Source organism: Vitis vinifera, chromosome 16 (genome assembly GCF_030704535.1).
Source record: "Vitis vinifera cultivar Pinot Noir 40024 chromosome 16, ASM3070453v1".
NCBI classification, from domain to species: Eukaryota; Viridiplantae; Streptophyta; class Magnoliopsida; order Vitales; family Vitaceae; genus Vitis; species Vitis vinifera.
In genome coordinates, this window is record NC_081820.1 from 1,739,335 (window position 1) to 1,883,513 (window position 144,179).

Genomic DNA, 144,179 nt, shown 5'->3' on the forward strand with positions numbered 1-144,179 from the left:
TCATATTCAAACAATTAAAATTCTGATCCTTCAGAATAACACAGACTCATGTTATTGTAGTACATGATTGACTTTATTCCAATGTCTTTGAGTTGGTGCATAACTATATCTCACAAGTCAGTTAATAAGAAATACAATATTTGGTCATGTATAATTTGCAAGATATTTTAACACACTAATAACACTGAGATATGGTATTTCTGGATCAAGTAGTTCTTCATTATCTTCTTTAGGACAAAAAATGTCTTTTTTCACTTTAAGTGAATAAACTATCATCAGAGAATTTAATGGATATTATTTATCCATATGAAAATACTTCAAAACTTTCTTTGTATATGTTGACTAACAAACTAATATTTCATTTGAAAAGTACTCAATCTGCAGGTTGAGACAAAAAATTTGCTTTACAGGATCTTTCATTTCAAATAGTAAACTATTCTTATAAGCTCTTTAAGAGTTTCAACAAAATTCAAATATTCCACATATACTAAAACAATTACAAATATTCAACATAGTGAATATACATTGGCAAATGAAGTAATGCACATATACTTCCCGTTTCAAATATTCATTGAATTGATTGTACCTCATGTTTTTAGACTGCTTAATCGATACAAGGATCTTTGTAGCTTAATTGAGCATGTGCTACAATGTTTTGAATTAGTTGCTTCAAGCATTTGAAATCCTTCAAGAATTTTCATATATATGTCATTATCTAAAGATCCATGTAAATATGTAGTAACAACATCCATGAAACGCAAATCCAATCCTTTTAAAACTATTAAACAAATTAGATATTTAAATATGGTTGTGTCCATCATTGGAGAATATGTTTCCTCGTCTGTGAGAAACCTTGAGCTATGAGTCACGCTTTATATCTCATGATTTCATTTTTCTTATTACACTTTCTTATAAATACTCATTTATATCCAACAAGCTTGATAACTTCAGACGTCTAGACTATAGAATCAAATACTTCTCATTTTTCTAATAATGTTAGGATACATTCTTTTCATTTTGACCAATCTTTTCTATGTTGTCATTCATTTATAGTTTTCGGTTTGAGATCCTTATCATTTCTTATGATGTTAATAGCCACTTGGAAATAAAATATATTGTCAATGACAAGAATATTTCAATCTCATTTTTCTCCATCTATAAGTAGATAATTGAGATCTTATCATTATCAGGTATTTGTACATTTTTCATAAGCTAATTGTAAAACATATGACTCTCCTAAGGCCACTTGTTTAAATTGTGCCTCTTTAGGGCCTGCTTAAGACTGATTAATCATTTTAATAACTCACTTTATATGCAACTTCTTCAAGAGTGTCACCTTTCATATATCTTTTCTTGTGTTTTCCTCTTCTAGGGAATGTATTTGCCTCTTCAAGGTCTACCACACTTCAAGTGTGTCTTAGACTTATTATTTAATTGTCCTTCAGGGATATCAACACATTATTTAATTGTCCCTTTAGGGACATCAACTTATTATTTAATTGTCCTTCAAGGACATCAACGCATTAGTTAATCGTCCTTCAGAGATATCAACTCATTATTTAATTGTCATTCAAAGATTTCAATTAGTACTGAAATGTTCTAGGTCAGTGAAAATGATTTTGTCACTTTCCTTGCATCAACGAAAGCATTTGGTAGTTGATTTGCAAATCCTTGCAAATGAATAATATTTTTGAACTTCTAGTTCACATTGATTAGTACAATAATCAAAATGAGTCAAAGTCAATGCATTCCAAATAATTTCATGTCGTTCTTCTGAAACTAGCTCTTCTTCCCTTAAAGGCAGGAAAATTGTCTCATTAAAATGATAATTTGCATAATATGTCATTCTACCTTTCAAGTGTATAAGTAGACTAGTCACTAGATAAAAACTTCTAGTTTTATAATGTACATCCATACGACTTTGTAATGAATTAATGTATCATTGTTTACCCCAGGGGACCAAGTTGGTCTTACAAGGCTTTTTTAGATCTAGCATTATATAAAGTGTCATTCATATGGAATCAAATACCATTAGTAACATAGTATAAACTCTTTTGGAGTCTTTAATCAAGTTTTTATCACCTAATAATATGAACATTGTTTGTCATCAATATTATGCAATTAATAATACAAGAGTTTCATCAAAATAACAAGTCATAAAATATGTCATAAAGACTTCGCCTTTATAGAGTTGAAGAAATATTATCATAGAGAAAGAGTTAAAATCAATAGAAAAATACTAGTCATCGATAATGACTTACTTTAATAAGTTGTGTAAAAGCAATGAAAGCATGTATAAAAAACAAAACAAATATGAAAAAAATAATTCAAAGTTATATATTTCTTAAATATCTTACACGCTTGATTTTATAAGTGTGGAACAATATAGACATGAAATAACTATAAAGTATTTCAATAATCTAAATCAACGTGCAAAAATTTATTCATAAATCAAAGTTTCAAGAGAACATATCATGATTTCAAACATCTTGTAATTTTTTTCATGTCTCAAAACTTTAATTTAAACACTACAAATTCATCTAAATATAAATGTAAAGATATAATAGAATATATTAAAAACAATAGTTGAATCTATAGTGATTGAAAAATTATTTTTGAATAATGAATTAATAAAAATATCATGTGACAACATGCAATAATATATATTATTTTATACAACTCAAAATTTTTCAATCATAAAAACATGTCTAAAAAAAATTGACATGCAAAATTAATTTATTAATCATATGACCAAGTCATACATTTCATATATATCAAAAAATAATAATAATAATAATAATCAAAATTTTCAACACATAATTTCATTATTAAATTCCAATAAATAAATCCAAATAAAAAAAAATATTATCCATAATTTTCAAGATATAAGTACATATGTTATTAAAAAATCTCAACTTTCTATATGAAATAATCATATTTTACATAAGATATTGGAAAATCCAACTATTATCTCAAAAGATTATTGTGTATTAAACAACTAGAATAAAAAAAAATCTAAAATATCATCTTTAACACAAGAATATTAAATATAAATATCATAATTTCATGCACTCCAAAAATTTCACATCTATATGTAAATATTTCTACTAATAACGATATAAATTCTAATAATAAAAGTTCATTAAAAAAATATCAAGCATTTACCTATTTTTATAGCTTGATATACAAAATATTAATCTTTTGATAATATATAAATATTATATATATGTTTATTATCATAACTTTATACTATAATATATTTTACTATAACTTTTGCTTATATGAATTTCATAAAGTTGTACAAAATTGTTAACTAACAATTTTGTTCTCTATACCTTCTAGTTATAAGAAAGTACATATTAACAACTTTGACATAACATTTGATTAGCACAAAGAATATTAATTTGCTCATTTTCATAACTTCGGGTTATGGATAATAATATTTATATAACTTTTGGTTATATTCATATAGTTTTTTACTATACGAGTTTTAAAAATTATTAATTTACTAATTTTTTTCTTCATAGTTCAGGTTATGAAAAATTAAAATTAAAATAATGTTATAATAACATTAAAAATTAACAATTATGTTATGATACAACTTCTAGTTATATAACAAAATTTTAAAAAAATTATGTATCTTCTAGCTACATAGTTGTTCATTAACAATTTTGTTTTGTATAACTTCTGGTTATACAAGAGATTTAGAAATTGTACGCACAACTTCCGGCTATAAAACAATTATTAATAAAAATTGTTTCAATAATTTCTGGTTATGAAAAATGCGTGAATACGAAATAAAAATTAAAAACCAATATTTTTCATAATTTTGGGTTATGATTGTTTTGTCAAAATAAGAAACTAAGCAAATTTGTACATAGTTTTGGGCTATGAACTATTTTTTATGTAAATTTGTGCATAGTTTCAGGCTATGAATTATTCGTATATAACTTCCAGTTACACAATACAATTAAAAGAAATTGAAGAATTAAAAGTTAATATCTTTCATAGCTTCAGGTTATGAACTTTTTTTTAATGTAAATTTGTACATAACTTCAAGTTATGAACTATTCATTTTATATCTTTTGACTATATAATATTACTTTATATATCTGAAAGCTATATTGTATAATTTAAAACAAATAATTACGAATTATATGCATAACTTCTGGCTATGTATTTGTAATTTTGGGTTTGTATATAACTTTAGACTATGAACTATTCATTATATAGGTTTTAGTCATATAATGTTGTTTCATATAACTTCTACTTATATAATATATTAAAAAGTAATTAGGGATCTTATACATAGCTTCCGGCTATATATTAGTAATTTTGTAATTTACCTCTTAACATTTGGTTATGAAGATTGTGCATATTTTTCATAACTTCTGGTTATAAAAAATTTTCTATATAACTTCTACTTATTAAATAATTAAAATATATAATTATATGAAATATGATTCATATAGCTTCTAGCTATGAGATAAAGTAAATAAAAATTATAATAATACAATGCATACTATTCATATTTCATTCGAAGAGAATAAGACTATATACTTATAAGAAATTTTGTAGATGAATTCTTCTATTTTTCTATCTTGAACATTCTTTTCTAAAATCACTTTTCCATAGTTAGTGTCAAAATTTTCCACAGTTAGTGTAAAAATTTTCCACGTAAAAATTCTTGTGTCATCTATATATTTGTTTGATCATTTGAGTATTTTGGTTATGTTGATTATCCTGATATCTCAAAGGTCTTAAATTGGATTAATAAATTTCATTTTTTAATTATATATTTTTAAATACACTCATTTACTCCTTTAGGTGTTACCGGAGTGGACATTGATTTTTTAGTAGTCATATAGGGTGTTTGAACCTACATATTACACACATCATAAGCATCATAAAACTACAATTTCAATCATATTTTATAACTCAACTCCCACGCAAACAAGAATACAACATACGATAAGAATTAACATTTAACTATTTCAATTTTAAGTAAATACAATTTGAGAAGACTTTTAAATATTCGGTAGCTCCAACACATCATTCCGTGATTAAAAAAAATTATTTTTAATTTAATATACAATCAAATAATTTATTTAGAAGAAAACACTTTCACTAGAAGCATGAACAAATAAGCTTGTAAACTAATTTGTTTCATAATATTTTTGAAAACATTTTTTAAAGACAACTTTAAAAAATAATTTTGATTGTTTTTTAAAATAAATTGTTTCAAAATTCAAACATAAAAAATAGTTTTATAGTATACTTTTGTAAAATTGTAGACCCCTTTAAACTAAAAAAAATCTAAAAAACTAATAGTTTTTCCTTGGGTTTTGGGACCACCCAGGAGAGAGGAATTTTCTTCATTTTTTGAAGTTAGGGGGAGGGGGACACCTCCCATGAAACCAACTGCATTGGACGTGTAGCAAAAGAGGATGGCTGGCCATGGTGGTGGTTGGAGATGGGGACTTGCTGAGTGGTGCATAGGGAAGCAAGTGGTGGCTTGGGGAGCAAGCCAAGAAGGAAAAGGGAACAAGAGTATTTGGGGTTGGCTGGAGAGGTAGAGACGGGGGGATGGAGTCCGGAAGAGAGGATTGGTCAGAGAGAAGCTAGGAAGGACATCTAGTGCATTTACAGGTATACTCATATTTAACCATACTTTTTGTTATTCTGAGTATCACTCCCCAGGATGTCTTTGTTGATTTACTTGACGTTTTTCCACTTATGTTGTTGGTGCCTTCTCCGTTGCATTAATTTGGCTTGAATAATGGATGAGGGTCTCTACCATATTCATTGTGGGACATCCAGATATATGTATGGTATTGTTTTTTGTTTGTTTTGTGTTTTGGAATCATTTATGTTTCTTCTCACCAGCATGAGCATTGAGAACCATGCAAACATGGCTACATCATACCCATCTTCCACCTCACCACCTCATCACTCACGTTTCCCATCCACTTCCCCCCCCATGCTCACCCTTATCTCACCCACATTCCTCTCCTTCTTCAATGGGCGGAAATTCACTCTGCACCTCCCGTGAGCTCCTCCGCCGCTGGCGCGCCAAGGGTTGCATCTTCACCCTCCTACTTCCCCTTAAACGACCCCCATGATCGCCACTCTGCCCATCAAACCGCCACTTCCGGAGATGGAGCCCGCCAATCATCATCATCGTCGTCGTCGCCTTCCTTTTCATCAAGATCTTCGTCTAGTAGCAGCGACGGCGGCGAGACCAGCAGCGCCAACAGTGGCAGCGGCAACGCAAGCGCAAGTTGAAGCGGCAACCCCCATCCTCTTCCTCCATTTCATCACAACCGTCATCGACATGCAAGCCCCGTTCCTCACTGCCAACCTGCTACCCATTAACCATCCATCTAACTTTTTAAAAATGAGGTGGCGTCATCCCTTGATCTCCATGGTAGATATTTTGGGTTATGGGTCTTGTTGGTGGGCTCCCAAAGCATTAAGTTGTGGGCCTAAGCTGCTTCATGTAGGCTTTAAGCCTCATCCTCTAAGTTTAAGCTAGATTAGTGTAGGCTCCAATGGGCCAAGTTTTTGGCCCTCTTAAGTCATTGTTTCTTTAATGATGCAAATATGATTTTTATGAAGGTTCTATCTTTAAATAACCTTTCAATTTTTTTTTTTTAAATTTAATTATACAAAATACCATTTTCGAAGCAATTTCCTAAAATTTGGTTTTAAATTTAGTTCATGAAACTTTGATGCCTGAAAATTCAATTTACCTAAACTTCGTTTTTTTTTAAAATTCGATTTTCCAACTTTCCATTCGTGAAATAATTTTTTAAGATTTTAATTTTAGGTCTAGTTCTCCAAGATCCAAATTTTTAAATTTAATTCTCCAACAAAATTCCCCAATTCTGAATTTAATCTTTTTTTTAAAATGTCACCTTCAAATAAATTTTCGCAACTCCATTTCCTTTCAAGTCAAATCTTCAAAAATTTCATTCTCAAATAAATCTTTAAAATGCCCTTTTTCTTAGACTTAATCCTCAATTTTCCGCTTTCTAATAATTTTTCAATATTCCGACTTCTTAATTTAATATTCAATTCCCACGATTCCAATTTTTTACACTTATTTATTTAATCATTATTATTTTCGTTATTATTAGCTTTATCCCATTTATTTATTTATTTTAAAATTTCCGATCATTAAAGTTCAATTCTTCAAAAATCTGACTTCCAAATTTAATTTTCAATCTAAAAAATTCCACTATTCACTTTCGTTCGCTTAAATATTATTTTGGTCATTATTATTATAATTCAATTTATTCATTTATTCATTTCATTTAAAAATTTCAATTGTTAAAGTTAAATTTTTCAAAAATCTGACTTTTAAATTTAATTTTCAATCTAAAAAATTTCACTATTCACTTTCGTTCGCTTAAATATTATTTTGGTCATTATTATTATAATTCAATTTATTCATTTATTCATTTCATTTAAAATTTTCAATTGTTAAAGTTAAATTCTTCAAAAATCTGATTTTCAAATTTAATTTTCATTCTAAAAAATTCCACTATTCACTTTCGTTCGCTTAAATATTATTTTGGCCATTATTATTATAATTCCATTTATTTATATATTCATTTCATTTAAAAATCCCAATCATTAAAGTTCAATTCTTCAAAAATCCGACTTCCAAATTTAATTTTCAATCTAAAAAATTCCACTATTCACTTTTGTTCGCTTAAATATTATTTTGGTCATTATTATTATAATTCCATTTATTTATTTATTCATTTCATTTAAAATTTTAATCGTTAAAGTTCAATTCTTCAAAAATCTGACTTCCAAATTTAATTTTCAATCTAAAAAGTTTCCACTATTCACTTTCTTTCACTTAAATATTATTTTGGTCATTATTATTATAATTCCATTTATTTATTTATTCATTTCATTTAAAAATTTCAATCGTTAAAGTTCAATTCTTCAAAAATCTGACTTCCAAATTTAATTTTCAATCTCAAAAATTCTACTTTTTACTTTCATTCGTTTAAATATTAATTTGGTCATTATTATTATAATTCCATTTATTTATTTATTCATTTCTTTTAAAAATTTCAATCATTAAAGTTCAACTCTTCAACAATCTGACTTCCAAATCTAATTTCCAATATTAAAATTCCACTATTCATATTCATTTGTTTAATGATTGTTTTCGTTATTATTATTATTCCATCCATCTACTTATTCACTTATTCATAAATTTAAAATCCTAAATAATTCTTCAAATTTCCAATTTCTAAATTCAATTTCCAATTTCCAATTTCCAAAATTCTCATCTTCGTAATTATTTATCCCATCATTATTATTTTCGTTATTCTATTCATTTATTTATTCACTTGTTCATTTATTTAAAATTTCATCCTTAAATAATTCTTTAAATTTCCAATCCCTAAGTTCAAATTCCAATTTCTGAAATCCTAACTTCCTCAATTATTTATTCAATCATTATTATTTTGTCATTATTATTATTTCATTCATTTATTTAAAATTCTGTCTTTAAATAATTCTTCAAAATTTCGATTCCCAAATTTAGTTTTTTGAAATTCCAATTTTCCAATTTCCGAACTTAATTTTCAGTTTCCAATATTCCAATTCTCGCATTTATTTCGTCACTTATTTATTATTATCATTTTATGCATTTATTTCTAAAAATTCTGCCTTCGAATGATTTACAAGATTTCCAATTTTTATAATTCAAGTTTCATAATTTATACTTCTCAAATAATTTTCAATTCTGATTTTTTTCAAAATTTAATTTCCAAAGTCCCAATTTTTGTAATTTAATTTTTAAAAAAATCCCGAACTCTCAAACAATTTTCAAAATTCCAATTTCTTTCAAATTTAATTTCTAAAATTCTCATTCTTACATTTAATTTCTAAAAATCCAATTTTCAAATAATCTCTAAGACTCCAATTTTCAAATAAATTTCAAAAATCCAGTTTTCCCTCCTGTTTTAATTTCTGTTTGGTGATGCATGAGATACATTTTGTGCTCTTTACTGTACACTGACTCCATTTTTATGATAGCGCATTGCTCGTTCGTGGCCCAGGTATGCATCCACTCCCATTTTGGTCATTCTCTAATCACGTTTTGATTCCCATATGTGCATGATCGATTAGAGTATCCATTGATTTTCCTATTGAATGTCACGCCAGCTTCATTTTATTAGTAGAGACCCGACTTTAGAGACTTAAAGGGATGTTACGGTATCTATCGTACCTTTCCGATAAGTAACTTGACCTCCGAGCCTGATCTGGTTTTTCACAAATCACCTTTTTCAAAATAAGAAGTCACGCTTAGAGTTTTCTTTCCTATTTTGTTTACTTTTTTAAAAATAAAACAAAAATAAGTGGCGACTCCAAGTCATTTTTTTTAATAATAAAATCATTTTCAAATAAAAATTAAGCTCGCTATCGAATGGAAAAAGCATAAGCCAAAATGCAGGGTCCACAAAAATATAAATATTGAAAAAAAATTGTTTCTATTATAAAAAAAAAAAAAAATTATGTGGGCATGTAGTCTTATCCAAGGAATGATTAATGTAAATTGTTTACAAAAATTTCCTTATTTGGAATTGGATTTTGCAAAGGGAATCTAGTAGAAGTCAATCTTTCCCCTTTGGGATTTTTCACGGCATAATTTGGAGGGAGAAGACACTTGGAGTGCTGAGTCATCATTCATTATTTTTCTGTTTTCGGAGGAATAATTTTTTTTAAGATTTTTTTTTGAAAATATATATATATATATATATATATATATATATATATATATATATATATTAAATAATAATTAAAAAGTAAGTATTTTTTAATAAATTAAATATTTAACAAAATTGAAGATTTTTTTTTCTTCAAATTTTAATAATTTTCTTAAAAATATTTTCAATAAAATACTTCAAATAAAAACATGAATACTATTAACATGTGGTTTCAAATTTATAATATTATTTTTAGATAAAAATAAAATAAAATTTTGAATTTTATCTAATATATTATAAAGAGTATAAATGAAAAATGAATATATTAAAAATTAAAAAGTTAAAAAATTTGAAATCAATATAAGGAAGGATTGAAGAAATTTTATGGAATTTAATTATATTTTTTTATTTGCTTTTAATCAATACAAGGAAATTGTTTGACGTGTACAAAAAAAAAATTATTGTTCTAAAAAATGGAAATAAATAAATAAGAGGAAGAGAAACATTTTCCAGGAAAATTCCTCCGAACATTTTCTTGGAAAATTCTTTTTTTTTTTTTTTTCTTTTTTGAAAAGAGACTTGGGGGAGGGGGCAGGGTAGCTAAGGAGGAAAAAAAAAGGGAATGAGTCAGCATGTGGTGCTGGCCCTGCCCACTCCAGTCTTCGTTCTATTCCTGAAACCCTCTTTTCACCTCTCTCTCTTCACATTTCTCTCTCAGATCTCCGATGACCACCAACACCAACTGAACCTCTCCCCGGGCACATGGCGGCGTCTTCGGCAATCTCCTCGGCAGCGTCGATCTCGAATCTGCCGCCGCCGTTCCTCAGCAAGACCTACGACATGGTAGACGATCGGGCCACCGACTCGGTGGTATCGTGGAGTAGCGGCAACAACAGCTTTGTTGTCTGGAATGTTCCGGAGTTCTCTAGAGACCTTTTGCCCAAGTACTTCAAGCACAATAATTTCTCCAGCTTTGTGAGGCAGTTGAATACTTATGTGAGTGTTTCGTTTTTGTTTTCGATTTTTGTTCTGCTGCTGTGCTGTTGGTTCTGAATGCGTGATCGCTTGTTTGGATTTGTGGAAATTGTGGTGTGGTGAGTTTGTAGTAAAGAAAGGGAGGATATTGTTTTGGTATAGTTAGTTTTTTTTTTTTTTTTTTTTTTTGAGGAAAAAAATTCTCGAGAAAAGAAAAGAAATTAGTTTTGGATCATCCGAGAGCTTCCGAATCAGCTTTCCCTAGTGGAAATTGAGAGTATTGTGGTGTGGTGAGTTTGGATTGAATAAATGGAGGATCCTAGTGGAGTTGTTTTGGGAAGTTTGCGAATTTTTCTGTCTGTTTATCAGGAAAAATTTTTCTTGAGAGAGATTTTAGTTCATTTGAGAAACTCCACAGCTACTTTCCCAAGTGGGAACTGGAGAGAATTGTGGTTTGGTGGATTTGGAGTAAATAAATGGAGGATCCGAGCGGAGTTGGCTTGGGGAGGTTGGAAAATCTTCTATTTGGTACTCAAGAGAAGTTTTTTAGATCAACTGGGAATCTTAAAGCCATTTGAAATCGAGAGAATTGTGGTTTGGTGAATTTTGAGGAAAGAAATGGAGGTTCTGAGTGTTGGTTGGGAGATTTTTTCGGTCTGCTTAGGAGAACTTTTTCCAGAGAAAAAATGAATTGATTATTTTGATCGGTTGAAGAACCTTCAAATCTACTTCACAAGTGGAAAATTGGGCGGATTATGGTTTGAACAATTTGGAGCAAATAAATGGATGATCTGAGTGGAGTTGTTCTGGGAGGATGAAAAATTTTCTGCTTTTACCAGGAAAACCTTTTTTTTTTTTTTTCTCAAGTACAACCACTTTCCCAAGTGGTAACTGAGGAGAATCATGTTCTGACAAGATTTGAGTAAATTTTTCTGTTTGTTTCTCAGGAGAATATTTCCTGAGGAAAAAAAAAGAGATCAACTATTCTCTATAGAATTACAGTTGAAGCTATTAGGACCTTCTGATAATTATTAGTCATATTTATTGTTCTTGGTACATCCATTGCATTAAACAAATCCTTTTGGTTGGGTTCGATATGTACTTGTGATTTTGTGATGCTTTTATGTGTAACTGAAGAGAGGGTTTGGATATTGGTTGTGCATAGTCAACTTGGCCTTTGGGGTTTAGGTGTCTTTACAATTTGGGACTTAACCAATTTTTAAATTAAGCGTGGTCCGCTGTTTTGGGATCATGTTTTTACTGAATGGGGATTAAGGGAAAATAGTATGTTTTTACAGTGGGTGTAAAATGCATGTGCTATTGGCAAGTCACCACATTTATATTTTCAAGTGAAAGAATAAGAGTCTTGGCACAAAAGAAAAAAAAAAGGAATATTTTCCTGCCAAGAGGGGGCCTGACTTGGTGGAACCTGACAGAACTTGCATGTGAAATTTCCTTCATTGTCATCTGTGGTAATTCCAGGAAGGACTTATAGTTTCACTCCTTTTGGTTCTTGGAAACAGTGAGGGACAAAAGACAAATGAATAAAAAATAAAAATAGAATCAATTTTGTTCTTTGGATTTTTTTGGTAGGTGGGTGGATGCCCATGATGCCCCTAATGGTGGTAGGATGGTGGAGATTGGTGATATCCAACGAATCTGAATTTGTTTTCAATGGAATGTGCTTGTTATATGCTTATATTTAAATATATGCTAGTGGTCTTCCCTTTATTTGGTTACTTCCAAGGAGTAGCACTGATCAACCCTGACCTGTGAGATGTTAGTCAGCTTGATATTTCGATGCCAATCCTGCTTTATGCATGCGCTATTTTGTTAATTGTCTTGAATATTATTTATTTGTGTTTGTGATCAAAACTTAGTTTCTAAGGGGTAGTTTTTTTCTTCACTTTAATCAAACAGGGATTTAGGAAGGTGGATCCAGACCGCTGGGAATTTGCAAATGAGGGTTTTCTAAGAGGTCAAAAACACCTTTTGAAGAGTATTAGTAGGCGAAAATCCACTCATGTACATACTCATAATCAACAACTACAACAACAACAACAACAACAACAACAAACTCAAGTGCAAAGCTCATCGGGAGCATGTGTTGAGGTAGGGAAGTTTGGGCTTGAAGAAGAGGTTGAGCGGCTTAAAAGAGATAAGAATGTTCTTATGCAAGAACTTGTTAGGTTGAGGCAGCAGCAGCAAACAACTGATCACCAGTTGCAAACTGTTGGGCAGCGTGTTCAAGATATGGAGCAACGGCAGCAACAAATGATGTCATTCCTTGCAAAAGCTGTACAAAGCCCTGGTTTCTTAGCTCAGCTGGTACAGCAGCAGAATGATAGCAAAAGGCGCATTACAGGTGTCAATAAGAAAAGGAGACTTCCAAAGCAGGAGGAAGAGATCCATTCTGCTAAGCATGCTACCACTGCTCCAGATGGGCGGGTTGTCAAGTACCAGCCTCTAATGAATGAGGCTGCAAAAGCAATGTTGCGACAGATCTTGAAGATGAATGCGACTCCAAGGCGAGAGCCTTCCATTAACCCTGATGCTTTCCTAATTGATGATGTTCCATCCTCCAATGCATTAGATAGTTTGAGCTCATCAAGTCGGGTTTCAGGAGTGACCCTTGCAGAAGTTCCACTAACATCTGGTCAGTCTTACTTGCCAGTGGAGTCAGCATATTCATCCAATCATCTATCAGCTGGCATCTCTGAGACCCAGTCTTCCCCCACTGTCATGACTGACTCAGTAAAAGCAGCTCAATTCCCAGAAGTCAATGTACCTAATTCTCAGGAAGATACTGTCTTGACTGACTTCACTCAAATGGAAGGAATCATTCCAGAAAGCACGGTTGAAATCCCTAATGTTGGCATGGTTGGCACTGAAACTGGGAGTCCAGGGTATATGGATCCAATGGCAGGCATTTTAGATGGGGTAGTTCCTGCAGAAACTGATGAGTTCTCGCTTGATTCCAATGTAGATAGCTTGCTGGATGGGATACCCAAGCTTCCCAGCATTAATGATGCTTTCTGGGAACAGTTTCTTGCAGCAAGCCCACTCACTGGTGACACAGATGAGATTCATTCAAGCATGCTGGAAGATAATGTGGTCAATGTACATGAGTTACAGCCAGGGGTGAACGGATGGAATAATACCCAGCATATGGATCATCTTACAGAACGAATGGGCCTTCTTGCATCAAAGGCCAAGGGGATGTGATCTTGTGTTACCATTTGTACATTTGTTTCTTGTCGAGAGGTAAATTTTTAAACCCACTATTTACTATATAGCAAGCTCGATCTTCATGCCCCTTCCTGCTTGTTAACTACACCATAATCCACAACTCCTATAGATCTTAATTCAGCATTTTCTCCCACTTTCTTCATTGTTCCCTCTTCACATTTGTGAAACAGTCCAAAATGGTCTACATAATACAAAATTTTGTTTTTCAGATATGAATACAACTTTGAAATATTCACAACCACCTTAAACTATCATATAGCTTTGAATTTATGGAATTCCTGAGTAGATGCATGCTTTTCCCCCCTTTGTACCATTCCCTTCTCTAGTTTAGTCTGAATGCTCAAATCCTGAGTTGGTCAACATGCTTGTAAGTAAATTAGTCTACACGGGCATGGTGTTGTTGAGTTTCCCATTTCGTATTTTTGTATGGTTATTTTCAGGTTGATGAACTGTGCCGCTGGGCAGACAAAGCTTTTGTTCAACAACGAATTAGCAGTTAAAATAGAAGCTTAAAGAAATTTCTCCCTCACTCTCCTCATCTTTATGTTGTAAATTTTGTTTTCTGCATGGTTTATCTGAGAATCCTTTACAAAAATTTATGATGCGGTTTATTTATGTCATCATCTATGATAACATAAGCTTCTTTGGCAAATTGTAGGATGGTAGTAATCAGAGCTTAGGATTTCTTTTTATGATAGTGCTCCTAAGGCAAGTATATTGTTTTTGTTCCCATGATTTGTTCCCTATTGCCTCCCTGTTAGGTTTCTTTGTTGGATTTAGGATATTGACAGGAGATAAACTGAACTATAGCTGGGGACTGGGTGTAAAAAGGTGTGGTTTGGTCGGTTTTTGAAGGAAAAATTTGTCCTATCGACAATGATGTTTTTGACACACCCCATGAAATTGCCTCCCTGTTAGGTTTCATGTTGCTTAGCCCTAGGTCTCTTCTTCATGGTTTTAATATAGTTCTTTTCCGGTAGGGTGCTGTTTTGACACACCCCATGAAATTGCCCATGCTTTTTTATGGTGTTTATCATAACTAGGGTGCTCGTATTATAACCATGAGTGTTGGAGTTCATATCATATTTGGAAGAGATTTTGAGTTGGTTTGGAAAGTGTTTCCGAAAATGGTTTTAGAGAACAGTTTTTGAAAATTGTTTTTTAATATTTTGTATAATAAAAGTTTGTTTGGTATCTAACATGTTTTTAACCTATTTTATATTTTCATATTTTTAAAAATAGCTTTTACATGTTGTGTTTTATTTTTAATCATTCTCTGAATTTGTATAATTATTTTTTAAAATAGTCCATAAAAGATAAGGGAAAACAATTAAAATATGTTCTTTAAAAACATTCATTTTTTTATTTTTAAAAATAGAAAATTGTTTTATATTTTTTACTTGTCAAACATGTTTTCTTGTATTTTTGTTTTGAAGAATAGAAGACTTTTTTCAAAATCCGATGGCAATAGGGTCTTAGGGTTTATTAAACGATAATTTTTTATAATTATTTCTAAAAGTAGCTCTTGTCGTTGTTATTGTTATTGTTTTTAGTCAAATTTAACTCATTTGACTCATGTTAAATTTATTTATAAATAAATAGGTTAATTGAATCATAAATATATTTAATTAAGATTTTAATTATATAAATTTATATAAGATGACTATTAAATATGAGTATTTAATTATTAAATAAGTTACACAACAAGTTAATTATTTAATAATTAGGTAATATTTGGGTTTATGTTTTGTTTTTTGAAATATTTTTATTTGAATCAGGTTTGGGTTGACCTATGTAATATAATATATTTATGTTTTGACACGATATAAACATGACCCACCAACATGAATCACCATCCCAAGTTTTTAGGGAAATTTTATCCAAGACTAACTTCGACAAAACTCTAATTTTCATAATTCTTTCTATCCTATTTAAATTTTTATCCTATGTTTCTCATGGTTTCTTAAACCATTCTATAAAAAGACATGTAAAAAAATGTTTTAAGGAGCATTTTTGACATTTAATTGATTTGTTTAGTTATTATTCCGAACAAAATTAATTGAAAATTAGTTATTTTGAATTATATAGTTATTATTCCATGACTTAATTGGGTCTTTAATATTATTTAGTTATGAAAGAAATTAATTAAAAATAGGTCTCATGAGATTGAATTCTTAATTATTATGAAGATAATATTCTTAATTTTTTTAATATCTAAATTTGATAAATGATTATTAATATTTGTATGAGTAGAATTAAATGAGCATTGAAATTTTATTCATTAATTTATTATAATGTCCATAATATGCCACTGTTTTATTAATACGTAATTATAAAATTACTTTTATTTTTTTTAAATGTACACTAATTTTTAATATTAGTATATCAATTAATATCTAAATTTAATATAATTAAATATATCATTGACGTTAAAATAATTATAATAATTTAGTAATGGCATTTTTGTCTAAATTTTTGCTAATGAGGGGACTTTTATTTTTTTATTTTTATACTATTTTGATTTTAGGAAAATAGTAAAAAAAAAAAAATGATTTTATTATAAAAAAAGTAGGAAAAAAAATTAAATATGATAAAAATTTATATAAATATGATGTAGAACACAAAATTTGTCGATAATTTTATTGTTCGTGTAAAGACGCATGGGAAAAATGTCGATCAACACATGGATTAAAAATGTGGGTCCACACATGGATTATCTTGGCGGGTGTGGTTCATTGTCCTAGCAAACACCAAAAATAAAATAAAATAAAATGAAATAAAAATAAAATAAATTAAAATCAATAATTTATTTTTATATATTATTTTAAGTTTATTTCACTTATTTCAACCTTTTTATATAAAAACTGAATAACTTAAAAATGTCTAAATTAAAACTAATTAAAAGAAAAAAAAAAAAAAAAAGCAATTTTCTCTTGAACATACACATTTGATTGACTTTATTTCAAAATTAAGTTTTTTAAGAACTTATTTTTTAAGTTTGTACGTAAGCGTATAATGCTGCTTTCATGTCATATTTCAATACAAAACTTATATTTGAGTACAAATTTATTTCCTCAAAAACAACTGAAATAAAAAAAAATCCAGACAGACCCGCAGCTCCCATGGCTCCCATGGACATGGGCAACAATATATGAGAAGATAGACTACACATTTTATGCTTTACAATTACAACCCATCAAAGAAGCCATCAATGGCACCAAATCTTGTTCTTGGAGTAGGGAAAATTTTAATTCAACAAGGATAAATAGGGAGATGAAAAGAATTTCAAATTTATTGATATGGCCATGATCATGATCATATACAAAGATATGGTGTAGAAGAGCCCCTTGTAGAATGGTACTAATGACTGTACATTAAGTGGCAGTGCCTCTTTGTTAAGGGAAATACCACCTTGGAAATTAATAGAGATCATGCCCTTCAAATTCACTGCTCTGCTCAGCTCTGCTCTGCTCATGCTACCACAACTATGACCACAATGATCAGAATTACCCCGAAAATCACCAGCAGCAAACAGCTCTGCAATGCAATATGAGTTAAATTTAGTTTTACTTGTATTGGCTAAACCTCGGTCGATTAAAATTTAGGGTTTAAGAGTCCATTTGGAAGTAATTCTGGTTCAAGCATTTTTAGTCTAATGTTTTTGTTCGAGAGAAAAATTTTTGTAACAAATTTGCATGAAACTTTAGTAGATGAGAAAGATTTTTTAAGAAATTAAGATAAGTATAATATAATAATATTGCACAATAAAAGAATATATCACAAAATAGGGTCTATATGATCATATTCGTGTATGTAAATATTTTGACTAATTCCTACAACTTACCATGAATAGAAATTTTTTGAATTTCTTTTTGTACTATATATAAAATTCTATAGAGTGCAGTCAAATATTAGTGAAATATCAATATCCCTCTTTTGATATCAGTACCCCTAAGCTATGGATATTTCGATGGAACCATCGAGAATATTGTGGATATTTTCATCCTTAGATATCAGGTATGGATGAGGGATTCGACAGGACAAAGAATGGAAAGTAGAAGTGACCTACCAAACCGAACATCATGTTTCGTCCCTAATCCCCAAGCTAACACATGAGTTGCTGGAATTTAAGCTAATGTGTGGTATGATGGTTAGTGATAATTTTTTATCCAAGTGTAACTCAGCAAGGTAAAATTCAGTTCATGTTTCTCGGCATCACCCTATTTCCTTTGCAAATTTTAAAAATAAAATTAATGAAACAAAGCAAATTTACCAGAGAGGAATTAGATTTTTGGAGTTTGGATGCTTTCTCCAGTTGGGTAGAAGCTTGTCCAGTTGCAGCATGGGATTTCTCGATGTTTGAACTAATGTCATCTGCAAGAAAGATATGTTCAGCACTCTATTTGATCAAGTCAACATTACAAGAAGTTTCAAGAGGAAATGTAACGGACAAGAACAATGTGTGACTTACCAATCATAGTTCCTTGTCCGTGGACCAGTACAGCCAGATCTTTGAAAATTTCATTCACCTCACCAATCTGTTGCTGAATTTCTTGGATTCCTTGCTCTCTTTCTTCAATTATGGCTTCATTGAAGGTGATCTCATTGTCCAATAACACAACTTCCTGTCTGCACTAAATCAATTAGAAACTACGGTTTCATAGTAAAAGCATTATAATATGGTAATAATGTGTTCAAACTCGATCTAGACTTAGAAAGATGAGTTCCCATTTCCAGCAGATTAAAATCAGAAAGTTATTAGGGGTTTGCCAGTCATATATAAAGATGAGAGACCTAAAGTTAATTTTTAATGGGTGAAGGATGAGTGGTGGGGGGGTCGGGTGGAGGGAACCCCAGTGGGTTCTGGCCCATGCACCCCAGGCCATGGTCAGACTAAAAAAATATTTCTGCAGGGCCAACCACCATGCCATGTTCTTACATAGACTGAGCTGGGCAGTTGAATTGGCCCAGACTTCCAAAAATGGCATTTTCATTCAATAAGGGAATGAGATGCAAACATCATGGAAAATGTCTAGTGAATGGTAGAGTACTCTAGTTTGTTTGAAGGGCAATAACCAGGCAGTTAAAAACACTTTTGTTGAAGAGGTTTACTTGATCCAAACTTTGACGCCAATACTACATTTTGATAAATTTTGGTGGCAGTTGAGGTGTTTGGCCTCGCAATCCATAACAATTAACCCCAAAAATTCCTGGACTCATCAAAGAGACATCCCGATAATCAATGTAAATTTATCAAAAAGAAACTTGGAGAAGCATTCATACCTTCTAGATTCCAAAAGAACAGCTTGTTGCTCGAGATTCTTCCCTGAACTTATCTCCAGCTCGCGTGCATCATAACTGTGTAATATTTAGTCAAAAAAAAAGAAAGAAAGAAAAGAAAAAAAAAACGTGAGATATGCAACCTGAAAATAAAGAAAGCTTTTACGAGACACCAATAAGTCATTTGACAGAAATCTTTGGAAGCTAGGGTTCACCAATCCATCTAAGTATAGGGTGGGACCAAATTGAGATTCTTGTGCAATATCGAGTTTGTGGATAACAGAAAAGTTGCCAACATCAACACAGTACTGGGGGATATTAGAATAAGCAACTTGATATACAAAGCTACATATAAATCATGCTTCTTCGAATCTGTTGCAGAAACAAATAGTTCAAGTTCAATGGTGCATTCTAAAATGCTAACCCTCTTTCAAATCTTCCATAAATAATCAATCAAGACTTAAAATGTACAGTACTATCAAAATCAACAGTTTTGGAACTTGGAAGATTTTGTGGCTGAATAAAACACTCGTAGATTCTTGAAAGCTTTTTTTGGTCCAATAAAACCCATTAGTTTACATTTAAGATTTTCTTCGATATTCTTGACCTTTTTTTTTTTTATTCCCGCAAAATTTGAGTGGGATTTGACCAGTATTAGTTGAAAGGTACAATGAATATATCAAACCAACATCAAGACTTTGAAGCCTTTATAAACAGAACAAACAAATCTAAACCCATAACAGTAATTAAGATGCCTGGTAAAGTTTACCTGGATGGCAGAACTTCCTTGGGAACAAAAGGAGTATATGCCGTCTCCCTCTCAACTGCAAGCCTTTGAGCCTTTTGAAATTCCTTAAGAACTGCCTGAAAATCTTTTGCAAGCTTAGCATCTGCAATCCTCTTGCTAGCCTGCAGTTTAAAAAAGGAATTTCAGGGTCCAAGAACTCAGCCACAAACAAAAACGCAAAAGCACGAACACATCCCCGAATCATCAAAAGAACAGCATATTTGTAAGACAAGAATAGAAATCCTCTGAAGAACAAGGATATCAAATTTCTATAACAAAACACAGCAATAAGGCATGCAATCCAACTTAGCATTGACAATCCTCTTGCTTGCCTGCAATTTATGAGAACTTAGTGACAAGCAAAGCCAAACAACAATCCCAAATACACATCCTACACAACCCATATATACGAAAAAGCAAGTCATTTCTAAATCACCAAAATGAATTCATACTGCAAGATAAGTAGAGCAGTTTTCTTGATAACAATGAGGTGAAGTGGTGTAAACATGAGCGAGAAGGCAAGGCAACAAGATTAGCATCGGCAACCTTCTTGCTGAACTGCAGTTCCATCAAAGAACTCAGCAACAATCAAAACAAGCAATAAAACCCACAACCCGCATGACAAAAACACTAAAAAGGAAAACAAAAAAGGCATTCCATAAGGGAAATATAAGGCCTATTTGGCAATGTTTTCAAATATAATTCTTCAAAAACAGTTTTTAATGGTAATTCAAATATCCAAAATATTCTCCATATTTTCAATTGTTTTAAAGAATACTCTATAAATAGGCATCCGAAAACACCTCAATTTTATTCTAAAAAGCAACCTATTTTAAAGACGAATTCTCAAAAAAACTATTTTCAGTCAAAAGTTTGTCAAATTTAAGTTTGACAAACCTGTTTTAAAGTTAGAAAATTTCAAAAACATCCAAACAGAACCATAGGAATTTTCTGAAGAACAATGATATGAAATTTCTAAAACAAAAACATCAAAGGCAAGGCTGCCACTAGAAACTCCAAACTCATCTGCACTTACGCTAACTTCAGTATGCTGATCATTTTCACTTGCTTGCTTAAGCTTTGCTGAAGTATCTTTCACCAACTGCCCAATATGTAGCCTTGTCTTGTGCCTACAAAATGAAGTCAATCCAAAGTCAGAACCACCACACCATAAACCATTAATTCTCATTGACCCACCAAATTCCTTCAACCAAATAACCAAAACCCAGAAAGGGTTGCAGAAAAATCATACAAAAACTGATTTCTTTTATTAGTCAAAACCTAGGAAACTTATTTCAACAATTGATCATTCCCCACCGGATGGCTTCAATTCCCTCACCCAACAAACCAAAACCCAGAAGGGGTTTTCACAAAAAGCATCCAAATCACGTTTTCCTTAGTCAAAACCCAAAAAACTAAAATCTTCCCCAAATTCCCCGGGAACCAAAAAAAAAAAAAACCCAAAAAAACTCACAGCTTTTCACGGAGCTCGAGCGTGTCCTTGGGAGTCCCAAGCGAATTGACAAGGCGATAGAAGGCCGAAACGGCAGTGTTGATTCTGAAAACGCCTGCCGCCACGGCCTGTGAAGAGTCATCCTCTTCCCGCCTCTTTGTTGCCAAGGCCAAAGGGCTTTGGCCTGGCCTGGTCCGACCCCATTCAAGATCTTCAAAGCTCATCTCAGACCAAACCAAATCCAAGAAACTGTGAAAACTTGTTGGGAATTTGTGGGCGTGTCTGAGATTGGGGAAGTTGCAAAGGGAAGAAAAGGGTTGGTAGAGGAAGCTTCAAACTTTGGAGTTTTTTGACCCAACAAGGAAATATAATTGAAAAGGGAATCAAAGAGAGAAGAAAAGCCAAAGGAAGCTTCTTCACTAGGCTTCTGGCCTCCTCTAAGGACTCGGTTTTTTATTTTCCTTCATATGGCCCTTAAATTGGGGTCAAATCCATGAGGAAAATTAGCTGGCTGATCCATTCTCAATGTCCCTTTTGGAAGTGGTGGTGGATGGCCGTCACATTGATGTCGTGCCAATTTATTAAGAAAATATTTATATATTTATTTTATTTTATTTATTTATTTATCTTCAAATATTATTTTATTATTTGAAATAATATGTAATTTTATATAAAATTTATTAAAGTACATATTACAGTTATTTTTAAAAGTATTTTTAACCTTTTTATTATTTAAAAATTTTTATTATTCAAATATTAAAAAAGCTAAAAACGTTTTTTATAATTATTATCAAACTCACTTCTAAAACATTGTTAATTTAAAATATATTTTTTACAAAAATACGATGTTTAACAAATTTTTAAAAATACTTTTAAAATTTTGAAAAATCACTAAATACGTTTGGCACTAATTATAATTTTAATACTTGAAGGATGAATCTTATGTAGTTTTTCCTGAAAAAAACACTTAGAGATTTTCTTAAAAATACTTTTGGGAAAAACACTTTTATTAAAAACACTTCGAATATAAATAATGTTAAATGTATTTTTAATTTCAACGAATTGATATAATTTAATTAGTTGGTCTAATTTATTTGACAATAATTTTAAGAAACACTTTTAATCTTTTTTTTTTTTTTAAATAAAGTGTTTGACAAAATTTTAAAATATTTTTAAAAATATGAAAAATGACTTGTAATATTAAAAAACCATTTATAGTGTCTTTTGAAAAAACACTTCATAAGTAATTTTTTTTTAAAACACTTTGAATAGAAAAACTGTCAAACACACTCTACCATTTATAACATACTTAATATCATAAATAAAATCAACCAAATATATAAATTTTGAGTTATTGAAGACATATAATTTTAATTAATAGTTTTATTAGACATATTTAGAGTCTGTTTGCTAGTGATTATATGAAAATTTTTTAATTTAAAATTTATTTTGAAAAAAAATAGATATTTAGTAAAACTTAGAAAATACTTTAAAAAAAAATATGTAAAATCACTTGTAATATTTTTTGGAAAAACATTTAATAGGTTATTCTCCTAAAAATACTTTAAAAAAAACACTTCAAATAGAAATACTGTCAAATACATACTTAAAGTCTATTTGATAATGATTTTAGAAAACGTTTCTAATATTTTTAATATTTAAAATTTTTTATCATTCAACTGTTACAAAAGCAAAACACATTCCCAGAAATCACAATCAAACACCATCTTAATAATATTATCATAATTTTGTGTAATATTGAAGGCATTTTATTTATATGTCAATTTAATATCAACAAATATGTTGTTAGATCCAAACATCAATATTGTTCATCAATATTGTTCTTGGGTTAAGTTATGGAACAATGTAGTGTAAGCATGTGACTTCTATGCCTTTTCATTAATTATGAGTTGTTTGAAGTTCGATTTTGATGACAAAATTTAATAATAATAATCCATCTTCAAATATCTTTTTATTGAAGTTTTGTAGATACGACATATGTGGGTACAATACATAAATTTTCTTTAAAAAGATATTGCAGTTTTCCAAAGATCTAGTTGTTTAAATCAATGATGTTGGTTTATACTCATTGAAAAAATGGACCAAATTATTGGGAAGTGGTGCTTTTAGGTATATCATGGTATATTTTTATTAGAAAAATGCTAAATTACAATTATTAAACTTTAAATATAATTAAATTTTTTCTCAAAAATAATAATTGAAAAAAAAATATAAGAAAAATGAATATTTTCCTTTTTTTTTTTCCTTGTTCCTATAAATGATGTATTTACATAAATTTATTACCAAATAAATATAATATAAATTGTTGGAATCGGGTTTCTAAATAGTATCATCTTAACCTGATAAAACAAAAAAGAGAGAATAAACAATTTTTGAGAGTTGAAACTATCCACATATATAAAGGTCGAAATATATAAAGATCGAAAGAATATGTTTTTAAAAGAAAACTTTTAAATAAAAAAAAAATCATTTTTTTTTATGTTTAGTGAAAAAAAAGGTTAAGGCAAATTTTTGTAGTTTCTTTCACAAGAATTTATTGGTGTGGATTTTGGACATATTTGAAAGTAATTCGAAGCAATGAAAAATGGAGAGACTACCAGTCTCATTTTAGCATGAGAGAGAGAGAGAGAGAGAGAGAGAGAGAGAGAGATGAAATCATATAACAGACAAAGCACCAAATTTTCAGAGGGGTAGGAAGAGAGAAGGCTTATGTCAACCCGGCTAACCAACAATTTGGACTTGGAACTGACCTAGGGTTTGTTTGGTTTGGTAGCCACCTTACATCACTAACCCTAACTAACAAATTGGTTGATTTCTACAATTCAATGGATCTTGGAATGGAAGATGACCCAAATATTTCAAAAAAAAAAGTGCTTTTATACAACACCAAATTATTTATAAAAAAAAATGAAAAATAAAATAAAATCACCATCTCTTTTGTTATTATTTTGATAACTTACTAATATAGCCTACAAATAATTGTAAAAGAAATATAAGACATTGTTTGGATCCACTTTTGAAAAGTAAAAAAACTCTTTTTTAGGCATATTAAGTGCTTCCATACCTATTTGTGTAATTTTGTTTAAAGAATTTGTCTTTTAAAAAAATTTAATATGGAAAAAAAAAATTCTTCTTATATAAATTCTATTTTTTTTTGTTGTTTTTTAATTATATAAATCCCGTAAATTGAATTAATTTGTGCCTAGTGAATTATGTTGTTTAACGATTTTGTATTTTTTTTCTTCCATATTTTAGATCTCCAAATCCACATGAATAATAATTATTATTTATACATGATAATAAAAAATAATTTAATTAAGAATTTATGGGATTTAATATCTTATCACATGAAAATAAAGAAAAAAATATATAGCCAAGAACATGGGATTCCAAAACATTTTTTAATAAGTTTTCATGTGGTTTAATATTTAATAAATAAATAGATAAATAAATAAATCATAAGTGAGATCAATGGATGTGTCAATATACACCAAATTTTTTTTATTATTATTATATGGTATGATAAAAATGTTTTTGATTTTGTAGAAAATTATGTTACATATTTTATTAAATAGATGACAAGACTATTAATGATACTATCCACGTGTCAAGGAAGAGTTTATACATGGAATTAAAATAATCCTTACTTATAACCTAAGATATCTTTAAATAACATGTTTATCATAGATGCTCAAGTTTACGATCAAGTCTATGTTGGAATTAGTGATTAAGGGTCTCCAACGGGCGGGTCGGGCCGGGCCATGCTAAAATGCTAGGCCCGCGGCCGGGCCGCTGGCTTTTTTAAATAAGCCAAAATGGCTTTTAAATAAAGGAAAGGAGGGGGGGATTTGAACCCCTCCCCTCAAGCTTAAATTTCAAGGCTCTAACCAACTGAGCTACATTCCTTTTGTGCTTATTAAATGAGTTAGTTATATATATATAAAAATAAAGTATATTTTTTTTAATACTTTTTATTTTTGTAGTTTTTTTTTAAAGGGGCGGGCCTACGAGCCGGGTCGGGCCGGCCCGCCGACCCTAAAATTAGGCCTGTGGCCCGGCCCGCCCATAAACGGGCTTGGGCCTGGCCGAAAGCGGGCCGCGGGCCACGGGCTTTTTGGAGACCCTTATTAGTGATCATGACTGAACGTAATGTATTTACATTTCCCGTACTATATATCTCATGTGTGTGGGAAAATTAAATGTATATGGTATATAAAAGAATATAAGTTACAATGACTAAAGTCATGTGCTTACATTAAAGTTTTCATATACCATAAATGTTATATGAAATTAAAAAACGAGGATTCATGTATGTAGATGGAAGTATTCATTTGTGATTCTTGATGGAAGGTCACTTGAAATGATATAAAAGGGCTCGTGGTCCATCTCTCCACTCATCCTAAGTTTGTGAGGTTTCCTACCATTTTTGTATAAACATCAAGTGTGAGAGAGTAAGGAGAGAGAATATACAAAATGTTGATACTGATTCAAGCGATACAAGGTGTGAAACCAAGGTTTGGTTAATCTTGATTTTTATGATAACAAAACAATATTTAGAACTAATGACTATATTTCAAGTGTGATTAAGCAAGACGATTTCCAAAGTGGATCACAAAGACAAATCAAGTCAAGGAGAAATCATGAAGAAGAATACCACCTCAAAGAGAAGTGTTTTTCAAGACCCAAGCTTCATAAGATCTCTTTATAAGGTTGTTGGTGTACTAGGATTTTCATGCATTACATTATTTACTTATGCACCAAAATCATCCAAGAGTTATTTTGTTTTAAATATTTTAAGAATTGGATGATTTTATGTTTTCAACTAAAGCCTTATGTTAAATGTCTTTCCAACTTGTTTTAAAATGTTTTAAGTTGAAAAAGTTGGTTGTTAAGCCAAAAAACGGCTCAATTGGTTGAAGCGGGTGAGGAACCGATCGACCGCAAACTCAACCGGTCGAGGTCTGGGACGACCCCAACTCAACCGGTCGAGGTCTGAGTTGACCCACAGCTCAACCGGTCGAGGCCCGGGTAGACCCCTAGCTCAACCGATCGAGGGTGCAAAAAAAACTTTTTCTTTCTTTTAAAACGGTTGTTCAATCGGTCAAGGTTGAACCTCAACTTGTTGAGGTTCGGTCAAGGTTTGGTTGAGGCCCAATGGTCACCTGCCAAGCATTTAATGCTAACGGCTAGTCAACCGGTCGATTCCTAGCTCAACCGGTCGAACCCCCAAACAACTAGTTTAGCTTTTCTCTTCTATAAAAAGGCTCCAATCTTCATTGTTTAAAAAGCTTAACCTTCCTAAACCTTTCTTGATTATATTTGAGCGTTGAAAGAGTGTTTTTAAGTGCACCATTGTTCTAAAACTTGCATATCCTTAGTGCACATTTCAATCATAGTTTTCTTGTATCATTTGAGCTTAAAGTTCTTGTATTAGGATTTTTGTGAGATCATTTTATTTGTAAACCTTTGAGAGGAAGTTTCTCAAGAGTATGGTATCTCTTGAGAAGTGTAAAGGGTGCTTAGATCTAAAAGTCCAAGAGGGTGAATTGGAACCATAATCCAATTGTATTGCTTGAAGGCTTGATTTGGAAGCCTTGAATTAGTAGAACCTCAAGCTTGAGATTGAAGCTAGAGGAGAGTGGATGTAGGCCGGGTTGCGCCGAACCACTATAAACTCTTGTGTTTGCATTCTCTCTTCCCTACTCTTTTAATTTATATGCAATTGTATTTATATTGCTTATTATATACTTGCATATAATTGTATTTTCATTCAGATAGTTTAAATTTGCGAAAAGAAACTATCACCCTATTCACCCTCCCCCCTCTAGGGTAATTACCATAGGTTGGATTAGCCTAATATTCCTAACAATTCTTGTAGCACTTCAGGCGCTACCAACTCTCCTAAAAGCAATTGCTTGTAGGAAAGACGCATACCCTAACCTTATAGTGTATTCATCCAAGCGCCCACGACGAACACAAGAGGAGTTGATGGACGCGACCAACACTCCGATCTGCCAACACAAGGTATTGCCAAAATTACTTTAACATTATAAACAATCTATATAAGGTGATCTTTATCACAATATCACAATGTGAGTTTTATATATTGATTTTGGTTCATTAAACTAAAAAGAAAAAAGACTTAATATGAAAGTCATGAAAACATTACTTTTCGAATAAGTTATATTTTGACTTATATAATAGAAAACTATTTAATGCTTTATAAGACTTCTATGATATTGACATTTCCTTTTCAAAAAAGTCAAATAAATAAATAAAAAAAGTTTATGTGTAAAGGGGTATTAGGTAAAACTTAATACTTATTACTTAATGACTTTAAGTTAAATTATAGTTAAATTATTGACTAAAAACTTATTAATTAATTTTTATTTTAACTATTAAGGTGAAATATATTCTAAATCATCAAATTAACATATTTATCCTCATAAATTTGATATCACAATTAATTTGTTCCCCTATTTGATGTAAGATATCATAATTTGATAATAAAAATATTTGTTCCTTTAATTTTACATTACTTGGGAGTGAATTAGTTTTATTTCTAGTTCAATTAATTGATATCCATTTTCAACATTGATCATTGATTTTTTTTAGATGGAAAGAGGAATTAAATCTCCCCCCTCAAGTAAATTTTTTCTCAAAAAAAAAAAAAAAAAGACTAAATTTGTTAATTCAGGAGAAATAATATTAATTTAATATATTACTTAGATTGAGTTCAAAAGATTGAGAAACAAGATCACAAAGAAAAAACCCTAGAAGACAATCAATGAAATCTTATTATATATGGTCTCAAGCTCTAAGAAAAAACCCTAGAAGACAATCATACCTCAATGTATCTAAAAATGGTATCGTAATGTATCAAATTTTGATCGTTCAGTATATATGATGAAATTTGAGCCTTTAAAGGGGGTTTTATGCTTAGACTAATATATTTTAAAAAAAAATCCTAATATAAAAAATAATTTTAAAATTAAGATACTTTTCAATTTCAAATAGAATTCCTCTTTTAAAAAGATGAGTTCAGTGTTAAAATAAAAAAATGATGAAAATATCATATTTTTGTATTTATCTTTTATATAATTACATTTTTTCAAAACAAAAATATTTTTTTATTTTAAGATTTTTCATTAAATAAGAATATAAACAAATGAATTTAAAGTAGAAGATACAAATAAATAAGAATATAAGTATAAATAATGAGATCCAAAAATGTATACGACACGTTGCCTTTTTGATAAATATAGAAAAAGAAGATTTTTATTCTCTAGTCGTACCTATTGAATTATTCTAATACCACCTGTTAACATTTGTTACATCATGTGGATATTAAATTTCATTTGAGGCATGTTTTTATAAGGAAAAAAAGGGGAGAATTTCACCTCATCCAATCAGAAAGAGACACGTGGCTTCGTGTGCAAACCGGAGGGTAATGAGATGGAGAGAATCGAGTGCTGATTTCTTCTATACATCATTAAATCTTGACATTTTCCATTGAGAAATTCTTCACGAACCGAAATTTTCTGAGTTCCCAATTGATCTTCGAAGCTCTACTCATGGCGGTTAGTCTCCAAATCTCTTCTTAATTTTCCTCTGTTTTCTATAATTTGTTTGGTTGCTAGGAAAATCTGGAGGAAATGAAGGGAAATCGGAGTTCTTTTTGAAAATTTTGTTTTCTACTGTTCTCTTCTGGTTTCCTGGCAGCCAGACTGAGGTTATTGGAATTGGATTCGTGTTTTTGTTGAATCTTTAATTGATTTGATTTGATTTGATTTGAAGTGTGTTGCATGTGCTCAGATTAATGGCTTCGGATCTTGAGTAGTTTTTGCTTTGTGTTGTTTGTTGAATCTGTTTGGTTGCTGAGAAAATATGGGGGAATGATAGGTAAATGAAGTTGAATGAGATTATTTTGAAGATTTTGTTCTCTATTGTTTTCTGAGCAGCCAAAGGGAGGGTTGTTGAAAGTGGATTCGTGTTTTTGTTGAATACCTATTGAATGTGATTTGGAAGTTGTATGTGCTCAGATTGATTGCTTCTGGTGATGAGTATTATTTTTGTTCAGGAAATCGAGGTTGAATGAGATTTTTCTTGATTTTTATTTTTTGTTTCTGTTATTTTCCTCTGGTATCCAAGTAGCCAAATTGATGGTTGATTATGTCTTGTGTTGAATCTTTATTGGATATGATTATAGACGGTCAAATGTGCTCCAATTAGTTACTTCAGATCGTGAGTGGTTTTTGTGTTGCCTTGATAGTTGACAATTTTGTGTGCGATTGTTCATATATCTGCTTCATAGCAGCAGATGACTGCTTCCATTCTTCTTCGGTTTGTTTGTGAATTTGGATTTTGCAATCACAAAAATAAACAGAATAAAATGGTTGAGTCAATGAATGAAATTGAATAATGTATAACTGGATTAATGAGCTTGAAATGGTTTAGATGGACCCCTTACTTAAAAGATATTAGATTCAGTAGAAAGGTCTGGGATTGTGAATTTGCATGAAAGATCTCAAATCATGGACTTGTGTGAAATCCCTTCTTTGATTCATCTGCCACAAGATTAGTGATTTCATGGACTTGGGCTTCGGTCTTTCATATAGAGCTTGAAAATGATTTTCTTAGGAATGTTTTCATTTTCAAAAATGAAAACAATGATCTTGTTCATTTTGGAGTACTTTTAATTTCTAAAGTGTATACATATTTGAAAACATGAAAAGAAAAAAGAAAAAAAAAGCTTTAACATTTCCTAAAATTGACTGGATTTTAAAATATCTCCAAAAACGGTTTCAAAATTTACTACCAAATGCATATCCTATGTTGTATTCATTCTTCCAGTTCTTGGAAATAGAGAGTAGTTCTTATTTCCATGAAGAAAATAATCCCTAAAACATATGTTGGTTTTGCATATTTATATTAGATCTTCTGCATCTAGATAAGTTCTGCCATGGTGCCTCAAAAAAAGAACTAGTTGATTGATTGACGTTTTACTTTGATGATGTGGCATGTCTAGTGGTCATCTATATCATATAAGATAGAATAAAAGGGCTAAAAAAGTTGAAGAATCCTCTATTCACATTCAATGACAATTGGCAACTTTGAAACACTTGTTTAAAGCGTGTGAGTTTCTTTGTTTCTTAGTGTGATTAATTAGGAAAATTATGAAACAGATCAGGTTTTTTAATTAATGTCAAATGAATGTGTGATTGTGTGAGGTCTGTAATTCAAAATAAAGGGATTGTAAAAGAGGATAAAAACATGTCTACAAATAAAAAAGTCCCATCCACATGGAAAACTCGTTGCCTGTGCATGTGGGAAACTCTCTTTTCTTACCGTAGTGGGCCTAATGGCTTTATCATGAAGAGTCAATGTATAGAACAAAACTGACATAAAAAACCACTCAACTCCTATGTCTTTAAACCAGCCACAGACTATGTACACATCCATCTCTACTGTGATGTAAAATAATTACCTTCTACTTGTGATTATATATGTGTGTATGTATGAAACTCCTATGTGGTATTATGCACTTTCTAATTATACAAGCATGCTTTCCATCTTGTGCATTGTTCTTGTTGATTACAGATAAGCACGGTGAAAGTCAGCAATGTCTCCTTAGGTGCATCTGAACAAGATATAAAGGAGTTCTTCTCCTTTTCTGGTGAAATTGAATATGTGGAAATGCAAAGGTTTGTTGTTTTAAGTAACTTTGATGTTATTTGATTTATTTCACTCTTTATACTCTGTTTGGTTGGATGGAAGTTGGTGAGGAAGAGGAATGAAACTTTGAAACTTATGGCAGCTTTTTTCTGCTCTAAGTAGCTTATGATTTTAATTTTCTTTTCCTCCATCTTCTTTGAAACCAGTCAAAGTAGTGCTGGATTATGGATCAAGCTTCTCATGTAGTTTATTCCTTCTTTCTTCCCAGTGAGAATGAACGGTCTCAAGTTGCATATGTTACCTTCAAGGATACCCAAGGGGCAGAGACTGCAGTTCTTCTTTCGGTGCATTCACTTCTCAAGATCTTTTAACTTATTCCATTGTTTTACTTTCTGTTATTGAACTTGCTAACTTTTCACTTTGACTTTTCTATAACTAAGTGCCTGTTTGGATAAACTTCCTTTTTTCATTTTTAAAATTAGATTAAATTAATAAATTTTATATAAGATTCAAGATCTCTTAAAAGGTTTTATATTGAATAAGTAAAGATTTTAAAAACTGTTTTAAAAAATTGAGGTATGAAAATAATTTTAAGACCTCAAATTTAAAAATTTTTGAAGGTTATTTTTATGGACATAGGTAAAATCTATATTTTTTTTTGTACAAAATGCTCTATTTTTATATAGAAGTTTTTTGTTGTAAAAATAAAAAACAGAAAGTGTATCCAAACTGACTAAACTTTTACATATTCCCATATGTCCAATTTGATAGCCATTGTTGTACTAGTACAATAGGCATTATACCAAACTTTATTTTCACTTTGGTGGTCACCACCTGGAACTACTAACTGTGAGGTTTCTAATGGAGGTTCACAGTTGTACTAGACAAGCATTCTTGCTTTGTTTTGATCCTGAGGAACCCAATTTCACAACTGGTTTAATGGTTGATACTTCATTTACTTTTGTTTAGGTGTCAATTCTAAATGCCTTTAAATAGCCCTAGTTACCTTTATTCTGTGAGTTTTACCCATGACTGGTCCCTTTTCTTTTTCGTCAATCGGTCATTTTCAATATCAAAGAAGTTGTATCTCTAAAGACTGGATGATGATCTCTTCACCAATGCCCTTGTCTGAAGAGTTCTGGTCTGGGCTTGTTGAATGACTTTCTTTCTGATCATTTAGTAGACACAAAAATTTGTATTACAGGGTACTGGAAAAGTATGAATTTCCATTTACCATCCAAGTAGCATCAAATTCCTTATTTTGAAATATTATGCTGTACTTTCAATTCCTTTTTCATGGTAGGTGGGTTGTCTCTTTTTTGATGGTTTTTTGATGGTCAGTCTCTGATTACTGTAATCCCAGCTGATCTGATGTCCTCTGCATCTATTTTTATCCTCATTAAATCTCACTGTACCCTGCTTTAGTTCAAGAGGTCAAGTTTTCTAAATCCCATGATTCCCATCCCTGGTTCTTCTTATCCTGATGTTATTTCTCCATTTCAATTTTTCTAAATCCCATGATTCCCATCCCTGGTTGTTCTTATCCTGATGTTGTTTCTCCATTTCAATCCTTTCTCCCCTATAATGAAGCCATTCTGTATTTCTGTGCTTTCTAGGGAGCAACAATTGTTGATATGTCTGTTATAATAGCGCCGGCACCTGATTACAAGCTTCCAGCTGCTGCTTCTGTACAGCCTAGGGTGAGAATCTTATCTATGACGCTCATTCTTTGCAATCTCAGAGGCCAAATTGATATCAGTTTTATGATCAAACTGCTTAATCTCCTCAGGCAACAGAGAACACAAATGTGGGGGCTGGTGAATCCCCCCTCCAAAAGGCTGAGGACGTTGTCAGTGGTATGCTAGCCAAGGGCTTCATTCTGGGGAAAGACGCACTCAACAAGGCAAAGTCCTTCGATGAGAGGCACCAATTCACCTCCACTGCCTCGGCAAAAGTCGTATCTCTGGATCAAAAAATCGGCCTCACCGACAAAATCAGCATGGGCACAACCCTGGTGAAAGACAAAGTTGGGGAAATGGACCAGAAGTTCCAGGTTTCTGAAAAAACCAAGACTGCCTTCGCAGCTGCTGAGCAGACAGTTAGCAATGCTGGTTCAGCCATCATGAAAAACCGTTACGTCTTGACCGGTGCTTCATGGGTCACCGGAGCCTTCAACAAAGTCGCCAAGGCAGCAGGAGAAGTTGGGCAAAAGGCAAAGGAGAAGGTGGCTGAGGAGGAACAAGGAAGAAACGTGGGGCAAGGCTATTCTCAGATTCACGAGTCGGAATCCCCGAAAGCTGCTACGAGTGAGCAGCCTTCCAAGCCAGCCCCGGCTCAAGGTTTGATCCTTTAACTTCCTAAAACTCTTGTGTAAATGAGAGAGGATTGGATCTTTATCCTCTTCAGATTGCCTGCTCTTTTTCTTCCGCATGAATGTGGGAAATGTAGAATAGTTTGACATATAAACTGTTGAAAATGGCTGCTATACATGACTTCAAATTTGATGATTCTGTTTTATTCAATTCCTTTGATTTAGATTTATGTAGTGCTAAATTCATCTTTTGTTAATCTCTTTCGTGTTTATTGAGAATCTTGTATTTTTATCACGCTTTTATATATGGTAGTACGTAAACATGTGATGCATTGTGAGGGTGTATATGCATGATGTTATAATGTTGCTTTCATAATTTAGTGGTATCATCATCACAATACAAAATTTATTAAAATTAAAATTTATTGGTAATATAATCTTTAAGTCAGTGTTCTTTTAATACAAAATTTAAAATCTCATTTTAATAATTATTTTTGTATTAAGGAATTAAGTTGGTATGTTTATAGATAGATATATCAAATATATTATCAATAATATTTTATTATATTAATATATAAATTAAAATTTATTATGATAATTTTAGAGAAGTAGAATATCAATAGCTTAATGCTTGAAAATTAATTTTAATTTTTAGATTGTGTTCAGTTTGAGAAATGTTTTTTAGTTTTCATTTTCTATTCTCATTTTTTGTTTTTTTTTTTCAATTTTAAGAAAAGTGAAAATTGTTTTGTTTTGTTTTTTAAAATAAAATTTGTAATTTTTTTTTGAGGTTTTAAAAAAATTGTGAATTTTATATAATTTATATGCCACTAGATCTATTATCATAATAGATAATATGACTTCTTTTATAATATAGAGAATGTGATATTATGTAACAACAATTATAATAATAATTTATATTCTATTTTTTATACATTAATATTATATTGTATTGGTTGATTATCTTTTTTAAAAAAAATATTTTTAAGCAATAATATTTATATTCCTTATATATGATTGTAGACCCCGCATTTCGGCTCAATGCGTTTCCCACTCGGTGGCGAGTTCGATTTTTATTTGAAAAAATTGATTTTATTTATTGTTTAAAAATGACTTGGAGTCGCCACTTATTTTTGTTTTATTTTTAAAAGGGTAAACAAAATAAGAAAGAAAAACCCTAAGTATGACTCCTTATTTGGAAAAGGTGATTTACGAAAAACCGGATCGGGTACAGGGGTCAGGTTACTTATCGGGAAGGTACGGTAAAGACCGTAGCACCCCTCTAAGTCTCTAAAGTCGGGTCTCTACTAATAAAATGAAGCAATCATGACAATTGATGAACAAATCAATGAATACCCAAAATGATCATGCACGTATGAGAGTCAGAGCATGCACAGAAAATGACTAGAATGTGAGTAGATATGTACCTGGGCAACGATCCTCAATGTGCTATCAAGAAGTGAGGTTAGTGCACAATTAAGGAATAATTCCGAGCATGTCATAGAGTAGAATAAATCAGATATGAATATCAATCAAATCAACCAATCAATCGATCATAGAATCCCATATGTCGGGCCCCCACCAAAGCCCGCTGTACTTTTGTATGAATTAATTTTGTAAATTCCATTAATTGGAATTATGGAATTTAAATTCATGTTTATTTTAAAAGATTTTAAAATCATGAAAATTGCTTACCGAGAAGAAAATAGCGGCAAAATTTTATTGAAAATGAGATATTGGTAACATAAAGAAAATGCTCTAAGGATGAAGAAAAATATGGAAGTTGGAATTATTTGAAGACCGGAAATTTGAAAAGTTATTTACAAGATAGAGTTTGGGAAAACTCTTTTTAAAAAAAAAACAGGGGATGAGGAAAGTAGCAAGATGACACGTGGCTTAAAAAAAAGAAAAGTTGCATGCCAAAGGTGGCCATGTAACTAGAAGTATGCAATGGTGGGCCCAAGGAAGAATGATTGAGGGTCAAGCTTGAACTTAAAGTGAAGCAAATGTGGCGTTTGGTGAGTCAATCAGTGGGTACTCATCTCTTGATTGCACATTGAGGATATTTGATGCATGCTTGGATTTTATATCCACTTGAGACTTTGACATGTCGATTGATTTATCTTGATTGAGGATTCCGATGCCATGATTTCTTCTGTGTTTCATTGATATATTCGTTTGAGACATTGACATGCTGGATTATTGATGATTGATCTTATTGCTTTGCTTTTGTCATGATTGTTCTGATCACTTCACATGCATACACTCACTACTGTACATCATTCGACTCGACATGCTGATCCACTTGTCGGTATATTATTTTGATCATCTTTGAGCGTGTTGTCTTTGTATCACTATCCATCCGATTGTCGTATTCTCGCTTATCTTGTGTGTGTACATTGATGATATATCTGAGATTTGTTTGATTGTGTGTTGCATGACTACTTTCCTTTGCGTGATTGCGTGCCGCTTGTCTGTGTGGGTCGCACATCTATCCCCTTGTCTCCCACTCTCTAGTCTCGGTCATTTCCTTCATTCTGGTTCTCGCTTTTGCAAGTGTGAGACCTTGTGTGTGCTTGTACTCCGATCGAGATAGAGGTTAGGAGTAGGGTCTAGCGACGGGCTATACCGATGTTTGGGAGCATTCTGGAGGCGAGCGACACATTGTTGTTGATTGGAGTCCGATCATTGAAAACCTGTATAGCCCTGAGCTAGGTTTCATGGATATTTGTGCAACCAGTGTGTTTCATCTTCTGCTTTAGCTTCTTAGGGTTTCGGATGCACCCACATCGATCACTGTGCACTCTAGTTGACTATTGAGCGTTGAGAGTTTTGAGAGGTTTTACCATAGGAAACCCCCTCGGATGTCGAGGTAGTGCATGTGTGGAGGTGATAACCACCTTACATGGAAGCGCCCCGTCTCTTCGAAGGCGTGCAAAGGGTTGCATACTGCCGGAGGGTATGATCGCTTCTGCTAGGGATCTTTAAAGTCCACCCATATCCATGTAGAGCCACCTTGACCTTGTAGGTTGAGCCGTAGATCATTCGATTAGGACTCCCTCCCTACACGTGGGTGCATTTGAGGGCCTTCATAACCTCTTTAGTTACAGTTTGGATCCAGTATTCCCTCTTTTTAGTCTCCAGTTGAGAGTGCTCGGAGATCGGTATGAGTTTGAGTATTGGTTGGATCGCCTTTCGTCTCGTCGCTTTAGATTATGCTTTTTACTTTACAAGTTTAACATGTTTTCTCCCTAGGGTTTTCGTTCTCATTTCTTGGCTTGACACACCCCTTCACTTTGTTATCACTCACTCGATGCTTTGGGATATGTTCATTGATCATTTTTTTACACTGTATGCTTATCACGGGCTCAGTACCTCATCAGTTGTTTGATACTTGATTCAATTTTCAACCCGATGCTCATATTTTCACTACGGAAAGGTGAAAGGCGCATTTTCACATCCACACTTTTTTCGAGAGATTCGCCTTGATCACCCTATCATTTTTTCTCTTATAGAGCTCGGGTTGAAAGTTGAGTTAAAGATATATGTTTATTGATGGAGTACCGATCTCGTGATAGTGTGTTTTTCGCACCTCTTTTATCTCGGATTATTGATGAGAATTCTCTGGTGACATTTGTAGCCATCTCGCAGTGGATATCTTTATGACTCCAGAGTTCTCGTCATATATCCAGATTTCTGATTGCCACCTCAGGACCATGTGCTTGTATGTTGTATTGTCGTCTTTTAGAGTTTTATCTTGTGTCCTTCATCCATCTTGTTTGCAATGTAGGGAGTCAGTTTAGGAGTCGGTTGAGTCTGGAGTCACATTCTTGGAGGAGAGTTGGAGGACGATTGATCAGAGCAGATTCATATCTGAGTTCAGACAGTTCAGTTGAGATGTCAGACGAGCTAGCTTCCACACTTGCTTCCATCCAGGAGTTCATGGCCGAAGTCAGTAGACGCTTAGATCAGATAGAGAGTTCTCGCCAGGATCCCCAGCCGGTTGGCATGGTCATTGATGAGACAGTTCCTCATGCATCTCAGACAGCACAGACTATTCCACCTAGGGTTTCACTCGGTACTCCATTCCATCTGATAGATCATTATGAGACCATTCCACCGCCTACTGTCACAGTGCCGCTTCCCTTGGTTCCTACTATTGAGGATACTCGATTGGCCAAGCAGGAGGCCAAGGTTGAGAGGCTTGAGTCCATGATGAGACAGATCAGATTGCAGGACGGAGGTTTGACTTGGGATGACAGAGATGGCATACCGGCGGCTAGCTTGCCCGCCAAGTTTCGCATGCCAGACATTGAGCGTTACAGTGGGATTGGTTGTCCCAAGATCCACTTGAGGCTATACAGCACGGTCATGAGAGCACATGGGATAAATGATGCGCAGTTGGTGGCCCTCTTCCCTATGTCACTTAGTGGGGTAGCTCAGAGGTGGTTTGCTTCAGTTGAGCCTTCGAGACTTCGCACCTGGGAGGACGTGGCTCGTGAGTTCCTGACTCAGTTCGCTTTCAACGCTGATATTGATGTATCCAGACGAGAGTTGGAGGCCACTAGGCAGAGGTCAGATGAGTCTATTTCTTCCTTTGTCACTCGTTGGAGGACAAAGGTGGCTGGTATGATAGACCGGCCTAAGGAGCAGGATCAGATTGATATGGTTCTTCGGAACCTACAGCCGAGATTCGCGAGACGTCTTATGGGCATCCCGTTTCAGGATCTCAGGAGTCTAGTTCAGGCAGCTTTCAGTGTTGAGGAGGCCATCGCTCGAGGATTATGGACAGATACTACCCCTTCCCCTGACAGTAAGGGGAAGAAGCTGATTGGGCCATTTGGTAGATCTGGAGAGGTTGACGCTATTAGCTATCAGCATCGGAGGCCTGCGCATCACTCGCTTTATAGACTTCCTACAGTTAGGGCTCATTTCCTTCATCCGCAGTATCAGTATCAGCCAGATTATGCTCAGGAGCCTTATATTGCTCAGACTAGCATGCAGCCGTGACCACCACATCCGAGAGCCGCTACTCACCCGCCACCTAGACCATATGCACAGAGACCCGCGAGACAGTTCACTCCATTGGGCATGACTTTGACTAGAGCTTTTGAGAAGCTCAGAGACGCTGGAGTGATTGTTCCTTTGGTGCCGAGGCCTTTGCCCCATCCTATTCCTCCTCATTTCTGCTCCCATGAGCATTGCTTATATCATCAGATGCAGGGGCATGATACTGAGCGTTGTTTAACACTCCATCATGCGATACAGGATTTGATTGATTCAGGGGTGGTTGACTTGGTTAGGCCAAGTGTGACCACCAATCCCCTGCCTACACATTCTACACATGCAATTCCTCCTCCTCCTGGTCTTCAGTAGATTGATTTGGATATTGAGGGTACTAATGGCATATGGTGTTTTGGAACCTTCCAGGATGAGGACTTAGGTCAGTCGGCATGGGTACATCGCTTGGTAGTAGTTCAGCTCAGAGCACTCTTTATCTTGATTATGGTCATCATCAGAGTCATTTTCCATTTTGTTGAGTCCAGTTTTTAGTTTGTCAGAGTTGTTTTTGTTTTGTTGAGTCCTGTTTTTGGTTTTAGGGTCATTGTTTTTAGTTTCATGTTGAGAGCCCAGTTGTTTGTAGTCCTTTATCATTTCATACATGATGTACTCGTTGGTTCATTTAGTGATATGGTATTTTATCTGAGTATTGTGACATTTTTCTCGGGAGTGAGTTTTACATATCTTGTGTTGATGCGTGTTATGCTTTCGATATGATACATTTTTCACTTACAGCACGATCACTTTGGCCTGACCTATCATGGAGGATATTGAGCCTATTTGACCTAGGATCAGGAGATCGACCTAGGGGATTTGAGACTATGACCCATTTCACCTTCTGATTAGAGCAGTACCATATCCATATCCACACCTGACTCTGTGGACTTGATGACCTACCCATTTTGAGCTTGACATGACACCACCCCTTGACACCATTACACGACTTTACTACCCTTGTTCGCCTTATCATGCTACAATACCATTGCCTATCCTTTCCATCATTTCATGGGTCTGACCAGGTAGTGTCTAAGATGGTTTGACCCGAGGCGAGCTTTACATGATGATAGATGGATCGTGATGAGAGAGTGGCTTGACTGCTTGATGATGTTGTTGAGGCAGATGGATCGTCATGGAGCATCCAGATTTGAGCCATTGCACATGACTTCAGAGAGTCGGGATGATCAGAGGGTGATTTTATGAGATGATGGTGAGTGGCTTGAGATGATAGAGTGAGTTGATTTTCAGAGTACATTGACGGTTGTCATAGAGCATTAGTGGGAGCTTTCACACGATTTCAGAGGAGTCGCCATGACTATGTTGGATGGATGCCAGTCTTTAGTATTGGCCATGTGAGATCTTGAAAACACGATGTTCGAGGTTTTGGTCAAATGATGGGTGACCATCATTTCATGAGCCTATTTACTTTATCACCCTCACATATAGAATTACCCGTTGCTAGCCCTTTGAGCCTCACACGAGCACATAACCTTTTCTTTCATCACCTCATTTACCTATTACACTGGGTTAGGGACCCTGTAGTGCTTGCATGCTATGTTTGGATACGTCATGAGTTCCAGACCTGACATACATATTCGGGTCTCATTCCTCACTCTTCATTGTGATATTTTCCACTTGGACATCATTTCATCACTATTTTTCGATATCACATACCACCACTTGTGATATTCGTTCTCTGTCTTTTCCTTTCCTCATTGATTACTCGACATTATCCTTGTTTTACCTTGAGTGGTAGTTTTTCACACGTCACTGCATGGAGGATTGTCACATTCTTTCCTATCATTCACCCCATGGGCAGTGGTTCAGAGATGTTATTTTGAGAGGTTGTCTTGTTAGTGAGGATTCATGTTACATTCGTATGTGGAGAGGGTTTGATCTTTTGGCTATCTATTTCATGGGAGATCATTCATTATTGATCAGAGTATGCAAAAAAAAAAAAAAAAAAAAAAAGGATAGCGCATTGTTCATTTTATTATTTTCCATTGGGCATGTGTATGGACATGCTAGTTTGCTTCATTGGGTTCATGTGTTAGAGAGAGTTCGTATGAGAGCTTCTTTTTGAGATTCCATCTTGGTATATTTTAGGTGAGAGTATGAGTCGCTCATTCAATTTTTGTGAGAGAGGCGAATGACCTTTCTTCAGTATCTCTGGATCCTTACTCTATCCATCATTCCGTCTATTTCAGATGTGACTACTTTCCATGCTTTGATGCAGGGTGACCATCACTCACTTTTCTATCTCTTCGCCTCCTTTCATCTTTATTTTATCCCTCCGTTTCATTCCACTTCATCTTATCTCATTCTATTCTCATTTTGTTTGATGTTTGACATGGGTTCAGCATCCACACTTTATTCTTGCTTATTCGATGTGTCCATTCATTTATCATCACTTTTCGTGTGGGGACCTCTAGGTCCGAGACTCATGACGTTTTCTATGCATTGCATGTCATGCACGAGGGATATGGGGATTATATCATTGGGATTTTTGAGCCTAGTTTCCTTTCGTTTCTTTCACGCTATTACCTTGGCCTACGTTACGTCCCGTGTCTGAAGACCACCCTGAGGCCATTACTTCACATTGTGTTTGATGGCTCACACATGGGCAATACTCGAGCTTGGTCGGTGATTATCTCTCGGAGCATGATGGATGTGGAATTGAGATGATGATTTACACTGGGGCATACCCCTCTTATCGGTGATGGACTTTTAGAGGCGACGTTATCTACACTGGGGCATACCCCGCTCATCGATGACGTTTTCTTTCGGGATGGTGCCTTGCACTGAGGCATAGTCAGTTCGCTTCTTCACTTGGATTACGATGGATTAGGAGTTGTGGGATGACCCTATACTGGGGCATAGCCATTTCAGAGAGAGTTTTTATTGGAGATACAATCACTCTACTCGATACGCTGCATTGGAACACACTTTACTCATTGATGGTTGATTTTTGAGATGACGATTTATTTGAGGCGTAGCCCTCTCATTGGTGATAGACTTTGATTGTTCATTGGGGCATAGTCATTTCAGTTGGTTTATACTGGGGCATAGCCACCACATTCACATTCATGGAGCCCGGGGATTCTGATTCATATGGATTACGTTGAGATGTTTCCGTTTTGGCACCAGGAGTGGAGGTTGATTGATTTGTTGACTTGGATACACTACTTTACACTGGGGCATAGCTAGAATGGAGAGTATTTTTCATTAGAGCATAGTCACCCTATTGGATCCTTTACACTGGGGCATGTCCATCTTTTGGAGGGAGATTAGATTGTTTCTTTACATTGGAGCATCTACCGAGTGGTATGGAGATCATTGGATTATTTCATGTTGTCCTCATTACATGTTGGGGCATAGCCACATAGTCGGATGTTTTGATATCGAGATTTGACTGTTTGTGATTGCTGCTTTCGATGGGTTTTGGAGCTATCGACACCTCGGGTTTAGTCTTCTCGACATACTTGGGTGATCTCAGATATCTCCCTACCTTTCATTTCATACTCAGACATTTCACCCTTGATGCTTTCATACTTTCTATATTACCAGAGCCTGATCATCACCTTATTTTATCCTACACATCCCACCGTGACACATGACCTCACCCCTATCTCGATTAGGAGGAGATGTAGATCAGTCCTCGATCATCTTGGTTGTGTTTTCATACATTCTTTTGGACTTTAGGTTCAACATCTTCCATGATAGTAGGGCTTGACAGATTGTTGATTTATTAGTGACGATGTTTTCACTTTGACAGTTGGCATGTTGAGTGTTGTTTTGCTTGCTCTTTTCATTTTGAGCACTGGTCGTCATTATTGTTATTATTCATCACTTAGTTTTGTAGTGTCAGCATGGTGTCACGATACATGGTCCTGTTTGGCATTACCTATTTGAGGTTGGACATTTTCATTATATGATGGATGAGCATATTTCAGAGTACAGTAGTTTTGAGGCATTTTGCATCTCTATCTATTCATCATTGCATATTGGGGCATACCCCCTCTCTGGGAGCATTAAACCTTCCACAGGTTTCATTCACTTTTGATCTAGTTGTCGACCCTGAGAGTTGCATATCGGGGCATACCCTCCTTCTCCGAGATCATCGGACCTTCCATAGGCTTCACTCACCTTTGATCTAGTTGTTGACCCCTTCGAGTTGTCATACTAGGGCATACCCTCCTTCCCTAGGATCATTGGACCTTTCACAGGCTTCATTATCTTTCGACCTAGTTGTCGATCCTCATGAGTTGTCATACTGGGGCATATCACCTCCGGCCGAGTTTGCTTGCATCATTATCTGAGTCATCCTTTGGTTTTGGGTCACTTGATCAGGTCAGTCATCTTCTTTTCATGACAATTCAGTTTTTGGGACCGTACCTATATCGATCGGTCATCATCTTGTCAGTTTGACTTTGAGTTTTCGAGTCGGGGCCGCACCTATATCGATCGGCCATCTCCTTGTCATGTCAGTTCGGTTTATAGGACCGCACCTATATCGATCGGTCATTATCGTGTCAGTTTGAGTCGGGGCCGCACCTATATTGATCGGCCATCTTCCTATCAGTTCAGTTTCTGGGACCGCACCTATATCGATCGGTCATTATCATGTCAGTTTGAGTTGGGGCCGCACTTATATCGATCGACCATCTTCCTATCAGTTCAGTTTCTGGGACTGCACCTATATCGATCGGTCATTATCGTGTCAGTTTGAGTCGGGGCCGCACCTATATCAATCGACCATCTCCTTGTCATGTCAGTTCAGTTTCTGGGACCGCACCTATATCGATCGGTCATTATCGTGTCAGTTTGAGTTGGGGCCTCACCTATATCGATCGACCATCTCCTTGTCATGCTAGTTCAGTTTGAGTCGGGGCTGCACCCATATCGATCGGCCATTTTCCCATCAGTTTGCATTTAGTTTGAGTCGGGACCGCACCCATATAGATCGGTCATTCAGTCTTCCTATCAGGTTAGTTCGACGTCCAGGTCTTTGTTTCAGTATGACATTCAGGGTCACAGCTCCTAACACTCATATTCACTGGCATTGCACGTCTCACCTTCATGGATTTGCACTTATTCTCGTTCTCCTCACCTTGTTACCTTATGCTTATCGTTTCATCATTGCTCTTCTAGGCTTCCCTTCCCATTGCACATGACATAGTTCTTTGAGTCCGTGACGCATATTTCGATCATGTTGTTGGGCACCCTACACTTGGCATTCTCGTATAGTTCACATAAGGCAGTCTCCTTCAGGCACATTCTTTCTTGTACTCCAAGGTGGTTCGACCGTTACTCATCTTGGACATCGATTTTCAAGTCATTTTTGGAGATGTCTTAGAGGGAGCTTGGATCCCTAGTGTGGCTGTAGAGGCATTTTGAGACATCATTTTGTTTTAGGATCAGAGCCTTTGTGTTAGTCTGTCAACCTAAGCAAATTCGTGTTTTGCTAGTGTCCTTGTGGGGGTCTCCTTTGTTCTTCGGTAGAGTTCACTTCATTCCACTCACTATTCACACTTGCTTTTCACTCTAGTGTTCATGTTCCTTACACTTGTGAACTCTACCGAAGAGGGGCATATTTGTAGACCCCCATTTTGGAGAGCTGTCATTCTTCTCACGTTTCCTTTCTTGCAGCTAGCTGTGGCCAAGTGTCACCATCTTGCATAGCTACGTGTCATCCTGCTACTTTTCTCATCCCCTGTTTTTTTTTAAAAAGAGTTTTCCCAAACTCTATCTTGTAAATAACTTTTCAAATTTCCAGTCTTCAAATAATTCCAACTTCCATATTTTTCTTCATTCTTAGAGCATTTTCTTTAGGTTACCAAGATCTCATTTTCAATAAAATTTTGCCGCCACTTTCTTCTCGGTAAGCAATTTTAACAATTTTCATGATTTTAAAATGTTTTAAAATAAACATGAGTTTAAATTCCGTAATTCCAATTAATGAAATTTACGAAATTAATTCATACAAAAGTAAAGCGAGCTTTGGTGGGGGCCCGACATATGAGATTCTATGATCGATTGATTGGTTGATTTGATTGCTATTCATATCTGATTTATTCTACTTTATGACATGCTCGAAATTATTCCTTAATTGTGCACTAACCTCACTTCTTGATAGCACATTGGGGATCGTTGCCCAGGTACATATCTACTCACATTCTAGTCATTTTCTATGTATGCTCTGACTCTCATACGTGCATGATCATTTTGGGTATTCATTGATTTATTCATCAATTGTCATGATTGCTTCATTTTATTAGTAGAGACCCGACTTTAGGGACTTAGAGGGGTGCTACGGTCTTTACCGTACCTTCCCGATAAGTAACCTGACCTCCGAACTCGATCCGGTTTTTCGTAAATCACCTTTCTAAATAAGGAGTCACACTTAGGATTTTTCTTTCTTATTTTATTTACTCTTTTAAAAATAAAACAAAAATAAGTGGCGACTCCAAGTCATTTTCAAACAATAAATAAAATCAATTTTTTCAAATAAAAATCGAACTCGCCATCGAGTGGGAAACGCATTGAGCCGAAATGTGAGGTCTACAATGATTTTATTAATTTCTTTTTAAAAGGCTTTTTTTGCATTTTTTTTATAAAGAAAACTTTGAAAATATTAAATTGAGGTTTTTTGACTTTTTCCATTTTTTGAGCAAAAATATCATCCAAATGTGTTTACTTTGAACGCGAAAACATAAAATAGTCCAAACAAGCACACCTTAATTTTTAATAATTAGTAATGATTTGTAACTCTTTAAAGATATTATGATTGTGAAATAATTTATATTAAATTTGAAAGTTTATATATATATATATATTATTAAAAAAGATAGTTTGTTGAACATTTATCTAAAGATAAAATTATTTAGATATTTTAAAATTAATTATCACCTCTTGCTATCGCATCCTTATATACCTATGTGTTCTAGCTTTGTACAATACCGTTATCTATTCTTTTCGTCATTTTCCAATTTGACGAAGAAGAGTTTGAACCCAAGGCGTGTCTTGACATGACGAGCAGTGGCTTATGATGAGCAAGTTTAGTTATTTGCATGATGAGATTATTGAGAATTGTATGGTTGAGAGGATCATCTTTTGAAGTTATAGGGAGTATATGAAGCGGGGCCTTTTACATGATTCTAGAGATTTGGTATGATTATATTTGGATGGATACCGACTTTTAGTACCAATTATGTGAGACAGTTTGAGAGCACAAAGTTTGAGGTTATGATCATAAGCAATGTGATCATTATTTCATGAACTTATTTGCTTTATCCTTCTTGCACATAGTCTCACTCTTTGCTGGTCAATTGAGTCATACTGTGGACCTCACATTTCGATTCATGTGTTTTCACTCGATGACGAATTCGTTTTTATTTAAAAATAATTTATTTTTTTATTATTTTTTTTATAGAAAATGACTTGAAGTCCCAATTTATTTTGGTTTATTTTTAATACAAAATTTAAAATCTTATTTTAATAATTATTTTTGAACTACTCATGTGTCATATCTGTTTTCTATGCTAAATTTTTTACGAAAGATTTGACCTTGATGAGACATCAATGCCCAAATTTTAGGGTTAAGACTTGGGTTCATCTGGTCTGGAAATTCCTTCTCCAAGGAAGACTTCAAAGCTAAATAATACAACAAACAAAGGTTACATCCAAAGAAAAATCTAATAAGAGGAAGCTAGCAGTTGTAAAGTTTGCCTTGTATTCGTCCATTCTAAGGGGATTAGTTGGAGGGGATTTTAAAATATTTTCTTAAAAAAAAAAAAAAAGAGTCTCTTTGACATAGTGAAGATGTTTCAAGACATCAAATGACTTTAGAAGCAAACCACCAAAAGTGAAGTCTACTTTGTGGTACCACATGGAAAATCAACATTGAATGTCAAAGCCTTGTATAAAAAAAAAATGTGACACCTAATTTCAAAGCGTTGTGTCAAACCTGCATGGTCCCCATACACTTAATTAGATGTAGATTTCATCAACCTTCTTCTCGATCAGATTTGCCTTCTGCTCAGAATCTTCCCCGAAACAGACCCAACGCGCAAATGAAGATGACTAAACAGAAGTGACCAGCCTTAATTTTATTCATCAGTTATATAATCGCCTTCTCAATTTCCTACTTCATCTTCCCCAAACCCTTCTGCACAGGGACCAGATGACTCGATCTTTCAAGACGGCAGATGAAATTTGGTTCTTTTCTCCATCCTCTCTCTCTTCTGATGAAGTTGCTAATGCATTCAATTCAATACAGCAGTCTGGCAATCCATCCGAAGATGTATTCAACTCGTTCCAGAAGTCGGTTGATTCGACTTTCAAATGGACTGTCGTGGCTTCAATCTGTAAGATCCAAAACCAAACAGAATTTCCAGTAAATTTTCGAAGTGGAATGATATTGATATTAACTAACTTATCATTGTTCTCCAAACTCCAGTTTCTTCTGTAGTGGTCGTTGTTGCCGTGGTTGCTGTAGTGCTGGCGCTCATAGACTGTTTGAAGAAGACGGGAACGGCGATTCCAAAGTTTGCTCGAATATCAAGTAAAGACGATGATGAACCTTTCAATAAAACTTCCATGGAAGATACACAGAAGGTACAAGACGCAGTGCCATCAGGTTACCCCATAATTTCAGACTCACAGCTCAAAACAGGCACCATGGAGATATTCCTTAGTGAAATGGAACGAGAGAAGCCCACCAGGTTTTCACCTCAGCAGCTTGCTAGATTCACTTCTGACTTCTCCATGGTACTGGGATCTGGAGGTTTTGGAGTCGTCTACAAAGGGGAGTTCCCAAATGGTCTGCCGGTGGCCGTCAAAGTGATCAACAGCAATTCGGAGAAGAAGGTTGCAGAGCAGTTCATGGCGGAGGTAGCCTCCATTGGAAGAACGTACCATATCAACCTGGTCAGGCTCTATGGCTTCTGCTTCGACCCCACCATGCGAGCTCTCGTCTACGAGTATGTGGAGAATGGTTCCCTGGACAGGCTCTTGTTCGGTGAGAACAAGGCAACTAATGATCAATGGGGAAAGTTTGAAGAAATTGCAGTCGGGACAGCGAAAGGAATCGCATACCTCCATGAAGAGTGTCGGCAGAGAATCATCCACTACGATATAAAACCTGCAAATGTTCTTCTCGATGCAGTTTTCTCTCCAAAATTGGCAGATTTCGGACTAGCAAAGCTCTGTAACAGGGACAGCACCCAGGTCCCCGTGACGGGCTTTCGAGGGACGCCGGGATACGCCGCACCGGAGCTCTGGAAGCCGTATCCGGTCACCTGCAAGTGTGACGTGTACAGCTTTGGTATGCTTCTATTCGAAATGGTCGGACGGAGAAGAAACCATGACGCTAGTCTGAGCGAGACCCGACAATGGCTTCCAAGATGGACGTGGGAAATGTTTGAGAAGAATGAATTACCAGAGATGCTGTCACTTTGTGGGATCAAAGAAACTAACATAGAGAAAGCAGGGAGAATGTGCATGGTGGCTATGTGGTGTGTTCAGTATTTACCTGAAGCAAGGCCTACAATGGGGAAGGTGGTGAAGATGCTGGAGGGGGAGACTGAGATTCCCCCACCTCCATATCCATTTCAACGTTCTATGCCAAATTTGGTGTCATCAAGTGGAAATAGTGAAGACACAGATCCTTCAGAATCTACTAGGGAAACATCAGAGCCATCTTATGCTGCTCCTGGGGAAGGAGTATTGGAGATAGAGATAGTCAGCTAGTTCATCATCAAAACATTGTTGTTCATTTCTAGAGTTACAATATTTTTCTCTTATTCAATGGAAATCCAGTCTTAAATTTCATTGCTTTACCCGATGTATAAGAAAAAATCTCCATATATATTATGCATGGAGTATGAAGCATAACACCAATTTCATGAAATATCATACCATATGAAGCATTGAATGGTAGGAGTTGGGAAAAGTTGAATTTAACCTATAGTTTTATTAAAAATTAAATCTAGAAATATAAATTTTTAAAATTTGATTTTTAGTTCTATATTCTAGGCATATATACTCACATGTATTATTGTTAATACTTTACATAAAAAGTTTTATTTACCAATCACCGCCAAGTTTAATATCAATATTCAAATCGTTCAAAAATGTGAAACTTGCTCAATTTTCAAAATAGTTTTTGAAAATAATAATATAGGTCATGTTTGGTAACTGTTTTTGAAAATAATTTTAAAAAATAGTTTTTGAGAACAATTTTTGAAAACCGTTCTCTAATATTTTGTAGAACAAAAAGTTTATTTGGGAAACTAAAATGTTTTTAATCTATTTTTAAATATGTTTTAAAAATAATTTTTATATTTAAAACTTTATTTTTAATTATTATATATGTTTGTATAATTATTTTTTAAAAAACAAGTGAAAATAACTGAAACAACTAAAAGATATCATCTAAAAACATCCCACTTTATGTTCTTAAGAACAAAAAACAGAAAACATTTTTTTTTAATATATTTGTGAAATGTGTTTTCCAATTTTTTTTTATTATAAAAAATAGAAAATTGTTCTCGAAAACAGTTGTCAAACATATATTATTTTACCCCTCTCTCCATTTTATGATGAATTTCTATTTTTTTTTTTGTACATTTAAACAATTAATATGGGTGTATCATAGTATAAGTCAACATGGGTTGCCTGCATTTGAAGAAGGCAACCGCATCTTATTGGCAAAAACTGGCACTTATCAAAGTTATGAGGGATGACAGATTTCAGAGACTTGGACTTACTACCCAAAATTGGTATCATTTGCTTTGCTTCTGTGAAACTGCCCCAATTAGAGGAAAAACGAACCCTTTAGAATTTTGAAATGCATAATGCAGTGGACTTGGACTCCCAAGTCTATGGTAGAAAAGTCGTATATATGCATGGCCTTGTTTCTATCTTCTTATTGTCGATTGCCTTCACAATCTTTATCATAATATTTCTGTCCATATCCTTCCATGAAAAGATGAAAGACAGTGACCCACAATCAGAAACTCCCTTGCATTGTCTCTTATGCGTGTTTTTTCGCATCTACTCAACTTCTTTGATCAGAGTCTCTATTCAAACCCTCCTCAAATGTTAGCCCAAGGTATTCTCATTGTACTTTGTCGAGGTCGTTGTCGCTCTCCCAATAGATGCATGCTATATACTTTGTACCTTCAACGGCTGCTTGAGTAGTCGATCACTGCCGCTGATACGGTACAACTCTTATATAAGACTTCACAAGTATAAAAAATGGTAATATAAAGATTAAATAATTTGAAAATGTATAAGTTTCTAATTAATTTTTCATAGTATAATAAAAAAATCATTTTCCTTAATATGTTTTTTTTTTCCTTATTATTTTCCTTGAACCAAACATAACCTTAAGACTCACAGGTCAAAACAATGGTTTGTGGGTGGCTGTCAAAGTGGTCAACAATAATTTATCTAAGAACATCAAAGAGCAGTTCATGGCTGAGGTTGCCACCACTGAAGGAACATACCATATCAACCTAGTTAGGCTCCATGGTTTCTGTTTTGACTCAACCATGTGAGCCCTTATGAGTATGTGGAGAATGGCTCACTGAACAGGCTCTTGTTTGGTGAGAATCAGGCAATTGAATGGGGGAAGCAGCAAAAAACAGCAATCGGAACAGCAAAAGGAATTGCATACCTGCATGGAGCGTGTTTATTCAGTGTGATATACAACCTGAGAATGTTCTTCTTGACGAGCTTTTTACCTCCAAAATTGGCTGATTTTGGACTGGCAAAGCTGTGTAATAGGGATAGCTCCCACGTTACCATGACGGCCTTTAGGGGGACAGCAGCATATGCTCCCCCCAGAGATTCCAAAGCGATATCCTGTCACCTGCAAGTGTGATGTTTGCAAATAATGAATTAGCAGAGAAGCTGTTACTTTGTGGAATTGAAGAGAATAACAGAAAGAAAGCAGAGAAAAATGTCTATGGTTGTAAAGATACTTGAGGGAGAGATAGAGGATCCTCCACCCCCAAATCTATTTGCACATTGGAATCATCTGTGACAAAATTAAGCATCATCAAGTGGAAACAATGAAGAGTTGAATCCTTCGGCATTGAAGATATCAAAGCCATCTCATGCTACTCTTGGGGAAAGAGCATTCGATATAGAGATGCTAGAGTAGCTCCTTAAATAGATCGCAGTGGCTATACATATAGATCAATGATTTACCTAGTTATTTGTTCCAAAATTGTCTGTAAAAGATGATTTTTTTTCTATCTAGTAGAAATAAAATACTTTAACTTCTACATCAATAAAAGTGTATACTAATTGATCCTTCGGCTTTGATGAAAAAAAAGACACCAGACAAAAAGAAGAAAACATAGAAAAAGAAATCTAAATGTATATCAACTATGGAAAGAGAGATTATTTGAACCAACCTCATACAGAAGCAACTCCAAACAATGTTTTCTGCATTGTGAACATTGAGCATCAGTTGAATGTCTAACAGAAGATTGTGAGAAATTTGGGTGACAACTAGACTATGCCTCATTCTTTGGTATCTAAACTGCAGAGGTTGAGTGTTCATTGAAGCATTAACAGGAGATTACGAGAAAATGGATGACAATTAAAACTACCTTCTTGTATCGCTTGGCTGCAGAGAGCAGGATGTTAAACATTGATATGGGTTGATATAGCGTAGCAAATGCTATGGCACGTTCAAACATCTTCAACACAATGGGTATGAAACAAAATGCACCTGAGAATTGTTTTCATCTCTGTGTTTTCATTTATCATTCTCTCTTATTCTTGTGAAATAATTCATTTTCCACAAAGAGTTAAAAGTACTCCAGAAGTGCAAAAGACAACTTCTGCATCTTTCATTTCTTTGAGTAGAAAAAACTGTCAAGAGAAAAGGTCTAAGGCTCTCATTAAGAATGTATTATATAAACTTCTTTGGATAAGTTTGTGGATAATCATAACACACACACATGTATTATATAAACTTCTTTGGATAAGTTTGTGGATAATCATAACAAACACACACACACACACACACACACACACACACACACACACACACACACACACACGTGTGGTTAGGATTGTGCAAAACTCCTAGCAAGTATATGGCAGATATGCTCTGCTTGTCAAGTTTTGCTTTAGTAACCACCATATACTCACTATTTTCCTCTGAAATCAGGTCTATCTTCACCAGAATCCCTTCTAAGAATATATAGAAATTATGACATGTAACTATTCCATTAATGTATCAGAGAATTCAAAGAAGTTCAAACAAAAGCCATGAACAAATAATAATAATGGTCATTATTGGAGTAAAACAGATTTATAAAACAAAGCTTAATCCTGATGGATCCATACTGAAGTATAAGGTAAGACTAGCAGTGAAAGGGTATTTGCAGCAACCAGGAAATCCTTGGATTTGAAGAGATAGCAGGGAAATGTTTCACTCAGAATCCATATCATCTTGGATTTAGAAATTCAGGTCCCAAATTGAAATCCAGAGAACATATTTTAAGTTTTCCATTCTAATGAGCTCAGAATTTCGAGTTTCAGGAACCTGTAAAAAAAGGCTCCAGTGCCCATAAGCATACATAATTTATACTTCTACATTATTGAATTTCCATTCTTCTGTTTCCTCATTCAGAAAAAAAGAGTAACCGTAAAACTTTAATGTATGGAAAGTGTCTTCTTGATAAACAAATAGAGAATATACACCAAATCAAGTTTCCAAAGCTTTACATGCAAGCACATCCTGTGCGGTTGCTATTAAGTACAGGAAGGAAAAAAATAAAAGCAAAATTGTCCAAGCCTAATAGAAAAGAATAAGAAGAGTAACAGCAATCAGAAAATGTTGGACATAAAAGACTATACCAGCACCTTCAACCCCACAAATCGGAATTTTATAGATGCGATAATCTTAAAACTAAGAGATTAATTTAGAAGATGTGTTATTTTCAATGAAAAGAAACTTGGAATTAGGAAGAAAAGAAACTGCAGAAATTGTTTCTTTGGTAAAGATAACCCTTTTACTCTCAAAACCTCAGAGCAAGAATCCCTTCCAGTGAAGTTCTAAAATCTTAAAACAAGTTTCTACAATATGTTCATACCTTTTTATTCAAGCAGAGCACTCCAAAGAAGTAGAAAAGGAAGAAATTAGGATAAAATCCCTACATGAGGACATGGAGATGATATAGAAAAATCATACATTGGAATTGGATGTTGTTGGAGTAAACTAGATCTATAGGACAATGCTTAGTGCTGATGGATTCCCACAGAAGCATTAGGCAAGACTCATGGCAAAAGGGTATTCACTGCAACCATGCACTGACCTTCATCAAAACTTCATTCTAGTTGCAAGAGTGGAAAGTATTAGATATTTGATGTGCTTAAATGAAAGAGATCATCAACATCTAAGTGGCAGATGTGCAGACCAATGCACCACAATTCAATGTTAAAGAACTCTATTCACTATTGTTAGATTTGGGAAGGCATCCAAAAGGAGTAGCAGATTGGCATAGTGAGATTGCAGCATAGTTTCATCAAGCAAAGCCCTTAGTGGCTCATTCAGGAGGAACAACAGAGATGTCAAGCTAAACCACTCAACATCTTCACTAATACATCTCAGTCTACCGGAGAAAAAATACAACTGCTGCCAAATAATATTTTATACCAATGCATATACATTGCTTAGGAATCAATGGATTTATAATGTGGCAAAGTTTTAACTAAAAATCCCTACCCATCTGGGATTTAGAAATTCAAATCCCAAATTGGAATCCAGAAATTTTCTGTTCTAATGAACTTCAAATTTCATGTTTATGTAACCCCATCAAAAGAAAAAATAAATAAAAATCCAGCACCAATAATCTTACATAATTCACATTTCCAAGGTTTTCCAATATTCCCATTTTCTATATTCTCATTGACAAAATGGAGGAATTGCAAAATTCCAATGTACATAAAGTCTTTTCTCAATGTATCAATGGAGAAGATACACTAAATCAAGCTTCCAAAGCTTTACACAACCATAAATCCAATAGAGCAGGAAAGTAACTCCTGTTTGGTTGTGGGAAAAATGCAGGGAAAGGAAAATAAAGTCAAAATTGACTAAGCCTAATGCAGAACAACTCGAACAATAAGAACAAAAAATGTGAAGACAAACCAGACTATGCCAGCACCTTCAACCCCACAAATTGTCAAAAGCTGCAGATGTTATAGCCTGAGAAAACTCCTGAAAGTTAATGCAGCCATCACCGTCGGTGTCAGCCTCTTTGATCATCCCTGTCAGCTCATTCGCAGTGAGCGCATGGCCCAACTTGGCCATGGAGTGGGCCAGCTCTGCAGCCGTGATGTACCCCTTATCATCCCTATCAAACATCCGAAAAATCATCCTCAACTGCTCCTCATTGTATGGACACTTTGCCGGAATCAGCTCCGGCTCCACCAGTGCCACAAACTCTGAAAACTCAATTAGGCCGTTGCTGTTTCTATCCGCCTTTTGGATCAATGAATCGAGTTGATCCTCACTGGGTTTCAGACCCAGTGACCTAAGCAGTGATCCAAGCTCAAGCTGGGTCAAACTCCCATCATTGTTCCGATCAAATGATCGGAAAATTTCTCGCAGCTCCCCTAGCTGCTCATCATCCAGCTTCACAGGTTCGCTTGCACTCATCTCACCAACAAAATCTCCAATTCAGTTATATTGATTGCATCAACCAGGTGTTTGTACTGAGACTCAGATTCAATTCACCGCTCACTTTCGCAGGAAAATCAGATTTTGCAGTGAATCTTCAGAACCAGTTAACTCTTTTCCAATCAAATTAGATCACTTTTTTTTTTTTTTTGTAAGAAATCAAAATCAATCTATTTTCTCAAACAAATTCAGATCAAAATCAAGGACTCCTATTCAATCAGATTCCGATCACTTTTTGGTCGGAAAATCAAAATTTCAACGAATCTTCAAAATCAATAATTCTTTTCCAATCAAATTAAGACCACTTTATGCTCAGAAAACCAGATTTCATAAGGAATCTTCAAAATCAAACAATCTCGTTTTCGTTTTCAACCAAACTCAGATCAACCTTAGCGCAGAAAACCAAATTTCAAAATGAATCTTCAAATCAATGACTCGTTTTTGCTCAGAAAATCAGATTCCCCAAAGAATCTCCAAAATCAATGTACTCCTTTTTCAACCAAATTCACATTTTCTTACAAAAAAAATAAAATTTTAAAAACAAAAAACAAGGAATGATTCTTATCATCAACATCGGATGACAAATCTGCAAACGCATAAATACAATTCCAAAAATAACAATAATTTTCTACAAAAACACTCGGAAATGGTTCATCGCTGAAAATGCGAATCTTGAAAACGAAAAATCTGCGAAATGCTCTGCAAAATCTTCGGATCTAAAACACGAGAAGCGATCTCTTTCTTCTTAGGTAAATTTGGTCGCCAGTCAACAGCGATTGTTCCATTGGTCACTGATAGAAACTCTAACCCTAACCCAAAAAAAAATAAAAAATAAAAAATAAATAAATAAAATTATTAGAAAGGGTTTCAATCATTTTCCCAGCTATTAGATTATAATACTATTAATTTAATCATTATTATAAATTATAATATAAAAATTTAAAAAAAAAAGTTTAACTATTTTATTAAATTAAGCGTTTTTGACTTTTTGTTGAGTCTTAAAATGATAATATAAATCCCCGTAAGTATGCAAAGTCAAAACTAAGAATAAGCGAAATAAGTGAAACAAAATTATGAATTTAATCTAAATAATTCTAGTACTAAACATTAGAAATCGCTTTTAATAATTTCAAAATTATTTACAATCGATCCTAATTCTTTTTTATATTTCTTTTCCATACGTGACATAGATCGATAAATCTTTCACAATTTTTTTAGGGTTTTATTCTTTATATTTATTTTTGTTCGTATAAAAGTACTAATTTGAAATTTTATGTTTCATGGTCGAGAAAATATAAGAAATAATAACACAAATTAAAAAAAAAAAAAAAGTTACACACGATTTCAATTTAATAATAATAAATAATCTTTATTTTCAAAAAATTAAAAGATTATTTACATGTTTAAAGTCTCTAAAAATTTTAATAATTTTAATATTTTTACTTTCTCCAATTAAAAAATAATTTTTATTATTTTTTATCATTAATTCATCCGATTAAACTCTGAAATAAGCAGACACGTGGCAGAAGACCCAAATCCTGGTGGATGACGTGGAAAATTCAAAAGTAACGGTCAAATAAACCATAAAAACTGTCTTCCCCTCAAATTTTGAATTTTGAAGTGGCAGTTGGTGATCTTTTCCCAACCGTTTCTTACCCTTTCCTTTTTCCCGGAAAATCTCGTCTTTCTCGCCAGTAAATGGGATGCTTTTATAGATATATAAACCTTCCTTTTTACCCACTGCTTGTTTGTCGAGAAAATAGTGGAAAGGTAGCAAGGGAGTGACAATTTTCAATCTTATGTCTGGTTTTGACGAAACTATAAGATAATTAGTTGCATTGAGCCCTTAATTAATCATGGGTATTTGGGTTTGATACTCTTTGATATGTTCGATTTTAATTTTTCTGTAGGGTTTGATTTTTGGTGGATGGTGGTTCTTTTTGTTATGGTTTTGGTGAACAGAATCAAAAAGGGAATTTTAATAGAAGATGGTAAGCGTTTATTTTTCTGTGATTTTCTCGAGAAATTCTAAATCATAGGAAACAATGTCTTCAGTCTTCAGTGTAGTTCTCCATCACATTCATTGGCATCAGTAATTTCTGGAAAGCCAAGGGCATTTTCCCACTGTATCTGTTCGAAAAATTGCTTTAAAGAACCTGTTCATCTTGAATATCATTCCACAATTTTACCTTCTGGTTTTATCACTAAACTATGGTCTTTAACCAAATTTCCGGTTTTTCTTTCCCCAAAATGAACTTGAACAATTCACCAAACTGATAACTATATCACGACACTGTAAATTCACAGAAATGCTTTTAAAAGTAAATTAAAAGAAATAATTGTCATAATTATTATATTTTGAAGAGATACTAAAGCTGCTGCAACAGATTTATTTCAAATGGTTTGTAAAACAAGGGGTTGATTCAATTTCTTTTTATTCCAAGTTCTGTATGTACCTTGTATGTATGATTTCTGCTTAACAACCGTCACTGCTCATTTGATTGGCAGGTGCAAGGAAAGGCTTCCAAACCCGAAAAAGAAAATGTGCTGGAAATCTCAAACTCAAAAATGATGAAGTCAGGGATTGTTCCTGAAGTAGTTGACAATACCAGTATGAGTAGGCATAGTAACAATGAATCAGTTTATCAATCAAGTGGATCTGTCATTGCAAAAAGGATCACATCAAAGGGAAAAGTTGATAATTTTGATACAACTGATCTAGAATGGACAGATAAAATTCCAGAATGTCCTGTGTTCAAGCCATCAAAGGAGGAGTTTGAGGATCCTTTGGTTTATCTGGAAAAGATTAGTCCAGAAGCTTCAAGATATGGTATATGATGATTAAAATTTCATGTTCATTTGTTATATACAGCGGTTTACTACAGTTAGCCACAAAGATTAAACATGATTTCTTTGGTAAATTGGATTTCGACCGAAATTGAATCAGTTCATTGTGATTAGGATTTTCTGTCCCTCTGCTCCACAAAATGAACTTTTACTTCTCTTCTGGCTATTGTGATTAGGATTTTCTGTGCTATTGTCAGTTTCTTGGATTAAATGTTTATGAACAACAGGGATTTGCAAGATTGTTTCCCCACTGAATGCTTCTATTCCTGCTGGCGCGGTACTAGCTAAAGAGAACACTGGCTTCAAGTTTACTACTAGAGTGCAGCCCCTTTGGCTTCCTGATTGGAATGTGGATGATAAGGTCATATTTTTCATGAGAGGAAGGTAATTCTCATACAATCAGCAAAAATCATTCTTCTTCTTCAGTTTTTGCCCTGAATGTCAAGAAGGATACTATTGGGATGCTAGCCTTTTGATGCTTTGGGCTTTTTGTGACAATTTCTTTATATTGTTTTGAGAATTATTTTTATCATTTTACAGAAATTATACACTCCATGACTTTGAAAATATGGCAAACAAGGAGTTTTCTAGTAAATATTGTTGTTCTGGATCCCTTCCTTCCATGTATTTGGAAAAGGAATTTTGGCATGAAATAGCTTCTGGAAGGAAAGGAACAGTCGAGTATGCAATCAACATTGATGGTAGTGCCTTTTCATGTGCTTCCAATGATCAGCTCGGCAAAAGCAAATGGAATTTGAAGGTTTTGAATCTTAATTCTGTTATCCTCTTTGTGTTTCTCGCTGTCTCGGTACATATTCTGTTGTAAAAACTGAACTTTCTGGATCTAAAACCTTATCTTAGGTAACTAATCACCTTTCTGGCTTATTAACCAGCTCTGTTTTCATTACATCAATATGAACCTTCATGTGTCAAATTGCATATGCCTAGTTTTATTAGGTTTACCATATTTTCCCTTCAGTTGGATCTAGAATGTCGGATGTTAATATTTTTCTTTTTCTATTCTCCATTTTCTAGGTTGTTTATACTTTCTTACTTTAATTTCAGACTCTTCCACAGCTGCCCAAGTCCCCATTGCGCCTGTGTGAAACTTCAATTCCGGTATTTTGATGATTACCTAGTTTAGAACTGGCCAACATACATCTGACTATCTGTATTGATCTTCCCTGCAACTTCAATTCATTTCAGGGAGTAACCGATCCCATGCTTTACATTGGTATGCTGTTTAGTATGTTTGCATGGCATGTAGAAGATCATTATTTGTACAGGTAACCTCATTTTATAATACCCTGAACTGTCTTTTTTTTTTGTTTTGAGCTGATATATTCTTCTTGTTCCTTTTTCAGCATCAACTACCATCACTGTGGGGCACCCAAGACTTGGTATGGCGTTCCAGGTCATGCAGCTCCGGATTTTGAAAGGGTAGTACAGAATCATGTCTACACTGATCATATTCTACCATCAACTAAACGAGAGGATGGAGCTTTTGCTGTTCTTGCAGAGAAAACGACGATGTTTGCTCCATGTACTTTGCTGCAACACGATGTACCTGTTTACAAGGCTGTGCAGATGCCAGGAGAGTTTGTCATCACCTTCCCAAAAGCATATCATGCAGGTTTCAGTCAAGGTTGCATACGTCTTCTACTAATCTCTCTGCTTTTCCAAAGGCTTGTTATCATAACCTTACCTATTTTCTTCATTGTGAAACTTCAGGCTTTACTTGTGGCGAGGCAGTAAACTTTGCAGTTGGTGATTGGTTTCCATTCGGGGCAGAAGCAAGCCAGAGGTATTCACGCCTTTGCAGGATGCCAATCATTCCTTATGAGGAACTTCTCTGCAAAGAAGCAATGCTTCTCCATAATTCCCAAGAACAGGGGGGCTTAGCTCATTCGTCTGCAGACTTGGCCTCCTACCATTGTGTTAAGGTTTCCTTTATATGCCTAATACAATCCCATCACCATGCTTGCCAGTTCTTAAAGAAAATCAAAGGATCTCCAAGTGTGTCTCCAAATTCTCAAGGAACTATACTCTGCAGCCTCTGCAAGCGTGACTGTTATGTTGCATATATCAATTGCAATTGCTATTCGCGTCCTATTTGTCTATTCCATGGTACGAGAAACATCACCTGAGTTCTTTTGCTATTCAATTTGGTTTTTCATTGTATTTGAAAATGAATACTCTTGTTTCTTTGGTACAGAGATTGAGGCTCTTAACTGTCCCTGTGGGAACAACCCCATTCTTTTTCTGAGGGAGGACGTGTCGAAAATGGAAAAAATAGCTAAAAAGTTTGAGCAGGACAAAGGAATCATGCGAGAAGTTCATCGATACAAAGATGACAAATGCCTGCAGAAGAATGAAACAACTTTGAAGGTCTCCAAACAGCAGGTGAAGTTTCAATGTTTTTTGTGATAAAATACTTGGAACTGCCCAATAATGGTGAGTCAAAGATGAACATGAACCATTGTTTATGGACAGGAGCTTAAACCCGGGTACAAGTTTCGCCGCCAAGGAATTGCAGGAACAAGGAATCCAAGGAGAAAGAATGATGTTGAGGAGAGAGTGGGAGAAACTGCAGAAACCAGAACAGAGTGCCATAAATTGAGAGGAACACCATTTTCCAGAGGAAGAAAGAGGAGGAAGATGAAGAGCAGACAACAGAAGTCTAAAAAGAGCTCTAGCAGACTCAAAACAGAAGAAAAAGAAAGAAAGCCATATATAGTTAAACATCCAAACAGAAAGCCTAAAAATAACTAGATTATACTAGAGGTCTCAAGTTCAAGTCTCTTATATGCGAATTATTTATTGAACTAATTTAACATTATGTGGTAGGAAATGACTGAATTTAAAACTTTCCTCTACAAAACATAGCATAATATATGTGAAAAGAGATGAAACGGAGGGAGAGGAATAAGACAGTTTGGAACAAATACACAATATTTTAGAAAACATTTATTAAAAAAAAAAAAGTTTTTAAGAACAATTTTTAATCGTTTTCAAAAACAAAATTTTATTTCGAAGTCCAAATATGAGAAGTGTGGACATAAAAAAAAAAAAAACCACAATGTCTAAGACCTCAAATTAATAATCCACTATATGAGATAGTAATACATAGTTTTACTTAAATACTATTTAAGATTTACTCTTCAACACCAATATCATGATCCACGTCTACAACGCAATACCTCAAGTGCTCCCATTAATTTACGTTAGCTCTTGAGAAAATTTAGGTTTCTCTAATAACCAAAAATTCATTCACTAAATCTTTGAGAGAGCTTTTTAGGGATGGTAGGGTAAATTAGGGTTTTTGATAGCATCAAACCCTAAAATACATTTAGATAGGGTATATATAGGCCTAAAAGCCTAAAGGATCGAAAATGAAATATTTCTAAAAATTAAAATCTCAAATTTCAAAACACCGAAATGACAAAATTTGGCAGTTTTTAGATTAAGCACTTGAGTGCTTAAATTTGAGTGTTGGCTTTAGCGCTTGAGAGCTTTGGTCAACGCTTGAGTGCTCCAATAATTTTCACTCACATAATTACATGTGTCTTGTATTGCAGTATTTACACATTCATGTGCCCCTTGTTATGAGTGTAGACTCCATCTTAATGGATGTCTGTCTATGATAGATATCGAGGGAGTGCATCATCACCTTTCAATTGAAAAGTTACTTATTAAACGAGATATAACTCTTGTAAGAGAGGGTTAATCCCTTTAAGGTTAAGCTCATGGATATATATAATATCATAAATTTAGTTGACACAAAATACAAACATAAACAAATAAATTAGAAAAGAGTTGAATATATTATAATAGAAATAAAGAAAATAAGAAAATAAAAAGTAGAAAAGAAGAGTTATGAAAAACTCTAAGGGGTGTATTTCATTTATTCAAGACTCCTATTTATGGGAGTTGGAAAAATCATAATTAAATATTGTATTTAATTCTTTATTGGGAATATCATTCTTTATGGATAACTATAATGTCATTCACAATTATTTATACATATTTATAACACTCCCCATTGAATGACCATTGCTACTAAAAAAGAATTAGGCAAACATCAATTGTTAGAATTGCCTCATTAAAGACCTTATCAGTAAAACCCAATGAGGCAAAACCTAGTCGAAGGAAAAAACAGTACAATATACTAACATTCTATAATGATGTTTGACCTCATAATGACATGATTATATTGTCTTTAATGGTTCAATGTTAAGATCCTTGAGTTGGCGCATTCTAATTTGATATACAAACTTCTCAAATGTTGGAGTAATTTTGTGAATGAGTCTACAAGATTATCACTTGATTTTAATTGTTAAACATCAATTTCACTCCTCTTTTGAAGCTTGTGAGTATAAAAGAACTTTAGTGAAATATGCTTGGATCGATCACTTTTAATATATCTTCCCTTAATTTGTTTATTAATACATGTAACATTTTTTTCATATAAAGCCATCAAAGTGTCTTTGATAGAGGACAATTCACAAGACTCTTAAATATGCTTTATCATAGATTTTAAACATGCACATTCACGACAGGCTTTATGAATTGCTAGTACTTTTGAATGATTTAAGGAAGTGGTGATCATTGTTTGGTTAATCGACCTCCATGATATTGCAACACTTCTCACAAGTAAAAACATATCCTATTTAAGATTGAGCTTTATGAGGATCTGAAAGATATATTGCATCTGTATACCCAATCAATAACAATTTTGATTCTTTTGAATGATATAAGCCCATGTCTTTTGTTCCACAAAGATATTGCTATATATGTTTAATTCCATTCTAATGTCTTTTAGTTGGAGCAAAACTAGATTTTGCTAGTAAATTGACAAAGAAGACTATGTCTAATTTAATAGAATTTGCAAGATACATAAGTACACAAATTGCATTGAGATATTGTACTTCTAGATCAAGTAATTTTTTCATTTTCTTCGTTAGAATAAAACATGTCTTTATTCACTTCAAGTGAATGAACAACCATCAGGGAATTGAGTGGATGCAATTTGTCCATATAAAAGCACTTTAATACTTTTTCTATATATGTCGACCGATTGATTAACACACCATTTGAACAATGTTTAATCTATAGGCCAAGACAATATCTTGTTTTCCCAAATCTTTCATTTCAAATTCTTTTTTTAAATAATTAGCTGTTTTTGTGAGCTCTTCAAAAGTTCCTATAAGATTCAAATCATCTACATATATTGCAATTATTGTAAACCCGATTTCTAATTTCTTAATGAAAACACATAGACAAATTGAATTATTCACACATCATTTTTTTAACAAATACTCATTCAAATGATTATACAACATGTGCTTGGATTGCTTTAATCCATGTAGAGATTTTTGCAATTTGATTAAGTACATGTTTCAAAGTTTTGAATTAGTTATTTTAGGATATTTGAATCCTTTAGAGATATTCATGTATATGTCAGTATTTATAGTCTCATATAAATAAGTTGTAACAATATCCATGAGATGCATATCTCGTCTTCAAAGACTATTAAGCTTATCAAGTATCAAAATATGATTGCATCCATTACGGGGGAATAAGTTTCCTCATAATCTATACCATGTCTTTGCAAGAAACCTTGAGCAACAAGTTGTTCTTTATATCTTCTGATTTCATTATTCTCATTATGTTTTCGCACAAAGACCCATTTATATCCAATAAGCTTTATGTTTTTAGATGCTTGAACTACAAGTCCAAATACCTTTTGTTTTGTTAACGAGTTTAGTTATGTTTGGATTACTTCTTTTAATTTTAGCCAATCGTTTTTTTTTCGACATTCATTCACAATTTATGGTTCTTAATCTTCATCATTTCCCATAATGTCCATAACCACTTGGAAAATAAATATACTGTTAATAATAGGGTTATTGTAGTTCCATGTTTCTCCCATTTAACTGATTAAGATCTCTTTAGTTCTAAAGACATGTATTTTTTTTAGGGACACTTGACCAATTTGTGCCTTTTTAGAGGCTAATTATTTATCAAGTGGGGCCTCATCATTTGTTTTTATTAACTCTTTTGTATTTGTAAGCTCTTCAAGAGTACCAAGCTTTTCATATATTGTTTCTAGTGTTTTTTTTTTTTTAGGAATTGTATCATTTGAGCTAATAGGTCTACCATGTTTTAGGCGTGTCTTAGATTCACTTGTCATGACATTCTCCAATTGTCCTACAGGGACACAATACATGCTGGGGTATTCACAATTGGTATATGTAACTTTGTTATTTTCTTTGTACTTATGAAGACATCAAGTAATTGATTTGCAAGTTCTTGCAAATAAATAATCCTCTAAACTTTTTGTTCACACTACCTTGTATAGGGGTCAAAATGAGATAAGTAGGATACAATGTCTTGCCATTATTCTAGAATTGACTTACCCCCCCCTCCCCTCTATTAATGGCATCGTAAAAACATTTTTATCAAAATGACAATCCACAAAGCGGGTTGTAAAAACACCACCAATTAAAGGTTTAAGATAATTAATAGTGCATAAAGAATTGAAGCTAACATATATACTAAGTCAACGTTGAAGACCCAACTTAGAACACTGAGGTAGAGCAAGGAAACATAGGCAACACAATCGATTGAAAATACGTATATATGAAATATTTGGTTAGTAACCTAAAACAAGATGTAAATGTGAGAATTCATAATTTTTTGTAGGACAAATTCAAATTAAAGTGACAACATGGAGAATAGCATGTCTCCAAGCAGACAAAAACAAATTTGTTCTTCAGAGTAATGGTCTTGCTATTAATTGCAAATGCTTAATAAGGGATTCAACTAATCCATTATGAGTATGAGTATGAGCAACAAGATGCTCAACATCATTACTAACCAACATATAATAATCAAGGAACGTTTAAGAAGAGAATTCACTAACATTATCAAAGCGAATTGTCTTAATAGGGTGGTTAGGGAATTATGCCTTAAATTATTTGAGCAAGTAACTCGACGAAAGCAACATTTATAGTTAAAAGAAGATAAATATGGACCAACGAGTTGAGACATCAATTAAAACCATAAAATAACGAAAGGATCCACTAGGTGGATGGATTGGCCCACAAATGTCTCATTGAATGTGTTCTAGAAAGGTTGGTGATTTATATACAACCTTGGTGAATGATGGTCTAATAATTAATTTGTCTTGTAAACAAGCAACATAATTTTAATCATTAGGCATTAGAATCTTATGGTTCTTCAAGGGATGCACAAAAAGATTATTGATAATACAACGCATCATAAAGAATCCCGGATGACCAAGGTGTTCATGCTAAATCATAAAAGTTTTTGAGTAAAAGAATTTTTAATTCATGATAACATATGACTTAATAGGTTTGATAATTGTTTGATATAGCCCACATGAGTAAATTTGAAGTTTTTTTAAAATATGTTTTGTTCCAAAAAAAACCAAAGTAATGAAAAGGTATTCACCACTACCATTATTCATAGTATCAATATGATGTCCATTTTGGCGAATATCCTTTAAATTAAGAAAATTTCAATTGGATTTAAAAGAATAAAGAGCATCATTGATGTAGATTTTAGTTCCACTAGGTAAAATAATAATTGTTCTTTCGAAGCCTTGAATCAAGTCGAAAAGACCTAATTTTGTATTAACATTAAACTTAGCTAGTGTTAACTTGGAAAAATATTTTTTACCATGAAGAATTGTGTGTATTGTGATACAATTTACAAGATATGCATCTTTATTGGATGTCATATGATTTATCAAGGTGTGAGAGGGATCCATATATTTTAAAATATAAATAAAGAAAAAAAAAAGTAGATATGAAATGATCATATGTAAAAATAAAATTTGAAATAAATTGTAAAATATGTGTATTATAGATAATGTGTTCAAAAGAGGATAACATAGTAAAACTATTTGCAAGGAACTAAATAAGAACATAAATTTAATCATAACAAACATTTCCATCACCAATTAGACGGTCAATTTTTCCACTAAGATTCTCAAAGAAATCTGAAACATCTAAATGGGTTAAGTCTACTACACCATCACCATCATTGAAGTTTATTTTAACATCCTTTCCTTTTACCTTTATTAAGGCTTAATAAAGGTCAACCAAATATTTTGAAGTACGAGAGGTACATGACCAGTGTTCTTTCATGCCACATCTATAACATTTATTCTCACGAATATGTTTATTTTGTGGTTCTATCCATTTTTTAGGTTGTGCCTCTGAATTATTCCACTTTTGGTGATTTGAATTTTTTTTCTACTCTGAAAATGACTATAACCACCACGATGCCGAGAATTGTGTCTACCATGATGTGAGTGTGACCACTGATTAAAATATCGATGTGTCGATACATATGGATATGATATTTTCAATTGATATATCGACGGTCAAAGCTCAATAAAATGAGTTATTGTGCTGCTGTCGGGAGTTGAACCCCCAACCAAAAGGTTGGGGCCAACATCCACTTACTATTAGGGCAAGTTTGTCCTTTGTTAATTATCATGCACCACACACACACACACACACAATATTAAAACAATCCTTTAAACAACGAATTAATTATAATTATATTATAAGTAAATAAATTTTTTTCATTTAATTAAGTAGCAAATTTTTTTTAATATCATTAATATATTAATTAAATATTAAAAAATTAGACATTTATTATCATTTAATACAATTAAATTAAATATATCATAATTTTATTATTAAATATATTTTAAAATTAAACATATTATAATCAAATATCACAATATTATTATTGAATAATATTTGATATAATTTAATAACCAATGTACACTTATATATATATATATATATATATATATATATATATATATATATATATATATATATATATATATATATATATATATATATATATATATATATATATATTAATTTTTTCAACAAAACAACTTTAAAATGTCTATTATACTTCTAATTTTATTTATAAGAGCTTTGTTTTATATTTTCATAAGTTTTGATTAATTTTAGGTCAATCGATATTTTGTATCAAAATATCCATCGATATATCTCCAATATATCTGATATATCTGTAAAATTGAACTACCGATATATCCGTGATTACCGATATTTTTATCCTTGACCGTGACCATGTCCTCTACCTCAGCCTCGTCCAAATCCACATCCTCATTCATGTCTAGGAGTTTGGATAAATGTGGCATTAGCTTCAGGCAATAAAACAGACCTAATAAGACGAGATTGGTGGTTTTTTTTTTTTTTTAGTAAAAGCTCATTATTATGTTCTACTACAAGAAAACATGAAATCAATTATGAATATTTGGTGAAACGACGTTCTCGATATTGCTGCTGTAGGAGCACATTTGAGGCATGAAAAATCACATTTTTTTCAAGCATATATTCTTTAATGACTTTTTCTCCACATAACTTTAATCATGAGTTAGTTTTGAATAAAGTTAGCTACAGTCATTGACATATTTGAAATCTTGTAATCGTAAGTGCATCTAATCATAGTGGGCTTTTGGAAGGATTACAATCTTTTGGTGGTCATATCGATTATTCTAAAGGATGAAAAGATCTTTAATTATAAGGTATTCAACTTTTAATCCTTCATCAATATGATGGTGAAGGAATATTAAAGCTTTGGCGCGATCCTGCAAGGATGCGTCATTTCCTTCATTAATTGCATTTCCAAGATTCATTGTATGTATATAATTAATTTTAGCATCAAGAACCCAAAATAAGTAGTTTTTGCTTGAAATAGCAAAAACAACAAACTCAAGCTTTGCAAGGTTTGACATTATCTAAAAACTATATATGTAATAATTTAATTAGAAAACTATTTCAATTTATTGAAATAAATTATAAATAAATTACTAAAATTATTTAACAATATTTCATCAAGTAAATAATATTTAACGAATAAAAATATAAAGATCTAATATTTTGCTATTGTTAATTATAAATATGGTAAAAATTCATGAACATTAGGTAGTATATATTAATGAAATAGAAATTAAGAACTCATAGTTTTTATAGCTTCAGGTTATTGATAATTTTGTCATAAGAAAAATGTGCAAATTTGTACATAGTTTTAGGTTATGAACTATTTATTTTATAGCTCCTGCCTATACATTTTTTTTTTGGTATAACTTGTAGTTTTACAATATAATTAAAAGGAATTAGGAATTATGTGCATAACTTTTGACTATGTATTTTAAATTTTGTAGTTTCTCCTGTAACTTCTAGTTACTAGGATTTTACATATTTTAAATATTTTTTTGTTATAATTTTTTTTTCATAATTTTTTACTAGAAAAAAAAAATTTCTAAATAATATTTGCACATGTTTATACATTTAAATAAAATAAATGAAATAAAAACTAAATTACATGAAATAGAAAATAAAAGGGTAATTTTATCACATATCTTTTATGTGAGAAAGAAGAGATTTTTTGGTAACAAGTTTATATTTTCAGTGATGTAGTCTTTTGCAAACACTTTTCTTAGTGTTTTAGTCTTTCACAAATACTTTTCTCGGTATTTTAGTTTTCCACAAACACTTTTCTATAGACTAAGGTGATGTTTGTTTTTTGATCGAATAGAAAAAATCAAATGTTTTGGTTTTTTCTATTCAACTAAAATTGTTGATATTAACCAATATAATTAAAGTGAATTTGCTAATAATAGATTCAATTTAGTCATTATAATTCATATCAACATCTTAGTTTTAGTTGAATAGAAAAAATCGATTTTTTTTTTTTTACTTTTTCTTTTCAATAAAAAAAAACAAACACCGCCTAAAACTTTGCTTAGTGTTTTAGTCTTCCACAAACACTCTTCTACAAGAATTTTCTTTTTCAGAGACTCCTTGTTATCAAAGAGTTTTCTTTTGACTTAGAAATAAAGAAAAGAAGAAAAGAAGAGTTTCTTGTGTATTTCATTCATTCAAGTCTCCAATTTATCGGAGCTAGAAAAATTAGAATTAAATATTGTATTTAATTGTTTACGGGAAATAAAAAAAAATCTTTATGGATAGAACTGAGGGCATATTTATAATAGAATTGAATATCTTATTTTGAGGAAAAATCTATTTTTTGTTAAAGGAAAAACAAATTCTTACCTTACGAAATATAATTGGATTGGATATATATATCAATATATTAAACTACTTACAATAGCTCTGCATCCGCAATTTTCTTGTTATTGATTATTGTTTGGGCCCGGCCCAACTCTTTACATTTCATCCTAGGGTTCCAAGTCTGAGCCCAGCCCACCAGTACCATGACTTTCGTTATTGGGCTCAACACAACAATTTCTCACATTGAATGGGCTGCTTGGGCCTTTGTTTTTATACCAGCCCCCGCCCATTTGGGGAAATTGTCCATAATACATTTTATTATAGGAGAAAATGTTGTGCTCTCATTGGTTCACATTAGACTAATAAGAAGATCAAAACCCTATATATATATATATATATATATATATATATATATATATATATATATATATATATATATGCTTATGCCTAAAAACAGCAAATCAAACCTAATTTTGCTTTAGAAAAAAATAAATTAAAATTCCAGAGAATTTGAAAAAATTTCTCTTCAAAGAGATATAGTGATTGAATGTTCTTAGCAAACGAAAAATTATATCATATGTCACTGTATTTATTAAGAAATATTAGGAAAATAAGTTTGAAATTTTTATCAACTTCTTTCAAAAATATATGCAACAAACTTTATCATTTTCATATCCAAGGAGAGGCAAGTCCCAAGAGTATTTAGGTCCATTTGGAAATGACATTTAGTATTTTTTTTTTGTTTTAATTAAAGGCTAAATTTAAATAAAAACCATAATTTGCGAAAAGAAATATTTTTTTTCAAGAAATAATATTTTCTTAACTTTCATATTATTTTTTTTTTTACAAAATTTTCAAAATAAATACAAAAATATTTTTAACTTTTCAAGAGTGATTCACATATATATATTTATAATAATTTATTTTTTTTGTGATTTTGATCCAAATTACTCTTAACACAATTGGACCCATTTCAACATACAAACCCATGTTCAATCCCTTATAATTTTTTTTTTCCATTTGCAAAAAATCAAAGAAATACAAAAAAATAAGAGGAAGGGTTATGCATGTGGTTTTGGCTAAATTTTTATCCACATGTCAAATGATGACCTTGGTTGTGTGAAACTTTGTATACCCTATGGTCACAACATGCATCCTCCAAAAAATGAACCAAAAGAAGACCCACATATCTCTTCTAAAAGTGAAAAAGTAAAAGGGGAAAAGGAGGAGAAAAGAAAAAGAACATTGGGAGATATCAAATTGTAATGAAACCCACAAAATAAAATAAAATAAAATAAAATAATAATAAAAAAATGTATGAAGAAAAAACAAATAAATAAAGTATACCATGTACTCTATATAATAAAAGGAGTCATGTCTCGAGGGTATCACATGACTATATATATATATATACATATATATATATATATATATATATATATATATATATATATATACAAGACAAGGTTTTCTCAATACACAACTCTCATTTCTAGACATGTCAAACCATTTTTTGAGGTTAGCCTCACATTTTTGCAATATGGTTCAAGTGGGCTCTTGCTCAACTCCTTTGTCCTTAAGCCTATTTTGTGGCAAATGGACAATTTTGTTTTCCCAATTGTCTATATTTTATAGGATGAAAAAATTTGACCTATTTTCAAAAAATAATAAGCTTTAATTTCAAATTAATACTTTTCCAATTAATTTCTTCTAACAAATCCATACAATGAAATATTTTGTATTTATGTCTCAAGGTTTTAGCTTAATTAAAATTTTACTCTCTTTTTCTCTCTCTTTTGACTCTTTTATCTGGAAATTTATTTTGTGTGATACGAATAATTTTTTTTCTTCTTAAATGCATGTTTCCCAAGATTGAAAAAAAAAAACCCCTTTTTCAAAAAATGATAAACGTTTCAAATTAATATTTCTCTAAATTACTTTTTCCAAGAAATCAATTTAATCAATATGGTGACATGTTAGGTCTCAAGGTCCTTTCTTAAACTTTTGGTTTCGTATGCTCTCCTAGTGAACTCTTTTGCCTGCAAGCCTATTTTATGGGATATGAACAATTAGACTTAATTGGCAGGCCTATAATTAAGCAACAATTGCAGCATGAAAATAGTGTGTGAAATTTACTCAAGGGTGATTATTTTTATACCTAGAAAATTACCCTTGAACTTTCAACAAATTAATACTTCTTCATGTACAAGTTGTCCTCAAACCCTCTAACATTTATTCATGTACAAGCCCTAACTTTCACTAAAATGGAGAGAACTTACCAAACTCTAAATTTATAGGCATTGTGCAAATTTGAATGCTCTTCCATAAATGAGATTCAGTATCAAACATTTTTCTAGGTTTGAAATAATAGGTAGCTAACCCTAAAATCATGCATTTTATCTATATTTTCATGATACATACATGCACACCAATGTACTTACTGTACATCAATGGAGTATATTGGGAAATCTTGCTGTTTTAGAACCTCCTATAATGTCTAGGACTTCGAAGGGATCGTGCCTGGATATGTAACAATGTACCATGGCATGCCATTATTGAGCACATGTCCATTGCTGGCCTTTGAAGCATTGAGCTTGCGCGCAATCTTAAACTTTCATGAATGGAGTATATTTTGCAGATTTGTTACAGCAATCTGTCAACAAGCCAAAAGCAAGTTTTGATTCATGTATATATATATATAAACATACATATGCTTTCTCTTCCATTCATTTCATGTCTAGTAATATAGGTTACATCAAAGCAAACACCAAAGTAGTGATTTGGACATACCTTTTAGGGCCTCTTTGGATGGGTGGCATTTTTTGTGACAATACTGAAAGAAATAACAAGCTTTTGCATGTGCCCACTTCTAGGGCTTATGGCATTGCTTGAGGCCCCATCAAGCTTGAGGTGCGGTTAGTCGCTGTGCCACTCCATGGGGACTCAGAAGTATGGGTGTGCAATACTTATTAATGGTGAAGAAGACATTATTATCTATGAATTTTGACAGAGAAAATGGCATTCAAGAATCTGTCTCTTCAACAAAAATGAAGAATTAATTTGAAGTGGTAGTGACTCTTTTGGATAATGGGATGGAATATATACATATATGGTCATATGAAAGGGAAGTTATGGTTCTTGTGATGATTTTTGTGAAAGGTGATGTAGGGCCATGGGATGATCATGATATGTTTTTTTTTTTTGTTTATAAGTTTTAAAAAGAAAAAATAAAAATAATACTAAAATCAATCTTGAAGATGAATATTGAAATTAAGGTTCTTGATCATCCTGGTTGTTCTTGTCCCAACAACCACTTGTTTCTATTAGTAGTACTGATTGGCATAGGAACCTCTCAAGCAGTAAAAACAAACAACTTCCAACCTTAGTTTTGATGTCTTATTTTCAAATTAGTATGTAACAAAATCAAATATATCTAAATGAAACTATGGTCTTTGTCAAGATGGCAAAACAAAATAATGAAAAAGCATTATTTTGACAAGGGTATTTCTTTTTTTTTTTTCTTCTTCATTTTTAAGGGAAATCGATAATGAGATGTCATGCTAGCTAGACCCATATAATGTAAATACATACAAACTCAATGAAGCTTATATACTCAACGACAAATGGAATTAGTTATGATGATGCATTGATCATATCGAGTTTCAAAAACCCAGTATTACTTTTCTGATTCTTTTTAAGTTCATTTATAAATTGTGTCTTATTATCAACAAATAGAAGTATATGGTAATGTCCTTGCATCGAGTTTCAAAAACCTAACATTGTTTTCCAAGTTAATTTTGAATCCATTTATACATTATGTCTTACCTTCGACAAATAGAAAGATGTGGAGATGCATTTACATTGAGTTTTAGAATCCTAACAACATTTTCTAGGTTTATTTTGATTAAGTTCATTTATGTATTATGTTTTTATTAGAAAATATGATTAAAAAAAATATAAAAATATGTCGGAGTTAACTAGGCCATGGACTAGGGCAGCAATTTGATTCCTAGTCAAGGGTTGGCATCGGAGTCCGAGTTTAAAGCATGGTAATATGGTAACAAATAAAGGAATGTGGAGTGAAAGCGATATGGGACAAAAGGTACAAAAAAGATAGAAGAAAAATGGGAAGTGAAGGTGAAAAAAGAATTAGGGTTGGAATGATGAGAGTAATGTGTGATAAAAAAAGGGAAACGAAGAAAGGCAGAGCAGTGTAATTTAGGGTGCCATCAAGTCAAAACCCTAAAAATGGGGAATTAGGGTTTGGGGAAAGGAGCACCAACCAAACTTTAGAATTCAATGAAGAGAGGAAGGCATGGGAAGATGGTAAACATCCTAAAGTGGGTTGAGAGACAAACTCACACGTTAAAGCTTACACTAAAATTTTCCTTTCCTCTCCAAGGAAACAAGCAAAAAAGGAGTAAAAAGGAATCAAGTCTCAATTCAATTTCCTCTTTTTTCCTCTTTCTCTCCACCTCACGGTCCCTACCCCACGTCCACAATAAAGAAAGAAAGGAAAAAAAGACCATGTCTCTTCCTCTTTCTCTCTCCCCCATCTCTCTCTCCCCCTCACTCTCTCTCAAAATAGTGCCATTCCCCTCTATCTCTGTACCTCTCTCTCTCTCTCTCAAAATAGAGTGTCATTTTCTCACATATACTTCACACAAACAAGCAAGAGACTTAACTATTCACTTCTCACCTTTTCATCTCTCTCTTTCCATCTCTCTCTGCAACTACTCCCTCCCTTGATAAACTGTCTGAACAAAACCCAGAAATCTTACCAGAGAATTCATCACCAACACCACCAAAAACCCTCATACAAACAGCTTCACAACCAAACAAAGCCCAGAGAAGAAGGTAAGAGAAGAGAAGAATGGAGCTTTTTCCAGCACAACCTGATTTATCCCTCCAAATTAGCCCACCAAACACCAAACCCACATCAAGTTGGAGTAGAAGAGATCATCAAGAGGCGGATTTAGGGTTTTGGAGAAGTTCCATGGATTCCAACAAAGCCACTCCTTCTTCGCGAAAACCCGACACCGCCTCCGACCTCTCCCTCGCAAATCCAAAGGCCTTGGAGCCCTCCTCCAACCACATCCACGCACTCCACCCCAAGTATCACACCCTCTTGGCTCCACCGCAACTACAACAGAAATATCATCATCATCAAGAAGGCCTTCACCAACAAATTGGCTTCCTTAGACCTATCAGAGGAATCCCCATATACCAAAGCACCCCTCCTTCATTCTCCTTCCCTCACCAACACTCATTGGACTCATCTCCATCTACAATATCCACCACCTGCTTCAACTCCAATGGCCTCCAGCGATCGCGATTCATATCAAGATTTCCCACCAAGAGAAGCATGAGGGCTCCCCGAATGCGGTGGACCACCACCCTACATGCCCGCTTCGTCCACGCCGTCGAGCTCCTCGGTGGCCATGAAAGTATGTTAAATTTCCCACTCTTTGTTTCCTTAATTGATTTTGATTCTCAGTCTCCCCTCCAAACAGTAGTTGGTGAATTACCCAGCTTGAAGAAATCCAAGAAATGATTGTTTTTGTGGTTTAGGAGCTACACCCAAGTCAGTTCTTGAGCTCATGGATGTGAAGGATCTCACTTTGGCTCATGTGAAATCCCATTTACAGGTAAGAAAAACGAAAAATCAGTTCACTCCAAATGGGAAGCTTCTTCAAATTTGGTGCAATTTCCATGGTATTTTATTTTTTATTTTTTATTTATTTATTTATTTATTTATTTATTTTGGGTGTGTGTGTGTGAAGTTGGACTTGCATTTACAAATCCCAATGATTTTCTCTGTGGGAAATCTCCTCAAAGCCTTCACCACCCCTTCTCTCCTTTCTCTTTTCTTTAGATCTGATGGTCCTGCAACACAACTATCAGCTTTTTGCTTGGTAGAAGGAAGCCACCAAAAATAGAAAAGAAAAAAAATAATAGAAATTCAAAAAAAAATACAAACCCCAAGGAATTCCCAGATTAAAATACCCAAAAAAAAGTACAACACTGCCATCATTTCACAATGATTTTCTCCTTCTTCTTCTTCTCATCCTTCTTGATCGAGTTCTGCTAACCACACTCCCTTAACCATGGTTAACTGCATACATCCATATATGTACCCATATCTACATGCCCATAAATGCATTTATGCTGTGTATACTGTCTACATACCTCACAGATGGACTCAGATTGTAGACTTTTCTTAACAGTGTGTATACATGTACCTTCACTCTCTATAAAGCAACATATCCATATTTAATTTCCATCTCCTCAACCTTCATCTTTTAATTTGATGCTTAATCTTCATGATAATCCAATTTTTGTAATCATTTTTTATTTTTTATTTTATTTTTCTAGATGTATCGGACCATTAAAACCACCGACAGGCCTCCAGCTTCGTCAGGTAAGAGAATTATAGGGTTTGTAGGACCATTTTTGCTCCATTATTAGTAGAGCATGAATCCGTCCTATCTATTTTGAAGCTAACAAGACAGATAAATTTAATTTTCGAGGAATTATACTTTTGTAGGACAATTGGATGGATTAGAAGGGAGGTTAGCAGGCGAGCTTTCGGAGGACAACATGGTGGATATCGAGAAGAACCCGCAAAGATGTGAGCTTGTTCATCAGAGCAGACTGGGTTTTGATCAAGATTTGGACTCCTGCAGCCTCTGGAAAAATTCGTCAAGGTGAGATTTATACTATGTAGCTTCCAGATTAGTCACCTAGTTATTAGTATATTTTTTTCATGTAATACTTCCAACAAAAATTATTGGAAATGAAGACTTGGTTTCCATTTTCCACTAAAGTTGATATTTATTAATAGTTAAACCTTTTGTGAATATGGCATGTATGCTTAATATGTCCAAAATTCCAATGATTACAAAAATTAATGGCTACAAAATTTATCATCTTGTGAAGTACAACTTTTTGTCATTTTTTTTTTCCATTGTTAGGATGGGGAATTAACCATTTATAAACTCATCAATTCCCTATGGTTGTCTATATGTAATTTGTCGTACATTGCATAGTAACATAGGATTTAGTTTTTTCTTCTTTTAAAACCACATTAATTTCTTACCAAAAGAAAATTAAGTATGGTCCAAAGCTATATATATATATATTTAAGTTGGCATTTGAGCTACACATATCACCTTTCAAGAAACTAATACAAGCCAAAAACAATAATGTGAGGCTTCTATGTTTGCTTATGGATACGAAAACGACACATTACATGCAAGTGTGATCATGAAAAAGCGATGCATTGTTTCTTTTTTTTCTTTTTTGGTTTGTTGAAGTTCATGTGATGACCATTGAAAACTAGGTAGCTCCATTATTGAAGGATGAATATCAAGATTTATATTTGTAAAGAATGTTGTAGGGAACAATGAAGCCCTACAAAGCCCTAAAAATTCAACGAAATGATCCTTTGGGGCATAAAAAAGCAAAGCAAAATGAGGGCCATGATGTTGAAAAATCTTGGTTCAAAAGCTGAGTCATTTGAAGCTTCCTTGTTGTTTCTTGTTATGGATAATGGGCTATCACATGGGATATGGTGAGATCTTCATCTATATATATATATATATATAAAAGCTAGCAATGGAGTTCTAAAGAAGTTATCAGTAAAAGATAGCTTTATTTTCTTAGTATATATGTATTTTATATTATGTTGCAGAGGGGCCTTTTCCTCTTCATGCATGGCCTTTACTGAGATAGAAAAAAATATTCTCTTCTTGTTGTTTCCTTTGTTGCAGGGATGATGCTTGGTTGCATGGAAAGCCTAGAGATTCTAGAGGAAGCACAACCCCTTTTGAGGTAGCTCTACTTGAAACTACTCATTTCTCTATATAAAGGAACTGCAGTGATAAGTGGTTGTTTGGCAATATATGCTTTTGTTTTTATCCTCAAACTTTAGATTTGTCCTAGTCTATGTTTCACCCAAACAAACCCCAATAATATTATTCCCTTTGGAATAAACCAAAATGAGGGCACTATAGTTCTATTACTTTCTTTATTAAGGATAACAACATGAGGAGGCAAAAGAGGATCCACTTTAAAAAATGTTATGCTTAATTTTGAAGCCTATCGTTATCCTCTTTTACCAATGTAATTAGCTTTTTAAGGGGCTTTTACCAATGTAATTAGCCTTTTAAGGGAAATTTTGAACATGGAATTAATTAACTATAGAAAACCAACATGAAATTAAATAACTAATCGAGTTGGCAATTGAGTTCTCTCCATTTCAATATACTGTTTTGATAGGATTTTATTTTTTGTTTTAACCAAAAGATAAAGTTTAAACTAAAGTTATGATTTTAAAACGACAATATCAGATCATATAAATATTCTTAAATATAGAATGACTTCCTGAATAAGATAAAACAAAGTTTTTACGAGAAGTAACATGTTTTTATTTTTATATTAAATTCTTTTAATGAAAATATCTATCTTAGAGCTTAATTTTTTCTTGAGATTAATAAAAACTTTTTGTCTTTTAAAATTATTTCAAACATAATTTCACTCAATTTCTTGAGATTAATAAAAACTTTTCGTCTTTTAGAATTATTTCAAATATAATTTCATTCAAAGGACAATCTTTTTATTTTAAAATAAAAGAGAAAAGTAATGAATCAAGTAACTTAAAATAGAAGTAATGTTACTCTAATTTAAAAAAGGAAAAAGAAAAGAAAAAAGGGAGACCCAAATTATTTCTTAAAAATCCCAAGCTATTTACCTATCCAACAATTATTTTGCCCTCATGATTTGATTTTTTTTTTAAATTTTAATATATTGTTTTATTTTGCAGGATACTGCAAGCCATGAAAGAGTAGTGATGGATGTGAACTCAACAAGCTTTTCAAGAATGAGCCCCAAGAAACCCAATTTGGAGTTCACTTTAGGGAGGTCACAATGAGCATATTTCCTAGGAACCCTAAGTACTCATTCCAAAATCATTATATTTATGATGTTTTGAAGAGAGTGATGGGAAATGGGAATCAGGTACCCTCTTAAAAATTGAAGAGAAAGAGAAAGAAGAAGAAGAAAAGAAAAAGAAAAGAGAAGAAAGAAAAAGACAAGGAGACAAAAGAGACAGAAAGCAGATAAAGGAGTATCATTCTGTGACACCCAAATCATAATCTTATTATATTCATATATAGGTATATACATATATTTATATTTATATTTATATTTATATATATATATATATATATATATATATGAAATCTAATTGATTTTGTGTTTTTCTTTTCTATGGCACTTTAAGGGAGAGTGAAAGAGAAAAGAAAGAGAGAGAGGGAGAGAGAGAAAAGGAGATTGAACCTTGGTAATTGTGAATCTTCTGTTGTTTGGGCCCCCTTGTACCTAATACAATTTGTGAGTGTGTGACACCCATTATTTCATTATCATTTTACACTAAGATGATGGTGGCATGCATCATCCCCATGGGTGAATATGAAATATAAAGTCACTTTACATGCTCATGAAAAAGATACAAAAGGCATAAAAATAAAATATAAAAAGTAGGTCTATATCACCTACTCTTGATTTTTTTTCCTCTTTTTTTTTCTTTCTTTAATATATGTGGGTTTTTAAAAAAAGAAAAAAAGAAAATTGGTAATATTTTGTACCCATAAACTTGATCTTAAAGTCTTAAGATTTATATGGCTTTGATAGATTTGAAAAAATAAAAATCAAGGGTTAAGATTATTGGTCTAGCCAAAATTCATTGTAACAAGGCAAAAAGTAAGAGATTTATTTTTATGGGTGGAACTCAAATTTTAAATAAAGCCTTAAGAGATTTAATTTGATGGAAGGAAGTCAAAATTCAATGAAAGTGTAAAATAAATCACATTAAAAAATTCTAAGTAAATTCAGAACTTTTCATTTTATCAAACTCATAATGTTAATTCTAATTATTCATTACCCTAAATCCCTAGTTAAAGAGTTCAGACATTCTACATTAATAATAAATACCTTTGTCTAATAACTTTATTTGAATATGTGTAAAATAAGAATGCGGATTAAAGTAAAAATAAATAAATATAAATAATATAGTCGGAAACTTCGATGCTATATATATAGTCTAGGATAAAATTTGAAGTAGAACCCATGAAAAATGTTTAAATTTTGCACCAAAAGACAAAGTAGGATACCAAAAAGATGTGTCCCTTTTCTTTTAAGGAATGATCCCCAATCCCATTAGGCAAAAAGAATAGACCCATCAATGTTGAATGAGCACCACTTATTGGCCATAGATGTGAACCCAAATTATCTCACAAATGTATACAACAATCATTTTCATCAACAATTGCTCTACTATTCATGGCTGCATTTTTTCCATGTCCTTATCTGCAGGCCTCTTTCCCTCTATGGGGTGTCACTACAATCACTAGGATATATGTGTGGCTCTCCTTGCATGGGACTTAGACTTTGGTTCTCTATTAATTAAGCTTCTATATTGGGTCCATTTTTTCGAGGGAAGCATCGTCTCTAATTTATTGTGATGTTTGAAAGGTGGATAGAATGTCATTCTTGATGTGCCATATATGAGTTACATGCAAACCAAGTATATGTATCAATAATAAATGTTCTCTTTTATTTCTTTTGGTGTTCAATTTGAATGAAAACTACTAGAAATAGTCCCACAAGATTGATAGTTGAAATTCAATGAATGAACTACTCCATAAACAAATTAACAAGAATTAATGATCTCGTTTTAGATCTGCAATTGCTTGTATCGATTCTTAGGGTATGTTTAGTTTTCAAATGTTATTTTTGCTTTTTATAAAGTATTAATGATAGGAAAAAGACGATGAGGAAAACATTTTCTTATGTTTGATTTACTATGAAAGAAAATTAAAATTAATTAGAATAAGTTAATAATTTATATATTTTTAAATTATTTAGTTTCTACATGGAAAATGAAAAAGAAGAATTGAATTGAAGATATATATATATATAATTTATTAATTTTTATTTTTTAAATTTCTTTTCTTTCCTTTTTTTCTATTTCCTTTCCTTCATATCTTTCCTCAAATTTTCAAAAGCTCGTGTGATAATGAAAGAGTGAAGAAAAGAAAATAACAAGGAAAATTATAAAGAAAGAAAAATATAAGAAAATTTTACAATGTTTCTCTCTTGTTTGGATATTGATGATAAAATTAAGAGAAAAATAAATAAATTATTATGAAATATACAGCTTTTCTCACCTTTATTTGAGGAAATAAAGAAGGAAAATTTGTAACATTTCTCCTTCTCTTTTCTTTAATATTTTGTTCTTGACCCTTTTTTCGTGAATTCTAAAATAAGAAAATAATTTTTTAAAAAACTTTTTCCTTTCATTTCTTTAGTATTTTTCAAAAACCAAACATAGCCTTATGATATATGATCCTTGAAAATTTTAAGAAAAAATGCAAAGAAAGAAAATAGGAAAAAAAATTAAAAATAAAATATAAATTTAAAATTTATATAATTTTTTTACATATTTTTTTTAAAATTCATTTCACTTTTTATATTAAAAATTAAATAATTTGACAATATATAAGTTTTTAATTAATTTTAGTTATATACTCACTATATTCCTTAAACCAAACATATTATTAGGGTTGGTGTATTATTTTATATCTAGCTTTTAAAATAAGTCATACTCCTATGTATTGTCCTTTTCATTTCTGGTTGGAATATACAGAAATCATTATTAAGTGGGATTTTACAGAAAAAAAGAAATTAATAATAATCATTAGAACTTGTTCGGTTGTTGCATGCCTCTTCATGGCAACGTTCTGTAAAATAATGACTATGAGAAGGAAAGATTAACCTTGAGCTTATTTTTGTTTTTGTTTTTTTTTTTTTTAATATTCATTTTTGAGTTTATATAAAATTAATTTTAAGAGGGAAGTTTTTTGGTATAAGTTTTTAAAATAATTATCAAAAAATAATTTTTATATTGAATTCCTAAGAGATACTTCTTTATGAATTTATAAATGATTAATTTCAATATTTTATTTCTCTTCTTATTTTTATTTTTTTGCAAAATTAGCTCAATACAAAGTTCTTTAAAAGAGCTTTAAGACTCAAAATTTAAGTCATAAAAAGGTCCTTTGATATGTAAGTAAACATATAAAGTAGTACATCTAAAGTGGTGTTTGGTTTGTTTCAAATAGAAAAAATCAAATATTTTCAACCAACATAATTAAATTGAAATTATTTTTGTATTTAATATCTGATTTTTTATTACATTTAATCAGCTTCTAACAAGTGAGCAAATATATATATATATATATTAAATTAATGAAAATTTATATAATATTACTTTAGAACCAAATTAAATGTTTGATGTAATTTTGAAAATTATAGTTAAAAATTTAAATAATTAGTTAAAGTGATTTTTGGATTTTTTTTCTTTTTTTTAGAAATTACCTTTTTTGTTGTAACACATTATAAAATTGTACCATGGATAAGAAATATTATAACAAGTAAATATTTAATATTGAAATATAAAAAAATTTACTTACTAATAAAATGAAGAAAAATTAGTGTAAAATATCAAACATAATTTTTATATTGAAGAAAATATGTTCTCTTTTATTTTCTATAACAAATAAATTAATGATAAAAAGACTTGATAAAACTAAAAGTTGAAGTCATTAACTATAATTTTAAGCAAAAGGTCAAAAAAACACATTCAATGACCCATGTTCTTAAGGAAAAAAAAGTTAAAACTAAGAGGATGTTTAATAAACCACCTTAGTAACTTAAAATGGTTTAATAATTTAATTTAAGTCATTAAATAAATTAAATATATTTAGTAAAATAACTTAATAGTATAACTTAAAGTAATAAATAATTTTAAGTAATAAATAAAAAGAATTAATTTATTATTAAGTTCATGTCCGTATTTTACTATTTTATCCTTATTTGCTATAATTGCCTCAACGATCATTTTTACTATTTGACGACTTCTATTATAACTCGATTTTCTTTACTCTAATTATAATTTATGAGAATAAATATATCAATTTGATTATTTAAAATAAATTTTATCAAACAACCTAAATACTTAAATTAAGAAATAGATAATAAATTTTAAATCAACAACTTAAATATATTTAACTTAAAATAAAATTAAATCATTAAATATTAAGTTTTATTAAACACTCATAAAAATTATAATAAATAATTATAATTTTAACATAAAAAAAAAGTTTAATTACACTAACAACTTTATAAATATTAAAAACACAACCAATCAAGTCTAACACATATATTTAGCTTTTATTTTTTCATATCAGGTCGGATGTCATTGATTTGTATCTTATTCTCATTTTTCTATCTTCAGTGTCATTATCTGAATCATTATTATTAAATAAGATTTTCAAGTAGATATCATCCGTTGCGTGATTCACCAATTTATCCACCGTCACTATGGCTGCTACAAGCCTACGCTCTCTCGGATATTGAGTAGGTTGACCCGGGAAGAGAAGCTTACCCTCTCTTTGATGGGGAGTGGGTTGTATCGGAAACAGATCCAAATGAACCTCAAAAAAAAAAGGAAAGGAAAACGCTAATGAGACCGGGGGAACACTAATTTGATGGTTTTTTTTGGAAAATAACTTGATCTATTATTATTATTATTTATCAAAATAAACTACTGTTTTGCCAAATTCTAGGGAAAGAGGGGCCATGAATCCATGATGAGAATGAGAGGCCAGAGAGAGAGAGAGAGAGAGAGAGAGAGAGAGAGAGAGGCCAGAGAGAGAGGTAGTAAAAGAGAGATAGGGGGCCGTACGGAGATTGGTAGAGTTGCAGAGATGAATGGAGACAATGAAAGAGATGGATGGGAATGGTCAAAATATGTTGTTGTGTGTATTCATTCATTCTCTTATCATTTCACCTCTCATCTTCAAGACATTGACTTCTCCCCCCATTTCCACTCTGCCCTTTTTTTCTTCAATTCCCATGCCATTGCATTTATTCTCACTCTACCTAACTCTACTTTTTATTAAATGATGTTAATTCAAATTATCCCATATACTCTCTCTCTCTCTCTCTCTCTCTCTCTCTCTCTCTCTCTCTCTCTCTCTCTCTCTCTCTCTCTCTCTCTCTCTCTCTCTCTCTCTCTCTCTCTCTCTCTCTCTCTCTCTCTCTCTCTCTCTCTCTCTCTCTCTCTCTCTCTCTCTCTCTCTCTCTCAACCATTATTGTGCAAATTATTTTTTTAATATTAGTATTTTAACATGTCCTTATATTTTTGGGAGAATTGTGTTTTGGGCCCAGCTGGGCCCAAAAATTAAGGAATGGTCCATCTAACTAACTAAATTAATGATAAGGATATCAAATGTTAACAGACGAAAATGCCCTTGACATTTCCAACTCAAAATTGTTGTAAAATAATGGGTTTCACAGCTGGTAAACGTGAAATGCCATGTCACCAGAGTGAAAATTCTGAATCTTCCTAAAAACCACTCACATATACCCTCTCCTTCTACTCTCTTTCTTGCCAGAGTTTCAGTTTCTCCGTTCAACCCCAACTCTTCTCCGGCCAATTCTTACTCGTCCCACCATTCTTTCCTTCAATTCTCACCAGAGTTTGCCCCTTTTCCACCAAAGTTCACTCCTTTTTCACGAAAGCTCACAACTTTTTCCCACCCGAGAAACCATTTTCCGCTCAAACAAACAGGATTTTCTCCTTTTCTGGTTTATGGGATTTCGACATAGTTCCTAAAAAGAGACACTTGAGAGGGAACTAAGGTTTTCTCTGTATACACAAAAGGGTTTTTAGAGAGAGAAAACAGAGTGCAGTTTCACTGAGCCATTTTTGTTTGCTTTGAAGGAAATTTTTTATGTGTTTTGGTGAAGATTTTAGGGCCTAAAGCTTCAGATTATTTGTTTGGCAATGCAGAAAATATATTCTGGGTGAGTTTTTTCTCATCTTCATTTTTGAGAAATTTTTTTCTCGTATATGGCTTTGATTCTCAGAAATTTATTATAAGGTTTGGATTATGTTGATGAGATTACCTTGAAGAACTATGCTTAATTGCTGAATATTTTGATGAATTTAGGTTGTAAATATATAAATATATCAGTGATTGATTAATTAATTAATTAATTGATTGAATGAATGATTAATTGACTGATTGATTAGGGGCTAGTTGTTAGATTGTGTATTCAATGGGTGGATTCATGCATGATTTAAATTTATTTATGAAAAATGGGCCGACCAAAGTCATTTCTTTAATTCTTAGTTTTCAATCACATTCACCATTGATTATGATCATTTTAATATCATATATGCATTGCATACCGAAAATTTTCTATCCAATTCTACCCATTTACAATTATGTTAATGGAATCTAATGAAATTGATGTATTTGTTCATGAAAATGAGCTCATTTGGTCTGATTTGATTCCGGGTCATGGCATTGCAGTGAGTTTAGGTGTGTTATTGGTATGATTATGTTAATCAAAGATTCGAAATGGCCGATTTCTTCATGAAAATGAGCTCATTTGGTGTGATTTGATTTTGGGTCATGGCAGTGCAGTGAGTATAGATGTAGTAATCAAACAAATTGTTTGTGAAAATGAACTCATTTTATTTGGTTTGATTCCGGGTCATGGCATTGCAATGAGTTTAGCTGTATTATTGATTATTTAAATGAGGGCGATTTGTTAGGGGAAAATGAGCTCTTTTGGTGTGATTATGTGAATCAAAGGATTTGAAAATGGTCAGATTGTTCATGAAAATGAGCTCATTTGGTCCGATTTGATTCCGGGTCCTGGCAGTGCAGTGAGTTTTGGTGTATTAGCATGATTGTAATTTATATCAATCAAACTATTAGAAACACTAGATTTCTTCACGAAAATGAGCTCATTTTATGTGATTAGGTTTCGGTTCACTGCAATGCAGTGAGATTTGGTGTATTAGCATGCGATTGGAAAAATGATCTCATATCATTTGATTGATCTCCGACCATGATATCACAATGAGTCTATGTCTACTACGGTGATTATATCAATGAAACGAGTAAAAATGCTTGATTTATTCATGAAAATGAGCTCAATCCATGTGATTCCATTTTGGGTCATGACAATGCAGTCAGTTTAGGTGTACCGTTCATGCATTGTGTAATTAGTAGGTGATCGGGTTTTTGATTAATTAATCAAGCTTGTGTCATTCGTAAAACCTACTTACAATACATTGTGATATTGTTTTTTAAGCACGCAACCATATTAACATTTTTTTAGCTCATGTTTTATTGTTTCATCCATTGTTGATGAGGGGTTAGGCTCTAACTACAAACGATGCATGTCTTTTTTCGGGATTTATTATACGATAAGAATCATCAATGTGTATATATTTTGTGCATGTTGTCATCTAGGGTTTATCGTATTTGATTATTATAAGTCATACCGTGAATCTTTCTTGACCGACACATGTTTCTTAATTAAGAAACCGATCTCATTGTAGTATAAAAAACAAAACACAGGAGAATTGTGTTTTGGGCCCAGCTGGGCCCAAAAATTAAGAAATGGTCCATCTAACTGACCTAATTAATGATAAGGATATCAAATGTTAATAGACGAAAATGGCCTTTACATTTCCAACTCAAATTGTTGTAAAATAATGGGTTTCACAGCTGGTAAACGTGAAATGCCATGTCACCAGAGTGAAAACTCTGAATCTTCCTATGCATGAGTATACATTCAGTAGTGGTTGTATGGAATTTATGTCTGTGTACAAGACATTTACACTAAGTGTACAAGGTACCTGTGCTTAATGTACAAGGGTGTACAAATGTACCTATGTTGAAGTATTTGCAATGTTTAAAATCATTTCCATTTTGAAAGGATGAGGAACATTCCCTCACACACATTCCTTGATGACGCACTCATCCCCTTCAATTTTATTACTTCATACATGTTGATTGGATGACCAACGACAATAATGATGAATAAGAACCTATATTGTATTTCACTTCCCCCTTTTCCCTTCCCCATTTTCCCTTAGGCATCACATTGGAACATGGTAGCTCACCCATATGCACGCTATTAGTTTTAGGTATGTCAAATTTTTGCCATTGTACAAGGCATTTAAACTAAGTGTACAAGGCCAATGTACTAAAAGTACAAGGGTATACAAGGGTGTGTATCTTACTTTTTCCAAACGTGGGGAACAATCCTCACACATGTTGCTTGATAACACACGCATTGCATGCAATTTAATTGATGTCTACCATGTTCATTCATCCTATTAGCTTCCCTAGTAATGATGAATATGAACCGAAATTTGGGTCACCTTTTGTGTCATTTTCCCTAGTCCATGGTAATGGAAACATTGGTTACCCACCCATATTCACTTGTAAATATGTACCTATTAGGGATTTGGTGAGTGGACAAGGCATTTACACTAAGTGTACAAGGCAAATGTACTAAAAGTACAAGGGTGTACAAGGGTGTCTATCTTACTTTTTCCAAACGTGGGAAACAATCCTCACACATGTTGCTTGATAACACACGCATTGCATGCAATTTAATTGATGTCTACCATGTTCATTCATCCTATTAGCTTCCCTAGTAATGATGAATATGAACCGAAATTTGGGTCACCTTTTGTGTCATTTTCCCTAGTCCATGGTAATGCAAACATTGGTTACCCACCCATATTCACTTGGAAATATGTACCTATTAGGGATTTGGTGAGTGGACAAGGCATTTACACTAAGTGTACAAGGCAAATGTACTAAAAGTACAAGGGTGTACAAGGGTGTCTATCTTACTTTTTCCAAACGTGGGGAACAATCCTCACACATGTTGCTTGATAACACACGCATTGCATGCAATTTAATTGATGTCTACCATGTTCATTCATCCTATTAGCTTCCCTATTAATGATGAATATGAACCGAAATTTGGGTCACCTTTTGTGTCATTTTCCCTAGTCCATGGTAATGGAAACATTGGTTACCCACCCATATTCACTTGGAAATATGTACCTATTAGGGATTTGGTGAGTGGACAATGTATTTACACTAAGTGTACAAGGTAAATGTACTAAAAGTACAAGGGTGTACAAGGGTGTCTATCTTACTTTTTCCAAACGTGGGGAACAATCCTCACACATGTTGCTTGATAACACACGCATTGCATGCAATTTAATTGATGTCTACCATGTTCATTCATCCTATTAGCTTCCCTAGTAATGATGAATATGAACCGAAATTTGGGTCACCTTTTGTGTCATTTTCCCTAGTCCATGGTAATGGAAACATTGGTTACCCACCCATATTCACTTGGAAATATGTACCTATTAGGGATTTGGTGAGTGGACAAGGCATTTACACTAAGTGTACAAGGCAAATGTACTAAAAGTACAAGGGTGTACAAGGGTGTCTATCTTACTTTTTCCAAACGTGGGAAACAATCCTCACACATGTTGCTTGATAACACACGCATTGCATGCAATTTAATTGATGTCTACCATGTTCATTCATCCTATTAGCTTCCCTAGTAATGATGAATATGAACCGAAATTTGGGTCACCTTTTGTGTCATTTTCCCTAGTCCATGGTAATGGAAACATTGGTTACCCACCCATATTCACTTGGAAATATGTACCTATTAGGGATTTGGTGAGTGGACAATGCATTTACACTAAGTGTACAAGGCAAATGTACTAAAAGTACAAGGGTGTACAAGGGTGTCTATCTTACTTTTTCCAAACGTGGGGAACAATCCTCACACATGTTGCTTGATAACACACGCATTGCATGCAATTTAATTGATGTCTACCATGTTCATTCATCCTATTAGCTTCCCTAGTAATGATGAATATGAACCGAAATTTGGGTCACCTTTTGTGTCATTTTCCCTAGTCCATGGTAATGGAAACATTGGTTACCCACCCATATTCACTTGGAAATATGTACCTATTAGGGATTTGGTGAGTGGACAAGGCATTTACACTAAGTGTACAAGGCAAATGTACTAAAAGTACAAGGGTGTACAAGGGTGTCTATCTTGAAGGATTTCAAATGCAAATGGTGGTTGCTCATTGTGGCCGATGTGCTGAACGTGTTGTGTTTGGCGATGAGATAACTGATGGAGGAAGGGATGACCTAGAAAAGATCACGAAGGTAATTGTACTTAACATCAACTTGTTATAAGTTCAAACTGATCCTTCGAGGACATGCTCCATTGATTAAAAAAAATTATATTTAGAAGACACAATACTATTTGAGGCAGCACTTAAGGAGTTGCATGCTTTGGTGCATGATTATTTGCATTTATTATGTGTTTGCTTTAAAATGAACAAATGGGGAAAATAAGCTTCACTCAGGAAAGCAAAATTCATCAGGATAAAAATACAAAGTACAAATAAAAGGAGGAAATTTATAATAGAAGTGAAGACAGTTGCATTTTGAACTTGGCTGTCTGTCAGTAGACTTAAGGTTCCTAAACCTCGCCCTTGATATGAGCTGGAAGCAAGGCTTACGAAAATTCTTTGGGACATGGAATTCAAATCTAGTAATGCTCATTCCATGATACTTGTTTTACCTTTATGATTTGCACTTTATTTAGACACATTGTTATGATTTTCAACTAACCCATTACATGGTTTCATTACATGTCAGTGTGGTTGATGATGGGAAACGGATTTCCACATTCCTCAAGGACCATGTGGGAAGGATTATGTTGGGTCTTTTTCTATTTATAAATCAAGTGTTTATATTCAAGAGAAAAGGCTTTCATACTTGGTATGTACCCATAAGCATCACTGAAAATTCAACTTCTCTTTCTATCTAGATTGATTACATAAGCAGGCTACGTTTTTTTTCTAATAGGCTCACAATGTAAATTAATCATGAATGCACTTTATAATTTGATGTGTTTAGATTTATGTACAAAACGGATTTTTATGCTGCTAGTAACTTCTGTTGGTGTTTAAAACAAACATGGAATTAACCATAATGTTCTTTGTGCTCTTTGCAAGATATTGGTATATTGAGTTGTGGATGATCTTATTTGGTTTATATGCCTTTCCAATCCCTCATGCTACTTGTTTTCTCACTTTGCATGGTGCTTGTTTCTGTTTTTGAAACCTTCTTCCATGGAGTTTGGCTCTATTGTTAGTAGTGATGGTAATAAACGTCTATTTGCTTGCAATTTCTTCAGGAGGGACCCTTGCCTCACAACGATCGGGTGAGATATCAGCCACTGGACCTATATCCTGCTCCACTCCACAGATGTTAAAAGTGTTAACGGAACGACGCAGGGTTCTCCCTTCCTACCATGTTGTCTTTGATCCTAGTTTGGCTGCCCTCTATCTCAGTCCAAGCTAGACATTGATTCGGGCTCCTGGGAGAAGAAACAAACCCGGCTTTTGACACCAATGCTCTGGTTCTTAGATGCTGAAGCTATTGAATATTGTCAGCTGACTCTTGAGTAGAAGGGTGAAATGCCAATGGAATGTATCTTGAAATGAGGCTTAGAAATGTGGTTTACAACAGTTTTGTTGGCTTATTTATTACTGTTTTGATGTTTCTGTACAATGAAATTGAAGTTATAAGAAGGGTCGATCTGTCTTCGTGTACAGAGAAATCTGTAATGAAAATACTTTTTGCCCATTAATGTATTAATGTGCAGAACATAGAAAAATTGTGAAATCTCAAGTTCTAGCGAACCCATCCCTGTTGAAGTGATCAATACAGAAGTCCAAAGAGGAAACACCAGGAGTTTCTGAAAATGTTTTTTAATGTTTTGTAAAACATTTTGTTTGATAACTTGAAATTTTTTTAACTTTTTTTTTTTTTAAAAAATTTTAAATATATTTTTAAAAAAAAATTTATTTGTAATGTTTTATTTTTAATATTTTTTATATTTATATAATAATATTTAAAAAACAAGTAAAAACAATTAAAATATATAATTTATAACTTTTCTATCTTTAAACATCTAAGAGTATAAAATTATTTATTGATTGTCAATTTTTTCCGAGAAAATAAAAAATTGGTTTTGAAAACAATTAACAAATAGGGTTTTAGAGTGAATTTGACAACTGTTTTGAAAAACAAAATTCTAAAAAATATAAAATAGTTTTTCAACTTCAAAAACAACTAATTAAAGATTAATACAGGTAACCGGTCGACCGGAAAATGATAGGGGGTCGACCGGTTGTGTAAAAACTCCTCATATAATGTAGACCGGTCGCTGTAAACCGGTCGACCGGATTACTTCAAAAATTTTATGCCATCTCACTATTACAAGAGACACAAAATATGCAAATATGTAAATTTTTTTCAAAGTTATTACTTCAAAAATTTTATCAGTTCTAAAACTATTTTGAGAACTAACATTTCATGAGAGAATGGAATATTTTTCCTTATATTGGATGTTCTAAGAAAATCAACTTGTTAAACAATGCAATGACATGACTAATATTGGTAATGTGGGATTAGTTCAAACTTATCTAATACATCATTACAATGTAGCCTTGAAAAACATGACATTATGAAACAGTATATTATTTCATTTATATTTATGCTTTTGGTAACCCTTTACTATTATATTTATGTGTCTTAATTATTTTGAACATTCAAGTCTACTTCACTTACATTACACATTTGGGTGCGTGATAAATTGCATAAAAGGTCTAACTCCTTCCAAGTTGATGAGTTGTTCATTGCTTACTCATGGACTTAGGTAATTTGCCGAATGTTAAAGTTCAGTACCTCTTAATATGGATGAGATGACTTGGCGATCTTGTAAATATTACTAAACAACATATAATAAAGTAAATAGCTGCTTATATATATATATATATATATATATATATATATATATATTGAATCCAAATTAAAACGAAATCAAAAACATTTGCATGCTGACACAACTCAAAATATACGTATGCTAATACAAAATATATATGTCCCAGTTTTGCAAGCTAAACAAAATAACGACGTGGTCTCAATGCAATCAAGGTGCAACGGGTGGCGGTGGGAACACGGCGCGGAGGTACGCCATCAACTCCTCATGCTGACGCTCTTGGCGATCAAGCCTCTGTAGGATATGCTCGTGCGTAGCCTGCTGCTGATCCATGCGCTCCTCAATACGAGTCCCAAGTGAGGTAATCTGCGCAGACAACTCCATCCAATGCTCATGCGCAGCGGCGTCAGGAGCCTGGCCAGGTGATGTATGGGTGTAATGAGGCTCAGTAAATGATGGCTGACCAGATGGTCCCGCTGTGTAACCCGTCTCAGTCATCACCGCATCTGAAATAGTCGGGTCAATGTGGCCACCCTCAGTCTGGCGTGGAGGGATATCAAACTCAGCCTCTCTATGCTTAAAATCGGTCTGAGGGTGTACCCCACCCTCCATCTCCCCAATCTCCTCCTCTTCGTCTTCCTCTGCCTGTCGATGTGGTACTGGTCGGTCCGCCCTCCTAATCCATGACCCATCTGGGGCCTTCTCCAACTTCATCCGCGCCATCGACTGCTCATCATATGTGTCATAACTGCTGGGCGCCTCGACCTCCTGCTCCCTGCTCAAATCCACCCCCGCATCCTTGAACACTCGTGTCATGAAGCGGCCATATGGGAGAATGCGTTTGGGCCTCTCGCAGCATGCCATCATGTGCATCATCATGACATACCCGACGTCAATACGTCTCCCCGTCATAATCGAATCAATCAGAAATGCCTCCAGATAGGAAACCTCATCTCGATGACCGCCACGTGGTAGGAGGATGTACGCTATCATGTGGTGAAGGACTCGGCAGGTCACTGTCAGGCTATGGGCCGATGGTTTGCCCAACCCTGGGGCATCTGCAAGGCCGCAGATCCTCTGAATCGCCTCTCTTGGATCGAAACCCGGCACCGTCGGCCAGGTCTTGGCATCATATACTCGGAGTCCACCAGGAGGAATGTCCAAAATCCGACAGATGCTCTCCGGGTCCAGATGGATCTGAACCCCTCTAACGGTCGAAGTGATCGGTCCTCCATGTCCAAATGTCACGCGGGAATAGAATGCCCTGACTAATGTCGGAAAAATGGGCTCTGAAATAGTGACTAAGGGCAGCCACCCCATGCGTGCAAAGAGGCTCTCAAACCCGAAATGTTGTAGATGGGCGAAATTTATGTTTCTCCCTGCAACCACCTTCCTCTGGACGAAATGCTGCTTGTACCTCTGGTATTCGTCGACCGAAGTGAAAAGGCCGGTGTCGAACCTCGCCTTTCGGCGAGCCTCCGCCTGACCGTCCTGAGAAGCCTGAGCAGGGCGCTTGCCCAGTGCCTTCGACGCACCCCTATCTCTCCTAGGCGCCATGAAACACTACAAAGGGCCACCCCTATGTCAAACCAAGGCCAATGAAAGAGCCTGTGACGCGCGCGGGAAGAGAAGAGAACCCACTTGTGACGCGCGCTGAAGGAGGACCACTGCCAAACCTCACGCCCTAGGTCCGAAATGTGAAGCCGCACCCCTCAAAACTCACTCCGAAGGCTTGCAACAGCTGGAATCGCGTCCAAAGTGGGTGTGTGGCAGCTCAATCGGCGGATCCCTTCGACTGCCAGAGGATAACACTGAAGAAATTAAGCGCGGAATGGTTTTTTAAACGTCACCCCGGCCGACCGGATATGAACCGATTGACTCAGTAACATGTTCCATGGTGTTCTGCACTTTTTAATAGGTATAATGCAAAACACTTGTGATATTCACTTTTTGTGGGGTTGCCTTACTCCGTATATTTTAAATATTTTTATAAAATAGTTTTTATAAAAACAATATATGCATTTTCTATAAAATATTTTTATTCTTAAAGGTAAAAAATAAAAATATATATCCAAGCGCTACCTTAATAATTTATTTTCTGTCCTCAATTTTTCCACAAACAACCATATAAAATTTCTTTAACTTTTTCTCTTTCCTTATATTTTATTTTTTATTTTTTTGGCTTCAAACTTTTTAGGAATCCAACATAATAAAATATGGCGCTTTAAAGGTTTTTTTAAAGCAATCCTAAAAACTTCTTATTTTTTTAAGTGAGTTTTATTAGCTTGAATTTTAAAATTTTTAGAAATTATTTTTGAAAATATAAGGTTTTTAAGTTAATACCTTTTATAAAAATTTTCAATTTTTTACATAAAAATTTTTTATTTTGAAAAATAGAAATCAGAAAATATAAGGTTTTTAAGTTAATACCTTTTATAAAAAGTTTCTATTTTTTACATAAAAAAATTTTATTTTTAAAAATAGGAATCAGAAAATATAAGGTTTTTAAGTTAATACCTTTTATAAAAAGTTTCTATTTTTTACATAAAAAAATTTTATTTTTAAAAATAGGAATCAGAAAATATAAGGTTTTTAAGTTAATACCTTTTATAATTCCTTTGTCTATTTAGCCTATTTGATTATTAATATTTGTATATGAAGAATTTATTCGATTTATAAAAAATAAATATGAATATAATGAAAATGTAAATTCAATAAATAAAGATATTTAATTAAAAAATGAAAACAAATCACAACAAAACAATATCACACATCAAGAACATGTTACTTTGTCATAATATTTATTGTTTTTGTTTTAGTTTTCATAAATTGAATGGTTTTGGGTTTGGAAAAATAAAATTTATGGTAATATAACTAAAAAGATAATTTTTATCAAAATAATTTTTAAGGCTTGAATGTTATATTAATTGAATTTAGGTGTTCTCCCACTGAGTAATGTATCCAATAAGCAACTTGGCTTGGCCTTTGCTTCTAGTTTTTTTCATTGACTTGAGGTTGACTTGAGGTACCATTGCAACCCCTTCCCTGTAGGTAGGAAGCGGTCGCAGTATAACACTAACACAAATGTCCATCTCTCTATCCCAATCATTTACATCTTTCAGATCATATGAAAAATTGCGACTATATGAAAAAATCAACATTAAAGGAATGCAGGAGTTGGAAGAATTACAGGAATTGAGGGAGTACCCTTCCCTAGTTTTTTTAAAGATCAGTTACTGCCGCAATCTGATGAAGTTGCCATCCCACTTTCCTTATTTAGAAGATCTAAAGATCAAACATTGCGTCTCTCTCAACACCCTTGTTGTGACCCGACTTCTGAAAGTTCTCGTGCTAGTTGACAATATTGTTCTGGAAGATTTGAATGAAGTGAAGCAGTCATTCTCTAGTCTTTTGGTATTGAAGATTAATTGTTGCCCAAAGCTGAAGGTATTACCTCAAATATGTACCCCAGATAAGATGGAGATTGGTGGGTCTAATTTACTGGAAGCTCTCTCAGCCCGAGATTACTCCCAACATCTTGAGCACTTGATCGTGGATGAATGCGAGGATGAAACACTGGTAGTGGGGGCAATACCAAGGAGGACTTCTCTAAACTCTTTGGTCATTTCAAACATCTCAAAGGCAACCTGTTTCCCCAAGTGGCCTCATCTTCCTGGTCTCAAGGCTTTGCACATCTGTCATTGGAAAGATCTGGTAACTTTATCCCAAGAAGCATCACCATTCCAAGATTTGACCTCTCTCAAACTGTTGTCAGTTGTCAAATATCTAATCTAAAATAGGTTCCACCATCGGAAATTTGGCTGAAAATTGTCCCCTTAATTTATATATAACCATACTATCCCAATCATTTATATTTTTCCAAAGTTCAAAAATCCACTATATGAAAAATTAGCATTTAAGAAAAGAAATCATTTGTTTTCTAAAAAAATTAAGTACTAATAACTTGTATATTGTTTTATCATTTCTTAAAATTTTGTCCAAATTTAAAAATAACCTCTTACTTTAATTTGAGCCCCTTCTTAATTATATTACATTTTGATTTTTTAAATAAAACTAAGAATTATTTAAAAATTTTAAAATTTTGTCCAAACCTCCAGGAACCGGTCGACCGAACATGATCGACCGGTCTATATCCGGACGAGGGTGCCAAAATGCACCCTCTCTCATCCAGTAGCTCGTCCAAACCTCCAGGAACCGGTCGACCGAACATTATCGACCGGTCTATCTCCGGACGAGGGTGCCAAAATGCACCCTCTCTCATCCAGTAGCTCGTCCAAACCTCCAGGAACCGGTCGACCTAAACTGATCGACCGGTCTATATCCGGACGAGGGTGCCAAAATGCACTCTCTCTCATCCAGTAGGGTGTGCGCGACCGGCTGAAGAAAGGTTCGACCGGTTGACCAATGGCTGAAGGACAATATCGACCGGTCGAGCTCCTAATGCTTTCCGATCCACGGGTCCATCTAGACCAGTTCATGGGATGGCCATATATACACCTGCATTGTACTGTATAAATTGTAAACGATATGTACGAGATTGTTGATGAAAAGGTTTGTTATAGGTTGTAATGCCGGTGCCTTTTATTAGATGTTTTGAGATAGTGAGGGAAAATGCGACTTCATCACAACCTTCAATAAATATATAAGGCATAAAATTGGCAATACAATGTCAGGAGTTGGTTTTTCCTGTATAATGTACAATCATCTTTAATTCGCCCTATTTACTTACAATGCATTGACAAGCAACTTAAGTCAAAAAACAATCAAATTCTGACTAATCCCATAATCCCAGTGTTCATTTCCGCATATGTCCACCATAAATTACATACAAATGTGCTAATTTTATACACTTTTATCACAAATTACAATCCCCTTTAATCTCTCCGGACACGGTCTCGGTGTGCATTTTGTGCTGAGAACAACATACTCCCCATGATCTTCAACCTGTAATGTTTCAATTTCCCCTGCGTTCATTCACGTTGATAGCAACAAATCAGCAAATTAATTAATTAGGTTTTTCTAACTATTTTAACATTAATGAGATAGTCATAGATAATTCCTCCTACGTACCACATCGATTGATTTGGAGAACCCCCCCATTGACCACAATTCCATGAATTTCATTACAAAAACTCCGCAATCGTGCCTACGTCAATATAATTACCAAAACGTTAATAAGTGTGGAATTATAAATAAGAGATGAACTTCAAATAAATTGCAATCTTAAACAATATCCCGGACTGCAAGGTCAACACTCACTCATTAGTTTGGAGGGGTACATCAGGTGTTATGAAATTGAATGTCCTCAAATCATAAGGTGATACCTCTTTTTTGTGGGCAGCCAACCACAGGACAACCTTGGCCTGAAACATTTATTAACGCAACAATTGAAATTTTAAGGGGAAAACATACCTATCAAATTATAACTTGTTGCTTGTTACTTTACCAGATTTTGTTGGACTCCACTCAACATTGTCTTCTTTCTACCAGGACGAGAATCTAGCAGTTGGATTCTCCTGTTTTCTAGGTCATATACATACAATGTCCAATGGTTCTTTATGAGGACCGGTAAGAAGACCTGCACCAATAGACTGCCATTAAACATACATCTAAATATTGTACATTCATGCAATAAAAATACAAATCCAAGCATTAAACATATGAATCCACCTCGTTAACATTGACATATGGAATATCAATCTGATACAGATGTGGTTCAAAGCGTCCAATAACTGCCTCCCTAACTAGGTTTTTTGCCTGGGAGTGGATTACCATTTCCTGCATGTTAGAAACGGGATAATATCAGGTTTCTCATTGTAGGTGATGCCTGGTTCAAGAAAAAAAATAAAGATAAGCAAGGATTAAGTGGAATAGTCAGCATTACAGCTATGTAGGGGGATAGAAAAAGTTTCGACTTCGGTTCATGTTGATACTGCAACAATCTACAGTAGGCATCGACGACCTGATTTCGTATATCATAAAAGTGTAAGCAACAAATTAATTTAGAACCACACTTTCATTTTCAAACTTAAAATAATGCATAAAGAGGGATAAGAAATGATATGCACGTCGTTTCCTATCCACCCATTCCCTTGGAAGCAGCCCAAATTGCCTCTGGTTAGGATAGTGTCATGCATAGACACTAGTTCCTCACTGTTACAAAAAAATAGAATTTAGTTTTTGTGTTTTAACTATCATACAATGAGAGGAGTGTCACTCAAGTATGTTACCTTGCATCCAAATCGTCTCCAAATACCAGTGCAGCTCCTTGTTTTAGGTCGATTTTGATGGCAGATTGTTTCGTTTGTGGTTGGGATATGTATGGGGACAACAGGTTTGGAGCCATGCGACGCACTCGACGTCTCCGGACATTTCTATTTGTGGGGACAACATTACCTTCTGGTTGTTCTTCACCATCTGCAATACGAGATTTAGAACTAGTCAGCAAAGGTATACATTATGATTGGGTACATGGGTTGTTAACCATATGGGTGTTTGCATAAATTTTATCACTTACCGCTTACTACATTAATGGGTACACTGGGCTGCAACTCATACTCAGGGGCGACAACGCGATCTGGTGTGTCTAGCACATGGTATGCAGCATGCGAAGCCATGTACTCATCACCGGGAAATGCATGGTCATCGGCCGTGGGAGTGCTGGCTGGTGCATAGCTAGAGTGACCACCCGCATCTGAATTTACCCCACTATGTCTGCGAGTCCCTAACTTATGCATAAGGCCACGCATTATTCTCAGCTGCTGCTGAATGCCCCTTTGATATTGGTCGATTGCTCGTTCTGCATCATGATATTGATGCCATATTTCCTATGACATGATATTGTTGTCAATCTTTGAGAACAGAATGTGACAACAACATATTTCTTTGTAGTTAAGAAGTAAAAATAAAGTACAATGACAATGAAATGAACATTTATTAAGTTTTTGAAAAATTCACAGCTTACATCACTATTTTCAGCATCAACATTTGTGTCATGGTCCACATTAGTCTCTGGCTCCATAGTTCTCTCTACGGATGGAGATCTCTCGGACGCCTATAATTAGCACTGAAGATTAGTACTTAAATAATGAGTGTTATGCTAGTAATGACAATATATTTATGCATGCATAACTTACAAAATCAATCTCAGCATGTCCAAATGCTCCAAACTCCTTTATCTCAGCGACTAGTCGTCGCTTAATCAAATCATCAGTCCATGCCAATGCTGGGGGCACTGTAATGGGGACTTGGACTGAAGGAATTTGGAATTTAATGACATAATGCAGCTGCAAAATAAATAGAAACATCAATAGGAAAATGTGAATATGTTTGCAATAAAATTAGATAACAAAATGGAAGAAAAAGACTGAATAAGTTCACTACCTGAAGAAATAAAACGCAGCCATGTACCCAAGAGGTCTTAGATTGTTGGAATCGCCTAATTCCCTCAACCAGTTGGTCAAGCACAAACTGGGCCCAATTAACATCATTTCGGAATCCATCCTCATGGATGGTATGCCACAAGTTACGGCAACCATTGAGCCTAGACGTGGGGGCCAACAATGTGGCACATGCGTAGTAAATGAATGCTCTACGGAACTCCTCGCCTACAGGTAAGTCTAGGAGTTTCTCCTCGCATGCCCGAATAGTCCCAAATGGATGATCTGATGATGTGGAGGTCACCTGCAAGTTCCGTCCTTCTGTTGGGAGGCCTAAAATGAGGCCAACATCGGTGGCTGTAACAGGATAGTGTTTCTGGGCTGAGAACTCTATCCGTCTAAATCCAACATTGAAATGTTGGATTAGAAAGATACAGAGGTTGTGGCGCACCTCTGTGCAGTTTAAGTTTAAGAGACCTCCAAATTGGAGGTCTCTTATGGCTTGAATTTTTGCCTCTGGTAATCGGTTGCACAGTTTCTTAAATCTTGCAGCTGAGCATCGTGTAAACATTGATGTGCCCTGCATGCAATGTTAGAAAACATGGACATGTTAGGAATAGCAACATTCTTGCAGTTGGTAATGCAATAAAATAAGTGAAAAAGTAAAGCTGTCATTTCTCAAAGTTACAAAGATTTGTCTGCTTGTATTTAGAAATAATATACAGCAGGGTAAGACATTAGATGGGGTTGGGTGCTACTAACAGTGAGATATCATGTAAGAGGGAGGATTGAAAATTTATCAATAAGGCTATATAGAATAGGCAATAACAGTCAAAATGTACAGAATAGACTATAAAAGAAAAAAATAAATATGAGAATACTACATAATATATAAAAGAAAGAAATCAAATCAATTTATGTAAATAAATTGACTAATTATATTAGAGAAAGAAACCATCAACAAATCAATGAATAATCCTATTTAACCTGCTCCTTTTGATACTTCTGACATACAGAAAAGCTAGAGGAACTGCTAGAGCAAGCACTTTGCTACTGCCATTGAACATGGACAAGGTTTGGAATCCAAGTTTCTGTTGAGAGTATTCCCACATGGTACTCACTATCAGTGAAGAATTGTACACTATCATTTGATACCACGAATCATGTGTTTGACCAAAGTTCATTCATACCTAAGTTGTTAGCTGAGTGAGGATTCATGGGAAAATAAATGTAACCTAGGACTATTAATGTAAACTTGTGAAAGTTTTGAGGCTTGAATCTGATTCAATGGACATAATAATCTAAAATTTGCAGAAAAGAGGAAGTGGGCATTTAAAATAAGGTAATGATACACTATGAAATGCTACTACATACTTTTTTGTAGAATAGTAAACAAAGAGTATGTTTACGCTTGAAAACAAGAATAAATAAGATGAATCCATGAGTGTTGGAGAATTTAATGAATGAAGAGGGGTTTGGAAACCATACTTGATGTTGGAGAATAAAAGTTATGTGCTATGACTTTATGTTTTTTTTTTCTGTTAACTTATAGAAGTATTTTCATTGTTGTAAGGATTCTGCAAGAAGATATACATGAGCAATTTTAAATGTCTGTACTGCTCCTGGCAAAAGCCACATTGGGTACAAGTTTGCCACATCAGTTTGCTTGGTCAGTGCGTGAATCACCGTAAATGAATTTATGTAACTGGTTCAAAATACTGGTATATGAAGTGTGTAGAGAGCTATGCACCTTGCTTAAGTCAATTGTTTGAATCTTAGAGACAAAAAATAATACAGAATTTGCCACCTGAAAAAAAGGTATGTCCAGAGTCCAAGGCACTGAGAAATTGGCAAGGCATGACTCTCCACCTTCATATTTAAATCACTTAGAAAGTGCAGCAAAAAGAAGCCTAATGTCTCAATACCATTGAGGTCCCCATAAATAATTGTGATCAATTAACCCTGGGGACCTGGCTAAAGTGGCTACAGAGGTAAGGGTTACCTATAACTCAAGTGGCTAAAGAGTTAATCCCATCCCCATCACCATTCCTACCAGAACACCTCTCTTTATCCCTTCCTCTACCCTCCTCCCTCATCATAGAGGACATGGTTTTTGCCTATCCCCATAGCTGTATAGCGAAGACCATTAGATCCCTAAAGCATAATTGTATATGGTGTTAGTGAACCACATTTTCTATATTACCAAAGTGAACACAAATATTACCCGACAACTTACAAAGCTGATATAATAGTATTTAATAAATAAACGTTGAATTGTTAAAACTTCAATATTAGAGAACTTTCCAACATAACTGATACATGGTAACTATAATAAGGGACATGAAGAAATCACTTAAATTTCATGCATAATATATATATATACTAACTTAAAAGGTATCCGAAAATGAAAATTTCATAAAAGGATTTCAGATTATATATAAACAAGGGAGTAATTTGTTCACAGCAATTCAAATATATAAAATATCATAAAATGAAATTTCACCCATTTTGAGACCAACATGCATTCTGATTTATGTTATGACAATACATTAAAATTGCATGACTATAGATTATAAGTTCTTGTGGCACTGTACTACAGAAGCGAAAACCTCTCAAATAGTATGTTGGCAACGGAAGAATGCAAAAAACAACAAAGATAAGCAAGTATGATGAACCATACCGAGAGTGGGAGTGAACTGGCAGCAGAACCATCTAAGCCATTACCAGCCATTGTTAATATTATAACTGCATCATTGGGCATAGAAAAGTAGAATGTAATGCACAGATAAACTGACCAACTGAATAACTAGACAGCAAGTATAGTACAATACTATGAAAGTTCAGCTAAGTGATAAGAAAAATGCACGCATCCAATGATGTGAGTAGGACATACTTAAAATAGGGAAGTGAAAGTATACATCAAGTTAAAGGATACCACATTGAAAGTGCAATTTCAAATTAAATCAGTAACGAAAGCAACTCCAAATCATGAAAATAAAAAAGTAGTCTTATAAAAAATAAAATCAAAAGCTAGTGCATCGTGTCTATAATAAGGACAATACATAACATCCAAAAGCGACAACCCTATGACCATAAAGCAAATAATGGAACAATGAGGGATCGTACACAAAATGAAAACCTTACAAGCAAAGAAATGAACATGTCACGGCAATGGATTATTACATTTAGACCGATTGTGACCTATGCCATTGCATCGAGAGCAATGAATAGCTCTCTTATGGCTAAATTGTGACTCAATACGCTTTTGTCGGGGTCTTCCTGGAGGACGTCTCACTTGCGGGGGTTGGAGACTAGGAAATACGTTGCCTTGCCCATCTTGCAAAGTCCCAGCCTCACAAACTTTAGGCATGTTGTGTGTTGGTAATGGTTGAAACTGACCCGAGTAAATCAACTGTTGGGTGGAGACTTTAAAACATGGGTCGATATAGTCATACACATCGTGTCTCAATGTACGGATCACAGCACATACATGTGGACATGGCAACCCGGACATTTGCCATGTTAGACATGTACACTTATGTTGCTGCATATCCACAACCAAATAAACTTCTCCAGTAAAAACCTTGAACGTCCCACCCAAATAAGGCATCACAGTAATCGGAGCAGATCTCGTGATATTTGACATTAGGTTTTCCTCTGTTTTGGGTCCAACCACGCTCTTCCACTTATCTGTACCACGCATATGGGTGTCCAACATGGCTACAAGCTTATCCATGTGCATCATCAGCAACGTATAAATTGTTTGGTGGCGTTCCTCTCTTAACCACGCATTGAAGGACTCTGCAATATTAGTTGTCATTTTATCCCAACGTTTTTTAAGGAACTTTGACATCGCCCAATGCTCCGGACTATTCTCCGCAACCCACCTTGCTAGGTCGCCATTAAAACGCACAAGTTTTTCAAACGCCTCATTGTAGTCTATATCCAACCGAGCATATGCAATGTTGTCTAAAAGCAACAAAGCATCTTCTTTCCCTTTCTTTCCCCTAATGTTTTGCCTGTTGAAGAAGCTTGAAAAGTTCTCTTTCACATGTCGATAACAATAGGCGTGATTTTCTACCCCAAACAACTCCGAAACACTACGCAATATCCCTTGATGTCTATCTGATATAATAATTACTTCTTGACCATCTAGGATCCCCTTCAATTTCTCCAAGAACCAATACCAATCCTCATAATTTTCTGAACCAACCACACCCAAGGCTAGAGGGAACATTCCATCATCTGCATCATATGCAATGGCAGACAAAAGAGCTCCTTTGTATGGACCACTTAGGTGGCAAGAATCAATAGCCAATACCGGTCGACACCCCATGGTGAACCCTTGAATTGAAAATGCGTGGGCAATGAACAATTGCTTGAAGTGACCTTCATGAGAAGTGTACTCGGCAATAGTTCCAGGGTTAATTTCCCTTAGCCTATGGCATAACCAAGGCAAATACGCGTAGGACGCACGTGGAGATCCATATACACGCTCTTTTGCCTTCTCTTTAAGATGCCATGCTTGGTTATAAGTCAATTGAACTCCATGATCACGTTCAAAATCCTTGCAAATTTGTCGAGGAAGGTATTCTGGAGTTGTTCTAAACACGTCTTCAACAACAACAGCACCTCTCTTGGAAGAAACCCGCACCTTAGATGAACACTCATCTTGAGCTATATGATTATGATTAACTTGGTAAGTATAAACTCGCAATATTTCATTTCCTTCAACAGCATGAGCTGTTATCTTCCAAGGACAATCCTCAACCGAACACTTTACTGACATATGAGTGGGTGAATTTTTATTGTACTTGTATTGAAACCTTCCAGCTAATGACATTTGGTATATTGCATTCCGAAACTCATCTGCATTCTTAAATGTATGTCCGGAACCTAATATTGCCTCACGAAACCGATTTGATTCCAAAGGGGTGTACTCACTATCTGCACAACGCGATGCAAAACCTCTTGATAACATCATAGTATTAGGATTTGCATCGCATGATGCATTAGACGAAGGAAACGTAGGATGTGGACCTCTGCATTTACATTCATAACCAAAATTAGACTACATAATGCGTAAAATTGATATTCATAAAATTTTAAATAGACATCCAAGTGAAAACGCATTACCCAAGTGCCAACTGTGTATTCGGTATATTTGCCTCTATGGCTTCCACACCGGGTGACTCGACTATGTACACATTTGCAAAGTCATCACTGTGGGAAACCACGTTATCCAAGTCATCCTCATCTTCTAAATCTTGGATGACTCTAGGGTTAAACTTGAGGGTGTAGTGCATCCTCCTCACATGAAGGGAAATGTCGAATTTTTCTAAGACCTTCTGAGTGAATTCTTCAAATGTCATTCCTTTATAAATGTGAATACCTTTGCTTCTTCCACCAACATATTCCCAAACGCCATCATTTTTTTGGACAAGTTTCCCTCCCACGAAAATATAACAGTATATTCTATTTGTGGCATCCATCAACCTATTGAAATAAAGCACAAATTTATATTGTTGAACAAACAATAATGCATATTCAATGTGATCTTAAAAGTTTTTTCATTTCACAATATACTATGTTCCCATACGAAAAAGTTATATTTTAAAAAATGTATATACCAAAAAATGTAACTTTAAAGTCTTAAAAAAGAATTTTTGTTGCTCTTTTTGATTATTCTAACCATTGTCAACGGTAAGATTATTTTAAGATGGGCACTAATAAACAAACGCTGAGTTGAACTAAGATATGAAGACCGAGCTTCTCTCTTCTCTTGGACTGATAAATACTACCTAACCTAAACAAAACTAAAAATAATAATAAAAATAAAAAACAAAAATGAGAAATGTAAAACTGAATTGGAAATTAAAAGATTGAAATTAATAGATTAAAAAAAATCATTAAATTAAAAACTAAGAAAGGCTATAAAAGGAAAAAAAACAAATCTCTAACTTATTTTCCCTATCATTCCCCTTTACTTATAGATTCATAGTTCACATTTTTATAAGCAAAAACCTCTCTCTCCAACTACTTTAGTGCTACCCAATTTGACACTACTACTTACCTATGCTAATAATCTAATCGTGTCAATACTTGGAACTTTAAGACAGAACATCACAACAATATCTACTAAAGTAGGAGGATTTTGTGTCTGATTCGACTTAATACTCCAGAACATATATATATATATATATATATATATATATATACACCAAAAACATTGGAATTATGGAAGTATAAGACATTCAATAGGAAATAATCCCCCACGTTTTATTAAGCTCTGACCTATACTTACACTAGGTAGAAAACAAATTCTCATTCTCACTCAAACCCTTAGACAATTTCTGTTGGTACTACTATATTAGACATGCCTACAAACTTATTCAAAGAGAATGGAGATATTTAAATATTAATTATAAAGCGTTGCTTTTCAAAATAATATGAAGAGATAATAGCCTAAAAAATGTAACAAATACAGAATTCTCTTCTAAACTATCATGTCCTACTTTAGATGATTCATACAAAACCATAAGCAATAGTTTAACACATTTAAGGTTTAAGGGTCAAAAAAACTAATAGATAAAACTAGATAAATCTGTTACTTGTGCCTACATCTCAAGCCAATGCACCATAAGAAAACTTTAGGGTTTTTAGGTTTTCCATTTCCCCTTTCCATTTTTCCTCTCCTGGTTTTCTAGCAACCAATTAAACAATTATAAATTATTTTCAAGTATATATGACAAATTTTCACAAATATTTTTTTGAATTTAAAATATACAAATAGCATGAAAAAAAAATCTAAAAAAAATTACAAAAATATAATCAGATCGATTAAGCCATGAATTATGAGTTGCAGGTAAAGTGCATTTTCTGTATTCTCAAGGCTTAAAGAAAAAATTATGGTTCAAAATTTTTCCTTTCTTTTTCTCATTATTTTCTTAGCATCCGAATAATAGTAGCAAACCAAGAAGTCAATTATTGAATGGAAACAGTAACTTGAACTCCGGAGATCAAGTTGAACACAGTTTAGAGATTTGGACTAAGAAAATTTAGGTCGAGATTTAGGCAATCTACTAACCTCAAATATGCAACAACAGAGACCCAACTGAAATCCATACCTTATTCAAATTCTCGAGAGAGACGAATGCGAGAAAAAATGAAAGAGCCGCAGAGATTGAGATGCAAGCGATGGAGGTGCTCGTGAGGAAGAGAAGAAAACGGCTTCTAGGCTTGAAATGCTGAAGAGATACCAAAATTTAGGCAATCTACTAACCTCAAATATGCAACAAGAGAGACCCAACTGAAATCCATACCTTATTCAAATTTTCGAGAGAGACGAATGCGAGAAAAAAATGAAAGAGCCGCAGAGATTGAGATGCAAGCAAGCGATGGAAGTGCTCGGGAGGAAGATAAGAAAACGGCTTCTAGCCTTGAAATGCTGAAGATATCAAAATTAGGGCAAAATTCCCAAGAGCCGCAGAGATTGAGATGCAAACGGCTTGTAGGCTTGAAATCTGATGGAGGAACTCGGGACGAAGAGAAGAGACACCGACGCAGAGATTGAGATGCAAACGGCTTGTAGGCTTCAAATCTGATGGAGGATCTCGAGACGAAGAGAAGAGACACCGACGCAGAGATTGAGATGCAAACGGCTTGTAGGCTTCAAATCTGATGGAGGAACTCGGGACGAAGAGAAGAGACACCAACGCAGAGATTGAGATGCAAACGGCTTGTAGGCTTCAAATCTGATGGAGGAACTCGGGACGAAGAGAAGAGACACCAAATTTAAGGCAAAATTCCAACCTGGATTTTTTTGTTTATTATTTTTTTTTTTCATAATCAGCAAAGGTTATTTTTGGAATTAATAAAAGTGCATATCCTTCTTTTTAATTTTGACACTTCCTATGGGTTTTCAGCTTAAATGGGTCGGTTAGATGGACCATTTGTCAATTTTTGGGCCCAGCTGGGCCCAAAACACAATTCTCCCTATATTTTTTTCCATATGCCAGAAATACATTTTTTTTTAAACAAGAATCAATCCCACAACAATAATAACTATTTCTACTCCCCTCCCAAGTGGGCTCATATATCTTCAATGGAAAAATAAATTCATTGATGGTGATTAGCTTAATAGCTATTCTCTTCATCACTCTTAACACAATATGATGGTGATTAGACTTTGTATTTAATGTGTATTAATCACAACATTTTTTTTGTATTTATTGTTTATTGATCACTTTTTAATGTATTTAATCACCATTTATCATGTGTAATTAAGCTAATGATAAACAATAATAGCTTTGATAAAAAAAATAATATTAAGGAATATGTTAAGGTACGATAATGGTATCCTACTGAACAAAAAATTTGAATTTTCGAATATGTATGAAAATGTTTAGATCGTGGAAAGAGCATTCAAACGAACGAGATTAAAGTACGATGATATGAACAAATAGAATTAGGATACAAACAATGAGACATAGAAATATATGCATCACACCACTTGATTAGTGGTATGTTTCTAATATCTATTGAAAAAAGTATATTTTTGTTTTATAGCTGAACCCTAATATTGATTTTGATGATTGAAATTATGTATTATTGTTATTTTTTGAAGAAAAATGCTATTTACATTTTCGAGAATATAATTAAGAAAATGCCCCTAGGATAATATTGGTATTGAGAAAATACTCCACAATAAAAGTATGACTGATTTTATAGAAAGCAGAAATTATGAGTATTTACATTTAGCATATACTTAAAATTACCATTAAGTATAAAAAGAATACTCTTCCAATTAATAATTATGAGTAATGAAGGCATGGACATACAAGATTGGGGAAGTCGATCTTAGGATCGAAGAGCTAGGGGAAAGAAAAAAATAATTGGAAAACATACTTGAAAGATTTGGAGAAAAGCGTAAGTTAAAGGATATATGTAACACGTACTAATGCTTTACTTTAAAGTAACTAACCTTATACTCGATATCTCCACATTCAATACTTCAATTTGGATTATTTTCTTTTTTTAAAAATGCACATGCCTTTTTGTGTTGAACAATGTCTTACTAGCCAATTTGGATGGTTTGCCTCCATGAGCCCCTAATGGGAATTGACTAGTTTTTTAGAAAAAGTTTACACTATTAGATTGACACTTCCGAGGATGGAAATGACACACAACGCCAATGGATCTGACTTCGAAAGATCTATTATACTCGTGAAGGGGTTAAACAACGGTTTTCAAGTTAAGGGCTCAATCCCATGACACGAAGAAAATAACAAAGACTTCAAAATATGCTTTTCAAAGCCTAAACAATCCAAAATACATTTCTACCGTTTCCTTGGTTTGCTCTACCATTTTCATCATAATTTTTACCATTTTTTAGTGTGAGAGGCTATAAAGAAGTGATAAATCATAAAATACTATCTCGGGCATATATTATTTCATTTATTATTATATCTTCATAATGTTTTAAGGAAAAATTAAAAGGAAAATGATAATAATTTTAAAAGACATAAGTTCTCTATTTGAGACGAATTCTTTGAACTTTCAAAAAATTTCACTTCCCAATATATTTTATTAACACTTTAAAGAAGGCCCATATAATTCTCAAACATAATTTTATTTGTAGTATAATTTAAACGTTTTCTTTAATGTTTGGGAGAATTTTTCTTATTTGGAAAATTTAAAAAAATTAAAGGATCTAATACTTAATAGATCACTTTTTATAGAATTTTTCTAATACTTTATAGATTTTTATTTTTATTTTTTAAAAATCACTAAGAAGACTATTAAATACTCTTTTTATTTTTATTTTTTTTCATATCTGAACATTTATGCTATGTTCAGCTCTTGAAAAGTTTGAAGGAAAATATAAGAGAAAGAAAATAGAGAAGAAAAGTAAAAAGAAATGAAAAATTAAAGAAAATAAATAAAATATAAAATCCATAAATTATTTTGATATATTACCTAAAATTTTTTTCATTTATTTAACTCTTCTATATAAAGATTAAATAATCTAAAAATATATAAATTTCTTAATAATTTTAATTATATTTTACTTTATTTCACATTTTCCATAACAAAACTAAACATGGGAAAATAATTTTTGTTAGTATTTTTTTCTTTCCCTAGTACTTTCTAAAAACCAAATATAACCTAAGGTCATATTTAGTTTATGGAAAGTATTAAGGAAAAAAATGTTAAAGAAATTTTTTTTCTCATATTTGATTTGATTGTCTTATGAAAAATAAAATAATTTATAATAAGATAATAATTTTATATCTTATATTATATAAATCCCTTCATTTTCTTTTTTTATTTTTAATAAAATTGAATAAAATTTTTGTTAATTGACATCAACAATAAAATAAAAAATTTTAAAAAAACTTAAAAGCTAAAAATATAAAAACAAAACACTGACTTTCATTTTGTTGTTAAAGTACACTAGTTAAAAATATGGATATCGAGAAAGAAAAATATAATAATAGTCAATAATTTAATTTAATTTTTTTTTGTTTTAATTATATTTAATTTGTAAGTATTTTATCTGAATTATATTTTTAAATTTCTTATTTTATTGTTAGTTAATATTCTAAGAATGTTTATTTTCGGAGAGAAAAAAAAAATCTTAAATTAGGTCACAAAGTGGAAAGAAAAAATAAAACTAAAAAGGAGATTCGTTCTTTACAATTAAGTATTTATATTTCTATTTGTTAATTTGTATTATTGACATAGTACCTAAAATAATTATTTTAGAAAATAATTATATTACATATATTTTAAAATATTGATAAATGAACGAAGATAAAATTAATTTATAAAATTTTAAATTTTATATATATATATATATATATATATATATATATATATTTAGAAATGAGCAAGTCATAACTTATAACCCATTTTTCCCTATTTTTCCCCATTTTACTTTTCTCCCATTTTCCTTCAAAACTTTCTAAACCAAACATGGTGTAAGAAAATTCCTATTTTCTAAGTAATAATAATAAATAAAAAATAAAAAAAAGAAGGAAAAAGTCCTAAACCACTTGGCCTACACCCCCAATGAGGTTAATAATTAATGCATACATGCATATCAACCATTCTTGACATGCCATCAAACAATGCCCAAAACCAAAACAAACAAACAAGTCAAAAATATATATATTTGAAAATTCAGAAAAAATACAGAGAGTGAGTCAGAGGAAATAAAAGCGAGAGTACGGAGGGAAAAGGTGGGGGAGAGAGAGAATGTATGAGGAAAGAGGAAAAAGAATAAAATGAAAAAAAAAAAAGAAAGGAAAAGAGGAAACAGATAGATAGTAGATGCCCACCCACCAAAACCCCCCCAACACACCAATGATTTTGCACTCTATTACTCTATGATTGATTTGTGGTGCTTTCACTCCTCAGTCCTCCGTCCGCGGCCCTCACATGTATTATTTATATATGTTATATATCAATTTTGATATTTTCCTTCTGGGCATGAATGAATAGAATGATGGGAGAGATGGTGGTTAAGGGAGAGAGAGAGAGAGAGGAAAGAAAGAATAAAGACGGTATTGGGAGGTGGGGAAGAGTGTAAGTTGATTGAGACGAGAGACTGCGGCAGCTGTCGCTGTCTCCCCGCCCGCGCCATTCAAGGCATACTTCACGGGCACTGTCTTCTTCCCCATTCTTCCATTGGGACCATTTTTCACCCTCTCCCCCCACCTCTTTTTATATATATATATATATTTAATAATTTTAAAATTTAATGAAAAATTATATAATAGTACCCGACTTAAGTGTGAAGGAAAAAAATATATTAAAAGAATAATTGATTAAAAAATTAAATATAATTAAAATAAATTTAAAATTTATGAAATTTTAACTTATTTAATCTTTATATAAATAGTAAAAATAAGTGAATTAAGTCGAAAATAATAATAACAAAATTATTAATTTTTATTTTCATTTATTTTCTTTCCTTTAAATTTTTCTGGACCAAAGGTCGGTCTATAACCAACTTAATTTTTTTTTTTATTAAAAAATATGTTTTGTAAAATAAAAAATTAATTTTTTAGGAACTTATTTTAAAAATATTTTAATTATTTTCACTTATGAATAAAAGTTCTCAAACTAACAGGCATTATGAAAAAAATATTATAGAATTAAAAACTGTTTTTAAAACCTCATTTTTCAAAATTGATTTCGAGAATGTCGGCATTTATTAAATGTTGGATCTCTACCATTGAAAATACCAAAAAAAATTTATGTTGTTAGATGAAAGTAAAAATGAAAAAAGAAAGCAAGAAATAATAGTACAATATGATCTAAATGTATATATATATATATATGATATGATGTGATTAATTATATTTTTATTTATTGGTATATCTTTAATATTTAAGAAAAATTATCTTATATCTAGATATATGGTACGGTTGTACTAACAAGACGGGTTGAATATTTAGTAAAAAATAATGTTAAAAATTATTCAAAATGTATAATTTTTCTTTTAAATAATTTTTATTATGTTTGATTTTACTTGATACTTTTGGTGATAAACCAAACAAAAGTACATGATTCTTTTCTACCCTTTTTTTCCTCTGATCCAAACAAAGCTAAAGTGTTAAGCAATGGTTTGTTGGGCCCCTCAATAATAGAAGGCCCATTGAACCCAAAGAGGGCCTAAATAGAGTAAAAGGCCAGAGCTGTGCATAGATTAACATCAGGCCCAGAACCAAACCCAATCCTTTGGTGCAGCCCAAATCCATTCAAAAGATTTATTATTATTTTCTATGGTTAAAAATAAAAATATAAAATATTTCAAAACGCCATCTTACTTATATTTTAAAATGCTGTTATCCAAATTTTCAATACATATATTTTTTAAATAATTTTTATTTTTTAGAAACTATTAAAATTTTAAGGAAAATCTTTACTATTTGTATTAGAGTTATATTTTATAGTGGAGTTACTATTATTTTAAGCCATGATTGAAATTTAGTTATGTCTAAAAAAACCTTCTGTAATGTCAAATTTGCCCCTTTAAAATTTCGACTTTGACTCTATTTAGGATCATTTTTTGCTCTATATTTTACTTAACAAGTTGAAGATGAAGTTAAAGTTATGATTTTCAAAGGACAATATTAATATAATAAAAGTTTTATTAAACATAATATAACTTCTTGCATGAGTTAAAATAGAACTTTTACAAGAGGTAAAATTTCCGACTTTTATGTCAAACTCTTTTTAAAGGTATAAGCTTTTTATGAAAAACCACATAATTAAATTTAAAATAAAAAGTTGTTAAGGTTTTAGAAGTCAATTCAAATAGAATTCTCAACCAAGGGGATGTTTGACAAAACTTAATACTTATTACTTAATGACTTAAATTAACTTTAAGTTAAATTATACTTAAATTGTTAACTTAAAACTTATTATTTAATTCTTATTTTAACTATTAAGGTTGTTTGATAAAATTAATTTAAAATTAATTTTAAATCATCAAATCGACATATTTATCCTCATAAACGACAAAGAAGGTCGAGTAATAATAAAAGTTATGAAGTAACAAAAGAAATCGTGGAGGTAAGTAGGGTAAATGAAGGTAAGTAGGGTAAATGAAGGTAAAATGGAAAAATGAAAATATAGACTTAAGAATAAATTAATTTTTACTTATTACTTAAAGTTATTTTTAACTTTAAGTCATATTATTAAGTTATTTTACCAAACATCCTTAATTTACTCAATAGCTTGAATTAAATTATTAAGTCACTATAAGTTATTAAATTGGTTTACTAAAAACTCACTAAGTTAAATAAAAACTTATTTGAAAGTAATTTGGGAATATTAAAAAGCAAACGATTTTAGTGCATGGATATACAAGGCATTTGACCACATTTTAGAAATTATTTTCAAACATTTTAAAAAATCACTTCAAGTAAATTTTTACTAGTACTAAATAGGTACTTCTTGTATTGTACAATATATTATCACTCACAATCAAACCCTAATACCCCTTTAAGTAGCTCGCTTGATTATGCTTTGTCAATTCATGAAGAACAAGGTAAGGAAAGAAAAAAAAAATGGTAAAAAAAATGTTTTCCTTATGTTTGGTTTTATGATGAAAAATATAATTAAATTAAATTAAATTAATAAAAATTTATATGTTTTCAAAGTATTTAATCTTTATATAGAAGAAAAAAATTAAGTTAAATGAGTTTGAAATAACATATAAAAATAGTTTATTGACTTTAATTTCTTTTCGACATATTTTCTCTCAAATTTCTCAGGACCAAACATAGCATAAATATCAAAGTCTCACTAAACCTTTGGGTCAAATCATAGTCTAAAAAAAAATATCAAAACCTTGATTCTTGAAGACAGTCTTCAATGGCTAGTACTTTATCCTCATCCCTATTAATTAATTAGCACTTCAACAATGTGAATAACATAATATGTTAGGCCCCAAGAAAGCTTAACCACTCATATGGCTGAATTTTCTTAGTTTCCAAACAAAAAATTTTTGCCAAAAAAAATCAAGAATAGATATTATTAACAACCTTAATAACAATAGTGACATATTGAACAAAGAATACTAAACTTTGAATTTTTGATCCATCTAATCAATGATCTAAAAACCAAGTGATTCTTCCATCAATGATCTTATCCCAATCCTAGTTGAAGACGATGGAATGAATTGATCATCTGAAGAATATGTGAAATCCAAAAAAGATTCAAAGAAAAAGAAAGAAAAGAAAATATAAGGTTTCTTATTATGAATACTCTTGAAAAATAGTTATAATACCATTAAAGTTTAAATAGGTCTAATAAAAGGAAATAAAAATTAATTTACCCTCATTCCTAAAAAGAAAGAGAATAGTTCTAATATAACTAAATAAGGATTATTATCCTTTTTATTTTGGGAGAATTATCTTTTGGGGGTAGATGGACCCCCAAATTAACAAAAGGTCCATATAACTCTTCAAATTGAGTTGAAGGATATGAAATAGTAACGGACAAATATACCCTTTAAGAACACATATAAAATATTTTATAAAATTAAGTTAAATAATTTTTTTTCAATAATTGTTTTTTTCAAAAATACTAAATTAAATAAAAATAGTTTTCAAAAATATTAAATTAAATAAATTTTTTAAAATATTAAATTAAATAAATTTATTTTTAAAAATATTAAATTAAATAAATTTATTTTTAAAAAAATATTAAATTAAATAAAAGTATTTAAAAAATATTAAATTACATAAAAGTATTTTTTAAAAGTATTAAATTAAATAAAAAATATTAAATTAAATAAAAGTATTTTTCAAAAATATTAATTTTTTTTTCTCAAAATCAACAAATGACATTTTTGGAAATAGTGAAGGATGATATCCTTCAACTCAATTTCCATACTTTCATTGGGTCTTGGGCTCAATTTGAAGAGTTACATGAACCTTTTGTTAATTTGGAGGCCCATTTACCCCCAAAACATAATTCTCCCTTTTATTTTAATAATAATCTTGATTTTATGGAAAAACATTATGAAATGACTATTTTTTCAAGCAATTAATTATTGCATCTAACATGAATACAACCAACTAAGCTAAGCTCATGTGTAAATTGATTTTGAAAATAGTTTTCAAATTGGAGAAACATGTTAGACAATTTTTTGAAAATATGTTATTTAAAAAAAAAAAATTTAAGGTATTTTCAATAATTTTTTGTAGAATATTTTGAATAACAATTAGAAATACGGGGAATACTTTCGTAATTTTTTTTACTATGGATAGTACCTTCATGTTCTTGCTGAATTCGATCAAACTCATGAAGCCAGTTTCTACTGCAGTCGAATATGTCAAGATCACATTGTGAGTAACAACCTCTGCTTCTCTACTCATTTTACTATCTAAAATTTTTAGATTGTTGAAGGATTTTCAGGCTGTATTTCTTGGAATTATTCCAGAACATTACCAAGAATGTATAGTTAATGTTATTTACTTTTGTTTCTTGTATTGTTTTTGAGGTGGATTGTCTTTTGAAAAATACACATTGAATTAGGTAACAGTTTAGAATTGGGCCTGATTCAAGAACTATGGAAATGTATATAAAAATATTCAAGGCTCGGCTTGGTTCTTGGCAACTATAAGATTATGTTTGGTTCCTAAAAAATTTGAGGGAAAAATGTAAGGGAAAGAAAATAAAGAAAAAAAAAAGTAGAAAGGAAGAAGTAAAGGAAAATAAAAATTAGGTTTAAAGTCAATAAATTATTTTTATATAATTCTTTGTGCTCAATTAACTTATTTCTCCCCATCATATAAAAATTACATAATATAAAGATATATGAATTTTCAAAGAATTTTAATTATATTTGGTTTTCTTTTATATTTTTCATGGTAAAAAAAAAAAAACCATTTTCCTTGATTTTTTTTCTTTTCTTAGTATTTTTGTGGAAACCAAACATAGTCTAAATGAAAGAATATGATTTTATTGGTATTTTTTGCTAACATTTTTTTCTCCTGACTAGCTAATGATGATTATGAAACTTTCAAAATTAGGGAAACATTGAATTACACTCATGAAAAAAAAACCACTGGATGTGTGGATTTTTTTTAATGGAAAAATTGTAGATACTTCGATTGTATTTGGTTTTGAAAAATTCAAGGGAAAATGAGTAGGAAAGAAAATAGTGAGCAAAAGCATAAGGAAACAAAAAGTGAAAGGAAATAAAAAATAAATTTAAAGTCAATAAATTGTTTTTATATACTTTTTAAAACCTATTTCACTTATTTTCCTTTATTATATAAAGATTAAATAATTTAAAAATTCATAAATCTCTAATTAATTTTAATTATATATGATTTTTTTTTCGTGTTTTCCATAATGAAATTAATTATAAGAAAATCATTTTTCTTAAAAGTTCTTTTCTTTTCTTAGTACTTTTTGGGAACCAAACATAGCTTTCCTATTTTTCTGCCTACTTGGTTAAAAAATCGATGTCTTGGGTTGCCCATTGGCTATATCATTACGGATAGGGAAGGCCACTACTCAAAATTGTAAGCTCTGATCACATTATTACCACCATTTCTACAATCATGTTGCTTATTGATCACTTGAGGTAACAAATGCATCTTGGGAGGGAAGGTGATAGCCTAGTTGTAGATAGGAGAAACATCAATATAAACAAATTAACAAAACAAATATAAAAATAAAACAATTCACACATAAAAGCAAATAAAGTTTTAATGGGGTTCAGTCAATCATGACTACCTCCATAGATGAGAGCTAATTGATAACACTATAATACGAAAAAAAAATATATATTATGACGTAAATAAATATAACTATTAGGTCTTGAAACATCTTATATTTTCTCATTCTTTATATTTCTATCCTGAAGTATGAGTTATTTTACTCTATCATGTGTCTCTTATTATTCGTCCAATTTTAAAAAATTCCAAAAATTCCCTTACCTAACTTCTCAATTTTCTTTTAAATTATAATCTAAATTAAATTATTAAGGTTTGGTTTACTAGACACTCACAAAGTGTTCTACTTAAGTTGTAAGTTGTTCAAAATTAGTGCAATAATAAAATAATAAATACAAATGCCTCAATATTTTCCTTTTTAATCTTATGAGCAGGGCTCATCTTCTGTTTTGGGATGGAACACAACTACTCAATGCAGACACACTTCAGGATGCTATTTTTCTTCTAATAGAACTGTCCCTATAAATTTTGTATTCCTCTTCTACTTCAATTCTTTTCCTTCTCCATAAAGTGGGGATCATAGTTTTTGTCCATCTTAAACATGGTTCAAACTCGTGGTATCGGTCATTGACTCAGACGATCTTGAGGCACATTGATCTCGATGTATCGGCTTGGTATCGGATGATACACAAAATATGATAATTAGGAAGTTTTAAAAATGATAAAAATATTATGTAAATTATTTAAAAAATAGGTACAAGTAAAGAAGGTAAAAAAATAAAATAAAATAAAATAATCTCATAACTAACATCATTTAAATAGTTATAAAAGCATTAACTGATTTCCTAATATAATTAAAATTTACATGATATAATAAATTAAAAATAATTCAAGTATAAATGTAATCTTTATAACTTATAAAAATAATTATTGATTCTCTAATATAAACATATTATTAAAATGTTGTTTTTATAATTATGATTCTTTTAAAACTATATATTTTTAAATAATTATTGATTTTCTACTTTAATTTGGAATGTTATAAGACAAAAAATTTAGATTATATAATAGATTAAAAATATTCAAATGTCATCCAGGTTATTCTCGTTAAATCTCATGGTGCATATAAATCATAACATTCTAGTTTTACTTTACTTTCCCAAATATGGTTTTCATTGTCCCATGTCCACCTTACTGCAAGTTTGCAAACCCACGATAGAAGCTCTCCCCGAATGGTCGTTGTCAACGAAAAAAGGTATCCAATGCTTAATCTATTGAAATCGACGCTGATGAGTCACCATCCATCAGCCCTAAAACTCCCGTGCTCCATCGATTGTGGTGAGGTAAGTGAGCCCTCATCTGTCTGATCTCTCATCTTCTAGACTTAAAAGGAAGTCACGACTTGGTTAAATTTCAATGTTTTTTCTTCCTTTGATTTTTTTGGAAAATTTTATGATCTTTATGTTCTAATTTGAAAGGGAAAAAAAATCGCCAATTTGAATTAGAAAATCTTTTGTAATTTAACCAATTCAACCAAGTTAACTCGGAATTTGAGTCGAGCCAACTGAGTCCTATCGATTTAGTGCTGAGTTAGTGCATAGGATTGTACTTGGTATCAGACTCGTTGCAGTAAGTGTCGAGGCGGATACGACTCGACCAATACTTTGAACCCTGATCTTAACACCTTGGCCTGGGCCTTGGCTCTACTGATTCGCTATTGGATCAGGAAGTGTGTTTGCATTTCGTTGCTATGTTCCATCCTAATACTGAAGATGAGATCTGCGCTTTGTTGGGCTTTGTGGAGCCTAGTTTTGTTTGATCCGATTTGACGACCCGACCCGAATAATATTGCATGACTTTTTAATGAGAGATTTATTGAAGCCTGTTAGGCCCATTTAGCCCATTGTGGAACCACCTTTTGTAATTAGGGTTTTTTAGTGTGGTGTGGTTGTCGTGTTATATATAGAGAGAAAATATTGTAACTGCCGTGGTTGTACTCTGTATTCTTCCCTGATAATAGTGATATCCTTGCAACTTCGTGGACGTAGGCAAATTGCCGAACCACGTAAATACTGTCTTGTGCGTGTAATTGTTTTTCTTTGGCGTATGTTTTCTCTATTTTTTGTTTCTCACAGGTTGGGAATTCGGTTTAATTCCCTACAATTGGTATCAGAGCCTAGGGTTAGGTTTGAGTGGGAGCAATGACAGAGGAAGCAGGAAAGACGTCTGGAATAGAAAAGTTTGATGGCACAGACTTTGCGTATTGGAGGATGCAGATTGAAGATTATCTCTATGGGAGGAAATTGCATCTGCCTCTTTTGGGGACAAAACCTGAGAGTATGAAGGCCGAAGAATGGGCGCTTCTTGACAGACAGGTTCTAGGAGTTATTAGGTTAACTATGTCTAGGTCTGTTGCACATAATGTTGTAAAGGAGAAGACCACAACAGATTTGATGAAGGCTTTGTCCGGTATGTATGAAAAGCCGTCCACAAACAATAAGGTGCATCTGATGAAGAAATTGTTCAATTTGAATATGGCAGATAATGCATCAGTAGCACAACATCTGAATGAATTTAATACAATCACAAATCAATTGTCGTATGTAGAAATTGATTTTGATGATGAGATTCGTGCTCTGATCGTCTTGGCTTCTTTGCCAAACAGTTGAGAGACAATGAGGATGACAGTAAGCAATTCTATGGGAAAGGAAAAGCTCAAGTACAATGATATACGAGATTTAATTTTGGCTGAGGAGATTTGCCGAAGAGATGTAGGCAAAACCTCAGGATCTGGTTCTGCCCTAAACCTTGAGACAAGAGGCAGAGGTAATGACAAAAATTCAAACCAAGGTAGATCAAAATCCATAAATTCTAATCGGAATAGAAGCAAATCTAGATCAGGCCAACAAGTACAATGCTGAAACTGTGGGAAAACAGGTCACTTTAAAAGGCAATGCAAAAGCCCTAAGAAGAAGAATGAAGATGATTTTGCTAATGTTGTAACAGAAGAGGTACAGGATGCATTACTTCTTGTAGTAGACAGTCCACTTGATGATTGGGTTTTGGATTCAGGAGCTTTGTTTTATACCACTCCACACCGAGAAATCATACAGAATTATGCTGTAGGTGATTTTGGTAAGGTGTATTTGGCTGATGGTTTAGCCTTGGAAGTTGTGGGTCTGGGAGACGTCCGGATATTATTGCCCAATGGGTATGTTTGGTTACTGGAGAAGGTTTGACATATTCCTGACCTGAGGAGGAATATGATTTCTGTTGGACAACTTGATGATGAAGGACATGCAATACTATTTGTTGGTGGTACTTGGAAAGTTACAAAGGGAGCTAGGGTATTGGCTCGTGGAAAGAAGACTGGTACTCTATATATGACCTCATGTCCAAGAGACACAATTGTAATTGCTGATGCAAGTACTGATACAAGCCTATGGCATCGTAGACTAGGTCACATGAGTGAGAAAGGGATGAAGATGCTGTTGTAAAAAAGAAAACTACCAGAATTGAAGTCCATTGATTTTGACATGTGTGAAAGTTGCATCTTAGGAAAACAAAAAAAAGTGAGCTTCTTGAAAATTGGCAGGACACCGAAGGCTGAAAAATTGGAACTAGTACACACTGATTTGTGGGGGCCTTCTCCGGTTGCATCCCTTGGTGGTTCAAGGTACTACATTACTTTTATTGACTACTCAAACAGAAAGGTATGAGTTTATTTTCTGAAAAATAAATCTGATGTATTTGAAACTTTTAAGAAGTGGAAGGCCATGGTTGAGACAGAAACAGGTTTGAAAGTAAAATGTTTGAGGTCAGATAATGGAGGAGAGTACAAAGATGGAGGGTTCAGTGAGTATTGTGCTACATAGGGAATTAGGATAGAGAAGACCATTCCTGGGACACCACAACAGAATGGTGTGGCTGAGCGTATGAATAGAACTCTCAATGAGCGTGCTAGAAGTATGAGGTTGCATGCTGGACTACCAAAAAACTTTTTGGGCTGATGCTGTTAGCACTGCAGCTTACCTGATAAACCGAGGACCATCAGTTCCCATGGAGTTCAAACTTCCTGAGGAGGTTTGGAGCGGTAAAGAGGTAAAGTTTTCACATTTAAAAGTTTTTTGTTATGTTTCTTATGTTCATATTGATTCTGATGCTGGTAGTAAACTTGATGCAAAGTCAAAAATATGTTTTTTCATTGGCTATGGTGATGAGAAATTTGGCTATAGGTTTTGGGATGAACAAAACAGAAAAATCATCAGAAGTAGAAATGTGATATTTAATGAGTAGGTTATGTACAATGATAGGTCAACTGTAGTGTTAGATGTTATAGAGATAGATCAAAAGAAATCTGAGTTTGTCAACTTAGATGAATTGACTGAAAGTACTGTCCAAAAAGGGAGTGAAGAAGATAAAGAGAATGTAAATTCACAGGTAGATCTTAGTACACCTGTAGTTGAAGTTTGCAGATCTTCTAGGAACATTAGACTTCCGCAGCGTTATTCACCTGTTTTAAATTATCTCCTTTTGACTGATGGTGATGAGCCAGAGTGTTATGATGAAGCCTTGCAAGATGAGAATTCAAACAAATGGGAGTTAGCCATGAAGAATGAGATGGATTCCTTGTTGGGGAATCAAACATGAGAACTGACTGAATTGCTAGTAGGAAAGAAGGCTTTGCACAACAAGTGGGTATACAGAATAAAGAATAAGCATGATGGTAGCAAACGTTACAAGGCCAGATTAGTTGTTAAAGGGGTCCAACAGAAGGAGGGCATTGACTACACAGAGATATTTTCTCCAGTTGTAAAAATGTCAACAATCAGACTTGTACTGGGAATGGTGGCTGTAGAAAACTTACATCTTGAGCTGTTAGATGTGAAGACAACATTCCTTCATGGTGACTTGGAGGAAGACCTTTACATGATTCAGCCATAAGGGTTCATTGTTCAGGGACAAGAGAATCTAGTCTGCAAACTGAGAAAAAGCTTATATGGCCTTAAACAAGCTCCTAGACAGTGGTACAAGAAGTTTGACAGTTTTATGCATAGAATTGAGTTCAAGAGATGTGAAGCTGATCACTGTTGTTATGTTAAGTCTTTTGACAATTCTTACATCATATTACTGTTGTATGTGGATGATATGCTTATTGCAGGGTTTGACATTGAGAAGATTAATATTCTAAAGAAACAATTGTCCAAATAGTTTGCAATGAAGGATTTGAGAGTTGCAAAGCAAATCCTTGGTATGAGAATCATTAGGGACAAGACTAATGGTATTTGAAGCTTTCACAGTCAGAGTATGTGAAGAAAGTTCTCAGCAGGTTTAACATGAATGAAGCTAAACCAGTGAGCACACCCTTAGGTAGTCATTTCAAACTAAACAAAGAACAGTCACCGAAGACAGAAGAAGAAAGGGACCATATGAGCAAGGTGCCCTATGCCTCAACTATTGGCAGTTTGATGTATGCTATGGTGTGTACAAGGCCAGACATTACACATGCAGTGGGAGTTGTGAGCAGATTCATGAGTAGGCCTGGAAAACAGCATTGGGAGGCAGTCAAGTGGATTCTAAGATATCTAAAGGGTTCATTAGATACATGTCTTTGCTTCACAGGTGCAAGTTTGAAACTGCAGGGTTATGTAGATGCTGATTTTGCTGGTGATATTGATAGTAGAAAGAGTACTACTGGGTTTGTTTTTACTCTATGTGGTACAACTATATCATGGGCTTCAAATCTACAAAAGATTGTTACTTTGTCTACTACAGAAGTTGAGTATGTTACAACAACTGAAGCTGGAAAGGAGATGATTTGGCTACATGGTTTCTTAGATGAATTGGGTAAGAAGTAGGAGATGGGCATTCTATACAGTGACAATCAAAGTGCAATTTTTCTTGCCAAAAATTCGGATTTTCATTCAAAGTCGAAACATATACAAACAAAATACCACTTTATCCGTTATCTTGTTGAAGATAAACTGGTAATACTTAAGAAGATTTGTGGATCTAAGAACCCGACAGACATGTTGACTAAGGGTGTCACTATTGAGAAGTTGAAGCTGTGCGCAGCTTTAATTGGTCTGCTAGCTTGAGGACAAGAGGATGAGTTGCAGGGATGATGGATTGTTTCTTGGAGGATAGTGGTTTGATGTTGGTGATTGGACTAGTCTCTAAGTGGGAGATTTGTTGGGCTTTGTGGAGCCTAGTTTTGTTTGATCCAATTTGACGACCTGACCCGAATAATATTGCATGACTTTTTAATGGGAGATTTACTGAGGCTTGTTAGGCCCATTTAGCCCATTGTGGAACCACATTTTGTAATTAGGGTTTTTTAGTGTGGTGTAGTTGCCGTGTTATATATAGAGAGAAAATATTGTAGCCGCCGTGGTTGTACTCTGTATTCTTCCCTGATAATAGTGATATCCTTGCAACTCCGTGGACGTAGGCAAATTGACGAACCACGTAAATACTGTCTTGTGCGTGTGATTGTTTTTCTTGGGCGTGTGTTTTCTCTATTTTTTTGTTTCTCACAGGTTGGGAATTCGGTTTAATTCCCTACACGCTTGGATTCTTGAGTCGACACATAATATTAAGGCTATGTTTGGTTCTTGGAAATTTAAAATCAGAAATAGAAAACTACTCTCAATCTGATTAAAGAACTAATATTCTTTCAAAGTAACAAGAAACCATGTGATGCCATGTTTCAAAAGGCAACCCACCTCAAAAAAAAAAAAAAAAACAAGAAATAGAAATAAATAGTATTAGTTATGAATTCATGGTAATGTTCTTGAATAATTCCTAAGAAATAAAGCCCGAAAAAACCCTTAAGAATCTAAAGATTTTAGACGCAAAGGCATTCTTTCTTAGAAATTTTTAGACAGTAAAATGACTAGAGAAGCAGAGGTTACTCTAAGAGAATTCTAGGGATAAGGCCATGAGAGCTTGGCATATGCGACAAAGAAGAAACTGGCTTTAGGAGTTTGATCAGATTCAACAAGAAACAACCTCTCCATTGCGACTTTCCAAAAAACGAAGAGCTTGGTTTGAAGCTTCAACTTGGAGAGAAAGTTGAAGAGCTATGGAATTCAAGGTTGGTGAGACCAGATGGCAGGAAAATGGCAGAAAGGAATTAAAAGTCGGAGTTGAAGAAATTAAGGAATGGTTGAAGAGTGGTTGAATAGTATTTTAAAGCAAGAAGGGAAGTCCTTTGGAATTTATACTAAAACTCTTATTTCTAAATTCATACTATAACCGTAATTTGAAATAGAGAATTCTAAATAATTTAAAAAATAAAAAATGGAGAGGATTAGTTTGGAAAATAGTTTGCAAACACGCCTACAATGTAGATTTTATTTGGTTTAAGGCCTAATTTGACTCAAAATTCCTATTCTCGAGTGTGCACGACATCAATGCTTACAGTTGAATGAAGATTACATATTATCGCATTTCTTGAATTCTATCCCAATGATTAGGGTGATGTATGATTAAGTAAGACCTATACACGTTGAAGAATAAACTCTTGTTGGCCATGAGCATTTCTAGTTCCTTCTCACTTATTTCTTAATTACAAAATTAATTAATTTGTATAAGCATTTCCAACCTCTCTCTTTAAAATTATTTATAACTTAAAAATAAAAAACTAACTTAAAAAAATAAATGCTTGTTTGTGAATATTTTCGAAAACAATTCTAAAAAAATAGTTTTATATTGAACATTTCTTAAAAAATAGTTTTCAATTTGTTTTAAGAATAAAATTTTATTTGGGAACTCAAATATGAGAAATAGGTATGTCGACTCGTTCTCCATGAAAGTACTATCTATAACACAATTTTTTTGAAGAATTCTCCATATTTTCAATTGTTACTCATATTCTAAAAAAAAAAAAGAAGAAGAATTATTGAAAATACCTAAAATTTATTTTTAAAAAATAATGTATTGTCAAAATAAATTCTCAAAAAATTGTCAACCATGTTTCTTGAGTTCGAAAACTATTTAAAAAAAACAATATTCAAATAGTACCTTAGCTCTTGTAGTTGTGTTTGCATTGTATGCAGTAATTAATAGGTTGGAAATAGGGTGGTTCCATAATGTTTTTCCATAAATCAAGATAAAACATCAATTTTCATGTTGTTTGACAATCATTCAAAATAAGGTGATGTTGCTCTCACATTAATAATGAAACTCACTTTTAGAAATCACTTTTTTTGCATCTTATTTACATAAAGCAGACATTTAAACAAGTATAATAGTGGAATATAGTTGGATCCACGAAAGTAGTGTATGAGATTAAACTCTCTTCAATAACATTATAGATAAGAAATTTCATAAAATTCAATTTTACTCCGATGATATCAGGTGAAACCCAAAAACAAAGAAAAAGGAAGAAAAGAAAATATAGGGTTTCTTATCATCAACACTCTTAAAAAATAGGTACAACATCGTTAAAGTTTAAATACCTCTGATCAAAGAAATAGAAACTAATTTACCCTTATTCCTAAAATAAAAAAAGAATAATTCTAATATAGTACATTTACCGGGGAAAGAAAATCTCAGTTCTACCATACATGTAGCAATCAAGGCTCATTGATCATGAACTTTGCCCTCCCTACCCAGCAAACCAATAAACTCAACCGCAACCCTAACTGCATTTGTAGCTGCCAAAGAAAAGATTGAAGATGATAGTGTTCCTCCATCCCCAGCTGTGTCCGATATGCCTCGAAAAACAACACTAGGCACTCCATTGGACATAGACGCCTGCACATGATATCAACCATTCCAAAGGTTATAGAGCTGAAGCTAATAAAGAAACCTAAGTCTGTTTGGTAATTGTTTTTTAAAACAAATATTCAAAAAACATGTTTAAGAACCAAAAATAAAAAGCATAGTGGTTTAAGAGAGCATCGTTTAGGCCTTATTTGAGAAATGTTTTCAAAAACAGTTTTAAAAAACAATTTTTGAAAATTATTCTATGGTATTTTATAGAACAAAAGTCTCTTTGAAATCTTGAAATGTTTTTACTCTATTTTCCATATTTTTAAATATGTTTAAATGTCATTTTCTATATTTATATAATTATTTTTTAAAACAGAAAGTCATAAGAAAATAAATGGAAACAATTGGAAACAATTGAAAACAAATAAAATATGTTTTATGAAAATATTATATTTCTATTTTTAAGAATAGAAAAACGTTTTTTATTTTTCTAGTTGTCAAACATATTTTCCTATCTTTTTGTTTTGAAGAACAAATATTTGTTTTTTAAAATGGTTGTCAAAGAGGCTTAGTTGTTTTTTGTTATTTTCATTCTAATGACTATTCAAAAATAATAATAATATAAATATAAAGAATGATTAAAAATAATGCACTAAATATATAAAAGTCATTTTGAAAACATATTTAAGAGTATGAAAAATAGATTAAAAACATTTTAGTTTCCAAATAGAATTTTGTTAAAACAATTTTTAAAAACTATTCTCGAAAACTGATTTTGAAAATACTTCCCAAATATAACACTTGTTTTACCATTACTACAGCAGCACTCTCCTCATCCACAGTCGAGATGTTTAAGGTCTTGAAAAGGAATTCATTGTATGCTGCATTATCGACGAATATATCTGCAGAAGAACCTCTCAATCCGTATGCAACTTTTGGTTTTTCCGATAGGCAATATGTCTCATTTAAGCACTGCTGCAAATCCACTTCCTGGGAAATGGAAAATAGCAGTGAATTCACTTGGAAACAGGCCTGAATTCACCATAAATGGTAGTTCAAATTATCAAGCGAAAGTTTGAAGAGTTGAAGAAGATGGTGAACCTGAAGTTGAGTGGCCAGGTTGAACCATTTTGGATCGGTTTCAAGCCAGAAGAGCTCTTGCATTGGCCGACCGGTGGAGTATAACTGCACCTGCGTAAACTCTATTTCTGCCAAAAGGTTTTCTCCCTTGATCGGTAAGTTGTAGTCCCCAAATTTCAATTCGGGTAATGCTCCTTTCTTTGATTTGAATTTCTATGCGTGACCAAACATCAGTATTCAGTTGGAAAAATGTCAACCCTAAACCCGGCTGTAAACCCAAAACCCAATCCAATATAAAAGAGATGAAATCCAAGAATGGGGAAAGAGAAATATGTCCACAGTTCAAAACCAGTTCTAATGGTTGAGGCTTTGACGCTTCCACTTCTAAGAACCTGTTAGAAGAAAGTTAGACCCCATGCATGCAATGACCAAGAGAGATGAAATCCAAACATTGAAAAAAGAAAATATGCCTGCAGTTTAAAACCAGTTCCAATGCTTTATCATTTGGATCCAGCTACCATACCGAAAAACATAATCAATCAAATTGCACTATAATATACTTGGTCACATTGTTACATGGTCTCGTTATTTGGTGCCTTGGTTCATTGTTTGTACCCTCATTCAATGATTTAGATTTTATCATACGCCTTAAATAAGAGGCAAAATTTGATAGTTATAGAGTTAGTAAACTTAGTTTTTTCCTCATCATTTTTTTTTTTAAATATCTCAAAACCATGAACCCTAAATCAATATTAGTACTAAAAAGTAATGAAACATTTTTTGAAAAAATGTCCCTCAATCCAAAATATAAATTTAAACAAAAAGGGAAGTATGTCTATATATAGTTCAAAACCAGTCCTAATGATTAGTTATTTTTTTAAAATATCATAAATAAACTCTAAACCCTAAATTATAATCCTAACTATTACAATAATAAAGATCTATGAAATTCAAACATTGGAAAAATGGATATGCTTGTGGCTCAAACCATTACTAATAGTTGATATAATAGTAGAGAGTGATGAAATCCAAAAATTCTAATAATAAAGGAATGTGCCTGCAATTTCTTAGGTTGTTTTTGGTATTTAAGCTAGTCAAAGTTTCTCACTATAAGAAATATCACTTTTAGTCATGTTTTATAACTGTGACTTAAAAAGGTAAAATTGTAGTTAAAACTTATAGTCATGGTTCTCTAAAACCGTGACTTTAAAAACACCAAATGTGGTGTGACTATGGCTTCTAGTCATGGCTCTGTTCATAATTTTCATTACTTGTTAGAAAAATGCTGAACCTTAAACCCTAATCGATAGAATAATAAAAAGTTGGAAAAATGAAATACGCTTGCATGTACTTCAAAACAATTCTTGATGGTTAATCATTTTTTGTGTTAAGTGAAGTTAATTTCAGCTAATACCTTCCATTTCCAGGAACTTGTTTGGGCAACATATTTGGGGACACTAACGTCACCAATGAGCAAGGAATCATTAGTGCTTCCAGCAATCCCATAATGAACGATTCCCACAACATCAAATGTGTCAATAAGAAGTTGCACGGTTATACCTGCATTTAGCTGAAGGTACCATAAAAAGGCAAAGTCACAACAAAAGTATACGATAATTTATGTGAGAAAAATGATGATGAATTAGGTATTATCATCTGACCGGATTTCATTTATTATACAAGGAAAGTTTTACAATGTTGGTGTCATTGGAGTTTAGGGTTTATTAATGTGAGTTTGATATGCATTACTCAATTATGGACCAAATAAATAAAAACCTTAGGAGAATAATATTAGCAATATATCTTGTTTCATCAAACTTATCATGGGTCTACTTGAGAGTCATTTTCAAAAAAATACTTTCAATAAAAAATTAGGTGTTTAAAGATCATTTAAAAAAAAAATTAAAGAATGAAGTGATTTTTGGAGCAACACTTAGAGTGCATTTGATATTGATTCTAGAAAACGTTTCTAGTCTTTCAAATACTTGAATGATAAAAATTTTAAATATTAAAAATATTAGAAACACTTTCTAAAATCATTATCAAACGAACTTTTAAAGTGCGTTTGCCAGTTATTCTAGGAAGTGTTTCTAGTATCTTTAATACTTGAAAGATAAAAATTTTTAAGTGTTAGAAAGACAGAAATACTTCCTAAAATTACTACCAAACGCATTCTTAATATTGTTTGATATGGGACTAGAAGGTTTTATTATTTAAATAAGGTTATTAATTTATTGAATATTCCTTTGTTGAAGTTTTACTCTAATTGGAAAATCGACTCCAAATATGATAAATTAATTCTAAATCTTTCAAAATCCTCCACATATTTCAAGTAAAGCAATCAACTTAATGAATGACGCTTTTAATTTTATTATTTTCCATTTTTTATTTAGCCATAAGTGAGATTTTTAAGAAATTGATATAGGGTTTGCAAATTCCACAACTTGTTTTCTTAAACATGAAGTAGAACTTGATGCAACTTTCTCGAGAGGAAGAGGACTAAGCAACCTGTTTAAAGATCTAAGACTCTAAAATGGTTGGGAAGTCAGTGGTCTTTAGGATCTTAGGATGGTTTGAAGGGTCATGATAAAGTGTTAAGAACTTATTGGAAAGTTGAATGGTATGAATAGGACCACAAGGAGAAGAATATTGGCAAAAAACAATGTTTTTACTTCTTCTTCTAGTTCTACCTTAATACTCCAAGGGAGTTTTCTGATACTTGAATTGTTAGATGATTCCTTGGAATGCTTTAAAGAGCTCTAACATCTCTTAGAAGATCGGGTTAATTAATTTGGAGGTCTAAGTTGCACTTTAAGGTGCTATGATTTCATGAATCCTATGAAAATTCACGAGTCAGGAAATTATGAATGAGGTTGTTTTCTCCTTTAATATATTCCATCTAAAAAAAAAAATACTTAGAATTCTTGCCCATTGGCGAGACTATGCTTATAAGCTATATTTTTAATATCTTTTTGTGGAATTAATTGTGTTGATTTGTAGTCAACATAAACTAAAAACTTTTTATTGAAAAGATCATCTTGAAATTTTTAGATGCACAATGTTTAAAATTTCTTTTTTGATAGTGTTATAATTGAGTTAGGCTTTGTTCCAAATCCTTGAGGTGAACTTTTCTAATCTTTCCTTATCATCATCATTTTGCTTAAGAATTCCACCATAGCTTATTTTTGAAGCATTTGCTTTAACAATCTTAAAGGCTTCAAGATTATGTAAGGCATGACAAGGTCTTAACTTTATCTTAATGTTGCACAAATATGACTTATGTCCATGAAAAATTCTATAACATAATTAAAGCTTCTTAAGAAATGTTGTAATTGCTTCTTATCCTTAATATCAGCAAATTGAATTGTTATCTAAATAGAAGTTATAAATCCTTGATAAATATGACAACATAAAAATCTAATCTTAGTCTAGAAAAGGTTGATCTTAGAGGCTAATAAACTTAAATCATTTTCCTTGATAATCTGGATAAACTTATTAAGATGTTTCTCATGTTTTTATATGGATGAAACAAATACTAAAACACCATCAATATAAACAATGAGAATTTCTATATATATATAAAAGAAAAATTAAAGATCTTATTCATTATATTTTAGAATTCTAAGGGTGCATTCTTAAATTTGAAGGGCATGACATTCCATTTATAAGGTCCAAAAGGTATGGTGAAAGCTATCTTATAATGATCCTTTTAAGCAATTTGGATTTGCCAAAATCCTAATTTTTATATCAAACTTACGAGAACATCTAAGATTTAACTAACCTTTGGAGAAGATTTAGGAATAGAACATCTCATTAATCCATCTTAATGTGTCATTAAGAGATTTGTAATTAATTACAGGCCTAGGTGTTCTTCTTTCCAACACTACTTGTTTTTTTAACATTAAATGTATAACAACTCCATAGATTTTCTTACTAAGTAGTTCTTGAATTTCACTTTCGCAATATTTTAGTAATTCTTGATTTATTTGAATTGGGCTTGCCTTAGTGTGAATATCCTTTTCTCTAAATTTTTTATCATAGGCCTATACCAAAATGTATTTAGGGAATTTTGAAAAGACTTCTTTAACCAAATTTTCTTTAAATCTTTTGATGGCTTCTTGATTCTTCCTAACATTCAAATGATCCTCAAGATTCTTATTTCAAGTAATCTTATTTTTCACAAAATTCATTTACTAATTACGAAAACAATTTTAATAAAATTTTCCATTTTCCATTAGAAATTAAGGAATCATGTAACAAAAATCATATATAAAAGCAAACACCCAAAATGCTTCATATCAATTTTGAAGTCATGTATTAACACATTATACAATTTAAAAATGTATAAAAAAACCAATTAAGTAATTAATTATATTAAAATAGAGAAAAAAAAGGAAATATATGATCTTACCGTTTGCTCCCCGGACATCACATAAATTACATCTACACCCTTAATCTTTCCAATGTTGAATCTCCTCCCTAAGCATCCAATACACCAAAATTCAAATCATATTAGGGTTAAGAAGGGTGATTAGAATCAAATGGTTGCATAAGAGAATCATTTTTTACATAAGATATTAGGTACTAATAATTTCAAATTGTATTTAAATTAAAATTTTAATACAATGAGACTCAATCTAGGAACACAACGCCAAGACCTATTCTGGGCTAGCATAGCCTAATCCATATAGGTCCGCCCTAAAAAATAGCCCATTTCTCCGTTTACAAAGAGGCTGGCCTAATTGAGGAAGTTATGAACCTACCCAACTATGGGCCGAATTTAAGCTACCGAGAGTCGGAGACCCAAATAAAGTGACTAACAATGAAAGCTTCGGGTGCCCTAGTTATAGGTCTAAATTGGCCTAGAGAATCCAAATTAGGAACCCACGGCCCAAGATACGGGCCTAGTTCAGGATACCCAAACTAAGAACACTTTTGGGCTACGTCAGCCTGTCCAAGTCCAACTACTATCTCTTTAGAATTAGCCCATTTCTCTATCTACAACATTCCTAGGCGCGATTTGGAATGCTTTTGTTTTTTCCTTTAACTAAAAGCTGAAACCAGAACCGAAGCCATAATTTTCAAAAAAGTAAAAGTTTTATTATTAAATCTAAATAACTTTAAGCATAAGCTAAAATCAATTATGGGCCTTGGGCCAATTTCAGCACATTCCAGTCTCAGACGCTGCCATTAAACAGTCCATTTGGACCCAAAACTGCCCCTAGAACGTTTATACACATGGCATTCTTAGTCCATTCAATCAAAGATGGAACACTTGGGGCTCCACAAAGCATGGGCCACGTTTGGGCTGAGCCCAACCCATAAAAGCCCAAGCACTACCCCAAATATACAAACGCTATTCTAGTCAGTCCCATCGTCACCCACTATGTAAGAGACACATCCCAACTAGAAAGAGTCTAGTTGCCACAGCTTATGGGCCCAATTTTGGGCAACGCATATTATGGGCCTAACTTGGTCCAAGCCCAAATGCTACTAACAACTCCTCCCTTGTTGGGAATAAAATTTAAAGCTAAAGATAAAGCTAAAATCACGATTTTAAAGAAACAATCTTAGTACTACTTTTCTATTAAGTGCCCACTTTCAAGTTAAAAGCTCTTTCATTAAAATTACTTCAGAACATATCCAAAAACCCTTATTGAGTTAATACCCATGCAAGTGAGCCACCCAAACTCTCCACAAGTCATGGGCTTAGTTTGGGCAACTCAAATTATTGGCCCAAGCCCATAAACCCCATATCCCCAAACTTCAACCATCCAATTGAATCAAACAGGAAGAACCATGGGAAGAGAGAGTGAGTGAGAGAGAGAAGTAGAGAAACATACCAGCAAGTTGAACCAGAGGAAAATCAGAGCTAGGAACAAAGAAACCAGAGACTTGAAGAGCAATTTCTTCGGTGGGATAAGTCATTAAAAGCCCAACAAAAGGCCCATTTCTCTCATTCACTCTCTCCACAACCCCATGGAGATGGTGGCTTAGCTTCAGCTCCACTGTCTCCTCCACCATCACCGCCACCACCAGCAACCCCACCAGATCAACGGCCCACAGCCCCCATCTCCACCCACCCACTACTCCTCCCCGCCCTCCGATCATCGAACTCCCTGCTGCTGATGGTGATCGGACGGCTGTGGAGGCTCCTGGAAAGAGGTAGACAGTGAAGGCTGGAGAGAAAGTTGGGAGGGCTGTGATTGGTGGGTGTGGGATTTGGTGTGCGACATGGTATCTTTTAATGTTGTCCATGTCCGGAGACCTGTTGGTAGAAACGTGCATTTGCTATTCCATCACGTGACTTTATAATTGTCGGTACCACATATATATTGGATTAAATATAAATACTTTCAACATTTTTTTTTTATGAAATAAATTTAACTCATGAGATAGGTATACAAAAATTGAGAAAATATTTTTTTCCCAATAAAAGGAATATATTTTTCATATTTGTTTGGCATTTTGGGAAGTGTTTTTAAAAAACGATTTTGAAAACTAACTTTTTCAAAATTATTCTCATAAACTTGAAATATTTGGAACCTCTTTTCTATATTTTAATTGTTTTTTAAATATAGCTTTTTGCATGTAATATTTTATTTTTAATCGGTCATCATATTTATAACATTATTTTTAAAATTAATTATCATGAGACAATTGAAAAATAATAAAAAAATGTTTTCAAAAAATAAGTTATTTTTGTTTTTAAAAATAAAAAATTATTATTTATTTTTTAATTGTCAAACATATATATTTTTTTCCTTAATATTTTTAAATCTAAAGCTTATTATTTTATTTAGGAATTATTTTTATTCTTTAAATATCTATTTATATTAATTATTATCAAAATTATATTTTCTTGCTTATTTCTTTCCCTTAATCATATCTTTTTTTTTTTGTTTTATCACTTTTTTTTTATTTAGTTATCTACAATGGCATTTAATAAAATAATCATCTTTGTCTAATCAAATTCTTGAAAACAAAAAGAAAAAAAAATTAGAAAAAGAAATAAAGAAGAAGAAAAAAACAGGAAGAAAGAAAAATAAAAAATATTTAATATTCAAAGACCAATATTGTTAGTTGCTTATAAAAATAATAAATTAAATATAAAAGGCATATATAAATTTATAAATATAATTATAAATATTTTAAAATAGAAAAATAATTATACATATGTCATAAAGTAGATAAATTATCATTTTAGTATTAAATGTATTTTTTTAATTCTATATATTATTATGAAATACTACAAACTATATTATTCATATATTTAAATTTGATTAAATAATTTTAATATATGTATTGTGTTGCTTCTTTTATTTTGCCTTGTTATGATTATTATCTCCATTAAGATGATATTTTTTCAATCCACTAGTTTCATGAAACCACATTGATCTTAATTTTAATAGTAAAAGAAACTATTACAAGACAATATGTATAAATTATTGACACGATATTTAATGAAATCAAATGCTTAATATTAAGTATATACTTCACAAAATTTATATTTCTTATAAACACACAAGATATTATTATCAAATATCACATATTATATCCCACATAATATCAATTTTTTTTTTGTCAAAACAACTTTAATAAATGTATTATTATTTTTATCTATCATTTTTTTAAAGTTTTTTTTTTTCAATATTTTTATGATTTTTGATCCATTTATTTGTCATCTAAATTTTTGTCATAATTTTCACTAATATTTTCAAATATATAATAATATATTTGTAAAATTCAATACTAATATATCTGTAAAAACTGATATTTTTATCATTAATAATTTTAAGATTGTAGTTATTTTAAATTTTATTCTTAAAATTATTATCTTAAAATTGAATGCTTTCCATTTGAAGTCAACATTTCATTTTAACCACTCTTTTATATCTTCATTATAAAAAAATTGCAACATAATCTTAAATATTATGTTAATAATTATTACTCAATATATATATATACTTAGATGGTTCAACTTTGTCATTCCAAATGGGGCTACTAAACAAAATTATCATCATCATCATCAATATCATAAAAAAATGTCGATAATAATTGAGTAAAAATAAACTTAAGCACAACATCTGATAGGATCTAATGTGAAAATTAGGTTTAGACCTGGCATTAGAATCATTTGAACTGATCATGTTGGATGTATTACAACATCGGACATCAAGAACTATAAATCTCAGATGCAGTAGCCAACCATTACCAAAGCTTCCACTCGCCTGGCAGATCTTGGACGACCACTCGAGCACACTTAACCATTACTCAAGCATCTGAGGCGCTTGTGCGTTGGATAAGCGCTTGAGCAGTTCCAACGCTCAAGTGTCCTTTGTTTTTCTCAAACATCAATTTAAGCATTTTTTTGTTCATAGAAAAAATATCAATCCACTTTAACCCTTCAATAACCTAATTTGCCACTAAACAAACCTTTTTAAACTTACTTGTGATTTTTCGGTTGAATCAACAACAACCTTGAATATTCAATAGAGAGTAAGTCACTGTCTACAAAGTTTTCTAAGCCATGATAAATAGGAACAAAATTGCCAACAAACAAAAATAAGACTCAATGTCCTAATAATCTCTCTTTGGTAATTTTGTGATAAAACACCGTTACATAAACTCCCTAATACTCTCAAATAGAGTTTACATAACACTCAATTACTCTATACTAAGCCTAAACATTCAAACATATGTTGATACTCTCATAATACATCATGATTTGGTACACTTTTTCAATACTTGTAATTTGCACACACTAAAACATAAATACTCAGGGTAAAGAAGTGTGTGGGAGAAATAAATAAATCTAATAATGTAATCAAGATATAGTGATAGAGAATCACTTAGGCAAATCGAATTGTTGCCTAAAAAGGATAGCATGAATGAAGCTAGCCACGACATTGAATCTGAGTATGATAGGACAAAGGGTAGAAAGAATACGACAAATATGTAGCAATGACCTAAGTTGACTTGGTGAAGTTAGTAATGGAAACATAAGTCGACAATGGATGAGACTTTCCATACAAAGTGGCAAGAATAGAGGCAAGCTCACCTTTAGTGACTGCATGAACATTTAGAGAAAAGTTTGGAAGCTGACCAACAAAAAGAGGCGTGCCTAGTACACGCCTTATAGACAAAGTACGTAGAGGCCATGAAGGTTTGGCCATACATAGTAACTTGAAACATGAGACCACTAACTACCAAATAGATGTTCGAATAGAATATGAAAACGTAACGAGGATATGGAGTCCCTCAAATAGTTATAAGAGTCTCTTAGCCCTTAGCATGAAAGAGAGTAGGGAGAGAGGTGTCCTGAAAAGCCCTAAGGTCAATAGGGAGCTCTACCTTGACTCGGCGACCTCAAAGGACAAAATAGTATTCATCACAATCCTTCTCTAAGTGAAAACACTCTAAGAGAAAATCATCTAGGTTGAAAGGACCTTAAATGGGAATGCCATGTATAGGCTCAAGAGATGGAGGCATGGGAAGAGTCACCTCCTTGGGACGACAATGTTTTGCCATACTACTAATACTAAGAAAATATAATAACATGAAAATTGAGAAAAATACCTTAAGAAACTAAACCACTAGAAATGCTCAAACGATAGCCCTAAACAATAGTATAAAGACGAAAAAACGAAATAGGACATGAACTGACCATGAGAAGACGAAGATAAAAAACCTAGGGCACTCAACCGAACTAGAAAGAAGATAATGAAGAAAATGGCACACTGGAGTGCATTATATAGGTGCTTGGGCTGTTGGATGCAAGATTAGTGTTCGAGTAGTTTAAGTGCTGGATATAACTTAAGAAGCACTCAAGCGCTCATATCACATGAAGCAGTGCTAGAAGCAACTTATGGACGCTCAAGCGCTTTGAGTGCTGGTATTGAGTGCTCGATTGATGAAAGGAGCACTTAAACGCTAAGATAAGTGTTGAAGTCTGATACAATAAATGAAATGAAGAAAAATATGAAAAATGGATAGAATACTCAAAGCTTTACAAAACAGACATTGAAATAACAAGTAATTGGCAGACTTAAAAATAATGAGAACAATTTGAAAATCATCTCAGGGCATGATTTAATCCAAAGAACTTACATAATTTAAGAGAGTAGTAATAATTCAAGTAGAAAGCCTAGAGAATATAATTCAATCAATGGATACTCATAGTACTATGCTTAACGCCATAATCACTAAGCATCTGTTTCATCCAAAAGAGTTGGGTACAACAACTCCCTACAACAATCCATTCGGCTTTTATAATGGACAAAGATATTAAATTTTGCTTCTTACTTAGCCAAGTGACTAAACAATTCCCGACAAAGAAACAAGCACAATAAGTGTTTTTCCTATGCTTTATGTTTCCAATCCAATCACCATTGAAATATCTAACAATAACACAAGAGGAACACCATAACCCATAATTTAAAGTCCCGCTAATGTAGCGAATGATTCTTTTAACAAAAGTTAAGTGTAACTCTTTGGGATTTTCTTAGTACCTAGCATAAGTGTTCACACTAAAAGAAATGTTTGGACGACTCACAATGAGGTATAACAAACTTCTTATAATACTCCTATAAAGCTTTTGCTCAACATCTTTTCCAGATGTGTCCTTGCAAAACTTAGTAGTAGTGCCCATGCTTGTCCTAGAGTGCTTGGTGGATTCAAGGCCAATTTTCTTTACCAACTCCCTAGTATATTTAGATTGAAACAAAAAAATGTCATCTTTAAGTTGCCTAATCTACAATTCTAAGGAGAAATTGAGTCCACCTACCATATTCATTTTGAACTCTTTTTCCATTTCCTCAGCAAAATTAAGGGTAAAGTCACTTGAGTGGGGTCCAAAAACTATATTATCAACATAAATATGAGTTATTAATAGTTTGACTTAGACCTATGAATGAAAAGAGTTCTATCAACTCCCCATCTCTCAAAACCTTTTTTCAAAAGGTAAGTTGTAAGCCTCTCATACCAAGCCTCTCATATTTACAAAAGAATGATTCCAATGATTTTAGTTAATTTGATCATTAAGAAAAACGAGTTCAGTTTTATTATTAAGAAAAATGATTTTAGTTTTATTATTATTATTAAAAAAATCATCTCAATATTCCTTAAAAAATGTTTCAGCTTACATTAAAAAAAGAGTTCAATTAAAGAAAAAACAAAAAAAATGATTTCAAATTTTATTTTATTTACAAGTTTGCTGATTAAAATAATATATAAAAAAGATGATTGATAAAATCAAACTGGTACGTAATAGAAATAAACATATAATAATAATAATAATAATAATAATAATAATAATATGATGATGATGATGAATCAATGGAGTTAAATAAATCAATGTGGCCAATCCAAAGCAAGAAAACAAGTAACTATACGCTAACCCATAATCCAAACGAAGGTCAAATACAACAAAGACCAATTTACGAGTGAATGCCATGTGGTCGGTAGCTTATCTCCGATTAGAACAAAAGATGGAGACATGGATATGCACCATTTCCGTTTGGCGTCGGTTTGGCTTCAAAGGGTGCTTCCTGTGCACCTGAACTAGCTTATCTACGATTAGAACCAAAAGGTGATGGAGACATGGCTGCACCATTTCCGTTGGCATCGGTTTGACTTCAAAGGGCGTTTCTTGTGTACTTGAAGATGGAAAATATAAATTTATTAGAAACTTACTTTTCATCAACAGTGTTTCGTCTTGAGGTCCACCTTTTCAATTCTACTTCATAATGCTTGGTTGGTGCTAGTGAGAAAATTTGGACTCAAACTGAACTAGGCACATCCCCCTAAGTCCAAAGGGTGGTTCAGTTCATACAAGAAAATAATTTTTACAACTCTTATTTGAAAATTTATTTTTACAATTTGAAAATTTATTTATGTAATACAAATAAACATAAAATAATAATAATAATAATAATAATATGACAAATCTATAGTTGATGGCCTATTTGAAATAAGGATGAAAATATCGGTAATCATGGATATATCGGTAACTTGATTTTATGGATATATTGGATATATCGGAGAAATATCGATGAATATTTTGAAAAAAAATTTTTGTAAGCAAAAAATTGATCAAAACTCATGGAAATGTAAAAAAAAACCTTGTATTAATATAATTAAAAGTATAATAGACAATTTAAAGTTGTTTTGGTGAAGAATTTGATATATATAGATATATATAATATGATTTGCGATATTATACATAATTATATTATATCAGTTGTACTTATACACTCATTATGAAGTTTCATAAAAAACTTATTTTAGTAAATATCAATAATTTATACATATTATTATATAGCTTGAGGTTCAATTCTGACCATTGGATCACATCCAGTTTTAATTTGAACCATAGATACACAAGGATCAAAATTGAAATATCAATAAAATATTTTATTTGAGATTTAATTTCTAAAATTTTATTAAAAATACGTGATAATAACTTTTTTTTTATTAATATTAATTTATTTAAATAATTAAAATTATTAATAATTTATCTTATTAAATTAATTTTTAATTTATAAAATATATCGATAAAAAATGGAAATTTTAATCCATGGTTGTGATTTAATAAAAATAAAGATGAATAATTAATAATTATTTATATAGAGAGTGGAAAATTGTTCTCATGATATGTTTCTTCTTCTTTTTTAATCCCTACTAAATCTAAAAATAAAATGGGCCACCCACTTCTCTCACTCGGCATCAAGAAGCCCTTTTTCTGGAGTTGCCCTCCAAACGAGAGAATCCCTAATAAGGCCCTATTTTCCGCCGCCACTCTCAATCCTCCCAGGTACTAATCTAATCTTGTTATTTATTTTTATTTTTCTGCAACCCCGTTTGATTCCCAAGAAAATCCATCCCCCATTCGTTTTCCGGGAAAGTTCATCCTCGTTTGATTTCCGAGCAAATCCATGCAAAACCCCCAAGGAAAACCAGAAAGATTGCTTTTTTTTTTTTGCTTCCTGTGTTTTCTGGATCTGTTCTAGTGGTCGCTTTGCTTTTGTGCCATTGGATTTAAATTTCACGAACCCTAAATCCACGATTTTTGAGCCAGGTTAAAAAACACAACCTTTGCCTGCAAATCATGATTAGATTTTGTATCTTGTGCGCGGGCTGGACTGGTAGGAAATATCGGGAAATTTCCCGAAAAATCTGAAATAAAATCGGCGATACAAACCGAAAATTCGCCGATAAATTGCAGTATCCGACGATTTTTGGAAGATTTTGCCGATTTTTCGCCTGCATCCATTTTTCGGCGGTTTTTTCGCCGACTTTAACCGAAATTTGGCGAAATTTCTCCCATCGACATTTCGCCCCCCTCTTTCGTATCGCCGGCCACCGAAACCCAAAATTTTGGCGAAAAAAGTGGAAACTTTCATCCTTGATTTGGAAAAGGTGCTTGATGGAGGAATGCACCATCGTCTTCCGTTGCCGCATGCCCATTTCCGTTTGGCATTTTGAAACTTTATGTTTCGACAGCTCAAACGGAACTAAAGGCAGATCCCCTCAAGTCCGATGGTGGAAAAGGTGCTTGATGGAGGGATGCACTACCGTTTTCCGTTTGTCATTCGGCCGCATGCCCATTTCCGTTTGGCATTTGGCTTCAAACAAACTGAGCTTATTTTTCGTCAACTCAAACGGGAACTAAAGGCAGATCCCCTCAAGTCCGATGGGGTGGTTCAGTTTGTCTCACTGCTATAAATAATACACCACCTGAAGCTTAGCCATTCACAATATTATTTCTTCAAGCTCAGTCATTGTAATGTTTCTTTATTTATTTGTTTGTTTTCTTGTTGTATATTTCATGGAAGCAGCTTTATTGGGTTTCTTCCTTCTTTGCAGGGAAATTCATAATGGCAAGAACACAGCAGAAGAAATCGCTATGGACCCCAGAAGAAGACGATAAGCTCAAAGAATTTAGGCACAAATACCCCAATCTATCTTGGCCAGCTATCGCAAAGCAGGCAGAGCTGAACAGGACTGGTAAGAGTTGTTGGGAGAGTTGGGAGAACAATCTGAATCCTGATATCAACAAAGGGGAATTCTCCCCACAGGAAGATGAACTCATCATCCCGCTAAAGAGCGCCGGTGTGAGGTAATGAGAATCATCCTCATATTTTTCCATTATCATATGATATGATATAATAGTGTGGTGATCAGCTTGAGTCTGAGGTGGAGTTCCTGTGTTGTGTTGCTTGCAGCTGGGCATCTATGGCAAAAAATGATCTTCGTGGGCGAGCTCCTAATGCTATCAAGAACCGGTGGAACAACCACTTAAAGAAGAGGCATGCGATTATAAGTGACCTTAGGCGACACCTCCTCTACCTAGAGGAACACCTCATGGATGATAAGGCTAGTGATTACTCTGTCCGGGGAGGTGACCTTAAGGCTTTGATGGCTGAGTTTGCTTCTTTGATTCCCAACGTTGATCCAAATGAGACTAGTGATCACTCTATCCGGGGAGATGACCTTGAGGCTTTGATGGCCAAGTTTGCTTCTTTGATTCCCAATGTTGACCCAAATGAGAGTAGTGATCACTCTATCCGGGAAGATGACCTTGAGGCTTTGATGGCCAAGTTTGCTTCTTTGATTCCCAACGTTGATGCAAATGAGACTAGTGATCACTCTATCCGGGGAGATGACCTTGAGGCTTTGATGGCCAAGTTTGCTTCTTTGATTCCCAATGTTGACCCAAATGAGAGTAGTGATCACTCTATCCGGGAAGATGACCTTGAGGCTTTGATGGCCAAGTTTGCTTCTTTGATTCCCAACGTTGATCCAAATGAGACTAGTGATCACTCTATCCGGGGAGATGACCTTGAGGCTTTGATGGCCAAGTTTGCTTCTTTGATTCCCAACGTTGATCCAAATGAGACTAGTGATCACTCTATCCGGGGAGATGACCTTGAGGCTTTGATGGCCAAGTTTGCTTCTTTGATTCCCAACGTTGATCCAAGTGCAATTAGTTCGATTCCTGAATACACCAGCTGAAGAAATCGCCAAGTTAAAGTGTAATGAGAGTCCAAAGTACTATGTCTTTGAGTGTCCTATATATGTATATATATGTTTGCTGCTAAATCAAGCATCATCTTCACGATGCAGCATATAATAAAGCTGTGTGTATTGTATTAAACTGATGGTTTTGTACGTTGATTTCTGAGTATTGAGCACTGTTCTCATATGCTAATACTAAATCCCTCTCATCATCATCTACTGCATCAACTCTATACTCCAATCTTCTTACCTTAACTATTAATTAACTCCACCATTTCAATGGGTTTATGTGTGAAAATCAAAATTTAACTAATATTATTCTTCCATGCAGCATGCTTGAAAATTATTTATTTTTGAATTCCCATATTATATTATGCAGCTCATAACCACTTCCAAGATTAAGTCCTAAGCCAAGAGTAATGATTTGAATTAATTGAAAATTTATTGAAATAAGGAAAAAAAAAAAAAAAACAGGAGCAAGAGGATGAATGGAGAGTTTTTATTTTAAATATCTAATTAAAATGCTTTCGTATTTATAAATTGATTATATCAATACATAGTATAATAGAGATTGAATTTTTCTCATATAAAAGGGTTGAATGATATATTTACTCATTTTAAATGAAAACAAGTAGTTAAAAATTATATAAATTATGTTTGAGTTTGGTTTTAAAATATTTTTCTAGTTTTTATTTAAAAAATATTTTTTATTTTCTATATTGTCTCTTCTTGAAAATACGTTTAATTAAAAAATGAAAATTATTTTTAAAAATGAAAATTGAAAACCTTGTTTAATACTATTTTTTATATGAAAATAATAAAAAGAATCAAATTTCATTTATTAATTATTCTTTTTTATTTTTTTATATTAGTTATTTTAATAATATAATAAAAAAACATAATATGTTCACAATTAAATAAAGGAATCGGTCAATTATATATTATATTTTTCACAAAAATATAATATTTTCATAAAAAAAATTAGATTTAAGTTTTTCGTTTTTTTTATTAATCAAACTATTGAAGTCATGTTTAATTTCCGTCACTGCACAAGGGTATTCACTAATTGTACAAATGATATATTACGCCATTGTACAAGGGTATTCACTAACTTAATAAAAAAAAATTTAGCCATAGTTTATCCACCATTTTCTCAGCCAAACCATTAGAAATATGATTAAAATGTCTACGTAGACATATAACTTAAGAGGTATATACTGCGTCATTATACAATGGTTTTATATTAATTGTACAAGGGAAATGTACTAAGTACAAGGAAAATGTACTAAGTATACAAGGGAAATGTACTAAGTGTACAAGGTTACCATTTGTGAAAGATTTTAATCGATTTTGAATCACTTATTTATTTTCGTTGTCACCTATAGATTGTATATAAAATTTGCACTATTGTACAAGGGTGTTAAACTCACTATACAAAGCAAATGTATTAACTATATAAGACAAATGTACTAACTGTGTAAGAGGTGTATAAGACTACCTTTATGCAAGATTTCAATAAATTCTAAACCATTATTTTTTTCTTGTCACCTAAGGATTTGACACTTTCCCCCCACACATTCCTTTGCCTAAAAATTGTTTCAATTTAAAATTTTAAATTTCATCATCCAAAATTTGTAATTGCATATTTCGTTTGAATAGTTTTTACAATATTAAAAAAAAAAAAACATTTACATCTCATATAAAGGAAAATTAACCACAATATTTAGGTACTAGCTTTTTTGTAAAACCAAATTAATATAAATGGATTACACATTAGTGTCATTGTTTCAAATGACTTAAGACAATATAAACAACATATAATAATTGTTTAGGAAAAATTATCAATATTTTTTACCAAACTATACCATTTAGATCTTTCCTACCAAATTAAAACATAGGAAATAAAATTAAAATTAATCATATTTAAAGTGTTTATTACAAGTAAACCGAATGAAATATATATTTTTACTATTTTACCCTTATAAACATAATATCAGTAAAAATTAAAAAAATTATATTTAAATAGAATTAAAAATGATAAAAAATTATCTTTGTAACATTTGTAATTTTTTTTAAATGATTAATTTAAATTATCTAGTTAATTTAATTTTTTTTTTTGTAATTATAGTTTTGAAGATTCTATGATTTTTATATTATTACTTTTAATTTATTTTCTTTGATCCTTTATCTTAAATTTCATCTAAACTTGTTTTTTTCTCACATTTTCGTGTTTTCTATTATATCCCTATTTAAGGTGATATTCATCTAATTTGTGCTCCATTATATTCCTTTTTTTTTGTAATGTGTTTTTATACCTCTTTGCATAACAAAAGATTTTGTCATTTTTCATCTACAAAACTTTATTCAAAAGATATCATATATGAGGAAAAAAAAGAGAGAAAATTATGATATAATTATATGCACATCTCTTAATATGATACATTTGCTTTACTTGATGGTATCGTGTTTTAATAATTTAAACCATGTCAAGTCCACCTCTATTTCAGATTTAAAAGGGTATTTTAATATTTTTCAAATTACTAAATTATAATACATTATTCAATTAAAAATTAATTATCACTATTAGTTAAAAGATGGTCGTGTTACAAAATAATATATTAAGACAATGTCTATGTATTGTCCATAAAATAGAGAAAATATTCAAATAATTGTCTATAACATTAAAGATATTTATAATATATATTAGATAAAAAAGAATAATAATATTTTTTAAGGTGTTTAAAAAATATTTATTATATATTTTGTAAGTTTTTTTTTTAAAATATTTTATGAGGTGTTTAAAAAATATTTACTTAAAAAATGTAGTAATAATCAATTTTAACCATTGATTTTCAATATTCAATTTATTAGGCATGGTTTTTGGGAGAAAAATAATTGGTGGAAATAGTGACACCTCTCTTGCCAAGAATTAGTTTACATGATCCCATCACTTGCTATATGAGAGAAAGGTAAAGTGGATGAAGAGAGAAAGAGAAAGGGAAAGAGAGAATGAGAGAAAAGTGGGAAACCCATTATTATTATTATTATTATTATTATTATTATTTGACAGCCAATGGCATTTTAGGAAATTTTAAAAGACAATGTTCTTCAACTCAATTTTTACTATTCCATTAGGTCTTGAGCTCACTTAATATAAGGGTTATGAGGATCTTGGCCAATTTTCAAGCCCAAGTGGGTGTAAAACACAATTCTCCCATAATATTATTCTACGGGATATCGTTTTGATTGGAATTTGACCCTACTTTTGTCTTCTTCCTATCTTGATTGTCCTCAATTGGTCAAATATGTTCTTGAAGAAGAAAGCAAGAAAGAGATAATAGAATGCACGGGAAAACTCAATAGAATTTCATTAGGGATCTTTCCATTTTATAGGGAGTTACAAAATATATTTATAGATGATCATCCACAAGTTATCATAGTGGTACAAAATATATTTATAGATGATCATCCACAAGTTATCATAGTGGTACAAAATCTCATATTTTATAACACTCCCCCTTAGATGATCATAAGAATATGCTCCATTAAAACCTTACTAGGAAAACCCTATGAGAAAAACCCTAGTGAAGGAAAAGAGTACAATATTCTTTTGGATTACTACATCTGTCTCATTAAAAACCTTGCTAGTAAAACCCAGTGGGACAAAACTTGGATGAAAAGAAAAAGTGTACAATGTAGTGATATTCTTATCAATTAGCTCCCCCTCATGTTGACATGATTATTTTTTCTCTAGTAGCACAACATCGAGATATTTGAATTGAAATATTCCAATAAGTTTCTTGAGTATTGCATTTGACAATGCCTTCGTGAACAAATCTACTAAATTGTCACTTGATCTTATTGGTCAAATAATAATTTGATCACTCTTCTGGAGTTAATAAAAGTAAAAGACTTGACCGATATATGCTTAATTCTATCACCCTTAATGTATCATTTTTTAATCTATGCAATGCATGCAACATTATTAACTTGGTAGCATTACCTCTGATGGAAGGTAGTCCACATGTTTCCATTATTTACTTGATTGATCTCCATGATATTTTCGTACCACCATAGATAAATACATACCTTATTTGAGATCGAGCTTTGTGGGGTCTAAAAGATAGTCAACATCTACATATTCAAGTAATTAAGATTTTAATCCTTCGAAATAACATAGACCCATGTTATTGTAGTACATGATTGATTTTATTCCAAGTTTCTGAGTTGATGCAAAACTATATCTCACAAGTAAATTAACAAGGAATGCAATATTTGGTCGTGTATAATTTGCAAGATTCATCAGTGCACCAATAACACTATAATATGGTACTTCTGGACCAAGTAGTTCTTCATTATCTTCTTTAGGACAAAAGAGGTCATTTTCCATTTCAAGTGAATGAACTATTATCAGAGAACTTAATGGATGTGATTTATCCATATGAAAGTGTTTCAAGACTTTCTTTGTATATGTTGACTAATAAACTAATATTTCATTTGAAAAGTACTCGATTTACAGACCGAGGAAAAATTTTGTTTTCCAGGATCTTTCATTTCAAATAGTCAACTATTTTTTTTTTTTAATTTTTTCAAGAATTCCAACAAAATTTAGCTTTCCATATATACTATAATAATTGCAAATATTCAACATAATGAATATGCATAGACAAATAAGATAATACAAACATACTTCTCAATTCAAATATTCATTGAAGTGATTGTACCACATGTCTTTGGATTGCTTAATCCATACAAGGATCGTTGTAGCTTAATTGAGTATATACTACAATGTTTTGAA

General features: G+C 32.7%; 13 protein-coding genes and 1 long non-coding RNA gene across 14 annotated transcripts; 7 read left to right on the forward strand and 7 right to left on the reverse strand.

Annotated features, from left to right (window-relative positions):
• Positions 1-10,256: 10,256 nt before the first annotated feature.
• Positions 10,257-14,610, forward strand: LOC100254514 (heat stress transcription factor A-1b). Its single transcript, XM_002273913.5, has 3 exons — positions 10,257-10,730; positions 12,630-13,973; positions 14,399-14,610. The coding sequence occupies exons 1-2, from the start codon at positions 10,497-10,499 to the stop codon at positions 13,932-13,934; spliced, it is 1,539 nt and encodes a 512-aa protein (XP_002273949.1). The 5' UTR covers positions 10,257-10,496; the 3' UTR covers positions 13,935-13,973; positions 14,399-14,610.
• Positions 14,611-17,098: 2,488 nt separating this feature from the next.
• On the reverse strand, positions 17,099-22,025 carry LOC100249411 (syntaxin-22). Its single transcript, XM_002274064.4, has 7 exons — positions 21,500-22,025; positions 21,062-21,155; positions 20,008-20,147; positions 19,242-19,316; positions 18,430-18,587; positions 18,232-18,332; positions 17,099-17,495 (listed from the first exon to the last, which is right to left on the reverse strand). The coding sequence occupies exons 1-7, from the start codon at positions 21,700-21,702 to the stop codon at positions 17,430-17,432; spliced, it is 837 nt and encodes a 278-aa protein (XP_002274100.1). The 5' UTR covers positions 21,703-22,025; the 3' UTR covers positions 17,099-17,429.
• A 6,810-nt stretch (positions 22,026-28,835) lies between these two features.
• On the forward strand, positions 28,836-33,709 carry LOC100244246 (binding partner of ACD11 1). The gene is made up of 5 exons (XM_002274128.4): positions 28,836-29,079; positions 31,100-31,203; positions 31,443-31,518; positions 32,791-32,874; positions 32,964-33,709. The coding sequence occupies exons 1-5, from the start codon at positions 29,074-29,076 to the stop codon at positions 33,525-33,527; spliced, it is 834 nt and encodes a 277-aa protein (XP_002274164.1). The 5' UTR covers positions 28,836-29,073; the 3' UTR covers positions 33,528-33,709.
• A 3,673-nt stretch (positions 33,710-37,382) lies between these two features.
• On the forward strand, positions 37,383-38,495 carry LOC104882007 (uncharacterized). Its single transcript, XM_010663886.1, has one exon. It carries the CDS (start codon positions 37,383-37,385, stop codon positions 38,493-38,495), a length of 1,113 nt encoding a protein of 370 aa, XP_010662188.1.
• A 7,946-nt stretch (positions 38,496-46,441) lies between these two features.
• On the forward strand, positions 46,442-48,387 carry LOC100244326 (rust resistance kinase Lr10). Its single transcript, XM_002272492.4, has 2 exons — positions 46,442-46,909; positions 47,002-48,387. Exons 1-2 carry the CDS (start codon positions 46,726-46,728, stop codon positions 48,291-48,293), a joined length of 1,476 nt encoding a protein of 491 aa, XP_002272528.1. The 5' UTR covers positions 46,442-46,725; the 3' UTR covers positions 48,294-48,387.
• Positions 48,388-49,202: 815 nt separating this feature from the next.
• On the reverse strand, positions 49,203-55,106 carry LOC100266587 (probable calcium-binding protein CML18). Its single transcript, XM_019225837.2, has 2 exons — positions 53,716-55,106; positions 49,203-50,418 (listed from the first exon to the last, which is right to left on the reverse strand). Exon 1 carries the CDS (start codon positions 54,223-54,225, stop codon positions 53,734-53,736), a length of 492 nt encoding a protein of 163 aa, XP_019081382.1. The 5' UTR covers positions 54,226-55,106; the 3' UTR covers positions 49,203-50,418; positions 53,716-53,733.
• A 768-nt stretch (positions 55,107-55,874) lies between these two features.
• LOC100261453 (lysine-specific demethylase JMJ13) lies at positions 55,875-59,984 on the forward strand. Its single transcript, XM_002272563.4, has 10 exons — positions 55,875-56,237; positions 56,755-57,076; positions 57,321-57,477; positions 57,634-57,853; positions 58,159-58,212; positions 58,300-58,379; positions 58,458-58,738; positions 58,825-59,220; positions 59,309-59,496; positions 59,587-59,984. Exons 1-10 carry the CDS (start codon positions 56,235-56,237, stop codon positions 59,863-59,865), a joined length of 1,980 nt encoding a protein of 659 aa, XP_002272599.2. The 5' UTR covers positions 55,875-56,234; the 3' UTR covers positions 59,866-59,984.
• A 10,474-nt stretch (positions 59,985-70,458) lies between these two features.
• Positions 70,459-71,368, reverse strand: LOC132252691 (uncharacterized). The gene is made up of 2 exons (XR_009464457.1): positions 70,974-71,368; positions 70,459-70,836 (listed from the first exon to the last, which is right to left on the reverse strand). It is a non-coding gene; the product is annotated as an uncharacterized LOC132252691 (long non-coding RNA).
• Positions 71,369-72,716: 1,348 nt separating this feature from the next.
• On the forward strand, positions 72,717-77,608 carry LOC100256368 (probable transcription factor KAN2). Its single transcript, XM_002272601.5, has 6 exons — positions 72,717-73,630; positions 73,755-73,831; positions 74,559-74,604; positions 74,731-74,890; positions 75,956-76,016; positions 77,008-77,608. The coding sequence occupies exons 1-6, from the start codon at positions 73,057-73,059 to the stop codon at positions 77,113-77,115; spliced, it is 1,026 nt and encodes a 341-aa protein (XP_002272637.1). The 5' UTR covers positions 72,717-73,056; the 3' UTR covers positions 77,116-77,608.
• A 17,041-nt stretch (positions 77,609-94,649) lies between these two features.
• LOC104877779 (uncharacterized) lies at positions 94,650-97,105 on the reverse strand. Its single transcript, XM_010646758.3, has 10 exons — positions 96,947-97,105; positions 96,500-96,809; positions 96,213-96,399; positions 96,051-96,135; positions 95,867-95,944; positions 95,653-95,760; positions 95,429-95,560; positions 95,242-95,345; positions 95,053-95,128; positions 94,650-94,946 (listed from the first exon to the last, which is right to left on the reverse strand). Exons 1-10 carry the CDS (start codon positions 97,001-97,003, stop codon positions 94,857-94,859), a joined length of 1,227 nt encoding a protein of 408 aa, XP_010645060.3. The 5' UTR covers positions 97,004-97,105; the 3' UTR covers positions 94,650-94,856.
• Positions 97,043-100,846, reverse strand: LOC100853025 (uncharacterized). The gene is made up of 4 exons (XM_059733781.1): positions 100,042-100,846; positions 97,366-97,941; positions 97,119-97,268; positions 97,043-97,048 (listed from the first exon to the last, which is right to left on the reverse strand). Exons 1-4 carry the CDS (start codon positions 100,120-100,122, stop codon positions 97,043-97,045), a joined length of 813 nt encoding a protein of 270 aa, XP_059589764.1. The 5' UTR covers positions 100,123-100,846.
• LOC104881520 (uncharacterized) lies at positions 100,525-102,733 on the reverse strand. Its single transcript, XM_059733782.1, has 2 exons — positions 102,498-102,733; positions 100,525-102,403 (listed from the first exon to the last, which is right to left on the reverse strand). The coding sequence occupies exons 1-2, from the start codon at positions 102,731-102,733 to the stop codon at positions 100,525-100,527; spliced, it is 2,115 nt and encodes a 704-aa protein (XP_059589765.1).
• A 20,221-nt stretch (positions 102,734-122,954) lies between these two features.
• Positions 122,955-130,632, reverse strand: LOC100264780 (bark storage protein A). Its single transcript, XM_002272931.5, has 6 exons — positions 130,207-130,632; positions 128,775-128,842; positions 125,778-125,933; positions 124,385-124,576; positions 124,094-124,273; positions 122,955-123,325 (listed from the first exon to the last, which is right to left on the reverse strand). The coding sequence occupies exons 1-6, from the start codon at positions 130,619-130,621 to the stop codon at positions 123,152-123,154; spliced, it is 1,185 nt and encodes a 394-aa protein (XP_002272967.3). The 5' UTR covers positions 130,622-130,632; the 3' UTR covers positions 122,955-123,151.
• A 6,420-nt stretch (positions 130,633-137,052) lies between these two features.
• On the forward strand, positions 137,053-139,596 carry LOC104881978 (transcription factor MYB14). Its single transcript, XM_010663806.3, has 3 exons — positions 137,053-137,177; positions 138,230-138,482; positions 138,589-139,596. Exons 2-3 carry the CDS (start codon positions 138,241-138,243, stop codon positions 139,376-139,378), a joined length of 1,032 nt encoding a protein of 343 aa, XP_010662108.2. The 5' UTR covers positions 137,053-137,177; positions 138,230-138,240; the 3' UTR covers positions 139,379-139,596.
• Positions 139,597-144,179: the final 4,583 nt, after the last annotated feature.

What these genes read in the sequence shown, in the direction of transcription:
- LOC104881978 (XM_010663806.3), top strand. Translation starts at nt 138,241, where the DNA reads ATGGCAAGAACACAGCAGAAGAAATCGCTATGGACCCCAGAAGAAGAC. An exon ending in CTAAAGAGCGCCGGTGTGAG is followed by an intron (nt 138,483 to 138,588) that starts GTAATGAGAATC and finishes TGTTGCTTGCAG; the next exon opens with CTGGGCATCTATGGCAAAAA.
- LOC100244246 (XM_002274128.4), top strand. An exon ending in GAATATGTGGAAATGCAAAG is followed by an intron (nt 31,204 to 31,442) that starts GTTTGTTGTTTT and finishes CTTTCTTCCCAG; the next exon opens with TGAGAATGAACGGTCTCAAG. An exon ending in CTGCTTCTGTACAGCCTAGG is followed by an intron (nt 32,875 to 32,963) that starts GTGAGAATCTTA and finishes TAATCTCCTCAG; the next exon opens with GCAACAGAGAACACAAATGT.
- LOC104881520 (XM_059733782.1), bottom strand. Translation starts at nt 102,733, where the DNA reads ATGACATTTGAAGAATTCACTCAGAAGGTCTTAGAAAAATTCGACATT. An exon ending in AATACACAGTTGGCACTTGG is followed by an intron (nt 102,404 to 102,497) that starts GTAATGCGTTTT and finishes ATGTAAATGCAG; the next exon opens with AGGTCCACATCCTACGTTTC.
- LOC100266587 (XM_019225837.2), bottom strand. Translation starts at nt 54,225, where the DNA reads ATGAGTGCAAGCGAACCTGTGAAGCTGGATGATGAGCAGCTAGGGGAG.
- LOC100264780 (XM_002272931.5), bottom strand. Translation starts at nt 130,621, where the DNA reads ATGGACAACATTAAAAGATACCATGTCGCACACCAAATCCCACACCCA. An exon ending in ACCTGGCCACTCAACTTCAG is followed by an intron (nt 124,274 to 124,384) that starts GTTCACCATCTT and finishes TCCATTTCCCAG; the next exon opens with GAAGTGGATTTGCAGCAGTG. An exon ending in AGAGTGCTGCTGTAGTAATG is followed by an intron (nt 123,326 to 124,093) that starts GTAAAACAAGTG and finishes TATCATGTGCAG; the next exon opens with GCGTCTATGTCCAATGGAGT.
- LOC100249411 (XM_002274064.4), bottom strand. Translation starts at nt 21,702, where the DNA reads ATGAGCTTTGAAGATCTTGAATGGGGTCGGACCAGGCCAGGCCAAAGC. An exon ending in CTCGAGCTCCGTGAAAAGCT is followed by an intron (nt 21,156 to 21,499) that starts GTGAGTTTTTTT and finishes TTCATTTTGTAG; the next exon opens with GCACAAGACAAGGCTACATA. An exon ending in CGGACAAGGAACTATGATTG is followed by an intron (nt 18,333 to 18,429) that starts GTAAGTCACACA and finishes TCTTTCTTGCAG; the next exon opens with ATGACATTAGTTCAAACATC.
- LOC100853025 (XM_059733781.1), bottom strand. Translation starts at nt 100,122, where the DNA reads ATGCCCAATGATGCAGTTATAATATTAACAATGGCTGGTAATGGCTTA. An exon ending in CCAGTTCACTCCCACTCTCG is followed by an intron (nt 97,942 to 100,041) that starts GTATGGTTCATC and finishes CATTGCATGCAG; the next exon opens with GGCACATCAATGTTTACACG. An exon ending in GCTGCGTTTTATTTCTTCAG is followed by an intron (nt 97,269 to 97,365) that starts GTAGTGAACTTA and finishes TTTATTTTGCAG; the next exon opens with CTGCATTATGTCATTAAATT.
- LOC100254514 (XM_002273913.5), top strand. Translation starts at nt 10,497, where the DNA reads ATGGCGGCGTCTTCGGCAATCTCCTCGGCAGCGTCGATCTCGAATCTG. An exon ending in TGAGGCAGTTGAATACTTAT is followed by an intron (nt 10,731 to 12,629) that starts GTGAGTGTTTCG and finishes TTAATCAAACAG; the next exon opens with GGATTTAGGAAGGTGGATCC.
- LOC104877779 (XM_010646758.3), bottom strand. Translation starts at nt 97,003, where the DNA reads ATGGAGCCAGAGACTAATGTGGACCATGACACAAATGTTGATGCTGAA. An exon ending in TTGATGCTGAAAATAGTGAT is followed by an intron (nt 96,810 to 96,946) that starts GTAAGCTGTGAA and finishes ATCATGTCATAG; the next exon opens with GAAATATGGCATCAATATCA. An exon ending in TTCTATCCCCCTACATAGCT is followed by an intron (nt 95,761 to 95,866) that starts GTAATGCTGACT and finishes TCTAACATGCAG; the next exon opens with GAAATGGTAATCCACTCCCA.
- LOC100256368 (XM_002272601.5), top strand. Translation starts at nt 73,057, where the DNA reads ATGGAGCTTTTTCCAGCACAACCTGATTTATCCCTCCAAATTAGCCCA. An exon ending in ATGTGAAATCCCATTTACAG is followed by an intron (nt 73,832 to 74,558) that starts GTAAGAAAAACG and finishes TTATTTTTCTAG; the next exon opens with ATGTATCGGACCATTAAAAC. An exon ending in CAGGCCTCCAGCTTCGTCAG is followed by an intron (nt 74,605 to 74,730) that starts GTAAGAGAATTA and finishes ATACTTTTGTAG; the next exon opens with GACAATTGGATGGATTAGAA.
- LOC100244326 (XM_002272492.4), top strand. Translation starts at nt 46,726, where the DNA reads ATGACTCGATCTTTCAAGACGGCAGATGAAATTTGGTTCTTTTCTCCA. An exon ending in GACTGTCGTGGCTTCAATCT is followed by an intron (nt 46,910 to 47,001) that starts GTAAGATCCAAA and finishes TCCAAACTCCAG; the next exon opens with TTTCTTCTGTAGTGGTCGTT.
- LOC100261453 (XM_002272563.4), top strand. An exon ending in GAAGATCATTATTTGTACAG is followed by an intron (nt 58,380 to 58,457) that starts GTAACCTCATTT and finishes TTCCTTTTTCAG; the next exon opens with CATCAACTACCATCACTGTG. An exon ending in TGAAGGTCTCCAAACAGCAG is followed by an intron (nt 59,497 to 59,586) that starts GTGAAGTTTCAA and finishes GTTTATGGACAG; the next exon opens with GAGCTTAAACCCGGGTACAA.
- LOC104882007 (XM_010663886.1), top strand. Translation starts at nt 37,383, where the DNA reads ATGTCAGACGAGCTAGCTTCCACACTTGCTTCCATCCAGGAGTTCATG.